This window comes from Vanessa atalanta, chromosome 1 (assembly GCF_905147765.1).
Source record: "Vanessa atalanta chromosome 1, ilVanAtal1.2, whole genome shotgun sequence".
NCBI lineage: Eukaryota > Metazoa > Arthropoda > Insecta > Lepidoptera > Nymphalidae > Vanessa > Vanessa atalanta.
In genome coordinates, this window is record NC_061871.1 from 9,789,994 (window position 1) to 9,934,172 (window position 144,179).

General features: G+C 32.8%; 14 protein-coding genes and 3 long non-coding RNA genes across 19 annotated transcripts in view; 14 read left to right on the forward strand and 3 right to left on the reverse strand.

The window, feature by feature from the left end:
• Window positions 1-1,608: 1,608 nt before the first annotated feature.
• LOC125065138 (nucleoporin nup189-like) lies at window positions 1,609-6,357 on the forward strand. Its single transcript, XM_047672599.1, has 3 exons — window positions 1,609-2,152; window positions 2,439-2,616; window positions 5,471-6,357. Exons 1-3 carry the CDS (start codon window positions 1,740-1,742, stop codon window positions 5,630-5,632), a joined length of 753 nt encoding a protein of 250 aa, XP_047528555.1. The 5' UTR covers window positions 1,609-1,739; the 3' UTR covers window positions 5,633-6,357.
• Window positions 6,358-12,501: 6,144 nt separating this feature from the next.
• On the forward strand, window positions 12,502-13,473 carry LOC125065143. Its single transcript, XM_047672611.1, has 2 exons — window positions 12,502-13,004; window positions 13,079-13,473. The coding sequence occupies exons 1-2, from the start codon at window positions 12,564-12,566 to the stop codon at window positions 13,082-13,084; spliced, it is 447 nt and encodes a 148-aa protein (XP_047528567.1). The 5' UTR covers window positions 12,502-12,563; the 3' UTR covers window positions 13,085-13,473.
• A 3,255-nt stretch (window positions 13,474-16,728) lies between these two features.
• On the forward strand, window positions 16,729-21,094 carry LOC125066996. Its single transcript, XM_047675359.1, has 5 exons — window positions 16,729-16,849; window positions 17,627-17,690; window positions 19,447-19,512; window positions 19,579-19,641; window positions 20,847-21,094. Exons 1-5 carry the CDS (start codon window positions 16,757-16,759, stop codon window positions 20,870-20,872), a joined length of 312 nt encoding a protein of 103 aa, XP_047531315.1. The 5' UTR covers window positions 16,729-16,756; the 3' UTR covers window positions 20,873-21,094.
• Window positions 21,095-24,142: 3,048 nt separating this feature from the next.
• On the forward strand, window positions 24,143-28,044 carry LOC125063885 (glycine-rich protein DOT1-like). The gene is made up of 4 exons (XM_047670569.1): window positions 24,143-24,442; window positions 24,697-24,958; window positions 26,515-26,896; window positions 27,149-28,044. The coding sequence occupies exons 1-4, from the start codon at window positions 24,182-24,184 to the stop codon at window positions 27,162-27,164; spliced, it is 921 nt and encodes a 306-aa protein (XP_047526525.1). The 5' UTR covers window positions 24,143-24,181; the 3' UTR covers window positions 27,165-28,044.
• Window positions 28,039-51,011, forward strand: LOC125063893. The gene is made up of 3 exons (XM_047670581.1): window positions 28,039-28,044; window positions 44,536-44,642; window positions 50,482-51,011. The coding sequence occupies exons 2-3, from the start codon at window positions 44,594-44,596 to the stop codon at window positions 50,796-50,798; spliced, it is 366 nt and encodes a 121-aa protein (XP_047526537.1). The 5' UTR covers window positions 28,039-28,044; window positions 44,536-44,593; the 3' UTR covers window positions 50,799-51,011.
• A 1,869-nt stretch (window positions 51,012-52,880) lies between these two features.
• LOC125064565 (mediator of RNA polymerase II transcription subunit 30) lies at window positions 52,881-57,434 on the reverse strand. The gene is made up of 7 exons (XM_047671675.1): window positions 57,068-57,434; window positions 56,749-56,864; window positions 56,511-56,583; window positions 55,957-56,065; window positions 55,142-55,349; window positions 53,602-53,733; window positions 52,881-53,029 (listed from the first exon to the last, which is right to left on the reverse strand). The coding sequence occupies exons 1-7, from the start codon at window positions 57,183-57,185 to the stop codon at window positions 52,934-52,936; spliced, it is 852 nt and encodes a 283-aa protein (XP_047527631.1). The 5' UTR covers window positions 57,186-57,434; the 3' UTR covers window positions 52,881-52,933.
• A 4,682-nt stretch (window positions 57,435-62,116) lies between these two features.
• On the reverse strand, window positions 62,117-84,554 carry LOC125068261 (RNA-binding protein 24-B-like). The gene is made up of 5 exons (XM_047677354.1): window positions 84,166-84,554; window positions 77,666-77,792; window positions 65,941-66,013; window positions 62,945-63,180; window positions 62,117-62,558 (listed from the first exon to the last, which is right to left on the reverse strand). Exons 1-5 carry the CDS (start codon window positions 84,385-84,387, stop codon window positions 62,428-62,430), a joined length of 789 nt encoding a protein of 262 aa, XP_047533310.1. The 5' UTR covers window positions 84,388-84,554; the 3' UTR covers window positions 62,117-62,427.
• A 13,106-nt stretch (window positions 84,555-97,660) lies between these two features.
• On the forward strand, window positions 97,661-104,252 carry LOC125068102 (C3 and PZP-like alpha-2-macroglobulin domain-containing protein 8). Of its 2 annotated transcripts, XM_047677113.1 has the most exons (7): window positions 97,661-97,810; window positions 101,601-101,737; window positions 101,844-102,108; window positions 102,177-102,388; window positions 102,460-102,685; window positions 103,347-103,642; window positions 103,801-104,252. In XM_047677113.1, the coding sequence occupies exons 1-7, from the start codon at window positions 97,795-97,797 to the stop codon at window positions 104,026-104,028; spliced, it is 1,380 nt and encodes a 459-aa protein (XP_047533069.1). In that variant the 5' UTR covers window positions 97,661-97,794; the 3' UTR covers window positions 104,029-104,252. The 2 variants fall into 2 exon arrangements, with proteins under 2 accessions (XP_047533069.1, XP_047533078.1); XM_047677122.1 differs by lacking the exons at window positions 102,177-102,388; window positions 102,460-102,685 and having other exon boundaries at window positions 97,662-97,810.
• A 581-nt stretch (window positions 104,253-104,833) lies between these two features.
• LOC125068125 lies at window positions 104,834-106,630 on the forward strand. Its single transcript, XM_047677146.1, has 5 exons — window positions 104,834-105,133; window positions 105,208-105,341; window positions 105,434-105,686; window positions 105,877-105,975; window positions 106,477-106,630. The coding sequence occupies exons 1-5, from the start codon at window positions 105,118-105,120 to the stop codon at window positions 106,491-106,493; spliced, it is 519 nt and encodes a 172-aa protein (XP_047533102.1). The 5' UTR covers window positions 104,834-105,117; the 3' UTR covers window positions 106,494-106,630.
• Window positions 106,631-117,646: 11,016 nt separating this feature from the next.
• LOC125068117 lies at window positions 117,647-123,547 on the forward strand (the record flags this gene model as incomplete). The annotated part of the gene is made up of 6 exons (XM_047677134.1): window positions 117,647-117,707; window positions 117,899-118,029; window positions 118,391-118,646; window positions 119,426-119,661; window positions 119,976-120,122; window positions 123,542-123,547. Coding segments are annotated over exons 1-6 (792 nt in total), but the record flags the coding sequence as incomplete, so codon positions are not given.
• Window positions 123,548-126,045: 2,498 nt separating this feature from the next.
• Window positions 126,046-128,806, reverse strand: LOC125064167. Its single transcript, XM_047671060.1, has 5 exons — window positions 128,575-128,806; window positions 128,330-128,478; window positions 127,910-128,162; window positions 127,007-127,248; window positions 126,046-126,398 (listed from the first exon to the last, which is right to left on the reverse strand). Exons 1-5 carry the CDS (start codon window positions 128,588-128,590, stop codon window positions 126,090-126,092), a joined length of 969 nt encoding a protein of 322 aa, XP_047527016.1. The 5' UTR covers window positions 128,591-128,806; the 3' UTR covers window positions 126,046-126,089.
• Window positions 128,807-129,952: 1,146 nt separating this feature from the next.
• LOC125066232 lies at window positions 129,953-134,249 on the forward strand. 2 transcript variants are annotated; one of them, XM_047674241.1, is made up of 11 exons: window positions 129,953-130,043; window positions 130,154-130,319; window positions 130,592-130,766; window positions 131,775-131,878; window positions 131,958-132,104; window positions 132,634-132,751; window positions 132,836-132,911; window positions 133,172-133,335; window positions 133,476-133,543; window positions 134,115-134,136; window positions 134,222-134,249. In XM_047674241.1, exons 1-8 carry the CDS (start codon window positions 129,986-129,988, stop codon window positions 133,333-133,335), a joined length of 1,008 nt encoding a protein of 335 aa, XP_047530197.1. In that variant the 5' UTR covers window positions 129,953-129,985; the 3' UTR covers window positions 133,476-133,543; window positions 134,115-134,136; window positions 134,222-134,249. The 2 variants fall into 2 exon arrangements, with proteins under 2 accessions (XP_047530197.1, XP_047530190.1); XM_047674234.1 differs by lacking the exons at window positions 134,115-134,136; window positions 134,222-134,249 and adding an exon at window positions 133,626-133,719.
• A 448-nt stretch (window positions 134,250-134,697) lies between these two features.
• Window positions 134,698-135,265, forward strand: LOC125067362. The gene is made up of 4 exons (XR_007119723.1): window positions 134,698-134,788; window positions 134,906-134,956; window positions 135,041-135,152; window positions 135,219-135,265. It is a non-coding gene; the product is annotated as an uncharacterized LOC125067362 (long non-coding RNA).
• A 1,041-nt stretch (window positions 135,266-136,306) lies between these two features.
• On the forward strand, window positions 136,307-136,695 carry LOC125067358. The gene is made up of 3 exons (XR_007119722.1): window positions 136,307-136,398; window positions 136,495-136,545; window positions 136,629-136,695. It is a non-coding gene; the product is annotated as an uncharacterized LOC125067358 (long non-coding RNA).
• A 196-nt stretch (window positions 136,696-136,891) lies between these two features.
• LOC125077657 lies at window positions 136,892-142,156 on the forward strand. The gene is made up of 17 exons (XM_047689651.1): window positions 136,892-136,946; window positions 137,432-137,482; window positions 137,555-137,657; window positions 137,861-137,985; window positions 138,527-138,574; window positions 139,279-139,387; window positions 139,455-139,570; window positions 139,661-139,711; window positions 139,808-139,910; window positions 139,992-140,116; window positions 140,534-140,584; window positions 140,813-140,870; window positions 140,990-141,141; window positions 141,374-141,494; window positions 141,736-141,878; window positions 141,968-142,018; window positions 142,149-142,156. The coding sequence occupies exons 1-17, from the start codon at window positions 136,892-136,894 to the stop codon at window positions 142,154-142,156; spliced, it is 1,470 nt and encodes a 489-aa protein (XP_047545607.1).
• A 422-nt stretch (window positions 142,157-142,578) lies between these two features.
• On the forward strand, window positions 142,579-143,251 carry LOC125067369. The gene is made up of 3 exons (XR_007119724.1): window positions 142,579-142,641; window positions 143,061-143,111; window positions 143,198-143,251. It is a non-coding gene; the product is annotated as an uncharacterized LOC125067369 (long non-coding RNA).
• Window positions 143,252-143,293: 42 nt separating this feature from the next.
• The window catches only part of LOC125077674, a 5,097-nt gene continuing 4,211 nt past the window's right edge, over window positions 143,294-144,179 (forward strand). Inside the window, exons 1-4 of the mRNA XM_047689677.1 lie at window positions 143,294-143,306; window positions 143,776-143,887; window positions 143,964-144,094; window positions 144,168-144,179. The exon at window positions 144,168-144,179 is cut by the window's right edge and continues 39 nt beyond it. Of these exons, the coding sequence (XP_047545633.1) occupies window positions 143,294-143,306; window positions 143,776-143,887; window positions 143,964-144,094; window positions 144,168-144,179 (268 nt within the window). The remainder of the gene's footprint in view (window positions 143,307-143,775; window positions 143,888-143,963; window positions 144,095-144,167) is intronic.

The following is a 144,179-nucleotide window of genomic DNA, read 5'->3' on the forward strand; positions in this document are numbered from 1 at the left end:
TAGGTCGGGTAATAACTAATAATGAATGAATTTCCGTTGACTATAAGATTTTTTATCACATAATATTTCTTAACCTCACCATTAACCAACACTACCTACTTAATAAAAAATATACTAAATAATTGCTGCTCTTGCTGATATTTCGTATTATTATTAATATTCCGACAGTGTGAGCCTGTTAATATTAAAAATGTAGAAACATTACAATATACGTCGGTAAAATTATTCAAGTTTTACAAATAAAAAGTTTTTCTTTCACGATTCCGTTAGCTTAGAGTCTTAGCTGTTTAATAAACAGTTAAATCATTAACATTTTTGCTCCTATTATATGCTCTTCCATCTTGTTCAGCAGGACTAGTGGTTCATCAGACTTCGTACGGGTGATATAAAAAACAAAAAAAATTAAGCCTATGGGTCTACCGACTCTACTCTTCAACTATACATGGATCTTTGGGAACTCATACATAGACACTCAAACACATAAAATTCATTGAAATCGGTCCAGAAATACAAAATACATAATAATACACGCACAAAAGTATAATAACTACATATATATAAAGATAATATAATTCCATTTAAGTATATTTAAAAACTTAAAAACTTATTATAATAAATTTTCATAAATTATACTAGTATATAACTTTAACGTCAAATATCTTTCAAGCTAGAAAAATCGTTAATAATAAATAATCATTAGCAAAGATAATCTTCGCATATGAATATTTTTAAGCCAAAAGTAGTTCCTAATTATTATCCTTTACATACAAATTATGTGATAATTTATGAATATTCGTATATTCTGGTATGTTGTTTAAACTGGTCATGTCAAATATGAAGCTAACAGTATATATATAAAAAACATTTTTAATATATTTTTTTTCTTTGTTCTTCAATCACGTGAAAGTATTGAACGTATCGGTATGAGATTGACCGATCAATCGACGCGGAACCGTCCGTAGATGGTAATAGACTGTTAATTTTTTTTTATTTATTCCCTTTTTTATTACATGCCCAGCGAATTGGATGGCTAAGAGCTAGTATATAAAAACCTAAAGAATTTGTTTGTCTGCTTGATAGCGCTAATCTCAGGGTGTATTCGTTCGATTTGATAAAATATATAGTATATATAAACTACGATCCACGATTTTAGAGCAATAACGAATATCTAGTGTGAAACCGCGTGGAGCAGCTAGACATGTTATACATTTAATTAAACTCATTTGCTAATGGATATCTCATTTAAACATACATCTACCCAAAATAAATATTTAATAAACATTAAAATCGATTATGAATATTTCCGTAATTATTCGATAGTACGATTCGATATTTAAATGACAAACAACTAGTTGACTCCACTAAAAAAATTTGACACGTAGTATGTTAGACAAACAATAATTTAACTATAGATGTATACGTGGTTGTAATACTAAAGAGTAATAAATAGGTCCACTTGGATTTTCCAGCATTGTATCTGAGTTTCATTTTTTTCCGACTATCTAAACTTGTCCTAACAATAAAACCGTTATCTGCATAAGGATATCGCTTATGACGAAACAAATCTGAGATGTGTTTCGTAGAGGGGATACACGTATTGGACAGGACGACGGCCCAGGCATAGCGCAGTGGGTTTTCTGAAGGCTGTGGCACGAGCCGCATGCCAACATCTCGGGTGACCTCGTGCGACCCTATTAATACAACAAACATCGTCAATCTAACATAGTACGGGCTCAAACATGAAGTTCATCTACACGTGTCTCTGTCTATGTATGGCTGCGGGTTTCGTAAGCCTTGCGCCGGCCAATGGCTTCGTATTTCCAGACCAGCGGAGGCAAGAGAAAAAATTGGAGCCGATTATTACTCCACCGGTTCTTCCGATATTGGAACATTTAGAACGTGACCCCAGTACTCTTCTTCCGGGTGAAGGTGGAAAGAGTGTGTCGAGTCAACCGAGGCCACGATTTGGATGGGGTAATAGTTTCAACGTGAAGCCGACTGGAAACGGGGGGTTGTCAGCGAGTGTTAGCAGTAGTGCGAGTGGTGCCGGTATAAGTCATTCAGCCGCCCAATCCTTTTCTTTTGGTTTTAACGAAGGATTTAGTGCGTCACATTCAGCGAGCCAAGCATCGTCCTTTAATGGCTTTGGAAGGTAATTCATTAAATTTAATGTGGTTAATAACTTCAATAAGACCTTACTTTAAAATTCTTTGATACGAAAAAAAATATTTAAAAGTAATAATATCAGTTTAAGTTTTTAAATAATGTTATAAATTACTGGAGAAAATAAATAGTAATCATTTTTTTAGTTATATTTAATATATTATGTTTAAATTTAAAATAATGTGAACTTTTACTTCCTGATTATTATTTATAAATCTTTCATAGAATACAATATTTGGAACAAACTAATAATTATTATTTAAAAAAAATTTCAGTGGTTTCGGTAGTAGCCAGGCCAGCAGTCAAGCGGCTTCCTTTAACGGCGCGGGTTCATCATTTTCCGGCGCAGCGTCTTCCGCATCAGCCCATGGCGGTGGGTTTAACAACTTGGCGGGAAGTCAGAGTGCCTCTTCAGCTTTCGGCTTTAACTCGTTAAACGGATTCCAACCTGATGTAAGTAAAATTTAAAGATTAATTAATTGAGGATTTATTAAGCTTTTTTGGTCACGTCCATCCATCATCCGCTCTTATCGTACACCACAATTTTCGTATTCGTCTCGATCAAAGATGTTTTCGTCCTGTCAACATAATGTTTTGCAACCCGTAAATGCAATGTCATCTTTAATGGAAATATTTTTTGTGTTACCATGATTACTTCGCTTAAAGAAAATTACAAGTAAGCAAAATTCTTAGTAATCACATTTTTTCATTTTCCTTTATTATTATCTTATATACTATCATAATGTTAAACTATTAACCACAAACAAAATTACTAGTAATTAATTATTATTAAAAAAGTATAGATGTTTATTTGTTTTTGGTCAATAATACACCCATTTAGAGGTTTCCAATAAATGAATAGACGTGTATAAATAAATACACTTCGATTTATTTTCAAACTAAAATACATACCATTAAATAGAAACATCAGGGTACCTCCCTGATGTTTCTACTAATTAACATCTCAATATTTTATTATGTTATCGAATATATACTTTAGTAATCCTCTTGTACATACTTCATTGAGAGAATAGTATTAATTTGCAAATGTTAATAAAACCTTCGTAGGCGGCATACGTTTAATGTTAATTGTTTATTATCTTATATTTTTTTATATAAATAAACTAATATAAACCTTACCGCCTTCAAATAGGACGTAAAATTCGTAAGCAATACCATTTTAAATTTAAGTTACTTAAAATGTGTCATTCGGTCCGGATCTTCTTATCTTACATCACTTAAAGGTCAGGCTTTTTTATCCTGATTCGAACAGGATACTTGGCAAATTTTCAAATATTCACTATTTAGTTTATTCCAGTAATATTCAATCTAAAATATATAATTATCATATTTATTTATAAACGACTAAGATGTTCGACTGACTAATTGTCACAAATAGCGTTTTCGTATGAGGTAAATCAATTTCACAGGAGATATTTTCTCTTGGTCTCCGATGGAATGACATTTGTATACGACCGGAAAGCGCTTAGATGTAAAATCAAGGGCTTTACGCATTTACCCAGCAATGGGAGTGTTTTGTGAATTCTATGGGCGGTGGTAACATCAGGTGGCCCATTTGCTCGTCCACCTACCTATATCATAAACAAAAAACTTTAAATCTCCGGGTTGATACTGTGAATTTCGAGATAAAGTTATGGTTTCTTTGACCCCGTTAAAATTTGAATCCTGAATCTCAGGATGAATTAGTAGCTGCCATTTAAACGAGTCACTAGAACAATATGGTAGTTAAAGAGATCAATTGAATTCGTTCGGTCGTTATCTTAAATCATTGAATGTTAAGGTCAGACTTTCATATCCTGGTTGAATTAAACAGGAAATTCGGTACCTTCATTTAATGTTCACCTTTCAATTTACAATCCTGTCCTGTTCAAGTGACTTTTAACCGAGCTTTATTTTTTATTTATTATTTAACCATCGAAAGTAATTTTTTTTTACTACCATTATAAGAATTTCATTAATTCCCTGATTTATAACAAAGTGAAATGGAAAAGTTATTATAATTTTTATTTGTGACAAAATAACATTTTGATCATGTCATGTCATGATCTACTGTCAAGCAATGTTACTTTACAAAACCTCACTCGTACTCGTACAAACTGTTTGCTCAATGTAGTTTAATGTTTAATGTAGTTTCAATAATTAACTGTTAGTTAATTAATACATCAATATAGAGAGTGAATCAATGAATGTAATGTAAGTAAACAAAAAAAAAGTGATTCATAAATAAGCAATTTACATTATTTTTGTACACACATTTACCATACGCTACGCTACTCATTTTAGTTAATATTTATGATCATTTATGTTCCTGCCACTGTGCGCTCACTTGGTTTTGGCTTTTGCCAAACCTTTCTGGGTAGGTACCATCCACTAAGTACATATTTTATTCGGTTTCAAGGGTTAGTGAACACAATGGATCTTAGTTCCTTAGGTTGATGACGCATGAGCGATGAATGAATATTTAACATTTCTTATGTCTATGAGAGGAGGTGATCACTTACCATCAGATGGTCCTCCATTTGTCCATACACGTACTTATTTCATAATAAACAAATATGTGACGTAAACGGTAGCGACGATACTGATTGCATAATATGAAGACGTAAAACACTAAAGTCAATAATGTATCGCGTCTACACAAGTGCGATTCAAAAGACCATGAATTATAAGCAAATGTCAGAGATATGTATCTTACTTCATCTCATGTTCGGCGATAAATATAAACTTGAAACAACCCAATTCTAATCGAAATTAAAAATCAATTCGAAACATAATCGTTGCCGTTCAGCCGTTTTCCTATTCAAAAGCGCAAAGATCCAGTTGCGGTTTGATCAAAGTTGGATTAGAATGTAATTGGAATCGTACCATAACCGATATAAATAGGTAGAATTAGTCCTCAGCCACGATTAAGCTGAGTTTAATATTTGTGAGGAAAAGTCGAAGTTGGATCGGATAGAATCGAGAATGTATCGTTACCGTTAGTGGAATTAGCCCTCTGCATGAATGTATAGGGTGAAATCAATAACAATAACACAAATAAATATTTATCCGTCAACAATCACAAAACCTTCTTCTCAAAACATTCCTCTGTTTCAAAGAAACATACCTTGTTTAAAACAAGCATGAGCTGATGAAAGTTGAGAACACATATTTTTTTTATTAAATTGAAATTTCGTTACTACTTAAAACTTAATTGTAGTATATTGAAATTTTGAATATATTCAAGATATATATTTGGTAAATGCTTATAAAAATTATGACTGAGACTTTATTTTTTTAATTCCAGGCTTCGTTTGGCGACGGTCTTCTCGACGTCAGACACCGAGGCGTGCCAAACTTTCCTTTCCCCGATCTCATCGGCAGAAATAAAGGATTTGGTGCTGCTGCCTTCAAAACTGGACCTCTTTCAAGAAACAGTGATGATTTCCTAGCCGTCCTAGTCTCTTAAATATGATATTATAAACTTTATAAGCGTTATAGACACTCCAAAGACTAGCGCTGGGCGCTGTACGCCAAATACTTCCTACAATGAGTTTAGCGATACTCCATGCCAGTGGCATAATATGTTTTATAGAAGTACATAAACGTTGCATATGCATAAATACTATTTGTCAATTTTTAATGTAAAATATTTGTCTTATTCCTACAGTTATCATGATTGCAATGATAATGATGACGATGAAGCTATTTAAACTAGATGAGTTATTTTAAATATCGAGTTTGATAAGAAGGCTAGAGATGTCATTATTTATTTTCTTTATAATTACTAAAGAAAATAAATGAAAATCGAGAATAAATATAGATTTTTTTACGATAAATTATATGTAAAGAAAATCCTTATTATGTAGATTATATTTTAATTGGCAAACATTGTAACGATATTAATATGGCAAAAATACGTTGAATTGATTTACGAATACAAAAGAAATAAATGTCAAATAAACTCGATTAACTGTTTAAGCCACGTTAGTAAAAAAATATTTTTATGATGTTATTTTAAATTTGTAAAATAAATTGTAATTTTCCTATCGAATTATATGTACGGTTGCTCGGTTATGATTTTAAATATAAATGATTATCTGTGAATACGTAATGTACCAGTAATATTTTCTGAATACATTAACATTTTAAAAAGCATAATATTTGCTTATCATGTTCTAATCAATTTTCTATGACTGACTCTATTTATTAAAGTAGCGTTAATTAATTAAATAAAGATAAATTAAATATACATTTGACTATTTTATTTATGTATAACAAATGTTTGGTGCGAATAGCGATACACTATAAATAACGTCGACCACTATTGACGTCATAATATGATAATTATTTTTTATATAAATCCTTTTTTTAAATTAACTTATTTCTTAAAACTGGATAAAGCGGTTATAACTAGTTACAATAGAGTAAATTACAAAAGTTCTAGAACAACTTCGTCTGTTTCACAATATATATAATTTTTGATAATATACTGTTTATACGGAAAAATATACAAAAGTATTCCATAAAAGCTGATAAACAACTAGAAAAATAAACTTTTCGCTTGCATACCTACACTACAGAGATTTTTTGGGCAATGGGCATTGGGATACCCCAGTTTTAATAAAATGCCAGAAAAATGTATAAAATAAAATTAATCTCATTACTCATTAAATTGATACTTGTTGGATGAATATTCTTGGATTAGAGATCGGTTTCCAACGCAAGACGGATTCAAAAATAATATTTGTGGATACTAACGTCATTGTAATTCTAGTCTGTTTTAAAAGAGGAACTAAGCGAATTTCTTGCCATTTCTACTCGTTGAAAACTGCTTTGCGAAATTTCAATACTGCAGGCGGAGGCGGCAATAAGAAGATGAGGATAAGATGTCTAAATGAAAATTCCAAATTTAAATAAATTGCCCTGCGAATAATGCTTTATTTGAAAAACAAGTCAGTAATGAAGAAAAATATTTTATTTTACAAATTGTACAACATTTTCACGATGAAGGCCCCGTCATTAAATTTGTATTAGGGTAATATTTATGTAAAAAAATGTAAATAAATTTGCTATAATTTTTATCATAGAGTAGATTGGTTACTATAAAGACATTGCTATTATTAGTTAACTTCTGACATTAATTATAATTAATGATAATTATCATACATATCGAACCAAATAAAACTAAAAACAAATGATTCTTGGAAAATAAAACTAAAAAAATATTAATCGTAATACAGGTTGTTGTAATAAGTTAATACAAAAATTATCACTATTGTACTTTTATATTGATAGACATTTTTTAAACAGATGTCGTTTTCCTCGATAACTGAAAAATGTTTATATTCTGAATAGGCATTGCCAGGCTTTTCAGATAATGATGCAAACTTTTTATATCTTTGTAAACTCTTATCCAAGCAGGTTTCAGAGAAAAATACACAATAAATATAGAGCTACGAACATGACTTCGAAAAATGCGAACTGTGGAATACAACTTTATCGTGGCAGTTCAACGGTCTCCACACTAGACTATCGTTGCTTTCTAATTATTTAAATATCTTATATAGATTTATTCACTCACGAAGGTGCGCGCCTCCATCTTATATTATCGCTGTTTTAATAAAATGAAATAAACAAATATATCTTTATTCATAGTCGTCTCAACGCAATGCTAAGACATCTTGTAAGCACAAAAGTGCGCCTTCGAGAGTGAATCAATTTATAACCGTCATTTTAAAATTACGTCCCTTATAATACACCACATCACAAAGCTAATTTTACGTGGGTGAAGTCGAGAATTACCTAGCTTTTTTTTCCTATATAATATAGAATGGTTACCACAACGCCATTTAACAATTTTAATTGTTTTTTTTTTCATATTTAAATGTAAATTAAGTAATTTACCGAGCCATATTTTTTTGTATTTTATTATTAAAGCTTTTTTAAATAAAAATATAGTAAATAAATTGTTACTTGTAAACATATTCTAAATTTATAAATTTAATTAATTATTCCTTACTATAGTAGTTAGAGGAACTAAGTTAGAAATGTATTAAAAAGTCGAGTATTTACATATGATATGAATTCTGTATCGCCATGGTATCAACAATCACTCGAGATATAAATCCTCTGCGATCATTAGTCTTGTAAAATATTATTTGGATACCCCGCCTGAATTTATTTTAAAACAATTATGTACTTCATGACGAAAAAGTAAAAAATAATGAAAATAAGTAATGAAAATAATTTAGCAGAATGTTTTCTTAAGACTTTGCTTTTTTATAAAACCAGGCGTTGTAATAGATAATATTATTTATGGGATTATCCTAAAACTAGAGACATATTAAATTTAATCACAATAACTCAAATTGGTATACAATAGGTGAAGATATCGACTTATCATATAAAATATATTTTTTAAGCTGATTATAGAACAGTCATAAAATTTAAAGAAACAATTAAAAAAGAATATAAAACGGGTCACAATCGGCGAAGCTAGAATGCGTAACAGAAACAGACCAAATTTATAACCTCCTTCTTTTTTAAGGCGGTTAAAAATGTATGAAATTTTATATCTCATAAATTCTTCTTTCTTAATAAATAAAATTCCTGAGTTTGTTCTCTACATTTCTAAATTATTCATCCGATTGTAATTAGACTTAGATTTGATTACGTGTTCTGCGTACGCAAGTGGAAGCCCTAAACAAAACAACTAGCATTTTTCTTTGTTTGTAAATATCTTATTCTACCCGTGCGAAGCAGGTCAGATAGTTTTCTGTATAATCAGAACGATGTCGTTGTCACCCGTATATGTGTATAATAATTTATGTTAATCATATAACAGGAATACTTTTTTGGTCTAATTGCCAGCCTACTCCTGTTTCAAGTGGCATATAGGAGGACGGCAGCCAGTATTACCTCGCGCTGCCATACTACATATATTACTTTGACGAGAGCACCACCGAACGATGAACAGAGCTCGGCATGGAAAGCTAGGGCAGCGGATTTGTACGTTGAAACGATCCCGTTGCCTCTGCTAGCGTGTAAGGCTACGGTTTCTGAGAATCAGAGCCCGGGTCTATAAATAGAATATTGAGTTTAAATGTTATGAAATTCTCCGTAACAGCCTGAAGTTGGCAGTGGCAGTGGAAATATGACTTTCAAAATAATATGTTCTCTTTTTTTTATAACGCATCAATAATATACATACAATTTATTACATTCGTGATTTATTATATTCGTGGTCTTAATTAACCATAATACCGCCTTTGACATATCAAAGGCGGTATTATGGTATAATGTCTATTAACAACTTTATATTATAAAGCAAAAATTATTAAAGTGTCAATTTACTTAATACGTATCTGGTTGCATATAATTGTTAATTTAATTGGTGTAATAGACGAAACAATACAATGTGTCATACATCGACAGCCTCATTCAAGATTCTGGATATACCTATGAGTCACGTAACATGTGCGTATGTTTGGTCGAGATTACAAATTACCCTTAAGTTGAACCCAAGGCAAGGACATTATCAACCATCACTTAAGGTTTGAATGAACGAAATTAGAATGTTAAGCGTTGAAATCTGAAATAGCATGGGTTTTTTGAGTTCCTTAATGTGTAGTGTGACCTCGAATATTTTATGCATTAAATTCCCCATACTAACTTTATGATCGGATCATTATTTACAGTATAGGATCTAAGTCATAAATGCTTTACTTGTAGTTGTTTAGGACGAATCTAAATTCGTCAATTTGAATTAGCTTGAATGTTGAACAAGATTTTGTGCAACATAAGCTTCTTAATAATTAATTACAGAAAATGGCAATGTCTAATTGATGTTTACACAGACAGAGTCACTGCCGACAATTCTACTCTCATAGGTAACAATAACAACACACACCGACCCCGACGGCGGGGTCGAGGCTCCATGCAGACGACGACGACGGCGGCGCCCTAAGACGAGGTTCAGCCTCACAGGAGGCGCCCTTAGGATGCGCGTATTCTGAGCCCTTCAGTGGGTTCTCAACACTAGGCTTGAGTAGTTTAGCTCGCCTATCCCACCCGGTGACGCTGTAGAGGCCATTAGGGCCAACAGCTACTAACAGTTCGAAAAAAAAAAACATCAAGTGGAAATCTATGGCACATGCATGTATGGCCATAGATAACGAGTAGCTAGTATTATAACAACTACTCGTTGCGCCTTCGGGTAAAATGAGGGTCTCCATAATACGTTTAGTTCTAATATTAAATGCTACAAAAAATAAATATAGTTTTTTTTTAAACAGCGTTTCGCTAGCGTACGCAGCACACCACACTAAAGTTTAGATATGGTTTAGAGAGGACGAACACACAAATATCCATTTTTATTTATAAGGAAGATTTTTTTCTTATATTACAATATAATTATAAATAAATCTTCTTAGTCTGATGATGATATCCCCAGTATCTATTATTTCACTCATATAGTTCGATAAGACGCCAAGTTCACTTGGTGGTAGAATTTCATGCATGCCCATCCAGGTAGGTACCACCCAATAATCAGATATTCTACTGCCAAACAGCAGTACTCAGTATTATTGTGTTCCGTTTTGAAGGGTGAGTGACACTTACCATCTAGTAGCACATATATTATTTAAAAAAAATTGACACGACAGGTGAGGCTTAAGTTTGACGTGCTGAGTCACAGGAGTGTAATATTAAACCGCGCTGCTAATGACTTTTTTTTTACATCCTGATAACCTGGTGATCTGCCTTGCCTGATGAGCCCTTATGATCTGTAAACGCACAAAATTAGGACCTTTTATTTAATAGAAGTTGCTAGTCTATTCTAGGACATTCTCTAGAATATATCTCTAATATTATAATTCTTTTAAAGAATAGTAGCAATGCCTCATTATAAGGAATCACTAATATTCCTATTTACCCCTCTATTTAAACTTATAGCTTGTGTTAGGAGTGGAGACGAAAATAGCCCAGGGGATTAGGATCGACTTCACGACTTCACGACTTGACGATTCAAATATGTAAGTTTTAGTATATCCATGATGTGTTTACTTAAAATTAATAATTTAATTTAGATATTTTAATGAACTAAGTTGATTTCCCCTGTGTATGGAGTAAGTGGTTGTTAGTAAATAAATCAAATAAATAAAATAAAATCTCAATCTTTAGGTCGCAAGCATGACGGAATTATAGTCAGGGGACCGATGAACATTTCGGTATTTTGTTTACTGAGACTTGACATTGATAGAGATAAAAGTTAAAAATCTACTCAAACATAGATATTAAGTATATTATTATGTATGTCTTTCGGCATTTTTGTATTACAGCGAACCAATTCTTAACAAAAAAAGATACCCATACATTTTCACATGCCTGTCTATCTGTCATTCCTTTGTCTGGAACCGAAAGTAATTCTTCTTTAATTCCAAGATCAATAAACATCGACACTGTTCGAATTATCTCGAAAATTTACGCTTACGTGTAATTTTAAATTTTTATACCAACTACTTTAATACTAGATAGCGCTGTAGCATATAACGTGTAGCCGACCGCCATGATTAGTAGTATACACCAGCATGACAATAAATATCGGGTTTTCCTATCATCATTTTAAAAACGAAGTTCATTCTATTCTATCTCTTTACTATCTGGATGTGGAAACAAATCAGTTTTAAAATTATTTGAAATTTTATTAATAGTAGTAGGTATTTTCTTCATTAATTTTTTATTAACACACAAATTCACCCATATGTGGAGATAAACTTTAACTTATTAGATAATTGTAAAATTACCGTACCATTTATTCGTTTCTTTTAAAGAAATTATGTTTTACATAAAAACCAAAAACTCTTGACTACATATTTAAATGCAATAAATTTATGAAATTCATAAAACTAAATTATTTATGACGGCTGAATACTTTATCGACTCCTGGTCTAGACCATATTATTTATATATCACAAGTAAATGTTTCCATCGCTGTCTGCAACAAATGATATCATAGAAGGTGTACATAATGAATAAACACGCAATTCTCATAATCATATTATTTCTTGTCATCTGTATTGTTATTCGTAAGTATTTTTTACTTTTATATTAATTCTATCATAATATTTGTTTTTAATTTTATATTTAATCTAAATTAAAAAAATATTTAAAATAAATTGAAGCATTGAAAAGTCATTTAAAACGTTAGAAGGTCGCGTTTTCGCGTTTGCGCGTTCAAATAAAAATATTATAGTCGAACTGGATATGTTAAAATGGAAATATATTCTTACATAATGTAACACCAAGACAAGAATGCATAAACTGGTAACAAGACAGTCAAGTTTTATCATTCGCAGAGTGCTTTCGTGCTTACTTTAGAACGTATTAGTATATTTAAAATGTCAAAAAGTAACGTAATTATTTTGTTTGCAACAGTTCTAATGTGTTCCGTATCGATTGAGATAGTAAATCCTATGGAAGGCACTATGATTTTCTTAACAAAGGATATTAACGTGAAGCCATCGCCTGTTCTTACATTCGCATCGACAATGGAAAATATAAACGCAGCCGCCGTACAAGTGCCTCACACAGAGATCCGAACAACGCGACCGTTGCCGATACTACAAACAGTCTTGGTACCACCAGTAAACGAAGCCTTCAACAAGCCGGCTGTAGGTTCGCACACTATTGAACCGACGCCAAAGCAAGCGCCCTTGATAGAAGCTAGTGAAACAGTAATGACATTGGAACCAGTTAAAGCCATAGCACCGACTCAAACTGTTAAAGTAGCCCCCACAAAGTCATACGAAGAACTTTTAAGAGATTTAATCGCACTCAAGGTAAATTTTCAAATGATACATTTTATAAATAAAGAGAATTTATTTATTTAATATGTATTCGTTTTTCATTGCAGCAATAAGAATATGATGAAGGTTCTCGAAGTTGAAGAATAATGAATACTTCCAAATTTTCGACTGATCGTCATATAATCAAGTTTTGAGTACTTAAAATAAATTACATATAATTATAGACAAAAGGTTGTTATGGATATATCTATTTCGCGTCGTAAGTGAGACAATGCATAGGATTCCCCATGTGACTGGATAAACCAGTCTTAAAGGCTATTTAAATTATTATTTATAAGATGTTTTCGAACTCATATATGGCGTGAAACTCGTCATAGAATAAGAATACAACATTGCGCAGAAACAGGTTCAAGAAAGGATCGGACAAAGTTTGTGAATTTAAAGTATTGTTTGTTATTAAGATATATTAAAAAACCTTAGTCTCTTTTATTTTTACAGTTGCCTTTAACAAATAATTTTAACTATAATTAAAATCATAGCATACTAAAATGATGTATGCGAAGGTATTAGGCTTATTAAAAACTTGAATCATGCTTTAATGGAAAGATTTGTATACATACAATTAATTTGTTTTTTTTTTTTAGAATTTTTTAGTAAATTTAGTTACAAAGTAAGTGATTATAACAAACTATAATAATTTTATCATAATTTATGGTTACCTGAATTGGACCTAAAAAAATTAACAACATTCTAATAATACTCCGTAAAAATTAAGCATTATTTTCGTGAATTTCTTATACGTCGGTACTATTACTGGACTTTGAAGCTTTATAACACATATCCTATAGTGAACCGGATTTTGTTAGCAGGAGATGAATTAATAAGTATTTACAAATATTGCCATACCAAAAAAATAATAATATACAATTTCATTAGACTGCGTTCATTTTGATATATTTAGTAGCAATGTTTAATAAATTATGGATGCATAAAAAATTATAATATTGATCATCAGTAAAAAAATAAATGACATGACAACATTATCCGTCAAAAATTTTAGCTAATATTATAATAACTTCTTTTTGGCGATAGGAAAATCACAAAATTAGAAATATTAAGAAAATTTCAATTTAAAGTAGTTGTTAATTAGATGTAAGTAAACATGTCATGATATTCACCGTAAGAATGCCTATTTCAGATAAATTATTAATCGTCCTTAAGTATAAATATAAAATATATATTTTAGCAACTTTTGCAAGTATTTTTGAATTATCAATTTTGATCTCCTTTTCGGAATTTGAATTCTACTAGTTGGTTACTAATACACGCACACGAATAAACTTAATTGGAATTAAAGATAAACTAAATACTTGAAAACTGAAGATTTGAATTTAATTAAAATTGTATTCAGTTTATTTCGTTATCAAATTCCCTATCTAAATTCCATTATATTTATAGAACTCAGAAATAGAGTTCATTTTAATCATATGTCATTAAGTACAGAAATTACGATGCATATATGACTCATTGTGAGGTTAGTACACAATATGTACAGTTTCTAATATGATTACATAACGATGTGATGTACTTCTGACTGCTAGTACCTTATTGGTCTAGCGATTAATTTATAAGGCTCCTGGGGTTCAACCTCGGCTCGGGTCAAAAGAAAATTATTGAGTTTTTCTTAACAGAAATTCTCAGTAGGTAGAAACCTGTAGCTTTTATATAATTGGCAATGTTTACATTCCCGTTGTTCGACAAGGACGTCTAAATTCCTTCTGGTCGTTTTGCCACCCCATAGATATTAGATATTGCACTTGTGCATATACTCATATGTGTACGCTATGGGTCAATCACAGTTAGGCATGCCTGCCGTAACTTAAACGGGTCAGCAGAATTTATTTTTTATGATCTCATACGAGGTAACACTCGGAAGAGATCACGCATAGTAAATCGTGATTATAATATACTTCAAAAATCTATAAATAAAGCTTCCATTATAATATTTACTTCACTCGAGCACGATGATACTGTCAAGGGAACTGTTAGTTTTCATTTACTTCGTATGTATCTATTGTGTTGATGGTGAATCGAATAACTACCGAGACGAAAAAGTTGTACTAGTGGCACCCGTTTTAGCTCCTATTAAGAATCCACGCGCAAGAGTCGGGGAAACTGCAAAGGATTTTCCTATAATAAGATTATTATCTACGGACAACACGACAAAAACAAATGACACCGACCGCAAAGAAGATCCACAACCTATATATGTTGAAGTAAGTATCACAATTACGTAAGAATAAAAAAATATACTCTTATGATTTCCTTACAGATTGTTAGAACCGATAGCTGATCAAGTTTAAAATATTCAAATGTTAAAGGTTCACGGCACTTGCTTGTTTTTTTTTTTTTTAATTATATAAGGCCAAAAAAATAAATTGTTTTAATGTTTTTAAAAAAACACCGCCAAACCTCATTGAATATCCAAGGATTATAAAACATAATTGAAAAAATAGCAGATATTGTGGTAGTAAAATCGCACACATGATACATCATTATTTTTTTTGTTTCACGTAATGATGAATCACATTTAATATTGCGGTAAATTAAATTTATTACGAATGTTATCTTTTACAATGTTGTATGTAGGTACATATGAAATAATTATGTTTCTTTTTTTTTAATTACAGAAACTCGAAGACCAAGTCCACAGACGTAAAAGATTATACGGATACATTTAAATTATTTAATTTGGGCATCATTTAAATAATATTGTTATTGGATATAAAAAACCGTTATTATTATGATGGTGGCAGTGAAATTGAGCAAATAGTTTGTCTAAAAATATCGGCCGCAAACAGACGAAACAGTAATGTACAATATATAGGAACAAAAATATCTGTACGAAAATAAAAATATAAACTTTGTACGAACACACATAGGCATGTCGTGCATTGTTAATGTGTCTATGAATAAATAGATTAAACAATAAATATGTTATAAACACAATGTTAATATACAATAATTATTATTAATATATAAATTACCCCACAACAACGACAGTTTTATTTTGGTAATATTTATTAAGTAGTAGTAATTTAAGCAAATGACATTACAGTACATTAGCAGCTCCTAAATTTTCCACTGCTGAGCTAAGGCCTCCTCTCCCTTTGAGGAGAAGGTTTGGAGCATATTCCACCACGCTGCTCCAATGCGGGTTGGTGGAATACACATGTGGCAGAATTTCCTTGAAATCAGACGAATGCAAGTTTCATCACGTTTTTTTCCTTCACTGCCGAGCACGAGATGATTTATAGACACAAATTAAGTACATGAAAATTCAGTGGTGCCTGCCTGGGTTTGAACCCGAAATCATCGGTTAGGATGCACGCGTTCTAACCACTGAGCCATCTCGGATCTAATTTAAGCAAATAGCTTTATAATTTTTAATTCCATTATTTTTTATAAAATATCCTGCAACGTATACTATAAATAAATATTTCAGTGTATTGTAAGGTTTTACCCGACGCAGACTATAAATCTCGGTCTCATATAGAAGCCTCTAGACTAGGCAGTCACTTATAGCTAAAATTAAAAACTCTTTAGATCGTTATGAGAATAAGCTCTATAAGTTGTATCTTGTTAAGACTGATAATAACTGTCATTATGTGATGGGAGATACAGATATTAAGATTTTATCTCATAAATATTGTATAAAATAGGGAACGACTAATATTATATTGCAGTTTCGAAGCAATCGCGTCTGTGTATTTTTTATCGTCAATATGCTTTTTCATATAATTTTCATAATGTTCCTAATGCAATACAGTATTGCGAAGACGTATACCCTTGAAGTGAGAGGTGAACGACCGATCAAGGTTTTTTAAAATACTTATTTTTTAGTAAATTCATTTACCTATTCAAAAATTTAAATGTTATTAGTACATTTAATCATATTTATTTTGATTATTTTAATTTTAGGGAAACGAACAATGAAATGACACTTATGGTAAAATAATATACAATACATACATAAGCTTCCATTGCTACTTATTGCACATTTCTTAAAATTAAACAAAGACTAATATATTAATTCAAAAATTATATACTTACTTGTAGTACGAGATATACTAGAAGTATATAAATAGCAGTTCTCAGAGTACAAAACATTATATCGCTTTAACGTCAGTCTGTTTCAATCAATCAATCCATTAAAGATAACTTACCAGTTATTCTAGAACCTACTAGATAGTACTGATAAAAGTGGTCTTTTGAATGTCACTTCATTTAGATCGTGCATACTAAAGTTATTACTTTAAGAGATGGATTCTTTTTAGTATTAGGTTTTAAATTGTCCTGAAGATGTAAAGTGATGGAATCTTCCATATTAAAAAATGTTAATGACTTTAACCGTTGGGAAAATTCTATTTTACTAAGATGTTTCACCTCTACCTCCCAGACTAAAATTGTAATAAATAGAGAAATAATAACTTAATTCAATAAAATAATGTGTATAAATACGATTTGGTACTCATTGTTTGCAACAAATGCAGTATAAATTATTTAAATATTTACGCAATTATTATTTTTTTACTTTTTTACGAACTTTTTTTACTTTTTTATGTACAAATAATATTAAAATTTTATTTCTTTAGGACAGTGAAGATTATATAATCCAAGGATTCCATAAAATTGACAAAAGAGGTGTTTATAACGTTGGTAAGTAATTCATTCAGTTAATTAAATATATATTTGTACACAAAATGCATAGCATTTAATGGAGATAGATTCACAGAGGGGTAACAAAAGGACGAAACTTAAGCACATGAACCTTGAGATTTGAGAACCCCAGCATTTGATAGCATCTAAACTTTGTATATGATTGGGTTTTCCGTAAACAATTCATTTAAACTTGTCTGTTTGTTGCTTTTATGATGCAAAGATGTTAATTTTTCAAGATTAGAATTATTAATTGAAATCATTGAGCGTGTGAATCTTGTGTCTGTAATATCTAGGAGAACATTGTCATTTATTATCTCAAAAGGTCTAGGACGCAGTCTTACTTAAATCCACTCCTAGGTATTTATTATTTGTATTATTCTAATAGGAATTTTCTTGGTGGTAGGGCTTTGTGCAAACCCTTCGGGGTTATACTCACTCATTAGATATTCTACTGCCAAAAAGCAGTACTCAGTGTCATTGTGTTCCTATTTGAAGAATGAGTGAGCCAGTGTAATTACAGGCACAATGGACATAACATCTTAGTTCCCAAGGTGGCGCATTGGCGATGAAAGGAATGGTTAATATTTCTTACAGCGTCATTGTCTATAGGTGGTAGTGACCACTAAAAATTACCTGGCCCATTTGCTCATCCGTCTACCTTTACAAGAATAAAAGAATGGGATTCTTGGTCATCACCGCTCATGCCTTTATTACTGGCCATATTACTTACCATATTGGTTTAGTAAGAAATACTTACCATTCCTGTCACCACCAATACGCCTTACTTTGAGGGCTATGTCTTTATAATAATATAATGACTCATCTTTTAAGCCTGACGAAGAATAAAGTAGTAATGTTTAACGGTAGAATATGTCGTAATGGTTTCTACCCAGACGGGTTGACACAAAACCTTACCGCCAAGTAATACTGCATTCTGGCTATTACGTAATAATATATTACCACATTAGAGCTAAAATACAATCCAATGCGAAATTATGCAAATGTGAAATGCAATGTAAGATTACGTTATGATTCGTAGATGTATAATAAAGTGACACAAAATGTCGTCTGACGTCACGTGACATATATAAATATACGTCATTTTGAAATAGATGTATCTTGGCCACAACCGAATTTCTCAGAAAACCAATTCACAATACAGCTTTTGACATTTATTATGATACTACATAGTAAAATGTTAATTTAATGACGTATAGCGGTTTTATTTTTTTATTCAATAAAATAATTTAAATATTATAATTCCTAACTAAGCTATGTATGTTATGGTTCCAACGGAGCCTTTTTAAATATATTCTAGTATTACCTATTATTATTGAACGTTGTATACGTTTCTTATTCACATTTGAACAGCTGTAGTAACGTATCAGTGGTAAAAACTCATATATTTAAAAAAAAAAACTGTGTTAAAAACCGAGTAAGTAGCATTGAGTGTTCCTTTTGCCAGTGTTCATTATAAAGAATCGTTAGTTTCGTATGAAGATCTAGAATTTGACAACATAAAGTAATAATAACTATTTTTTATTCATTTTAATACAAGAACCTCATGTTTGTGACGTCAAAAAAAAGAGGTTAAAACTGCGAAGTTTATATAATGAAACCTTCTGTTTTATGTATTTGAAGAAGATTTTTTTTCAGTTCGGCATTACAAACAAAATATCTTCTTATTTATTATTTTTGATATTTTCATTTACAAATATTTTATACACGTATAATTGTAATTATTTTATTTCAGAGACTTTTTCTAGACCCACTGGAATGCACTCCAGGGAACAAACAGTTATAGTTGTACCTAACGAAGGTATTTACTAACCTTAAAAGTTTTTAGTTTTTAAGTATAAAATAAATTAATATATTACTTTTTAAGGGTCAACCACTCAAACGCGAAACAACGCAAATAAAGATACAACAGTCGTCGTTGTGAGCTCAGGTAACATGCGATATTATTTTTTTAGTGACACCTAATAAATAATACAAAAAGGTTTTACATTTGTCATAATTTTTATTTTATATTGCAATGATCGACTCTGTCATATCAAGTAAGGGAGATAAATTATGTTTTTGTAACACAACCATATTAATATTCTCAAAAAATCTTTAAACAATATCAATAAATCAATTGATAACCAAATGCTTATTCAATTATTGCGTCATTAACCTTACTATAACTTTTTTAAAAGACTCAATTGTGCGTGATGTGAATTTGCTTCGCAACGGTCTTTAGTAGAGATTTTCCAGAGATATTGACGTCGTAACAAGCATTAGCTATTGCTAATACGCCAATCATGTCTGAAGTTTTAATAACCCATAAATAATGAACTGGTATTGTTTACAACATTTTAATTAGATTAATTATATATGTATGAACATAATATTAAAAACTATAATTTTTCAAGAGTACAATAAAAGAGTATCTGTCTATATAGAACATATTTAGATAGATAATTTTTGAAGTCACGATATTTTGCTTAACAAAGTGTAGTGTGATATGAAGCAAAAAAAAAATGGTTATATCATTATATATGTAAAAAAATATACCTGTTATTAATCACTTTTATAAATATACAAGAGTTTTGTTGTTAAAAGCTACAATAATTAATTAAATTTTAAGACTTATTGTAAATATTCGCTTGATTTAAATAACAAGCTATTATGAATTCTATCGTCTTGAGCGTAAAATCCCATGCCTCACCGAGAAAATACCACTATTCAAACAAAATAAGAAATCAACTATTCTTTTATAATTTTTTGAAAAAAAATGTAAAGGAATATAATATATAATACATGTTTTTAATTGGTATCCTGTGAAATAGGTACGTCAGTAAAAAGTTAAGCTTTAGACGTTAGGTAGTTCGGTCAACATAACTTACCATTGCAATAAAATTGTGTAAATCAATATTCAAATTTTTATACAATTTCTAAGTTAGCAAAATTTATATATATATTACAATGAAACGGTAACTTTTATAATGATAACAGCCCATTAAAAATTGTAGATTACGTAATTATCTTCAATAATTGTTCTGATAGATTTTCTCCTAAGATTTACTATTTCTGAAAATAGGCGATCCTAAGGGACTTACACAAATCCCTTCCACTAAGATAATAATAATATCATCATTGTTCGTTTTTCAGATAATAACCACCAAAACCGGGGCTGATGTAAAAGGCAAACCATCAGAAAAAATAAATAAAAAAAACGACTATTTTTATAATCCATATCAATATGTTTTTCTACAAACCTCCATTAATATTATGAACGTACGTCAATGATTAAATAATAAATCGACGAATTATTTAAATCTTTTATTCTACACTATAATTAGGTATTAACAATTATTAGAATTCACTTATTTGAGTAACATCTGTTGGGTAAAACTTCGTGATTTTAAAGAATGTAACGTTATTGAACTGTTTATATAGCAATAATACTTTTATTGAACTGTTTCTATGTTAATAATGATAATAAGCACCACTTGTTTCGATGAATTTCATGATAGAATATTATTTATTTTTACGAGTCGTTTCATGTGACTACTGTAATCTTATTGTAATAAAAAAAAATGCTACAGTAAAAAGAAAAGTTTGGTTGGATGGATGTTTGTTACTCGATCACGCTAGATTTTCATCAAACTCGGTTCAGTGGCGTAGTCCAGAAAACATAACAGACAAACAGACAGAAAAAAATACTTTCGCATTTATAAAATTTTATTATATAAAAAAAATATTGAGAGAGAAGAAAAGAAACTCAACGGGTTTTTTTTGTCAAATTAATTAGATACATAATTGTATATGAATAGAAACGGCCAGGAGGAGATAGTTTCATTCCCAAGGTGTGCTATCACTGTATTATACTGTACCTTTCGCACACAAGCGTTCCTTAACAATTTTTTTAAATTTGGCAACAGAAGCATTTTGAACGCTTTCTGGGATCCTGTTGTAGAAGCGTATATATTGCCCCACAAAAGAGTTACTGACTCTATGCAGTCGAGTAACAGGAGTAACAATATTGTGTTTGTTCCTTCTACCAATGTTATGAGAATCACATTTTCTCATAAAAACATTAATATTTTTCCGTAAATACAAAACATTACAGAATATATATTGAGAAGCAACAGTTAATATATTATTTATTTTTTTAATTTATACCTTAATGATTCCTTGGCTATAGATTGCGCGAATAGTCCTCTTCTGCATCACAAACATAGTATGGATAGCGGATGGATTGGGGTAACCCAAAGCATAATACCGTAGGACATTATACTGTGAAAGTAACTGAAACAAACTAGGCGAGCCGTATCAACATCGGTAAATAATCAAATTTTTTTGACCGCAAATGCCGCAGAGCTCAGTCTACTCGCCAATCCGTTTATAAACTTTAAGAGGAGATACGACCGACACACTATTTACTCAAATGTCTAACGGCGATTTTTTTGTACTGCTTTATATTTGTATCGAAAAATGAGTGAGCCAGTGCTATTATACAAGAAACATAACCTCTTAGATAGCGTGGAATAATACACAATTCTTTCAATACTAATACATAATACTAAAACAATACTTACTATAATAAAACAACGGATATTGGTTTGTTGAAGGAAAAAAATCTATATATAGGTATAAACATAGATTCATAGTAAGATACAACACAAATGAACTAACCGACCGCAAATTTGTAATTGTGTTTACCTTTAAACCTAAAAATTTGTAAAAAAAAACTATATTAAAACAAAAAAAAAAAAAACAAAGTAAGCTGCTACGGAATAGTGGCTGGATGGGAAAAAAATAAACCTGTGACCACCTTGGCTCTATCCTGACGCCAACGCAAGTAAAACCATTAAAATCAATACTTAAGCAAAACAGTACATAAGCATGATATAAGCAAAACAGAATAAAAATATACATATATACAGATCAATTGAGGATCTCTCATATACCTAAACATCTATAGCTTAAATATATTAATTATCAAACTTACTTATTTTTTTATTTAATTAAATTATTAATTTTACATCATCCAAAATAAAACAACATTTTTATTTAGACTTGAAAACCGAATTAAAACAAAACAATTTAATTTATCTCTTATTATTTTATGACTAACAGCGAAATTTAATCAAAACAACTAAAAAAAATACTGTTTCGGCAAACGCAATACCGGCTATTAAAATATTACACAAGCTATAAGACATATTGAAGAGACAGACTAAGAATGGTTTTGCGTAATTTTATTTTTAATGGCAACACTGTCCATGTAAACAATATACTTAACTTAAAATAGATTCCCTTAATTTTTTTTTCAACACGTTTAATAAAGAGTAATACACGTCTTAGGGCTTACCGAGGCACCACCGAAGCACCAACACGTCGCTATGAACGGAAGAGAAAATATGTATACAAATATGTTTAATTCCAAGGGTGAAGCTGCGATAGATGTCATATATGTATAAAATTACTGGTGACTACTGGTTTGGCATTTATCAAAATAACGTATTATAATACAGTGGAAAACTAACGAAAAATTCATTGCTTATAAATAAAAAATGAAACCAATTGAAAAATCGTAGCGGGAAGGCCTTTTCCCCTCGAACATTAGTTTTCCCAACATCTAATTGTCAATAACAATTATGCTGTTCTAATACTAGATAATCATACAATCGTATGTATGTTATTAAGCATCACTACAACTGTTCACGGTTTCTGTGTCCAGTTACTGTATGACTAGGTATTTTAATTTCGAAGTACTTACTTAAGTATTCTTTGTAATATTTTTTATAGATCCTTATACGTAGCTATGTACCTATAACAATTATTTTGTAGCGTGTTTGAGAAACGCAATTTATGTATTAATATTTTTCATAAAATCAATTCAGATAACGATTTAAAAATAAATGCCAAATAACTACTTAAATAAATTCAACATAAACATTTGATGAAAAAGAGAAACTACTCAGTTTCTTGTCGGTTCTTCTCACCATAATCCGAACCAGTGGTTTTAAATTTGATGTTTCTTGAAATAAGTCTATTTGAATAAATAACAAGTTTACGATAGGTGTAATAAATGATTTTGATTTGATTTGTATAGGATTTTGTATAGTCTTCAATGTTTATAAAAGGAATGTCTTTGAAGCCTAAAAAAAAAATGCCGAACATCGTTACAGCGTCTCAACATACCAAGCAGCGTCCGGTTTTTTAGGAATAACCAGATACGTGCTCCGAGTGCGCAAAATTACTATGCAGGTCGCTGTACGTTTTATGTAGGTACGCTTCAGTTGTTGTTTTTATAAACTATAACAATACAAACATCAATGGAAGCATCACTCATTATTAGGTATTTCTCTGACGTCATCGTGAGAAGCGTGGTGTCCTGTTCGTAGACATTTATAAGCGGTCCGTGACGTCCGATCGCGTCTGATAGAATACAGCCTTATATATAGGTCGTCTGCGTGAGTCCTGCGCCAGTAATCACGATGGGATTCCATAGTGTAGTGAGCGTGCTGGCGCTGGCGGCGGTCGCCTTCGCCTCTGTGAATGATAACGCCCTGGGAGGCGGAGAACGAGTTTTTGTAGCTCCAGTTTTAGCTCCCCCGAGGGAAACGAGGACTCATGTTACGGATCGCTCGCGCCAGTTTCCAATATTAGTACTTCTCACTCAGGGAAATCAGCAGCCTAAAGTGTTGGAACCCCAAGCGAAGTCGTTAGGTGTAAATACACAACCTATTTATGTTCAGGTAAATATTAAAATATACAATCTTCGAATTCGAATTATTTTAAAGTTTTCATTATAAAATACAAAGTCAATCTTTAATCGCGTCCAAATATCACCGTAGTCAATTTTACATTTTTATTTATTTAATAAATTATTTTATTAAATATTTTCTACAGCGTACGTTTAATATGATCTTATACAGAGCATAATAAGGAAATCATATCAAGTGTTACCTACTCAATATTATTATCGTATTAAATAATATTTTATTTATAGAAACTAGAAGATCAAGAAAGACAAGTCCGTTCGAACAGACAAAAGCGACATCTTAAGAAGTTATTAGGTCTTGGAGGTATATCATTTGGCGGTGGATATGGATATGGCGGAGGCGGTGGATACGAGGGTAGAGGTCACGGTGGTTATGACGGTGGCTACGGTGGGCACGGTGGTTACGGTGGTCAAGGAGGATACGGCGGCCACGGTGGATACCAGGAACCATCAAAAACCATTGTTGTGAAAGTCATTAAAGAACATGGAGGTAATTTATTATTGTTTAATCCATAAATTTAAATTAAACATACATACATAAACATTCTAAACATTGACATTCAAATTCGAATTTTATTATTAAGTACATTACGCATCGCATTTAGGTAAAGATATAAATATATATATTCGCACAGAATTCTATATTCAAATGATTTCTAATGTTTTATAAAATAATATATTTTGTTGATTTATAAAAATAATCATATTAATTTAAAGGTGTCCTGAAATAATGAAGCTCAAATCAAATAAACCATATGCTTATAATCTCGTCCATAAATCAACATTTGCAAGCTAACTTTTATAATGAGATAAAGTAAAGTATTATAGCAGCGTTTGACTCAAAAGTATTCTTGACGAGCTGCCTCGCGAGTTTATAATTGCATAAAACGGTCGTAGCGTGATGTTACCTATATTCTTTATAACTTTCCTCAATAAATTGACTGCTTAATGGAAAATATTTCTTCGAATCGTGTTGGTAGAGCTGGAGATTGGTGCATTTAAGCAAACAGACTAACTTCTCACCTTATGTATTATATATACTAGCGAACTCGCGGCTTTACCGAAATTTATATAACTTTTAGCACAATATACAACCTTTGATTGATTCCCCATACAAAATTCCACGTCTCTTTACACACCTTTAAGAAATTATTTCCGTGATAAAAACTAACATATGTCTTTCTCCGGGACTCAAACATTATCCATACCAAATTTCATCTAAATCGTTTCAGCGATTTGAAGCTTGAAGAGGTAACAGACAGAGTCACTTTCGCATATATAATATTTGTAGGATTATAACACAAACATCATACATCCTTAAATTCAAAGGTCATATTAACAAATGGTATAATATGGATATTAAAACGATATTTTTTTCAAGGATTTTCTTTGTAATATATTTTTTACATTGCCAATATAAAACTGGTTACGAACCGTGAAACGAAAAACAACTTTTTGTCTTAAATTATAACATCTCTGATGTTTCATGCTTTGATCGTATAATTTATGATTTCGCAATAAATATAATTTAAATACTAGTGTAGTATAGATATAGTTAATTGCACCTTTATTGTATTGTGGTCAATAAAATAACATTGTTTAACTTAATTATTACAAAACAATAAGTTTTATATCTGATAATTAGATTTCTATTACAACACCAGCCGTTTACCCGATAGGATATCCTATTGAATAAGAATGCAACATTTGCCTTTTACTTATAAAGAAAATTCTAAATACGGATTTTCATGTTTATTTATTAAAAAATGACAAACTTCCATACAAAGTTTCTTCACCAATTTGAGTCTCTTGGCTAATACATTTTCAAAAATGGTGTAACGGTTATACTTTATAAATGCTAATTTTTATAGTTCTAACATAAACATGACGTCCCCGTCATTCAACATCAACATATTTAACCCCTAAGAAGAGGAATTTTGAAAAATACGATCTAAGTGCTAACCTACATTCCCTAATGTTTATCATTTTGTTCTTCTACGTAAATATGTATAATTGTAGTGTAATACAGAGTGTTTTAAATTTCAGGTCATCATGGAGGCGGTGGTTATGGTGGCAACTATGGTGGCAATTATGGTGGCAATTACGGCGGAGGTTCCATCCCAAGTGGACATGGCAATGGTGGTGGATACGGGGGTGGAGGCGGCGGCGGATACGGTGGTGGTTACGGCGGTGGTTACGGCGGTGGTTACGGCGGCGGTGGCGGCGGCGGTGGCGGTGGTGGCGGCGGCGGAGGAGGTGGAGGTGGTGGCGGCTACGGCGGCGGATATGGCGGAAACAATGGATACAGCGGCGGCGGACAACATGGTGGCGGTTGCGGCGGTGGCTGCGGTGGTAATTACGGCGGTGGTAGTAGTTCAGCAACAGCCACTGCCACAGCAACGGCTACAGCTCATGCGAATTCCAATGGGTAAGTGTTTTGTAGAGAAATTTAACTTTGAGATCTATCGGTATTAATTATGTAATTGAATTGTGTTGAAAAACCCCGACTTCAATATCACAGATTACACACAATGGAATATAATTAAAGGTAATCACACGCTTCAAATTAATTACCATCTTAATTCTTATAATCTTGAAACACATGTTAAAATATTCCATTTTAATTACATTACCGGTTTTCCTATAAGAAACCTAACGTATTTTTCTTTTTTTTTTTCAGGTACAAAAAACGCTAAATTAAATCAAAACGACTAGACGACTGTGTCAAAATAAGAATATTAAAAAAGATCTATACAGATTTTCGTTTAATATGTATATGTGAACTATAGTATATTATACTTTTATAGAAATAACAAAAAAACATTTAAAGGCTTTATTACTGAGTTAAACAGATTGACTTAAGTATAAATCTGTTAATATAAATAAATATTGTAACTATATTAATCTGACATTTTGGAACAAATCACAGCTTTAATTAAATATATGGTATGCATATTTAATTCCATTAATACACATTTTTTTTGTAAATTAATTTAATAATAATGTATAATTTTGAAAATAAATGTAAGGAATGCAATGTCAAGTACTTCATAACGCCATTTTTTAAAAATATTATTGGAATTTATTTAAACTTCGAATGAACAATATAATTTAAAAAAATCACAGGATATTATATCAATATTTACTATTATTAAAATAAATATATATAAAAAAAAAAATCCCTTTTTACTAAACCACTGTGACATTAATGACAGCTAATATATGTATTAAAATTTGTTTATAACTTCTTGTGAATCTGTGATTTGAATAAGAGAATAAATGTATTCTATTTTTTTAATATAAAGACTCTTTAATAGAACAGTAATCCTACAACAACTTAATTAACTGCCATTTATTCCTCGTTTGTAACTGCATATGATACGCGATTAAGTTAAATGTATTATAATTGTAGCATGATAGTCAATGTCTATGACGATGAATGCGCCTTACTACATGAATACTTGCTAATCATGTTCAAGTCTTATGAATGAAAAGAAAAAAAAATGTTAGCCTAAATTGACACTACTGTTCTATTTTTAATAAAAATAATTGTATTTGATTCGTGCGTGTACTCTTGTAATTGTTCAATCGAAATTATAATTTGACTGGAAATGTCATGCGCTTTTGTAATTAAATAAATATATTTTTATATATATGTATTTTATTTTGATTAATCTTGTAGTATTTTGAAGTAAATCTTTCATCAAAGGCTACACCAGACAATTTTCAATTATATTATAATTATTATATTTAACAATAGTTTCCTCTTCGAACAATAATAATTACCATCAGCCAGAAATGATTTATTGCGAGGCGTGGCGGCTAACCGCATGCAAATGTTCATTAAAATACACCTGCTACATAATCTTTGTGGCAAAACATACAAACCTGATTAAATACGTAAATATAATTCCAATAAAGCCGAGATGGCTTACAGCGGGAGCGGTTACGCTTGAATCTTAACCGATCTTTGCGGTATCATGCCCAAGCAAGCATCACTTCATCAATTTCCACGGGCTTAATTTGTGTTTAAAATTCATCTCGTTCGTCTGAAGTAAAGATTAAGAAGAAACCTGTATGTGTCTGACTTCAATTAAATTTCAATCATATGTATTCATAATATGTATGCCCGCATTGTAGACTGGAGTAAGCTCCAAACCTTTTCCTCTAAGAGAGAGAGGGCCTTAGCCCATCAGTGCAACGTATACAGGCTATTACTTTACTTTTTATAATAAAAAAAGTATTCCAATAAGTTCTAAATAGAAACTTAACTCCTTTATAATGTATATTCTTTGTTAAATACATTAAGAACAAATCCAATTCTTAGGTACAAGTAATAAGTAACGTAAATGAATACAACATAACTTTCTTTTGTCATAGTTATTTAAACTTAATTTCTAATTTGATTCTCTTTTTGTATATAATACTGATGCAAAATGATGGTAAATGGTGGCCACCCATAGCCATTGGCACTGTAAGAAATATTAACCACTGCCAAAGCGCCACTAACCTTGGGAACGAAAATATAGTAATCCGGTTTGTAGGATGAGTGAGCCAGTAGTTACACGGTCTTGCAAAAAGCCCTACCACAAAGTTTTTGTTTTATTAAGGCGAGGTCCGTTGCTGAGAAGACGTCGCGTACAATATATGGGACGGTACCTCTGGAATAGTTAAATTTGAGCGCATAATACAAGTTTAAATTTTTGTTTTCTTTGCAATTTTAGTAAGCAAATAAAACGGATTCCTAAAAAACTTAGTTTAATAAGTATTGAACACCTTGATATACTTTTCAATTAACTATTCTTGTTTTGAAGCAATAAAAAATGCTTCTAAAATGTACAAAGTTTAAAATTCTGATGATCTTCAATGGTGTATCGATTTCCTCGAACAGATTTTGTAAAACGTTTAGTATAAGAAAATATATTAAATCTATTTTTAAAAATGCGCGAACTATATTACGATTTTCGAAGACCATTTCGCCTTAATATGAATCTTGTGAGTTGCTTCGGAATGTACTGTTTTATTTTAGGAAATCAACCGCAACCACAAAAGCTCTATATTATATACAGTTTTATTCAAGGGATGTTAAGTTTCATTCAAGATCCTTCTGCGGTTTCGCTTTATAAACTCATGTTGTTTGTTTTGTTTTTACATAGTTCTTTCTTTTTCCACAGTCATTTGCATCCAAACCGCGTTGATTTTTTTTTGCTAATCTTGAATAAATACTACGCTTGGCTACGTTAAATTCGTAGATATTATTATTTAAGTAATATAATAATTGTATGACTCAATTGATATTTATTAATTACCTAATAATAAACGTATTATGTGTCTTATATATTCATTAATAATATACAATATTATTTAAATTATTATTTTCTTAAAACGCATCTCATGTTAAATTATCATATTGTTAAGTATAGTAAATTACACTATATATACACTATATAAAGGTTAGGTTGAAGGTATGAAGGTAATATTAATTTCCACTCGACTATACGTGTGATTTGCAAATACAGTGACAATGTACTAGGATTACTTAGGCCGATCACACACTTCGCGGTCAACATGACGGATAATCAAATCAGTCATCCCATCACGGAAAAGGTCCAGAGCATTCCACTAGTTCACGTGGAGAATTTATTAATTCATTGTATAATGGTTCGTGATGTCATTTTAATTTATTCGTTCTAAAATTACACCATCGATGACTAGATTTTATTAAAAAAATATATAGGAAAACAATTTAACGTCTTTTGATTTTTTTACTAAATGTAAAGTCACTTTGTTGATTTCATATAACTAACAAATCATAACCATATTTGAATTATTAAACTCAATGATCGGTGAGTCAAGATTTTTTCCCAACACTTTTTTTATTTGTTTTTGATGTAAAGTATTCACATTCTATTATGAATATTCACAATAACATTCATTGTATAAACGCCCTTATTATTTTAATTGCTTTAGTTAACCACTTCTTATTAATAGAGGCGGATATCAGACGATAGATACAGATGGCTGTAAAAACCACAATATTACTATCGGAAAATTATACCTGTCGAGCTGTCAAGCTATGAGAACTTTGTATCGGTCATCATCATTGAATTAAAGCTAAACAAAAAAATGATTCGATATATATTTTTTGTATTTCGATGAAAATACTTTTTGTCTCGATAAAATAATATAACTTTATACGCTGTAAGATTAGTAAAGTGGAGAAATAGTAAAAATACATTTAGAAAATCAAAAACATAAATTATGTTATTAAAAAAGGTCTTAATAGCCTGGACTGTGAATGTAAAAAACAAATATCAATCATAATAACTATAATATAAAATTATTGAATTGTCTGATTAATACATCACAATTAAATATTACAAATGATGTTTAACGTTACGTTTTTAAGCTCGAAACAAACACGTTATGTTCTGGTTTTAATATAAACAAAGCCATTAGTCACTAAGCACATAATAACAGGTATTTAATAAAACTACTTAACTTTATTTTTTCTCGTAGTAAACGTATTATTTAAAACAAGGTTGAATTTGAATCGGAGTTGAATCACATTTATTCCATATTCGCTAATTCAACATTCCATTTTCCCTGACATATTCTTGTAAAAACATCAGTTGGGTTTTGCAACGCCTTTTTATCTATTTTTTAGTTAACTCAATTAGTAAATAGTATATAAAGCCGAGATGGCCTAGTGGTTAGAACTCGTATATCATAACGATGATTGCGGGTTCAAACCCAGGCAAGCACCACTGAATTTTCATATACTTAATTTGTGTTTATAATTCATCTCGTGCTCGGTGGTGAAGGAAAACATCGTGAGGGAACCTGCATTTGTCTAATTTCAACGAAATTGTGCCACGTGTGAATCCACCAACCCGCATTGAAGCAGCGTGGTGGAATATGCTCCTAACCTTCTCCTCAAATGGAGAGGAGGCCTTAGCCCAGCAGTGGGAAATTTACAGGCTGTACATGTAAATACTTTACATTTTATTATATTTATTTTTTATATTACATTTTAATAATTTGATTTAATTATGAGTGTTAAACTGATTGTGTCAGCTCCTTCCTCAAGCGTTCGGTTCGCTAAGCTCTCTCTCTTCGCGACTACTCGACTCTGAATGACCGAGGAAGGTCACCATCAAACAAATATGGTATGGTACCACGGGTAAATTCCGGTAAAAGTGCAACTGCACTTTTTTCCTTGGATATTCGTAAGTCAAGTGGATCCAATGGCATCCCTCCGATTGTGCTACAGACAAGCGCTCCCGAGCTGGCACTAACTTTAACTCAACTTTTCCGACAATCCTACGCATTAGACGTCGTCCCGAACTCCCGAAAACTGCTTTAGTGCACCCGATCCCTAAAAAAGGCACCTAAGGTGCCCAACAGCTCAGACTTGTCAATTAGATAGCCTATAGCCATCACCTCCTTGTTTTCCAAGATAATGGATTAGAACTAGGTACGCCTAGAAGAACACCATCTGATAAGCGACCACCAGTAGGATTTCCATCGGGGTCTATCAGACGCTGATGTTCTAGTGTACCTGACGCATATATGGGCGGAAAGAGTTCAGTCCAAGGGGGAGGCATTAGCAGCAGTTCGGACATAGGGAAGTCCTTCGATCGCGTATGGCACAAAGCGCGTCTTTAGAAATTTCCTTCTTATGGGCTTCCATAGAAATTATGCAAATGTATCTGCTTTTTGGCAGATTGGTGTTCCACAAGGCTGCATACCCCCATCGTCTAAAACTTACAAGGCGTAAATTTGGCCTTACACGAAGTACTACTCTCACCTCTGGGCGAGTGCTCCCCAGTACCAGCTTCTTCCATTTGAATCTGCCTCGAATTATCGACGATCAAGCCCTTTCGACCTGCTTCATTATTTAGCTTTGTGTAGATATGTTGGAACACACTGCATCTGCTACGGCATTTTTCAAGGGAAATGTTCCGAGGAAAAGTTTGGATTAATCCCGGATGCTGAATTTCCCCTTTGGAAATTCGAATTATCATCCGCATAACATAGATATCCGAAAAGCCACAACAGCGCATTGTGTAAAGCGTTCCCTGCTTCGCAAAACGACTTTGTGAAACCTACATAACCTGCAAGCTCCTGGTGTTGCAGATGTCCAGGGGCGGTAGTTATTTTCCATTTGATGAATACTCACTTGATGCAAAGTTTTTGCCACCTACATAAAAAATATAACTTTATATTTCATAAGTGAAACTTTTCGAGCAATTAATCAATTGTGTGTGGTTGCTTTATCAAAAGAAGTAGGCGCTTAAAAGCATTTGATACTCTTCTATCCTATCACGCGAATTTTCACATAAACCCTATGCTAAATTGAAATATAATAAAATCACTGCTTTAATAGCGTGCAAAAATAGAATTTAACATAATATTTATTTACAATACGAACGATTAATATATTGAACGAGTCAACCGTTGATTTTATTATTAAAACAAATACCCAGCCTCAAAGGCATCAGATGTTTAATGTTTCTTGTACTGTGTGTAAAGAACGATGAGGAAATATGCTTATGCTCTATAAGCATATTTCCTCATCGTTTTTGTGTACAATACCTGAATACAAACTGTGCACAATTGCACACGTGGTTGCAATACCGACACGTATGCAACTGTGCCTCTCCTATAAAGATTTTCTTTAACAGCTTGGATCCAACCTTTCATGGGTAGTATAAGCAATATTGGAGCTCGAGGGTCCCTTCGGAATGTTTTTAGCAAAGTGAATATACTTGCAGTTGCTTCATAATTTCTTTACAACACGTGGAGGAAAGGTAAATTAATAACGAACTAGTTTGCAACTTCGAAAGTTAGATACATCTATCCTGGAGCAATTTAAAGCACACGTCAAAAAAAACATTGATAAATAAGGAATATTACTCGATACAAGAGTATATTAAAGATAAAAAATAAAAATGTAAATGCACCTTATTGACATACTCTGTAATTAAAGTGGTGGATAATAATAACTACTGAGTTTCTTGAAGTTCTTCTCAGTAGAATCAACTTACCGAATCAGTGGTAGCTTTACATGAATTCAACATGGTAACATGATGATTCAAAAGTTTTTCTGTGAGCCTACCAAGTACTACCACACGGTCGGAAATGTCAATCCAAAACTGAGGAGTGACAAAAAAAAGTTAGCGGATTTTTTTCTACAGAATATATAATACTAATGCACTGATTAAAATAAGCATTTCAACCACAGATTTAGAGAAGGCTAGATACCGCAAGCCGTCTGACCAAGCCCGAAGTTTGTGCTATGCACACACTTGATGCGCTACCACTTATATTGTGTTTGTATAATTGTACCAAGTAAATCATTCAATTGAGGTATAACCCACCATCAGTAAGTAATTTTGTTGTTATTAATTTTCATATATTTATTATGATGTTCAAGTATGGCTAGGACGACATCATCGTAGGTATAAAAAATATGATACGTTTCTTTTATACTATCTAATGATCATGCGGTATCTATTTATATCTAGTTTATTATTTGTTTGAGATGAATAGACTTCGACACGGTTTGGCCGATTACCATAGTATATGTTGAATTGCCCTTATATGTATTCTTTCATGGAAAGGGTTTTTTAAAATCCGATTTGTAGTAACTCGCCGCTAGATGGCGCTGAAACACTTTAACTTCTAAGCCATTCCACTAAACGCCAAATAATTGATAATAAATGATTAGCCTAGCCCCCTTATAATGTTATATAGAATCATTAAAGCTAATTAGATTATTTAAAATATAATTAACTGTTTCGTAACACTTTTGACGTCAGCATCGATACCCAGAGATACGTAAGCGCATATTATCACAATTACAATGTGTATAAAGAATATTAATTTATGTAGTAAGATATTCTTTTCAACATTTGTCGGGGTTATAGTAGATGACATTATTATCGATATAACTAAAAATAAAATTGTTTTGTCTATGGTTGGTTTATTAAAACTTACGACTCTATAAAGCCGATATGGCTCAGTGGATCGAACGCGTAGAACTTAACCTAAGGTCAAGAGGTCAAGTCTGGGCAAGCACCAATGACTTCACTTGATATATTTATGTTTATGAAAAATTAATATCGTCTTGTGTTGGCTTGTGAAGGAAAAAATCTCGAGGAATTCTGCAAGTCTGTATACGTGTGTTCACCAATCAGCAATGGAGTATGCGTGCTGGAATGAGCTTCATAGTTTTCCCTTAAGAGATTACGAGTCCTATACGCAGTAATGGACCATTAACAGATTGTTACTGCCGCTATGGAAATAAATAAACTATACCCTAACTACTACTAATAAACTTTATATATGAGTTGCATAGCTAAACGATACTTTGTCTCCTTCTTACCAATATAAAATTACTAATGACAAAAGGAGATAATTTGATATTGACACCATTCAACCGCTATGTAAAGTTGAATAGTAACGATAAATTAATAAGGAAGAAAAAAACTTAATAAAAATTCTTCATAACTATTATTCAAACACATAAAACTGTGCAATATAATATAATGAAGTATATTACATATGTATACATAATTGTATAAATGTATTCCTCATATAGTATCGAAGAAAGATAAAAAACACTCTGTATGTTAACAAAAATCCCGCATGACAATAATAGAAAGGTTATCTTCATTCTATTGCGCATAATTTTGTACTAAATATACGAAACACGAGATTTAGTACGCATCTTAAATATATAAACAATGGAAAAGAAATACTGATAACTGAAGTTCGGACATAAATACAATTTTACTAAGAAAAAGCTTTATCATAATCGCAACAAACAACAAGGTCATCATTTGCACTTTATAGCAACATTTAAAAAAATCATGATTTATAAGGAGAAACTTATATTAAAACTAGCTGAACCTTCGGCTTTACCCGAGCGAAATTTATGAAACACAAACTTCCAAACCCCGTTTTACCCCCTTAGGGGTAGAGTTTCGTAAAAATTCGTTGTGTCTACACCCTATAAGGAACCTACATGCCAAATTCCAAGTTTCTAGGTGTTATAGTTTCTGAGATTACGCGGTTAATCAGTGACGATTCAAAAGTGCTTGTAAAAGCCTACTTGAATAAAGTATATTTTGATTTTGATATTTTGAGTGGTATTTCGCTTTTATATAATATAGATTATTATTAAACAATTGTGATATTGGCAAAAACAAATCTTAAAATTAGGTTGATTATAAACTCCGAAACTCGGTCCCTTCGCATTTTCGATTTAAAAAAAAAACTCCGAGTTAACAGAGCTAGTTTTGTGTAAATTTTGAACAATCAAATATGTAAGATGCACTATTATCCGGATGTTTGCACTATTATCAGTCTTCGCAATATCCCTCGGCTTTTCGTGATTGGAATTATCAAATCATACGACGTATGTATGTACATACTCGTATATGCAGCAGCAAGAAGACTGTAATGATTTTGAGACAACTGATGAACGGTGGTCATCACTTCTTTATTTTTAATTTATTTTAGATACAAACTATTAACTCTAATTATAAGTCATTACATATACGACGTACTAGCTTCCGCCGGCAGCTGTTAATACATCCAAATCCAACCATGCCGTAGTTCAGCTGTTTTTGCTAGATAGAGTAACTAACACCCAAACATACCAACTTTCACATCTATACTTTACTCATATAATAAAAGCGATAGAAACTCTGTCTGTCTGTCTGTTGCTCTTTTACGGCCAAACCTTTGAACCATATTTGATAAAATTTTATATGAAGCAAGGTTGAACTCCAAAGAAAGACAAAGGTCTTTTTTAATTCTAACACGAGAGGACCAACTCCTAAAACGAGAGTGACACCGCGGGCGACAACTATTTTATTATATTAGTAAGATAGCTGAATAAACTCTGGACCGATTAGAGAGCTAAGATTATAAGTTCCTTGTGGCTGTAATACTGATTAATTATTCAAACCCGAATATAGCAGCAAAGTGTGTACTGATACAAAGTGATACTATATCTCGATAGAGTGAGTGAGTAGACGAGCAAACTCTTATCACCAGTAACAAAATACTTCCAGCGTATATCCAACATTATAGCTCTCGAATCAAAGAACCAAATTTTAATAGATTTTATTTTATTTTTGTCGTGATAGAGCCATACATTTTCGTTATATAATTAATTCATTATTAAGTCAAAATTTTCTTAATTTAAATGAAAATATGTTTGACTGAAAAGTGACTTATTGTTTCACCGACTTATTCATAATCATATTTTTTTACTGACGGATGGATGGATTCTTTAATGTTGGATAAGACTATTTCACATTAGTCACTTAAGCAGTGCTAAAATATTAAAATTTATTTGCCTAAAAGATGAGGGTGCTTTATACGGTTCAATTCCTGGTTGCTACTTCTAAGTACTAACATGAAATAATACGCCAATAAAACATCATATATGTTTATATATAATCAATCGTGATTTGAAATTGGCAGTCGTGACTTCTCAACAAAATATTTACTACATTATATACGTCGTACACATGCTATATATAAACGATCATTGTATCAAAATGAGGTCATGGATATATTTGCGAATTATAAACTGTCTTTGCTAACATTTTGCCTTCTTTAAAATTGCTTTGTCCGGTTCTAGTTTTTGTGTGATTCATGTCCTGAAGTCATTGTTCTGTACGTATTTTTGTTCATCTTTTTATCTAATATATTATTTAAAATATGAGGCGGAATTATCAAAATAGCGCTTTTGCCTCGTCTCTGATTCATCTTGTATCAGCTTATGCAGTAGATTATGCGTGATCTTTCAACTTTTGCGTCATTGCCTACATACATACATATTTAATTATATTAAATGCATGCTACTCATACGTCAAGCAATATCGTCAAAATATTATTATTTATGTGAAGAGACAGTTTTTCCCATTATGATAAGATTAATGCATAATATTTTTAATAGTTAGAAAAGCTCAGTAGTTAGAAAAGGTCAATCTCAAACGAATATCGCGAGCTGAAGTCTAGACAAGCTCAACGAGATTTTTCTATTGAATATTCTGAGGAATCCTGCATAAATAATTTATGCCATATGTTACATAGATATGTTTTTCATTTTCTTTCTCTCTCTCTCTCCCATCGACAACAATCTAACCCGACAGTGGCAAGGTCAGTTGTAAAAATTGTTGGAAAGTAAAACACAACATTATTCCTATTACCCGTCCCGGGTTGGTATTCACCTCATACGCAGCAATTAAATATTAATTTGAAAATATCTTATCATGTTTTAAACGATGATGTTTACTTAATATCTAATAAGGTAAAAGAGACCCGTAATATATGAAAAACATATTCATTGAAAATTTTGGCAGTTACAAAAACAAAGCAAAGAAATAATATTTAATGACAAAGATAATATTTGGAAATACCCGTAATGTCAATGATAAGAAGATATCTTACCTCTTACTAATATTATAAATACGAAATAGATGCGGATGGATGTTGTACTCGATTGCGTGATTACGCTACAACGACTGAACGGATCTAAATTAAATTTAGCACAGACATAAATTGTGACATAGGTTACAGTCTGGAATAACACATAGGGTACTTATTATCCCTAATACTAATGAAAATTTGAATATGAAAACATGTATGAATTTTCCTACTAGGAATATTTTGTTTTAACTCTTATTTCACTAACAATGTACTGACCTGTTTTGTTTTTGCCTATTTATATTACAAAACTATCATCCTAGACCTTTTTTATTATATCACTCGTTCGAATTATGTAAAACAATAAAATAGAAAATTCGTTCTACAAATAGGGTGATACGCTAGTCAGTGAATACACGTCTGCAAATCCTGTCTCACTCCCTTCTTGGGGCGAGGGATCCTAGCGCTGGTTCATAGTAAATATTTTGTTGACTGATTAGGCGGACTTAAACGGGCCACCTGATGGTAAATGATCGCCACCGCCCATAGACAATGGTGCTGTAAGAAATATAAGTCATTATTTGCATCGCCAATGCGCCACCAAACTTGAGAACCAATCAGCTTATAATACGTAGTATTGTTGTGTTCCGGATTCAAGGCTGAGAATACCAGTGATACTAAAGGCACCAGGGAAATAATATCTTATTTCCAAGCTTAGTGGCGCATTGGGAGTGTAAGAAATAGTAAAAATTTCTAACGGTGCCAATGTCTATGGGCAGTGGTGACCACTCACCATCAGTCAGCCAGGTTTGAAATGATGCCATTTAATGTTCTATGTAATGCCTAATAGTGTGTTAGTAAAATGTTTCAAAGGCACTTAAATAAGAATTAAGTTGCGCTTTTTATCCCAAAATTTATAGCCGTACCATTAAGTAATTTGGTTATTTTTATTACGGTATAAATAATTTCCTATAGTTACAGCACTTAATCAGCACTTACTCTTTGCTTATATCAGTATCACAGTTTTATTATAATTTTTAAACTTGATAACTAATTTTCTAAAAGTTTCTTATCTTGGCTTTTTTTAATCCCCTGAGATAAATCTAAAATCCCGTGGAAAAGAATCAATAAACTAAAAAGATTAGGTAAACAGACATTCTAAGCACCGGGGAGTCCCACATATGCCCGACTTCATGTGGGGAAAATTCTTAAGAGCATGTATCCTGCGAGAAAAATAAATAAAATAATAAGGGTAACGAACAAGTTATAGTAACAATTCATAATATGCGACCACATTATTCATAGTATGTAAGCATTGGGCACTATAGGTGGCAAACCAGCAGGAGGCTCACCGGACGCGACGGAAGTGACTCCCACCGCCCATGGACACCTCCAACAATCGGGTATTGTAGGTAAACGTGACGCAAAGTCAAAGATCATCAAGAGATCAAGCAGGTCGGAAAGGGCTTGATCATCGATAATTCGAGCCGCTCTGCGTTGAATGCAGTCTTATGAATAAAGCTGTTACCGGGAAGCACACCAAGCTTTTTAGATGCCAATTTGGCTTTTCCTTCTGATTTAGAGCGGAAATAAACGAGGTTTAATTGGACTAGGTTAAGCCGGCCTCAATCCTAGAATTTTTTAACAAAGATTCGATTTCAGACACAAATGTTTGGATTTACGTTGCCATGTTCCCGCGAAATATCTGAATATCTCGTGATGATCTGAACTGAAATTCAGTAGTACAGAGTAGGAGTGTTTTTTTTTGTGACAGATTTTTTTACCGGTATTAAGCGTTAATTATGAAATTATAAACCTCATTTAAACCTAAAATCTTCAGTTAAGTTCTGAATATGTAATCATAAAACGCCATCTATTGTTATTAGACATAACATAAATGGAAATAAAATATCTACTTATTACAAAAATAAAAAGGAATGCAGTTTGACACGATTAGCCAAATCAATATTTTTAAATATTCGACAGATGCAATATTTAGGTCGAAACTGTTTTAATACCAAGAACATACATCATTATTTTAGACAATGCTTTGGCTAATTGAACAAGTGCAAAGTATATTTGGTAGGTAAACTGGTAGAAAAACTAATATTTGCGTGCAAGTCCGCCTGACCTCAAACCGGCAAGCAGTAATACTAAGTATTTCTGTGTTCTGGTTTTATTCAACAGCCAGTGTAACTAAAGGCATCAGAGTCTTAACATAATGTTATCTTAGATTTTCGCGATTATTACACATTGAAATAAAACTAGTTTTTAACGGATTTAATCGCGTATATTAATTATTTTAACATCCCGACGTTTCGAGCACTTTGCAGTGTTCGTGGTCACGGGCAGACTAAGGTGACATTTGTCTGTTCGAATTACTAAATTAAATTTTTAATATTAAAAATTTAAAATCCCAAATCCAACAGACTGCAAGACCTAAAGATACAGTTAGTGCCTTCTGCGTGCAACCGGAACGCTACTCAAGATATCAATTAAGAAATCGTTGGCGGTAGTTGTAAATAATATTTCTTTTGTAATTCGAACAGACAAATGTCACCTTAGTCTGCCCGTGACCACGAACACTGCAAAGTGCTCGAAACGTCGGGATGTTAAAATAATTAATATACGCGATTAAATCCGTTAAAAACTAGTTTTATTTCAGAGTCTTAACATCTCCAATTTCAATTTCATTCCCAAGATTTTTGACACATTGGAGATGTAAGGAATGGCCAATATTTACTAAAACCAATGCATATGCGTTCATGACCACATTACCACCACTTGGCCTACTTGCCCGTTCACCTACCATCAAAACAAATTTACGATTTTCACGAATTCGCCAAAAATCGAGCATAAATCAAACATTCACTCAACCAGTCTATGAAATAGAAAGGTAATTCTTACCTGTGGTTATTTTAATACGTGATACAGAGTTTACTGGTATAATATTAAGCATATAAAGTATTTAATTATTTTTATTTGCATATAATATTAAAAAAGAATCATAATTTGTATAAATGAATAGAATAATCGTTACATCGACCATACGGCACGACTTTAATGACTGTCATGTCATTCACTATGACATTGTTACTCGGATTGCGAATTTTTACAGTTTTCCTTATATCTGTTTTCATTTTAGACTTAGGATCAATGCATTGCGATTTTTGCGAACACCAATTTCACCAGCAACACGTCTAGATGATATACCTACCTATTAATTATGCATGATGTATTTTCATGGTTTTTGCATTAAAAAGTTCAAACAGAATTGAAGTATTATTACATAAGAAATTCCCTGTATGCTATTTGATACATAACAACGACATACTCAAATTCACTTTCAGTGTTTCATATAAGTGAATCTCGTAGCGTAAAAAAAAATATTCATTAATATTTAGAAAATATACTATTTCTTATTCGTATGACAATTCTAGAAGGAGTTTGTATGTACAAGTTGCACGTCGCCTTTTCTATGACCTTAAGCAGTTCTTATGTGACAACTTGATAGACTTACGGAATTTTTAACCTTAAGTATAGCTATGTTTAAACATGGTAACTGTAAAGATATAAAAGTTTTATTGCCGTTTCATCTGTACGGATCATTAGCTATAGTCTTAGTGGTTGGGAGCGGTCATCGCTCGATCAAGGGTCGTCGCACCTGGAGCCGGCCTTACAGCTGACCTTGTATTATGCAACCATTGATGATTTTCGTTACAAAAATCGTAATATTTGTAATTTTTTACCTTAAATTCTTATATAGCTTTATCTTTTGATTTTTGTACAGTATTATATTTTTATTTTATACCGTTCTCGAATCGTTGTGTTTTTCCTGAACTTCCTAACCAAATCGTTCTTCTCCGATCGAGTTTTTCGACAGTGACATATAAGTAATTATTACTTTGTTTAAATGGCGTTATTTTATTTTTATTTTTTTGCCATATAGGTCTGGGTATATAACACCATATATGTGTTCCGATTATAAGGCTAAGTAATCCAGTATAAATACGGCATGTATTTATAGAAGGCACAAATCATGTAAGTTGTCAATAACATCTAGGTTGTTGACGCATTGGCGATGTAGGGAGTGTTTAAAATTTCTTAAGGCTTAATTTAAAATCTCCACGGGCATCAACCTGACCACTCACCATCAGGTATAGTTATTTTATAAAAATATTTGTTTTGTTAATTTCTTCCGACATTGTGTGTGGATCAAATCACTAAACGGATTTTTATCCATCTAATATTGAGATAAAATTTTGCACACATCTTTGATACTGGTGGTAATTTATGTACTAAACTCCATTCGATTTAGAACATTGATAAAAATAACCTTAGTTTTAAGAGGTTTTTCATAACATTCCAAGCTTACTTGATAACTAATGAATTAAAACCCCAAAGGATAAATGGCAACTCTTGTGCCATCAACATGTTGGTAATGAATATTTCTGTAATTACCTTAACTTGTCCTTGTACCTTGTCAACAAAAAAAAACATTTTTTTTTATGTTCGGTGAATTTCCGTAGGAATTGCAAGCACAAAAAGGAACGATTATTTTATGGTAACCATATCTGATGATGTGATGGTAATTTATTGAAATTTTTGGACCTTAACTTAGTCACGTCTGTTTCAAAATAATGCTGAAAAAAAAAATTAAACAAAATAATATTTATTCGATCGATCTAAAAATAACTTTCTAGTTATTTTCCTCCATACTCGATTATCGTGCCAAAAGTCACAATAAATTCATCGTACAGTACGTCACTAGAAAGCTCATAATTTACAATATAGACTTTCTCGAGGCTTTTAATACAACCTTGTTAATATGAATGGCTTAGGTACATTGCACGTGTATATGAATATATATATAAATTGCAGAAAGAGGTAAAAAAATCGTTAAAAATATTGAAGAATTGTACTCGTATTAGGATAACTTATACTTAGATTAAAAAATTTGAACGGATACAATTTCTGAAACAAGACTACTGCAGACCCGTATTAAACGACAGAATTCTTAGAATAGCTTGAGTGTGACCAGTTTATACAACACTATTGCCTTATAAAATAAAGGGCAAGGCGATTATACCGTGCACAATATAAATAGATTTTGACCTGTATTACCAGCTCTTAGATATTTTCTATAACGTGTAATTTTGTTATAATAAGGTATTGACTATATGTCCATATATAAATATTATAACAGACTGTCGGTTTGAGAACAGGCTCGTTAGACCGCAAGACCCGATCCTGGGTTCAAAGTTCAAACCATAAGCCGATTTAGTAACGGGTTTTTCGTCCAGAAATTCTAAATAGCACCCCAGATTTCGGAAAAAACGTATAGCCGTTGGTCACTGGACAGGCCTTGACTATCTGGTTCTGTCAGCTTTCCCTCTCCATTAGATTATATGAGTAAGGGAGTGCATTTGTATTTGCGCACACACATCTGCACTATAAAGTATCCGAGCAGATAACTGTCTCTCATAAGTACCACCGCCGTGGCCGAAATCGGTCCCAACATTATCATCAAAGTTTTTGAAAGAAAAAATACAATATTACCAATACATACACGAACTAACATAACCATAATATATACTACTAAGCATTGGATACTTAACAGTGATATTGTTTAAAATTAATGAATTTTTAAATGAATTATTTTATGCATGCGTAGTTTATAGTTTAATCTTGGGGTTTTTTAAGGAAACCGTAGCCGCATCGATTTGTTTACAATAGATATATTCACTTCGATGAACTTTTGAGCCCTTGGTTTTTGTAATTATATAAATAATAATAAAATAATTTTAACGATAACATCAAAGTATTACTATTACAATTTCATAGTAATTACTTAGTATCATTTCTTAACACAGCGATCACAATATCGTAATTGAATTTTTACCGATATATTTCTAGCTTAACCACCGTATATGTGTGTGTTATAGTTTTTTTTTTTATTTATTCTTTATTGCACACTAATACTTAAACTTAATATGATATTTGGATAAACAAAAGTTGCCTACGGTGCAACAGGATTATCGCTAAAGCAACGATCTCTTCCAAGCAACCTTCGAGCCGAAAACTGGTTGTTAGATACATGTGGGAAGAGATAAAGTTATTTTAAATTGCGAATAAGTAATACACTTTTATAACATACCTTTATTTGACAAATATATATTTGACAAATGCCACCATAGAATATACTGATTCATCATAAGTATATCCTAATATTGGCTAACACACTTGGCACTTCGTACAAATGTTTGTGGAACAAACAGTCAATTGACAAAGAGTTCAATTTGCATCCATGAAGATGTTTGAACAAATTAAAATTAATTGTAATAATACATAGAATAATAATAACGTAAGTAATAGATGTGAAATTTCAAGAAAATACCGAAAATTAATATTGTCAGAATTTTAAAACTTACAAAACCTGTAAGCTCTTTGAAGTATAGATTTCACAGAAATCTTAATCTCAATCCAGAGTTAAGTGTATTCTTGTACCTGGTATCTAATTTGCATGAGGAAAGTTGCATCCCGCGGGTTCAAATAAACCGCACGCCTCACGTTTTTAATCCGGTTCCGTGCGCCGGCGCATCACTCGCAATCTCGCAGCCGCGGCCCGCGCTTGCTCACAAGTGAAATTTTACTGGTAAATCGAGAAATATTCGCAATGTACAAATCATTAATTCTCGTGTGTTGTTTGTGCGTAGTTTTAATCGGTGAGTTGTTTTATTATTTTTTTCCTATTTATTTATTAATTTCATTGTTTAATAATTCATACTTTAATAATGAATCTGACTTTAATAGACATTTTTATTGAAATGCATAAATTTAATAAATTGTTTTATCAGAAATTAATTATAAAAAAAAAATATTGTATAGCAAACCAGTCCAAACAACAGTATTAAAAAAAATATAATTTACCAGAAAACTAACTAAACCTTTAAATACTTTTAATGGCGTTTATTTAGTAATTGTTATACTAAAATTTTAAATTTATATTAAAATAAATTAATAATACACCAAAATGGGAACATAAACTACAATTCTTCTCTTTGATGGAAATGGTTTTCAGTGCACTCTTATAAAAATATAATAAAAAAAAAATCAATAAGTTGAGAAATAATTTCTTATTGACCAAATCAATTGTCTACTTATATGGAACTATAAAATAAACTATTAAAATAAAAATATTTTAAATATAATCATTAGATTTATGTAATCAATTAATCCTACCAACGTAATACGTCGATAAGTCTAATAATTATGTCACTAGATAAATGATTTGCTAGTTACAAAGATCAAAAAGTTCAGCGAAAGACAGCTTTATTTTATGGCAACAATGATAACGAAATGAATCTGAGACGCGCATAGAACTAGACGAGACATTACAATCAGATTCAAACAATCAGATCAAAAATAGGTCGCGAATAAAAGCGAATATAAGTAACAGCATTAGAGTGGTGACATGTGTTGAGTCAATTTTAATTATTTATATTGCAGATTCAAGAAGGAAAGAAAGATTATATTAATTCTAATATTCTGTTCCTAGCTTTATATATTTTGTTATGCTATGATTCGTTGCCATTTATACTCGTATAATTAGCAATGCTTTCGAAAGAAATTTTCGTTTACAAATTAGTTAAGTTATATTAACTAAGTTATAATATCATTGTAATAAAAATAATATACACTATTTAAAATTACAACTAATAAATGTTAATAAAGAAATTTAATATTATTTACCACGTCTTAGATTTCTGTTAAAAAAATAACGTTTAAAACTTTATTTTATACGCACTTTGCTCAAACTCAAACTCAAATTCCTTTATACAATATAGAAGCATTACTTACTTATTGATTGTCAATGAAACACCACCACCGGTTCGGAAAAGAAAATACCCTGACCTGAGAAGAACCGGCGAAAGAAACTCAGAACTCAGTTCCTTTAATATATCTACTATAAATAAACAATATTACGAAAAATAATAGACCGCTTGAATTGATCATTACGAAACACATTCTTATATTTAAATTCATAATATAAAAATTTACTTTATTTAAGTATGCTTCTGTTTTCTGTCTGTCTTCTTCTTTGAATCGTCCGTTTAGGATTATATCAAAACGAATGCTATAAAGCTACCACCGGTTCAGATTGTAAATTCTACCGAGAAGAATTCATTTCAAACCCAGTCAATTTTATTTACATCCTGCCTATAAGTCAACAAGTACTAACTTCACGCTTTTTTATCTAAGTATATTATATATATAAGCGGATAAAAAACGTCTATATTATTTAAAAACAAAAACCTTATGACTTGCTAATTAATACGTTTAATCCATACTTTTCAAGTTTTAAGTCACGACTGAATCTTCGCATTTAAGTCGTGATTAATCTTTTCCGTGATCGTGCGCCCGCACAGCATCATTTTTTTATCTTATAACACCTAAATGTAATCAATTAAACACATTGATATTAACAATAGCGCAAATTCCAAGCATTATTAACAATTATGTGCTTGAATAAGCTTGTTAACGATTTCTAAAGATCTTTGAATTATGAAATGCTCTTTAATTTTACCTAAGGTTAACTTTATATTGAAGGTTGTTAATATGTAAAGTTACATAGTTTTCCAAAATGATACAAAGTTATTGTAATTGTAATGTTATTGTTATTTGTAAAATAAACTTCATTTCAAATCAAATTGTAAAACGCATTAACAACTTTAAGCTTCGATAGAGTATCAGTATACAGAAATAATAATATACTTTTTAACTTTAAATAGGCATCAAACTATATATAAAAAGAGTTTATGCACAGTTATATTTGGTTTTAAAGTAATAACAGGTACATAAAAAAATTGCAAATATTTTTTAAAAAATCTTTCTATGTAATTTTTAAATATAAATATATTTCATATAACGTCAAGGCCGAATGTTTAATGGTAACAAAAACATTAAGCTTACGCATCGCATAAAGCTCAAAAGCGTGAAATGATATCATCGCTATTCTGAGAAAGGTATAAAACGGAAAAGCATTATAACCGATGTCGGCAAATAAATTAGTGTAGATACTAAAAAAAAAAAACTAATTGGTCTGGCTCATTTTAACTTCGTTGTTAGGTAAAAAGCGCTATAAATTCAATTTATTTTACAACGCTCTTATTGTTTCGTTTTACGTTGAATTAAGACGAAGATAAAAAGCAATGGAAATTATTATATACAATTTGCAACGGTAGGGTAAAGGGAATTGGAATTTAATAATAATGGGAAAACAAACAAGATCGACCTGTTTCAAGTCCAGTTACACATCACTGGATAGGACAATGACTTTTATTACTACGTGCTAGGTCATCCAGCGGTAAGAAAAAAACTAACGCTATTACGACAATCCAACAAGCAGATTGATCTTAGAAATATATAATACCATAATTGGCTCTGAATGTAAAATGTACATAAATAATCATGTAGATAGAACCTATGTCTTTTTATAGGCACACAAATGTGCCGACTATAGGTTGTGATCAATCACCTCCTATGTAATAAAAAGTATGATAATAGTTATCGCCCGCGACTTTGCTCGCGTTTTAGGGTTTAGTTGTCAGCCTTTCTTGAAGAAAGGCTTAGGCTCTTTCAAGCTTGATTCATACCGAATTTCATCAATTTCGCTACAGTGGTTTTGCTACGACAGACAGAAAATCGGACCGACAGACAGAGTTACTTTCGCATTTGTAATATTAGATGGCCCAGGGGTTAGAATGCGTGCATCTTAAGCGATGATTTCGAGTTCAAACCCATGCAAGCACCACTGATTTTCATGTGATTAATTTGTGTTTATAATTCATCTCGTGCTCGGCGGTGAAAGAATACATCGTGAGGAAACCTGCATGTGTTTAATTTCAACAAAATTCTGCCACATGTGTATTCCAACAACCCGCATTGGAGCAGCGTGGTGGAATATGCTCCAAAACCTTCTCCTCAAAGGAAGAGGAGGCCTTAGCCCAGCAGTGGAAAATTTTAAGGATATTAATGTAAAAAATGTAATTATATAAATATAATGCAATAAAAATTAAATTAAAAACTTTTGTAAAACTCATTTACACAAAGTAAATAAAAATCAGTGTCATGAAAAGAAATATAAAATAAGCAACCATCGGTACGCAAGACGAGTTAGAAATCCGCTACTGCACACAGAAATCCGTATCGAACTAAACTACAAATCGTTATTTCTCGTGTTTACTCTGAAAATCATCTTGACCATTTTTAGATAAGAAATCTTGTCTGACTTAACATTTCACCTTGTTGTCCTACATTTGAATCTCGAATACAGCAGCTAGAATAATATATACATACATATATGTACATACAGTTATATATAGTCATATATTAAGTTATTAATTATTTTTATTTCATAACGAGGATAGAAATAAGAATTATAAGAAAAACATTATTCAGATCTTGAAAAGTATTACAAAGTTAATATATATATAGATATGAAGAGGTTTCCTTATAAGTATCAATACTTTTTTATATTTTATACAGCCAAGCCAAACTCTAACTAATAACTCTTACTAATGGCTATGCTAAGTGCGAGTGTGAGTAAAAGCTCGCAAGGTTTCTAATGAAATTAAATACAAAGGAGCCTATTTCGTGGAACACAATATTTTTTAGTTATTTTTAAAATCTTAACCCAGACTTAAAAATACGAATATAAATCTTGGTATCAATAATTTTGAAGTAAACAAAATATGGTAAATTTAAAGGCAAATTAACAACATTTACTGTAATGGCGCTTTAATGAAACCTCAATAGAATTCGTTTTATAAATCCTTTTCTCAATTCAACTCAACTTCTATGATTATTTTAATCGCCAATCAATCTTCTAAGATAGCATATCAGTTTGAATATAATTTAAAATTACCCATTGAGAATCTCGGTCAACAGCCAACTAGCAATTGGTGAAAGATGTATAAGCCTAACGACGCTACCTTCGATAAACTACTTTTAAAGTCCATTCCAATATGTACCTTATGGTATTGATGTCAAGATCAAAATCGATTTCATATGTAATGTTATGTTTTAGAGAAGTGCAAGAGTACAGCGATTACAGTTAGCATTTTGACAAGCAAAAACTCAGCCTCGCGGCGCTGGACCGTTAGATGAAAGTCGCGTACCTACGTCCGCGCAGTGCTTTTAACATAGTACTGCTAAACAACGCGCATCAGAAAAATCTATGCACGGGAAAGTTGTACGTGACACCTTGATAGAAGGCTTGGTTATGCGTGCGCAATTATATAAATGTTGGCAGCTTGGCCTTCATACAAAACACGCCGAAATGTGATAGGTAACCAATAAATGAGAAGCTCGAATTCTTTTAACCGGTATAAAATACTCGGTCATTGCACTGAATATTTCGTGAATATATTTAAAGCAAATAAAGAGTTATTAATTGGAGAAATTATTATGCAAGGTAAAAAAAGATGGAGTTGCATGTTGCGTGTAACACTTCAACTTTTTTAATAATATTAATTACCAAGTCGATAAAAATCCACTACAATTTTTTCATCGTTGTTTTTTTTCTCATAAAATCCTTAATTTGCATCGCATTTGTATGTTAATACATTTTTTTTTTATTTAAAAGAGAGGAAATACCTACGGTATACATTCACTGGTTGAACGACCGAACTAACAAGGGAAGCGGTTAGAACAAGTCCTGGCCTATCTGAAGTCTATTAGTAAATTTACGATGCACGACATATACGCGTGTCCAGATCTCATCTTTTGACCTCCGCGTAGTGTATCTGTATTGTATAATTCCATTATAATTAGACAATTGTGTATTTTATAATACAAGGACGGCTGATAATATGTTCTTAGTATTAAAATTAAATTAAATTGTTCTATATAAATGGGATGCCATTAGGAAGTAGTAAATATCCTGGCTTAAGTTGCTAAAAAGTTTAGAAAATGTCTGTGTATATTTTATTTACACAATTATATCATCAATTAAATATGTCAAATCTATCCAAACGATGAAGGGAGCATATTGATTATATTTTAACGATGTCACTTGTAGGACGTAAGGTTCCAACAGAATATAATAAATTCGCACCATCACAACTAATGGGTGTTGGATTTTTTCATTTGTTATGGACCATCCAACAACCAACCCCCGCATTTAGCGAACAACAACCTAGGGGGAAACTAAACTAAAATCAAAAGCACCATCAAAGATACTTGGCGTCACTCTCAGGCTTACGATCGACAGGCGGCAGTAATAATAATCTGCCAAATACTTTCCCTTGCAATACATATACTTATAAAGGCAAGTTTATGACGCTATTAAATTAATACTTGTTATAATTTAATTTCGACCGATTTCAGTAGCGACAACCATTCTCAACAGACAATGGTCGACGACTAGATATTCTAGTGAACACTCGAGTTAGACGACAAACAAAAACTTACTTACTCTCATAATTCAACTGAACGTCAATCCGACGCAAATTTTGTATCAATAGATAATTTTTCATGACATCAAAAATCTATCCTTTGCAGAGTGTCGGCCCAGTTGGCAGTACTTACCTGAAGTGCCAGGCTACGTTCCAGTTTATATTCGCAATGGGGACACACCGTTAGAAGAGATCAATCCAGATTTAGCAGAAGCCTTTCACGCGCTACCTATAGGGCGTAGCGCAGGGAAACATTTAGACGCAGCTCCTGATACCCCAGAACAAGCTGACCAACCGCAGCCAGAGGAAATTCCGGAACCCGTTAATAATTCCAGCATCGAACGACGCCCCTTCGAGAAGAAGCAACTCGAGAAGAAGAAAAAGGCCAGCTTCGACGTCACTAAGCCCGTCGAGCGTAGATAGTTTCGCGTACTTAATATATAGTTATAATGTTGAACGAGTGAGATTAATTTCGGCCTCTCATGTCGGACTTCAGAGTTCAATGAACTCATTTTACTTGCCTATTAGCATATACTGTTACTTATTTATAAAAAAAAAAAAACCTTAAATGTAAAAAAAAAGACACTCAATCCTGTATACTCTTATAATTACAAATAAATATTATTATTTATTTTGTGAAGTTGTTTTACTTCATCCATAAGAAGTCTTTAACGAAATTATAGCATTTTTTATTATTTCTTCGGAATTTAGTTGCTCCGCCTGATCTCGATGTACGATCATTAAAGCCAAACCAGTGAGTGACCAGTGACCTCTCCCTCCTATCTTATTTCTGCCTTTAACCTCTTTAGGGTAGAGAAAGACCTTTCAGGGATTGCATTCGACTCTGGGACAATAAAATGGTAATGGTGAAAATATTCCACCCAGCACTGAAATTGCTGAAACCAACTATCATCCCGATGGATTGTTTTTGGGGCCTACACGCGACACACTCCGTCAGGGTATAGTGCACCGTGTCCACCACACCACTCTCGACATATATATTTTTGTTTTCAGGACAGTCTTAAATTTAGAAGAAATTTAAATTTAGCAAATTATTTAGTTCACAATAAATATTTAAACAAAATGTGTAGTTTCAACACTACCTAATGAGTAGAAAATTTTCTTAGTGGTAGGGCTTTGTGCAAGCCCATCTGGTTAGGTACGACTCATCAGATATTCCACCGCCAAACAGCAGTACTCTGTATTGTTCTGTTCCGGTTCGAAGGGTGAATGAGCCAGTGTAACTACAAGTATAAGGGTCATAACGTCTTAGATCCCAAGGTTTGTAGCGCATCGCATGTAAGGAATGGTTAATATTTATTAGAGTGCCATTGTCTATAGGCGGTGGTGACCACTTACCATAAGGTGGTCCACTTGCATGTCCAATATCATAAAAAAGGAATATAGAAAAAATATAATTTATCATTAAACGGTAACTATCTTGATGTAACCGATATTAAGCTGTTTTTAGAAATTACATTAGATTCTAAATTACATCTTCATCCTCATGTATCATCCCTAACAGGAAAAAACGCTTTGTATTTGACAAAGTATACTCAAATTTGCGTCACAATACATTTACAGCAATATCACGTATATTCACAGTATCATTGAACCCTTCATAGAATCAGTGATAAATAATTATTGTGTGTACATGAGAATTAAGGATCAGCTTATAACGCCAAGTTTCCGACTTTGAAAATTCAACTTTGATAAATACAATTCTGTAAAATGAAGATTCAAAAGTGCTTGTAAATAGCCTACTTGAATAAAGTTTCTTGATTGTGAGTTTTTATTTATTCTATGAACGGAATATGTATTGGCTGTATACCAATGTTGTTGGTAGCACGGAGCTGTGTAGTAAAAAATCTGGGCTGTTAATTGAATAGCTAAATAAGCTAGTTTCCTGCGACCTGTACATATGTATCCATACGGCATCCAGGCTATGACAAGTTAGGGCTTACTCAATGAATATAAGTATATTTAAATTTTGTTTTAGATTACATTAGCAGCCTGTAAATTTCCCACTGCTGGGCTAAGGGTCTCCTCTCCCTTTAAAGAGAAGGCTTGGAGCATATTCCACCACGCTGCTCCAATGCGTGTTTGTGGAATACTCATTTGGCAAAATTTCATTTCAAACTCACGATGTTTTCCTTAACCGCCGAGCACGCGATGAATTATAAACACAATTTAAGCACATGAAAATTCAGTGGTGACTGGCTGGGTTTGAACCCGAAATCATCGGTTAAGATGCACGCGTTCTAACCACTGGGCCATCTCGGCTCACGTTTATGTACTTCTATAAAACATATTATGCCATTGGCATGGAGTATCGCTAAACTCATTGTAGGAAGTATTTGGCGTACAGCGCCCAGCGCTAGTCTTTGGAGTGTCTAATAAGTGACTAACCACTGGGCCATCTCGGCTCAAATTTTGTTTAATGACATTTAAATATACTTCATGTGGACGCAGTCTTAAAATGAAATAAAAAAAACATAGTATCTTACATAATTGTATTAACTTAATACTAACATTTACATAACAATTGTATTAGCTATTTATGATCTACGCATTGTTAACATTACATTTATTTCCCAAATTATCGTCCTTAGATTTGTGATTACCTCCTTTAGCTGTTTATTTTTGAGAACCACCTGAAAAAAAATCGAAACAATGTTAGAAAAACATTTATTTAAATAAGCTCGTTAACTTTAACATCGAAAGTTGATATTACTTAAAGTAGATTAAATCTGGACTCAAACCAATTATTTACTAAAAACATGCAGATGTTTTTTGAATTGAATAACGACAAAATTTGTCATTTATACGAATTTTCAGCTCCATGTGAATTATTGTAAATTGAAATGACTATGTTGATCAAGCGTTACATGTAAACAAAATTAAAAAAAAAACACACAATATTTCTTGAACGCGGGAAGCAAAATGATGTAATGTGGGTTACAATGAAAATAAAATCCGCGTGATTTAAGCCTGAGGCCTTGATTTGTTGTATTTTTGCGGGTTTTTTATAGTTTACAAATAAAAAATTTTTAAATATATCTCAGTACTTACAAAATTTTTGCGGTACAAATTTTATACTCCCAATTATAAAAATAATAGATTAATAAATTAAAAATAATAATTATAATTTAATAAAAACTATAACGCATATAAATACGAAGACGTGATTCTTTTAGTGTCATTAAAACTAAATTAAATACAATACCTGCTCCGTTAATTCTCTGTTTTCCTCCAACGCTAGTCTGTATGATTCTGTATTTCGCCTCTCGTCTAACGCCTTGTTGTCCGCTTCATCTTTTATTGGAATCAGACTTTCCATGTGTGTATACTCCATGCCCTGAGAACAAAGTTTAAGCATTGTATAAAATACTCAGCGCCGAGTTAAGAGTAAAGCTTAAATGTTCATAAACAAAAATGTTGAAAGAAGAATAAAAAACAAATACTAAAGTCGCAGACAGTGTAACTGCTATTAATTATATATTTGCTTTAATACTTCCACAAACGCACCGACATCGCGTATAGTGTGTTCGCAACCTTACAACGCTAAATAATGTTGATAGCAGTGTTCTGTAGAATTAACAAATACGACTAAACCACAGGATTTATTATTTGATGTTAGTAACTTCCAAAAACTATTGATTTCATACTCCAAGAGAAACGTATTAGTCACTCAGTTATCCAAAGCAGAGATCTACTGTTTATTTAAATATCATCGTGGAGGACGGTAACATTAAACAGTCCAAGTATCTAGTTCAAGTACAGTTCCAACATCATGCCATTCTATCGTGAGCTACTAGTGTATATACACGAATCTCATCGAGTCCTGTCACTGGGTAGGTAACCTGATTTGAGAACTTCGAATTCAGCAAGTACCGGTTGCGGCGGTAGCGTTTTTAATGTCAAGATTGCAAGTAAAATTAAAGTACATGTATTATATATAAATATATATTAATATCGCCTAATGCATCAATACCTTGTACTAGAATACATTAAAAAAAGAGCGCACGATCGCCTGTCACAGAGGCCTACTTTTTGGCGCGAAGTTAGGTTGCTCCAGACATAATTTCTGTTAGATAGTTATTGTTATTAATTTAAAGTAATTAATGTTATTGTTGTTATTATAAAGTAAGATAGTTATTGAAACTCTTTTTAAAAAAATTATACTTACGGTCGGTAGGAATATATTAATCAAGGTCTGTTTGCTCTTTTGAAGTTAATAATTGATGAAATTCTTTATCAAATCGCATGGAATATGGAAATTTAAGGTTTGTTTATTTTTATTCTGATTTCAATTAGAATAGACACCACTCTATCTTTACTCTGGACTTCAGTGAAATGCCAAGGAATTTGGCAAAATTAAATACTGTATTTTATCTAAAATAAAATTAAAGACCTCCTCTCCATTTGAGGTGATAGTTAGGAGCTTATTCCACCTGCCGCATTGTAGCAGGGTGCTACAATGCGGCTTGATGGATACACATGTGGCAAAATTTCATTGAAATTAGACACACAGGTTTCCTCACGATGTTTTCTCTTCGCCGAGCATGACATGAATTATATACACAAATTAAGCCCATAAAATTCACTGGCACTTGCCTGGGTTTGACCACGTAACCATAGGTTAAGATTCAATTCAAAAAAGCATTCAAACCACTGGTCAATCTCGGCGGACTTTATCTACTGCGGTAATAAATCTTATTATGAATGCTTATTTAGTAGTAAAATTAATGTCACTGTTTAATTACCTGACATGTCTCATTACATTTCTCATAGATGAGTCTTAGCCGCTTGAACAAGAGTCTTATCGTACGAAGCTGCTCTTGCATCTTTGCTTTCTTGTCATTACTTGCGTTTTCACCGTGCTGGGTTCCATTCGGTGGTTGAATGGCTTTTAAAGTTTGGAAAACATCTTGTGTTCTACTGACTATGTCTTGGACTGTTTCCTGGCCAAACCTGAAATTAAAGATTATACATTTCATTCAAAATTTAAGTTAAAAAAATTTAATTTAATATGTATTGAACCAACTTTCAAAAGAATTGATTGGAATAATTGAAGACATGATAGAATTTAATGTAATTGTATTACATATACATTATATAGTATATAATTCATCATGAAACTAAAAAAAAGCATTGTAATTTATTTTAAAATAACTTGGTGTATTTTTTCTTTTTATTATGTTAGTCAAAAGCACAAAAATACCTAACAGATATTTTTCCAACATTTAATATTATATTTGAAAAGTAAAGTTACAGGCTGTAACTGATCCTCTGCTAGGTTAAGGCCTCCTCTCCCATTGAGGTGAAAGTTTGGTTTGGAGCTAATTCCACTATGCTGCTCTAATGTGAATTGGATACACATGTGACAGAATTTCATTGAAATTATACACATGCAGGTTTCCTCACAGAGTCTTCATTCACCACCAAGCACGAGTTGAATTATAAACACAAATTAAGCAAATGTAAATTCAATGTTATCTGCAAACACTGCAGATACACACAGCATCTCGGCTCATTCAGTTGTATTTTAAACTTTTTATAAGTCACCAGTACTACATACTTGCATAATGAAGCTGTGTTAAACTCCTTGCTCTGTGGAGGGTGAGCGACGGGAGCCGGCGGGGGCGCTGAGGCAGCAACCTGCACTGCAGCTGCTGCTTGCATGCCTCCTGGAGTATAAAGATTTCATGGATATATATATATTGTGTTGATATGCAATAAAATGTATTATAATGTTGACTAGGGACCAAATTAATTTTATTTATATTTCCCTATATGTTTAATCCCTTCTAGGTGATGTGACGAACACATTCATCACATATTAAAATATGGAACAGGTGGACTACCAAGTAGCCATTCTTAGTATTGTTTTGTTTCAATTTAAAAGGTGAGTGAGCCAGTGTAGCTACAAGCACAAGGGACATATGACATATAAGTTTCCAAGTTTGCTGGTGCATAGACAATATAACGGAGTGTGAATATTTCTTATAAACTATATTCGTAAAATATATTTGTAATAATTTAATTAACATGCTTAAGCAAATTATACAAGATAAGTAATATCTTGCTAGCTGCACATTGTTATTATTGTAAGTAAAGTAATAAATTAATTACCTTGTTGTTGAACTGCTTGTGATCCAAGTCCGCCTGGACCAGTTCCTACTCCAGCCATAGCTGTGCCCATTCCCTTAAACGTAAAATATTTAATCATGATATAGGTATATTTTTTTCTTATTATATAACTATTTATATTAAGGGTCTGACTTTTTATTCTTTCAAGTAAATCACAGTAACATAACATTGTTAGGTTATTATGTAATTATATTAGGATTTAATTACGTTATATTATTACCTGTCCACCCATTCCCATATTAGTCATTTGGCCTGGCATAGCTGCTCCATACGGTGGTACCATTTGATTGCCCATTCCCACCATACCAGTGTTGCCCATGGGACCACCCATCACACCTACAAATTAAGACGTATTTTATTTCATTTAAAAACGTGCACTGTATTAGTAAAATGATAATTATTAATAAACAGTTCCATCATGATGCTTATACTATTGAAAAAAAATTGAGGTAACTTGCTGGTAAATTTATAGTCAGGGTTAAATAAATATATGGGTCTGTAAAACATGAAAATAAGGAACTCTAAAAGTCAATGTTTACCAGTCATTTGGTTAGGCATGGCTTGCATCTGGCCCCCCATTGGCCCGCCAAAACCTGTTCTCATCGCACCAGCATTACCCTGGAAGTTTCCAGGGAATTGATGTCCTTGTCCCGCCATTACTATTTTTTACGTTTCGCTGTATTGCAGTTGAATTATTTTAAATAAAAACAAAACAGTGGTGTAAAGAAAAACCGTAGTTCAACGCACAACAATATTTCAATACATTCAATATCTGAATAAAGATGTAGGGATTGTTATAATGTATCTAAATAAAGCAAAGTAAGTTCTACAACATAAATTTTAAATAAACTAAAATACTTTTGATCAAAACGAATTATTAAACAAAAAATTTGAAAACAAATATTTACAATGTCATTGTCAAATTGGATATGTCACATTTGACGGTTAGTCTGAATATCGATTAACAGAGATAGATTCAGATACGTTCAGAATATGGAGCAGAAGTAAGAAGAAACATGAGCATACCCAAAAATCCAAAAAGCTCTGCCAAAATTTAAGGAATAAAGGTTATAAAGTTGTTTGTAATTCACACTTATGCGTTTTTCATTGAGTATATATGAATAAAACAATTTGATAACCGCGCCTTGAAAGCGGTGATCTAATTTATCTCAAATTTACTACTTTTTTATATAATAGCACGTCCCTACAAATTTTACCTTAGCTTCAATAGTGTCATCTATATTTAATCCATTTTGAAGAACACTTTTTAAACTCAAACTCAAGCTGCTAGCCTAAATCAGCTATTTAGATAAAAAAAACCAAGATAGAATCGTATCTTGATGATAAGTGGTCACCGCTGCCCGTAGATATTGACGCTGTTAAAAATGTTAATCATTCCTTACATTGCCAATGCGCAACCAACCTTGGGAACTGAGATCCTTTGTCACTTGTGCCTAAGGTTACAGTGGCCCACTTACACTGTATACCGAACACGACAAAACTAATGTATTGCTGCTTGGCGGTAGAAAATATGATGAGTGGATAGTACCTAACCAACCCTACCATCAAGTAAATTAATAATAATTAACGTAATTCTCTCAGAAGAAGATCCAAAAGTGATCATACCGGTCTTGAACGGTTACAATTGGGTAGCTATTTTATTGAAATTTTCAATAAAATAGCTATCAAATTATATTTAATATAATATTGAAGTATTCTTAACAAAACAAATTTCCATATTCGTGCATACTAAGTAAATAGTAAATTAGTGTCTTTTCACATGCACACTGTCACGGCTATGTGAGCTATTAAAAGAGCTTTTACAAGGCACGTGGACGCACGCATCCTCCACTACTAACACGGATTCGACGCTACAACCTTATTCACAATGTTTTATTGACTTGTATAGATTATTTCAAAGGAACACGGTGGCAAATCGGCACAAGCGAAAATTTTCTGACATCGGCCATGAATAGTTTTTTCTAATTTTCACTGAATCTATATTGATAATAATATTTTAATTGATGTTCTCTAGTGTTCATATAACATAAAAATTGTTTGTAGTGTATGTTCGTAACATTAGCGATATTTTAACGGGTTCGATGTTCGATTTAATTTTGACGTCGCTCTGATGCTGCCCTCGTCTTTTAAACGTCTCTTAAGCTCGTCAAATGATCTTTTCCTTCCACATATAATTGAATGGATAAATCGAATTCTCTCACGCATGTATTATGAGTACTTATGGTTATGTTTTGTTTAGTTTCTTTTAATTATAATAAACGACTTCTTTATTCTGGTACCTCAAAAAAACAATACGTTGGCGCAAGAGCGGTCGCAGCGGACTTTTGGTTCATATGTGGTCAACAAAAAGGTGAAATATGAAATGACGAAAAACTAAGTTTAACTAAGTTTATTTCATATTTTATAAAGAGAACGTGTGCGAACGCAAAATTTTTGCTGCGTTATTTTTCTTGTTTCGGAACCTTGTGCAGCATTTTTTTTTATCATATTGAATTGTTATAAAAACAATTAAGAAGGTAGCTAACCTAACCTAACCTAACCACTAGGCTATCACGACTTGTAATGTAGACATTAGCGTAGATATTATTATTAGTAGACAAAATGATAAAAAATTTATGTCGAATATTATTTGCGTCGTAATTATTAACTCCACCATCTCCGTAATAGCTTTAGTGATCTCATTGATTTTAAAAGACAATTTTACACTGTGACTATAATCTGGAAGATCGCCAACTTGACGAATATTCTTCCGACCTACTTATTTCTTCACAAACTAAAATTTTAAATAGAGCAGGAGACAAATTTATATCCGAACAACATTCCACTATGTAGAGCGGTTAAGTATTTTTAAAATATTTAATAATATAAGACTAAATTATTTATGGGACAAGGGAAAAAAGAAAACACCAGATTATACCTTATAAAATTATTTTCCATTTTAGATTATCCTAAATTAAGTACATTATAGTATAATTTTAAATTAATCATAACAATTATTAGGTATTTTATTATGAATTCACATTTTATATAAGTTATACATAAATAAATTGTGCTTATATTACTGTGAATGAAATGCACTTATGGACTGTTCGACTCGTTTCTGCTTAGGTTCCATCTGATTTTATGATATGTCATAACACGATTAGTATATAGATCTTTATTTAGTATATGGTTTATACAATAGTTTATATATTTTAAGGCAAGATGGCCACGTATATGGCTAACATGGTTCATGTTTTTTGGTACACGTTTAATATTATACTCTACTTAAAATTAATGTGTGTATAATTCAATATATTGGACCGAACCGTGATTTTAGCTCAGACTGCCGCGATAAGAGATTCGATCCGTTCGATAAATATTCAACAATTTTTTATTACTCTTCCACATAATAAATAGTTATCAACATGTAGATTTACAAATATCAACAAAATAAATTACGAATAACAGCATATTATAATAATTAAAGTAAACTTACGATCTACATATTTTCTGTGATCCTACTACCTCTAGTGCCCTTAGCTCGCTTGTACTACGACGCCGGCCGTAACCATTTCATTAATCGGCAAAATTACAGTTCACTTACAACCCAAATGCACTTTTTGTAGAAACATGTATAAAAGATCTTCACTTACATTTTTTAAGTACGGGGAAATAAAAGGACGGCCAGCGGAAGTCAAAACACATTATAATTAATATTATATGGACTAGTAATTGGTTTATTCTAACTAGTAAGTACCCTATACCGCTTTGGAGAACAAAGTAATTTTACGAGGGCCTATAATAGTGTGATTTACATCGATATTAAAGTAATTGACTTACATTAACTAATACATAAGCCCTTTATTGCTCTCCTCTAACCTTAAGCTAAACCAAGTCCATCTTAGGACGTATTGAGCAATATGGACGCGTAATACAGACACAATAAAAGCTAAATTACTGTAACATTGTAACCTTTACCTATTACAATATATTTACCTACAATTTTCTTAGACATTTTCACGGCTTTCATGAAATCGAAATTTAAGATTTGTATGATTTAATCACAATTCTTAATATATTTTTTTCTTTCATTTAATTTTTAGTTTTTTAACTTTTTTTCGATTAATACGGAATTTTAAATTATTAAATTAAATAGGAACGATTTATAGAGAGACTGAAATGCGTAATTTGACAACTAAAATAGAAAGCTTTATTCATTATTATACGGACATTTTCTAGTAATAAATATGTAATCTGGTTAACATTTCAAAAGATATTAATGTATTTTTGCGTACATAAATTTCGTTTAAGTACAATCATAAATTTTTAGTCCACAAATCCCACAGATACCAAACACTCAATCTCGTTCCACCTAACGATAAACGGATGATCTTTATATACCTCAAGATCATTAATACATTTGTATAATTTCTAATAAAGTAAGAAGAAATATAAGGAAGTTATTTGGAAGAAAAACATATTCTTAGTTACAGCAAAAAGGTCAAACGATAAAACTCAGAAAAGCATTATCAATAATTTGAAAATAGTCTTCAATTGCCACCTCGCCGGCTGACTGAGCATCTAGCAATTAACAAACCCGCGCTTTCCATAAGATTATTGTCATTTGACAGCTCTTTGCTTTTACCAGTTTTAATAAAAAACATTATTCAATACAAACATATAAATGTACCTAATGTAGATCTAAAAATATGCTATAGGTAAAAAAATATGGTATGATATTAGGAAGTTAAAAAATGAGGCAAGAAGTACCATTGCTACGTATTAACTATTAATTACGCATTTAAAGAAACGTATTGTAAATGACCGCTCACACTTTGCATGCATATCTAGTTTTAGAAGATATATATCAACGTAGAAGTAAACAACTTCTACGTTCTACTTTCGACGAACAGAATTAAAGTTCCAATCCTTTCCATTCCATTTCCAATCGAGCCAAACTAAGGAACGTTTACACTGTACATTATAATTTAGATTTTGTATACATGTACGTGTCTATCTCCCTTTTATCTGTTTCCTTTTCCCTATCTTCCTTAGAAATAAGCTTCTCTTTTATAGTTAGATTTCATTTGACGTTTTTTGTATCTATATTTCTAGTACATATAATAAAGTGTTACTTCAATAAATCTTCAATAATTTCGTAAGGATAATTTTCCCTTTGTTAAACAAACATTTTCTCATTCTAATATTTCTAAATGATGGCATACTTCTAACAAGCTTATTAACTCCAATTCACTTGTTGAATGTATAGATTTAAACAACTGTTTGTTGAGGTTTAAACTATTTTTACATTTTGGTGCTGGTGACTGCAATGTAGAACACTTATATCTTATAGTTTGTCAAATAAAAAACTAATTTAACACTGTTCTCATTGTATGTAACTTAGTTCTTTAAAATACGTACCGAATTCATTACTGAATTGTGTATGATATATTTTTGCAGATTGCATAAGTCGTGTTTCATCCGAAATGATCAGTCAAATCCCAATAGTTTCTTTATTTGCTATAGCATTAGTTTTATCTAACGTAATTTTACGAACCGTAACTATATATATTTTTTTAATTTAGTAATTTCCTAACTCCTTCACCTCTGTACTGACATATCTATAAGTACCCTCATAATGTCTTAATACTAGTGTAAAAGCTTATAGCTTTGGTCATTTATTAATATATTTGGTTGATACAAATTGTAATAGTAACATGATATTGGTTGTAATGGATATTTGGTTTATTGCGGTAACGAAACCATGTTTTCGCCAGCTGACGACAAGATTTCACTAAACAATACTTACTACCTCATCACATAGTTGGTACCGCGTTTTTGGTAGTGGCTTTTTATCGTAACTTGTATCTTTTCATGCCACTGGTTAGCTTACGCTTTACTGCATACGTGCCTCTTGGAGTTGTGGTGGGTACGGGAGTGGAGGAAGAAGTTGTGTTTGCACTCCACCACCAGGCAGAGCATAATAAGGTGACATGTACCCAGCTCCACTAGCTGCTGCGGCAGCTGCTGCTGAAAGCAATTTTACCATTTTGTATTATCTAACAAAAAGATAAAGTCTAGTAAATAATTATGAAGTTGACGTGGAATTTTAATTTAAAAAAATTAAAACGCGTTCATACAATTGTATCCAGGACGTTCTTCTATAAATGAATATAAAGATGATAAAAATAGCGTTAGCGTTGAGTTAGTATTCTAGTTAAAAGAGTTTATTACTTGTTGTTTGTGATAGAATCCAAAATGCTAAAAGATGTTAGCTTTACATTAAATCGAATCGTGTGAAGTGATGGTTCAAAAGTGCTTGTAAAATAATTTGTTTCAAATATAAAATGTGTGCGTAAACAAATACAATTTCAGGATTTTATTTGCAATAAAATATGAATGAAAGCACGAACCTGCTGCGGTTGCATAAGGATCAAATCCTGCCGCTGCGTATTGCTGTTGGTAGGCAGCTGCCCCTTGAGCAGCAGCTGCTTGGTATTCATAAAGATGATTGGCCGCGGCTACTGCGGCGGCATGTTGTAGTTGCGGCAATTGGACTAGCCCTCCAGCTCCAGAGCCCACGCCCGACCCCACTCCACCGACTGTCCCCACATAACTAGGAGCACCGTACACGTACCCCGGAGATAACCTGTCAATTATCGTCATCCATTACTCAAAATCGTCACAAATATATGAACAGGCTTCCGAAGTCGAGAGCTATCGATCCTCTCGAACATCTTCAACCTGACCCCGCGATGACCTCTCACGTCGCTTCACAGAAATGATCGCCTCGTGAAAAGCCATCAATTTGCAAAATGAACACGTTCCAAAATTATCATCACACGCTATAAGTACCTAGCCCCATTTGCAGCCTTGACAGGTACGAGCATCTAGTCTTGTTATGTTAGTAGACATCGATAAACGGTTATGTATTATGTAAGTATGCGATATATTATAAAAGTTGTCGCGGTCGAGCCGCCGCCGTGCGTCATTGGCCGGAAAGTTAAAAAAAAAACTGTTAAAAATGTGCTAGCGATATCAACTCAGTGGCGACGAAAATAACCTTATGTCGTGGCTGATTTACTTATCTTCATATATCGCTCGAGAAGATGGTTTGAGATTTTGATTTCGTTTACTCTGTCATTTATATCATTATGCCATCTTTAAATATATATTTTTTATAATTTTATTTATTAATTCTATAATCTGTGTTTGAAAAACCTAAGTACCTATACTATTTGTAGACAAAAACGAATAAATCAAAAAGTGTAAAGAAAACGCCGAATCCGCTTATTTTCCACTACACAAGAACGGCGGGCGGTCAAGTCTGTTCAAGAGCGCTTGGCGTACGCTGCATCAGCGTTTACAAAGGGTTCTTGGCAGAGACTACGCTACTTAGTTCACATTTATAGACCGTTTGTCTTTTTCCAACATTATACACGTCAATAGAGACGGATTGATGGATGATCGAAATTTATAGCGGGGTTGATTAGCTTGGTACGAGGACTGAAGAGGTACGCGCATGCGTCATGCACGCCCGACTCTAGGCTCCGCCCGCCTAAACCGCCCACCTGTGGTATTCTAATCTTATTTGTAAGTGCAATACCTACTCAGTATCACATTATTTAATCTATAAATATAAATAATGAGTAAGACGCTACTATTATTGTTGACATTTAATTCGATGATAACTAAAGAAAAAAAAAAGAAAAACTTATTATAATTACAAAGAAAAACACGCGGAAAGAGCAATATCAAATATAAAACTGGCGAAACGTCACACAAGCTTCACATCTACAGTTACAATCAGAAACTAAAATGTATTCATTTCTAATTATCTTAACTGTTAGAAACCTACATTTAACTTTTAAAAGAAAGTAATTACTTACATGCACCTATTGACTATTAGTCGTACCACGAGGAATAGACAAATTAATCCAATATCGGACGACGAAGCCAAGGACAATATTGTTATCTTCGCTTTTTATAAAATTGATGTTCAAAATACGTAGTTTGGAATGTAATGATGCGTTCATTAATTGTTTTTACATTAGAGTTATATATGTGATCAATAGAATTTATCGTTTGTGATGGCTTTGGTCACCGTGACAGCATAATCTAGAAACAACATAGCTATCTATGAAAACAACTTTAAGAATTTGGAATAATCGAATGTATGACACGGCGGCGGAGAAGGGCTGAGAAAACGCACTGTTATTATTATTGTATTGCGAAATCTCTGTCTAATACTTTAGTCCACCGACAAGTATAACAGAACATCCCTTTTAGAGAACCATTAACATTACGACGAACCGCCAAAGGATTACTCCTTTGGCTGAATATCTTTCGACAAATTAAATAATTACGATGTTGTTAAAATGTTCGTAATAACATCAACGATCGTCGGAACGTGAATGGACCCCACAACTCGTGACTCGCCTAGTTTTTCGGCAATAATGTCTAATCTTCTCGCGAAAAATATTTTTTCTTATTTCATAATTCTCGTATGTAGTTGTTTAAAAATACAAATAAATATATAGTTGTCTGTTCTTTGTAGCATAATCGTATTTTTAGTAAAATAATATTGTGTAAAGCGTGGTTATTTCAATTTATACAAATATTGTAAGCCGCGCGCCACAGGCTACAAGGGAAATTCGGTTACTTAGTTCTTAGTAAGTGTATTAAACGAAATCCACCACCAACAAAACTCAATTCAAATCAACAAAATCTTACACGAACACGGCATAAAACATAAAATTAAAGAAAACATTGAGTGTCGAGAACGATGCGAATAGTGACGGCGGTGGGCGGCGCCCGCGCGACTTGGACCGCCGGCGCCGCCCATGCAACGGTATAGCTTCAAAACGTAAACATTTAAAACCCAATTGACTAATTCACACCCAAAACGAAAAATCCACTCTCACGCTCACGCTTGCCATAGATACCTATGTGAAAATGTTTGATTATTTAGTCTAGGTGTGGTCCGCCGGCCGCAACGCCGCTAGCAGTCCGGAGACGCCGCTCGCCTCATCTACCGAGACAAAAGTCAGCTCAGCTTATAGGACTGACATTTCAATACTACCACTCATACTTTACTTACCTATTTGGGTACTTTCGACATATCTTCAGAATTGTAACAAATAAAATTACGCCCAAATTGCAGTTTTTAAGTGAGCTATATGAACTTCGTACATATCTTCTCCGTGGCGACTAACTTTGGGACAATTTAATGTTTGACCTATCCCTAGACCCTGCTCAAGTAAACGTGGTTAAGTCTGATTTTTGTCTCGTGAGATGTATTTGAAGCGGCATGCGGCGCCGCTTGTGCTGGCAAATATCGAAGTGTTGAACCATAGAACATTGATGCAATACAGATGCGTTAAAGGAGACAGGGGCAATCTAAACTTACCCATAATGCGCTGGCAAAACTGTAGGATAGCCGGCGCGAACACCCGCCGCTGCGGCTGCTGCCAATCCAAATCCTGCAAAAAAGGTATCATTAATCAATTTTACTTCCTTAACGAAGCAACCGAGGAACTTAAAACTATTTCGTCGGAAAAATATCGTCTTTCAACGAGCATCGAAACATTCTATTTTCATTCCCACTTAACGGAAGTGGCTAGAGAAGACTTGAAACTAAAATATATCACATCCAGATTGGACCACATCCAAATGACACAAGAGTCAACTTAGCGCAGGCGACGTCAGAAATGTTAATTTCTTTTATTGCATTGTTAAGCCGCGCGAGGCGGGATCTATTTCGGTCGCTAGCCGTCCGCCTGGGCTCCGGCATCCAGGGACATGACTCTTGACAAGACGGCACTCGCTATAAATGGCTTATAAAACGTTACCATCAAGATGCTTATCGCAAACGTCTGACGACACATCTCAACTCTCAAAGCATCAACTGAAGTACATATCAGACGCGAGTAGACGTTCATGTAATAAAATTGATGGGAAGTGTACAATTTTAAACACAGTAGGTATATGATATTTAATAACAAATCGATGATGAATGTCTAATGATCATAGAAGCGTGACTTATGTCCGGTTCGTTTGTTATGGTGAAATTTCCCCTGCTATTACAACGAGTTGCGTCCGGAATGGCCCCGGATGAAGTCTCGGTTCGGCTGCTCTGATAATGTTTGACCTTCGCTTATTGAAATAGCAAACTTACTAATAAACTGTTGATTTTTGAATTATATATAAAAACATTTTTGCTCAGTTGGTTACAATATTTTTTTTCTGAACCATTTACATTAGCTAATCCTTAACATTATTTTTTCAGCTTGGTTTTATTCTTGGAACATATTAAAAAGTATGTATAGGTACTTATTATTAAAATATATGTATATAATTTACTATTTATTATTTTTTAAGCCTAAAGTACCTGACTTTTTGCCGTCTAAAAAATAATATAAGATTTTATGTATCTAAGATATTGCGGACTTTTTTTACCACAAAATACCCTGAATCATTGTTATGATTTTATTATAGTATATTATATTCCGTAAAATACGCATTGTACAAAAAATTATACAATAATAAAATACCATATCATTAATGTATAAATAAATAAAAAAAAATATTATTATGAGTAAGCAGATTTTTCAATATGATTTAAATTATTTAGTGATTAATAAATCTTTTTATAAAATTAAAAATGAATTCTTTTTTTTATATCTTACAATTTACATTCAGGGACTTACGATTCAGTCACGTTTTCAGTATCAGTATATTAATATGAAAAGATAAATACATTTACATGAACAGAACGACGATAGGACACAAATATGGACGCGACTAGTTACCCTTAAAAATGAAAGAGTTGGCGTGTTCCATGAGCGCGTGATATGCCGCCGCAATACGATCGATGCGATGCCATTTGACGGCCGAGGTCGAACCACTGTCCACCATAAACCTTATCTGATTCTTTTTTTTTACTCTTTAGCTATGTGACACGGCCTAAATGCGATGCTTTTTGTTGACCGCATGTGACCCAGTTAGACTTCACCCGTAATCGATTATTGACACTACAATAGTTTTAACTTTACATCAATATAACAAATAACGCGCTCGAGTAGTGGCCATATGACGCAGATTTCCACGTACATTAGTCACGATCTATCCTGAAAAACGGGCCGCACACGTCCTGTTAAAGTAAATACGCTTTGTTTTAATGTTTTTGCTTGGTTTCAGGAGTTCGAAGCACGGGTCGACGAACTGCAAAGCCGACACCGAAGCTTAACGACGCTTGTAAGGATTCTACGGAAATACGATTTTAGACTCAAGCGGCACTAGTGAAGGAGTATTGGTTCCTTATATTATTTTAATAATTTGTTTCTACTGTGTCTATTTATAGACGATTTATGAATATACTACTATCGGACGGTGATAACAATAAAATACAACCATAATTTACTATAGAAACATATCTGATCTCGGCGTAATCGTTAAATACAGCTTACGATTTCGAATTTGGCGCAAACATAGTAGAGAAGCCAAACACATAATAGCAGAGAAACATTCGTTGCCGTATGTACCTAAAAAGCTAGCGATGTTAATACAATGTAGCATCAATGTGTCGTGCAAGTTTACCGGCACAAAAATAGACGTAGACCAGTCGTGGCCCAGTTCAGCGTGTCCAAACTAAATCTATTCACAAATGCGACAGTTAGCATGTTCGGTGCGCAATCTTTTGATCTGACCGGTCTTGAATCTCGTAGTTTATAGCTTATATTTTTAAAAGATCTAATATTCGAATGAAACCACTTATTACATCCCCTTAACGTCTTAACGTCAATTCTTGAGACAATTATTTTTGGAAAACACGTGCACGGCCTTAGCCAAGTTAGTCACCGTCTAAGCTCATGATATATGAGTGAATGCGATTAGTCATATTTATAAGAAATATCGTTTTTTAATTTTGAAAAATTAATTTAGGCTTCACGACGACTGGTGCCGCAATTTTTCTAACTATAACTTAGCTTAGAATGAGAAGCTTTGCTTTGTAGGCTGAGACAAAAGAAAAGCTGTTGAGAAAATATGTGGTTTTGGCGCGTCGCCAACGCTGGTGTCGCGGTAAAGGCGGCGGGGACGTTCCCAAAACTGCGTATATTTAGACAAAATAAAGAGCCAGCCGAAGACAAAACGAGACGCAACTCTTGTTTTATAAATAACCGCGTCGTTCGCCGGACGGACTGCCTCGCTCAACCAACCTCTGCTCGCCAGCTGTTGTACATAAATAATAATTAAGACACGAAGAAAGCTACGTGTTTCGAGTAGAACTTCTGAAGCACTGAAGAATTTAATATAATATGCATTAATTGCTACTTGTGAAGACACACCAAATATTATACGTATCAAATAAAAGTCGTCCAAATTCTATTTCGTTATTCTTTCTTAAATAAACGATATTCTTTTACCCGAACATCAAGTGCCGGCTTAATTGTGAGACTTAAACGATTTATAATCAATGTTCCTGGTAGAAAGGTAATCTGCGATGTAGGTAGATTATAGGGCTTCGTGCGGATGTCACCTCTAGGGATCGCATTTCATGGTGCGAAGGGCGGAACTGCCGTACTCGAACTGCTAACAACGCTAGAACAATAGGTGCACCATGGACTTCCCTTTCCGTCAAAAGCTTAGTTGATTTAACACCCTCAACATTAACTATCTAAACTAAAAACTATCCAGTTAATATAATATTTAAAAAAAAAAACGGAAATTAGTTATTTAGTTTACATTGCAATTACCTACATATCAAAATATATAAATAAAATTTTCTGAATAGCATATAGATAAAAACCTAAGTTTTATCATATTTTACATACACGTTTTAGTATACCTATGTTGGTTATAAAAATACGAATTATTAAAAAATTTAATTATTTATTTTAAAAAAAACATTCCAATTTCATTTCGTTTGCTGGTGCGTAAAAAAAACTATTATATAATTTAAGCATATGATTAAATAGAACGACTACATACCGTACCTAAGTCGGTGTCAAAAATAAAATAATCCAAATTAGGTATTTGCTCTTTAATCAGTCTGAACACCTTGTCTGTCGTTAATTCAGTATAATGGGACGCATGCCATACGTCCGCATCACAAGGAAGATACTATTATGTACTTGGAACACGTTCAAAAACCCCGGTGTAATTAGTTCACACTGTCTTACAGTTTATGTCTTATATTTAATCGACAACTATAATAATCTCAACGATTAATGTGGATTTTTTTTCATACTTTTTCGCTTGCCTATGCCCTGTACTATTTATTTATTTCCTTAATGAATTAAATTGAGCTATGTATTGTTTTCTTGTTTTAAACTTTACTTGAGAGATAGTAATCTTTGAATTGTTTAATAAACATTTTTTTTTTAATTAGTATAAATATAAAAAATTAAATGCTTTAACTAATGGAAGGGATTATAATTATAACTTAAATAAACGACTTTATTTTAACTTTTCAAATTTTTTAAGATCCTAAAGTAAAACAGTATGGCGGACAGAAGTTACAGCATAAATTAAAGTGCTTTTAGTTACGGGTTTATTTTTGTATTTTGGCCGACGGACAACCTGCTAGTGAGTAGTGCCGATGTTCCACCCATCTTAGGAACTGGCTCATTCACCATCAAAACTAGAACGCAACAATAGAATATCCGATGAGTGGATTGTACCTAGGCGGGTTCGCACAAAGCCAGGTATAATTGTAATTTTTAGTCTGGTGTTGTTCCTTGTTTTAATATATGTTACATAATCTGACGTATGGTACGGTTCACATATTATTATGAGTGTTTTATAATACCCCCATTAAATTCTTTACAGCCTAAAATCACATTCAAGCTGTGACAATATGGTGTCCGCCGTAATTGCAGTAATTGCACGTTTCCGTTCTCTACAATAAAATAAGTCATGATTACAGTAAAGTCAGATACGATCACGTGGTCGCGTGGTCGCTAAGCCAAGCTAACCATTATGGCTTCGCTTCATACAATTATACCGACGAGCAGTGCTATCGATCCGCTTTTCAAATCGTGATGTTAACATTTTTGCTTTGAATTCTAAATATACTCCCTAGCGATGATTCATTGTCAAGCCAGATAATATAAAGAACGTAAAATTCGAAGTTCATTGTACCGTAAAAATTAGGCACATACACTCATTTGTTCGTATTCAGTATCGATCGTGTGGCGAACGGCGCGTGCGGACTCATCGGTGCATTCAACGCTTACATCCTAAAACCGAAATAAAAATAGTAGCCTGACAGTTACTCGGAAGACGGGGGAGAAGCGGGAGACGCGGGGCACATGCATAAGTAATGCACCGACGAAGGGCGAGCGGCGCACGCGATCCGCAATGCCAAACACAGGGCTAACCCCTCCGCAAACATCTAACAAACTGAACTCTTCATTAATCAATGATGACTTGCATACTTCACTATTAAAAATTAGATTACACTTTACGCATACCACACCCAGTGCAGTAAATATTTTCAAAATATACTGCGTCCAAACTGTACCATTTTACACGCATACGGTGCATGATTTCGTATTAAAATTTTCGATGATTTCTTAGATAAGTGTTAATCGATTTTTCGGTGCGCGCTTAACTTAATAATTCAACGTGTCGTCCGCCTGTTTGGACAAGTGCCTCGTTCGGCCCTCATCAACACTTCCACATAATAAAACATTAACAATGTTTTTATATTCGACGTCAGTCTCGGCTGAAACCCATGGTTGTAGATACAACGTATTTAGAAACTAGGTTACAATATTTAGTAGGTAACAGAGCAGTAAAATCGTATAAACAATATACATGCTGCGCTGTCGTGAAATTATTTTCATTAGCTTACTAGCTTTGCCTCGCGATATCGGCCGTATTAAATTTGGATTATATATCTCACTATATACATCTCACTAACTACATACCGGAACTATTTGTTTACTGCTTCGCTTCATAGTCTCACAATCTGAAGTAGTATAGCCTTTCTGAATATAAGAGCTAACTATCCCAAAAATAAATTTTCGAATCGAACTGGTAGTTGTTGACATAGCGTTCAACTTATACGAACTCTTTATAATGTAAATATAGATATACAGCGCCGTAAACTAAAGGCACCTAATCAAATATGAAAAAAGACAATGGAATTTATGAAAGCAGTATGTAAACTTGTAATATAAACCATTTTTACAGTTTTTACCAATATTCACAGTATTTATTTGGTTTTGTCTGGGTGGGTACCACCTATTCTACCGCTATGTAGTAATACATAGTATTGCTGTGTTCTGGTTTGAATGGTGAGTGAGTCAGTATAACCACACAAAGGATAACGTCACAGCTCCCAAGGTTGGTGGCGCATTGGCGACAATGATAGATATAAATATCTTACAGCGCCAATGACTATGGGCAGTGGTGACCACTTACCATCAGATGGCCCTACCATCCACCAACCTATGCTATAAAAAAATACAGATATTAAAAAAAAAATAATTCTAAAACGTATCTCAAGAAAATGAAATAGTGGATGTTTAGGCGTGTGTGGATCTATGCTACGATTTGATCTGGACTTACGTTTTATGAATAAAAACAGAACATAACGTTAAGTTATAAACTGATTATAGCAATTACCTAGTGGTAAACGAACTTACATCCTGAGGCTATTATGGATTAATGCTTATTTATTTTGGCGCTAACGCAGATGCGCCAGCGATGAAGACAGACACGAGTTTACGTCTTTAGCAATGTCAGATTATAGCTTCCAATGAAAAAATTATGTAATTTCTTCATTGAATTCCCTTAAAGAAACGTTCAAAATTTAGTTTTTTATTCTATAAGAATATAAATGATTTTAGTGTTGGTCCTACATATATAAATATTAATATGTCCCATTAATTATAGAAGAAAAAAAGCTTTGTATGTTTACTTAATGTACATTCCTTGTCATGTTTTAAATTGCAAATCAGACAAAAAAAGTCTTCAGGTATAAATCACACGCAGGAACATTTGTCAAAGCCGGATACGTCTTTGGAACGTTATGAATACGGTTACAACCAGTTACTTGCATTTATAGGAACCGGATAGTTAACGGATATTTCACCCAAAATACCCTTTTGTGATGTTTAACAAGGCATTCGACCTCGTTAGGTCTCGAAGGATGACCCTAGGGTGAAAACAAAATGACGCATTCACAAGTCTGGGAACCAAAACCAGAAACGTTGATTTTGAAATGCATATTCATATTGCAAACATTACATATTGTTAGCATAAACACATTGTCCATTATTCGTCGTAAACCTAAAATCTCACAAGACTTAGACTAAACAGAGATTTTGATTGTTTCATATTTAGAAGTTTAATCAACAATCACACTCTTTCGTCAGCAATCTCTGCTTTGTATTTGTAAACTGCCATAGTTGTGAAAACTTTTCTTGAGAAAAGTACTGACCACATTTACCATCTAAACTTCTTACAAATTCATATTAAATGATAGAATGCCGTAGAAGAAAAAAATCCGTCTTTCATAAAAATCTACTATTCTGCTAAAGGAAAAAAAAGACAACCTATTTTATTATTGAAAATAATTAATAAGAAAACTGTATTATCTATGTTCTAAATTAATTAATAGCTTCAAAGTGATTTATTTCTACCCTCAAACAGTGTACATTCGATGTCTGAGATGCTAGATGGCTTTGTTAAATAAAATCGTCAAGTAACGGACATAAAGTATCCCAACGTCCTCTGTCCATACCCTAACGTACGTTACGCGCAGGGGTACAGCACGGTGCATTACAGGGGACGGCATATGGCGGGACCGGTACGCCACGGCCAGGTGGCCGTCATGCGCGCCCGCACCCATTGTGCCACGCTTCCCCTCCCTCCCTTCCCAAGCCCCGCACTAACGCATGCGGCCGCAAAACGCGAACAATGCGTGGAACTCCGCAAAACATAGCTGTAATGACGCAAATCCATTCAGCACATTTTCACACTTCTCTAATCTTTGGGATCAGCTGGTCGAACCGGTTTAAAATGGTTTAAGTAATAAGCCTTGTTCACATTTGAGTTCTCATGATTCTTAACTACCATCTGTAAGTTTAGAGGACACGGAAACATTTGTTATGAGAGAAATCCTAAACGAAGAATTAAACTTTATTTTTTTTTCTATATGTATTTTTCGTAAGTATAAGTATATTATTTTCAAAAAACTATGGCCTTAATTTTACCGAATGGAATAAATTTTGAATAATTCCATCTCTTGAAAACAAATGAGTTAGACTAGAGTTAGCGAATAAGTGACATATTCCATATCTAAGCAAATAGTAGTCGTGACCTATTTTAAACACAAATTGATAAGGTAAAAAAAGCCAAGAACTATCGAAACTATCAATATGTTGATAAGAAACATTATCATGACTCGCTCACTGTAATTTTCTGTATATTTTTTAATTAGGTAGTAGATAATAATCGTATAGTTCTTATCAAATGTAGGTACAATACAAACGCCATTCAGTAAGCTTACTGTGCATGTAACTGGTTGAGGTTATGTTAACAATTCACTTGTCACATTTACGTAAAGGTCTTTGAAAAAAACAACAAACGATACAGTCCTATTTTTACTATAAGTAACAAGATTTACTTGAGATTTGTATTCTACATTATTGTTTATGGCTGCTTTTATAAATAGAATTGAGTTAGTTTCAATATTGTTATTTAAAATAATGTTTATTGATTTGGTATTTGTTGTGTTTGGTTTGCATTATGATTTTTTTTAATAATCATAATGCATCCAAATACTTAAATCTAATATTTAATATATAGTTTATGAATTTCCTTTTTCTTTTTGAGATAATAGTCCCTATTGATTTCCGGAAACTATTAACAGTTCCCTTAGCCTTTATTACTTCTAATCTAAATTTAAACTTGTAAAGCATGCCGGCAACCAGTATACGTATGGTTGTCAGTAACATAAATTCTAAGTGTGTGTGACACGATTAAAAGTAAGGACAGCAAAAAAAATACTAATTAGATTATATTTGGTAATTTTATGTTGTTAAAAAATATTAAATTAACGTGGAGGGGCGCGCCTTCGTGTTTGAATAGATGTATACATACATACATACATATCCATGTAATTGTATGTTTGATTAATCGTTACAGCCCAGCCTTAGATGAAGTACAGAGATAAGATTGAACGGTTGATAATTTTATTCACTATATTATCAAGATATGATTATAAATATTACTAGCGATAATAAATACCAGGCCTTCCAGTGTTTACGAACGAGGATAAATAAAAACCAAATATTGATTTTTAAATCAAACAAAAAGAAAATGTATTTCGTTTTTTGAATAACTAAAACAATTTGACAATTTGCCACGCATTTTTGATTCTATGTGTCATTAGTAGTATATTACTACAACAATTACGCTTACTTAAAACACGAAAAAATAGACAAGCTATTTAGTTACCGCTATTTGATTTAGTATTGAAATCTACATGAAACCAACAGTTGGTTCATAAATTGAAGTCTTACCAACATTTCACCACAATTGCAACATTACAAGGGTTGCGTGCAGGGTCCAATCAATTAACGAGCCTCCTACAAGCTTCCGGTTCTGAACGTTTAGGGACTTCCGGAGGGGCGGATTGTTCCGCTAATCATGGTGTGAACACGTCACCGGTGTAACACTTGAAGTTACCACCGAACTGTCAGATACACGTATACCATTCTGAATTTACTCACCATTACAATAAACACGCTAATGGTATGAATGTACCTATTTATAAATTTCGTAATCTCAAGCGGAAATTACCTTTTTTATTTGTTTTTAATCTTAGTGATTTTTTTTGTTTTATATTTAGTTAACAAAACGAAATGAATTAAAAACTCTTAGATTCCTAGAAATGATTTTTTTTTTGCATAATCTAAATAGAAATTTACCAATTAATGATTGAATATTTAATTCATATATTTGCTTTCGTTTACTATTTATTAACTATATGATACGCATTGTACTCAAAGATAACTAAATTATTATCTAATACTGATAAAAATTGATTACGCGATATTAAATTATCTACTTTCATAATTTATAAAAATCAAGCTCGATATAACCAAGGTTCGATTGAATTTAATAATATTTAAATATTTTATCATAATATTAAAGAGTTCTAAATATAAAAAAAGGTTAATAAGTATTTTAGTATGTGTATGTAAGTATTACTTCACATCCGTTTGTGATGTTAAGTAGGTATTGTCTTTATCTCATGAAATCGCCTTTTAACTGTTTACTTAAATACATTTATTAATATAAAGTTAGCCATTTAGCATGCAATGTTCTGTTATAAGTATTTAAACAGTACCTGAAACTAGAAGGACGATTTAGATAAAACAATCATGCATTTGTTAAGGGATTCTAGTCGCGGGATGTGTCATGTTATCCGAGATTTTACAATGTTGAGCTTACAATTTAAGCCAAGATTTTAACATTTTGATCAAGCTAACTTAAACAACACTAGGTAAGCACATTGCAATCCGGTGATGGTTTTGCATTCCATGTCATTTCAAAAAAGAAATTGTAAAAGCTTTCTTGAATAAAGAATATTTAACCCTTAAGTAACAATTTTGTTGTTTACTACATGTTTCAATCTCGTGGAAGTTTTATCTAACTATTCTAGTAACGTTATTTCCTTTGCTCGTTTCTCGCTAATTATATTTAATTGTTTTGCAATATAACAGTTGGTCATGATACTAGTACCACCGAATGTCTGGATATTTGCCAAATTGGCAGATTTCATAGGAAGGTTGAGGCTCACTCAAATTTTGAATACCGACTTCGGTCGTCTAATCATTTGACCATGACAGCGCAACTTTACTGCCAAAGGATTTCAATTGTCTGCCAATGTTAAATGAATATAGTGTTTTTCTTGTTAATATTCAATCAAAACATCGGCAGACGTCGTCTGCCATATATTGTGTATAAAAAGCTTCTCCGAAACGCACTGCATTATTTGGTATACGTTTTATATATTTTGGTTTAACAGTTTTTTCAATAAAGTGATACAAAACGTTTATTAATGAAGATTAGTCAAATATGGAAATATTGATGATTAATTAAATATCTGATCTAATTAAGTCGACTAAGTACTCATCATATGTATATGTATATCAATGACCCCCACAGAGCGTTGTCACACACGAAGCGATCGCGTTTTTTATCGTGAGACGACGCGCTGGTTCTGTTAAGTAAACTGAATTTAAAAAAAACGCTTCGTGTGAACGTTAAGCAAAAAAGAGACCCCTTTACAAATGTTTTACAACAGCTGAGCCGTGATAAGATCCCATCAACGGTCCCGTGATTTCTTTTATCTCAGTCAACCCTTCTTAACCGTGAACATGTTTTCATGGATGTATCATATATGAAGTGTCAATAGGAACTTATTATATTATATACAATCTGTCAAATGCTATACTTACCGAGAGCTTAGTTACGTTTAAAAAAAAACTATTATGTCGTGCGGATTCAACTCCGTCCTTATCCGTGAATACTCGTTTCCGTATAGAGTTAAAACTGCTCTGTTAGTAGTCTATCCTTTAATACTCGCATCCGTATTTTATATATTTAAAAATGCCCTTTTAGTGCCCTCCTGCTGAACTTTGAGAATAAGTGAATCTTTCTCAAATATGTGTCCTGTGTTCCATACAAACCTGTTTGTTGTTTAGCTACCTAATGCCGCCTGTTGCACCTAATACAACTTTGTACATTCCGTAATGTATTGTGTACCTATTATCGTGTTCTATTAATTGGAGTGCTATAAAGTATTAATAAATAAATATCTCTTGCGCAGATGGCTCGTGTATGAACTTCGTTGTCGTGGCCGAAACACTGTCAGATAGACATTCTTATTATTAAACATATGTATTTGAAGTAACTAAACCATATAAACGACATCATTAGTGTGCCTTGTAAATTAAATTTTATTGAAAGTACCAGTTCCCGAAGTAGATACAAGTTACCACCCCAGTTTTGAATCAAACAGTGTATGTAGTTTACACATATCTGGGTCTAGCACTAATTCTACGGAGCAAATAAAGGCTAATAATATTAATTCTAATTTTAGTAATATTTACCTGGCGCTAAGTTTCCTCTGGGTTTGGCCCCTAATATTGCTAGGTTGACGTTTGCTTTTCTTCCGTCTATGATAGGGTTAGGATCCTTGCACGCTCGCTCCGCCGCCGCTCGGTCACCCATTATAACCTGAAAATTAATTTCATATTAAACATTCTGTATACCTACTATAAATAAATGAAACCCTACCAACATTACCACACTTAATTATATTACCAACTGGTAATATGTATATAAGTAGGTATATAAGTAAGGTAGTTTATTTTATATGATTTTATTTAATCTGTACCTGTGCGTAAAAGGTAAAGGTTTAATAAATTAATTTCAAGCCAATTCCTCTCAGCCGATTGAGGAAGAATTTTCACACACTGTTCGTTTTAGTACAAGGTAAAGGAATTATTTAAAAATGTATATACTTATAAATAATTCTATAATCGATTTATCTTAAAGAACTAGATATAATCTGAGAGAATAATGAACATCGCGCAGAAAATAATTTAAGTATTATTGAAAAATGCATGTAAATTTTACACTTTGTTAAAGTTTAATTATATTTACTAATGGCAATTTCAGATAATTTTATAAAAAAGTACTATTAAATTGAAAAAAAATCTTTTACACTTTGCATTTTTCAAACCAGGCAGGTAGGTATTTGATAGAAATTTATACAATGAAATCGTCGAATTACCAATTGTAATGCATGCGAGCCCCACAGGTCGCCACCTCACTACTAACATCGACCAGTTAAACTTGGCCCGCTGAATACTTCAACAGACAAACAAATATAACCATTTGACATTTTCCATTACAGCTCAAGACTTTCTAGTCGGAATATGTAACGTGGAAGCCGCTTCATCAAATCAACAGAAGCGAAGGAAACATTTGATGACCTTCAGATATCGAAGGTCTGGTATTTGTAAATTTAAATAGGCTACCTACCAAATATATATTTTTAAACCACTTAAATATTTTTAGACACAAACACAACCTTCGTATTTTTAACATTATTTACCCTCACGTGCTTTCGGACAACGATTGTAATTTGTCAAGTATGTTACTTGTGTTTGTAATGTTTAATTGAAATGATAAAATGTCTACGATCTACTTATTTAGTTTTTCGTGTAAACGTCTATGTGAACACAATACACAAAAAAAGTTATACATATATAGAATAAGCGACATAGGTACCTATTAATTTTATCGATATATTTTATTTTACATAAATAACAAAACGTATAATATTCAAAGGAAAACAAGAATTATAATTGCAGTTGTTATTTTAATCGGCACTGGTACGATGCGCTATATCTATAATTTGATTTCATCGTAAAAGTCGTTGTTTTATAAGGAATAATATTTTTATTGTAAGCAAATAATTGAAAGTTGTAAACAAAATGTGTCGTTGAGCGTTTAAATTCAAGTTAGGTAAGGCGCCGATAAGAAACCTTATCGACAGTACTATACACCATGTTTGTTTTATTGGTTCCGTGAAACGACCTCTTTAATTTTCTTTGAACATAATATATTTATTCTTTAAACTTATTTAAAATTAGATTCAGTAAACCGTATTGCGTATATATAATAATTACATGCAATAATTTTTACGCACCTCCTGATTTTTTTTTTTGCCTTTACATGACATTAACCTTACAGCATACATTCTAGTTTATAAAGAAGTATAAATATAGGTAATTTTACGAGCAGTCTTTTGCAGCTATTGTTGATGTAAGTTATTCTTAGTTACCACAAATTTAAGAAAATAAAATTAACCACATTGAAGACGTCTTTTTTTTAAATAGGTTACAAAATTAATGCTTCTTTTTTATTTGTTTTTATGGTAAATGACAAATTTTTCTAAACTCATTATTTGATACATACGCTATTTACATAATGGTATTTATTTCTTGTCTTTTCTATCGATGCAATAATGACTTTTATAAATATGAAAAATCGTTACCGATTCAATTGTCTTCGCTTGTTTTTTATCTGTGCCACGAATAGTATCTATTAATTTATATTATCAGTAATATTTATCATGAATTCCATAACTTTTTTTCTGTTTGGTGATTTATATTACTATTTTTTTTCGTTTTAGGGAAGATTGCACAAGTCAATACGTAGTAAACGTTAGTAGTATAAAAGCAAGGAAGGTATTAAGCTATAGCACTAAAACTCGCGTAACACTCACTTAAGTATTAATTGTTGTTCCATTAAAATTTATTTATTTACAGAGAAACTAAAGACCTTATGTTGCTTGCAAGCAATTTGTATGCATTTTATCGGGAATTTACTACACTTTTATTCGACTGTTGAAAAGCAAAAAATATTCTATAATATTTAATGTGTTTAAACATCGCATATCAAAACTCAAAACATTTTACTCAATTATCAGAAATATCGATGATAGTTTAACGAGTGCAACTAGTTTAGACTTTATTCGTATTTTCCTTCATACTCGATTGATACGATCATAATATGCCTTCGATATATTATACGTTATATTCAAAAATAAAGCATTTTAAAAGAGAAAGTGCGCCAATGGCCGACTACAAAAATGCAATTAGTGACACAGAACTACTCTAGTTTCCTGACAAATAACTATTTGCATAATTTAACTGTCGCAGAAATGATAACGGTTGTACACATGGTAACGTTTCGAGCGTTACTTAAACCTAAAATTATAAGTCTATATAATTAATTTGAAATGAGTATTTTATATAAAAATACATTCGCAATGAACTACAATACTAGAGAAATTTTCCGTACTAAACTGTATTGGCAAAGACATCAAACGTATGGTGAGCTCATTTAGGGTAGAACTGGTTACAAATTTAATTGCAAGTTTCGACCCACACATACTGGAAATAAATATAAATTAACGTTAATAAAAAGTTAAGTAATAAAAAGTTAAGTATTCAATGATAAAATTTTACAGGAGAGAATTCTTAAACGTTGAAGACGTTTAAGAATTCTCTCCTCTGCGTATTATATTTGTTGCTTGAAACATGAAAATTCGAAAATCAGTAATTAAAAATTAGAAAAAAAATATCTTCTAATGTCTACTTTTAATGTCTACTTTTAATGAAATTTAATTATATAAATAAGTATTATAAAACTAAACAAAAAGAACGACTTGTTTGCGTTTAGAACGAACATTAAAATTTCTTGCATTTTATTATTAAATATTAAAAGGCATTGCATATTTCTTCCGTAACTTAAAATTGTTTTGTATGGATATTAGACACGTTTGTTAGACGCGTTCGAGATGATATTGTTCATTCTGTTACAAATCTATTAACTCATTTAAAATCACATTTAAGTAGATATTTAAGCAAAATGTCCTTCACATACAAGCTATGTCCTCTAAAAAGTGAGATTGGTTTGTTTTTCTGAACATATATTCAGTAATCTTTATTTAAATACTTACTTGGTGGTAGGATTTGTGCAAGGCCGTCTGGATAGGTAGCACCCACTCAGCATATATTCTACCGCCAAGCAGCAATATTTTGTATTGTAATGAACCGGTTAAAACTGTGAGTGAGCCAGTGCAACAGTCACAAGGGACATAACATCTTAGCTCCCAAGGTTGGTGGTGGAATCGTAATTAACATCTTCACACCATGTATATTCTTAGAATACATTTAGACCATATACGTCGTATGTATTAATTTGCCGGAATGATAAGTCTGGTTTGTTACCTTACAATGAAAAAATATATAGCCACTAGCTCTAGCGATATAGGGTGACCATAATTAAGCAATTTATGATTTTGGGAAGGTTGTAGTCTAGTTGCATTTGTCAATCATTTATTTTTTACTGATAACCGTCTTTTTTAATAATTATAATTCATATCAGAAAAGTTTCCGCAATCATTAATTATTATTCATATAAATTACAGGTAACAACGTAATTCGTGCGTGCATAAAACATGTATTTTGAACTTTTGAAGTTCATGGTAACAGTTTGCAAGTTATTTAATATGTGATTACATTTATGCCCTTGACAAACAATTCAATTGATTATTAAGAACTAGGCTTACTATATTTTATTTTAAAAATAAATAGCGAGCCGCACCAGATTCGCACGGTGCAATTTATTAATAAATAAAATAATATGAAATAAATAAAATACCCTTTAACAGTCAGTAATAATGTAGTCTTCTACCGATGAAAACATATTTAGAATTGAATCATTAGATCCGAAGATGATACATATAAACAAACAAATTATACCTCTTTATAAGATAGATAGTATAGATATCTAGATAAATATCTTAATATTTGTTTAAAATAAAGACTAGAAAATTGCTTACCTCGAACTTTATGACGCAATAACAAGTTAAAAAGTGTAAATTTAGAGAAATAAATAATATCAGTTATCATAAATTTTTAATTCAATTAAACTCACAAAATGCGAGAATGTACTAAAATCCATACATATTAATATATAAATACCTAGTTACTTTGTCGATTTTAATATAACACAATAAAAAAAACTTACCGAATACTCATATTCCGTAAAACGATATAACCCATATTCACCCCCTCCTTATAGTGATTTCTAAACCTTTTTTAATTATAAAGGTAAGAATGTTTAAATATCAAAATCGTCTTTTACTAAAATTAATCTAAATAATTAAATTTAGATTTTTTTTTTATATATATGTTCATAATATAAAGTATACTGACTCTAAAGAAATGTATGATTATAACAAATCGAATGCAATGTAAAAATTAACATTTAAGATAATATTATATTCAATGAAAAAAACAATAGGTACAAATGATACTACGACGTAGTATCCGTAGCGAGAGGCGTGTCTCGTTCTGCGACGCCCAGCATTTTCCACTGCGTAGACTGTACAGAAGACCAAATAGGGATAGGGATTCCAAACTCTTATTTCAACGTCTATAAAGTTCAAATTACGATATTTATTCAAATAGACCTACCGTACTTGAATCTACACGCGTTCTTTATTAATTGCTTAATATTCATCAACACTTTTCGAATACAATGAAATACCGATAAAGGCACTGATTAATATTAGATTTTATAAATAAATTTCATACATTCACAACTACAAACGTAATGTATATAAACGAAATGTACGCAAGTGAGATATTATTCCACCTATTATTTGTCATTGGCTGACATTTAATTTCCTAGTAGAAGTTTTCGCCATAGACAATATATTGGATATAGACACCCTTGAAAAAGTTTAAAAACTTTACAGTTTATTTGATGACCGGAGCTACATCACCTCTCTAAGGTTATTTTTTTGCAGTACACAAGACCCGTTCCTCTTCGCCCGCACGGTATCAGATGACGTTCTTTTGTCTTCCAAATGTACTTCAGCACGTCCCGACATGGCGGGTTTTGTGCCCACAGAGCAGCAACTATGCAATTGTTTCTGATCTGATCTTTGTCTTAGTTCGTATTACCTTAACTGTAAGGTCGATATTCAAATGTAAAATTTAAAACTAAACTGTATTCCCGTAAGTATCATCTATCCAGTCTAGTTTGTAAATCAAATAATACAGCCAAAGGAAGGAAATTTTCTAGACTAAAAAGAATCGTTGATCTTTTTTTAAGTTTCGCCTATTTCATTTATAATTCAATACGTCTAGACCGTTTTTTATAAAGTGTTGCTATCGACGCATTGCGATTATTACAGCTATTTAGATGTCACAGCGAGGGTGCAACGAGACATGTTCCCTCCGTCAGGGTCTCTACCCTAGTTGAATTGAAAATGGGGTTGTGATTCATTTCCCACGAGCCCCACTCGCACCGCACGAAGCCTCAAACTTTATTACGCTAAAAGATTTTTGAGGCGGACATTTTGAAAATCGAACTTGTTGTATCTAGCGAATGCGATCAAAGTCAGTACATGAAATAGCCAAACGGCTATCAAAGTTTGTGGCGCTACTAATGCATTATTCACACGTTGATTGACGCCAAGGTGCTGTTACGGTTTATCAACATATTGAACTTTATTTCCTACGTAATCAATTTAACTCGCATCTGCATCGTTACTCAAGCAACCGAATGTGCCTATTGTGTTTGGTATAACAGTACAAAATCAATTAACTAAATCTATTTGAACAATTTGTCTCAAATAATATATTTTGAATCTCGGAAAATTAAACAATACGTTCGTACACTAGGTACATCTACTTAAGTGGATGTAATGATGGAAGTAGGTACACCTGTAAAGCGAGGGCATAACTTCCGTGTTTTGTTTGATGTAATTTCGCGATATGTTCCACTTGTATAATACAGGTAGCGAGTACGATAACGCAAACATGCATGCGATACGCGGTTTCAGAGCCGAAGCGATATTAGTGCGCACGAGCACATAAGTTTACGTGTCATTTCAGCTGAATAAAATGTCTGTGTTTTTATATAAATATAAAATTATATTATATGATTTTGCGATAAAATTGCGCTAATTCGTATCTTAATTATAAATAAAAATAAGTAAAGAAAACTATCGTCTACTTACAAATCCATAACCTCTGCTTTTACTGGTCTGTCTGTCTGTGATAACGACGGCCTCTTCTATGTCTCCGTAAACTGCAAAATGTTCTCTTAAGCTCTTATCCGTGGTATGATATGGCAGACCACCGACAAAGAGCTTAGTCCATGTGGTGTCCTTCTGTCCTGGGAGCGCGCCTAAAGCCAAAAGCCCCTCGGACTCGGCCGGCAGAGCGCCCGCCATCAACATGCCTTGCACCGCCTCCGTTGCGCCGGCCACCGTTGCACCCGCGAACACTGTCACTCCGCTGCAGCGGACGTATACGCACGAGCGTAGGTTATTTGTAAACACGAGAGTCGATAGATGTGAGTGTCGTGTGTGGTGGTTGAACGCGGACTGATGCTCGTTCACGGCGCACGTGGCGCTCCGGTACTAATTTTAACCCCCGCCGCGCTCCCCGCGCCGACTACCAGATGCGGAGGCACCGTACGCCGGCCCGGCGGGCCACATGCGTTGTCCTACTGCCTCATGCCTGTGCCTTCTACCCTCCGCAACTTCCATAATAATATGTATCGTTATCACTTACTGCTACTACTGCACAATTGTGGCATGAACTTCTTTTCTTAACTTACATTAAGTTTTCCTCGACGTCTATGAAAATTTGATTTAATAAATAAATTTATATATGAGACCGCCAAGCTAAACATCCGGCATCTTTACGTAGGTATGCTGTCTTATCATCTAGTATTTTTTATAAGATTTGTACATTAGAAGATAGATAGGAACATCAGCTAACATAGCCAAATTATCGTAATTTGAATCTTAAGTCCCAGAAAATACGTACGGATTTATCAGTAGGATTCATAAGGTGGGAATCCTTATCAATTGGTAGGTGTACGTTGTTTTATCTTTAACAAATCTTGATTCGAATCAATCCTAAATAACCATCACTTTAGACTTACCTCAACTTTCAGCTTAATGTAAAAAATATTTGATTTACTAATATGCAATAATGTGCAATTATAAGAGCACATTATATGTTTCAACGATTTGCACATAAGTGTGTTATATTTTTCATCATAATCTAGTTAACAGTTTTTATCCCAATGTATGTAAATGTGGTAAATTCGTGACGAGATTTGCTTGAATTAACGATATTCATGATACCTATTTGCTAAAGGTTTACTAATTAAGGTAGGATTATAATAAAATAATTGGTGAAAAGAATTTACCCGTAGCAATAATTTAATTATTTCGTTATATTATTAAAGTCGTTTTTCAGAGGTGGTAGAATATCAGCCTCACTAATTACTTAGTACTTTAATCAATTTATACTAACTAATATATTTTGTAAGAGCTAATTCAAATAACTACTTAGCCCATATACATCAATTCATCAAAAAATTTGTACGAGAAGATGCAATGCCATGCGAGAAAGTTGTACAGAGAAATATTATTAAATAGTTCAGTAGCTTCGCAGTTTTACCCGCTTTAAATTTAAACTATTGACGTGTCAAGCGTGAATTTCATGTTTTTGTTCTCATAAATGATTGCGTGAAAGTGTGCCTTTTATTTGTTACTTAACTAAAAGAGCTTATTAACTTGCTTTTTCTTCATAATATGAACTCAATTGAATGTGAAATAAATCTTTTTTTATAAGCACAGCTGAAATATAAATATACTATATATCGGTTTCTTATGTGTACAATCTATGCAAATGCCAAAAAAAAAATTTTTTTCTCAAAGACGTTTCAAAGGATCAGCTGTTCTGCTATCTGTTATTGTGTGATCGTCTTTAAGAGAATTCAATGGACCTTTTTCGTTGAAAGTTTGTGCTAGGTAAAGCTCTAAGGGTGGGGGTCGAGGGTTCATTGATCGCGCCTATTGTCAACTCTGCGCGTGCGCCGCCAGCTGCCATAGCCGCCCTAGTATTGGGGTAAGCAGATGGTATGATATAGAAAAAGTTTTTTTTATTGATCTAATCTGAAATTTCGCGTCACGCTTGTCGTTTCTGATATGACTTCTGTCTGTATAATTTTTTGTTAGTAAGTAATTATAATAATTTGATAATAAATAAACAAATATAATGATCTTTACAATACAACAATAGTATATTCAATTTGATACCTGATTCCAGGGTAGAGCTGACGTTAAAACAAAAACGGACGAAACCCTTTTTGCTTGTCAAAGAAAGTAAGGTACCTACCTAGTTTTGTCTCCATTTCTGGTGGTATATCTTTATAGAAAAACCAACCATCCACTCATCAGTTATTCTACAGTAAAACTTCAATATTTTGTATTAATATGACGTAATTTTTTTATTAGATATTTTGGCGAACGTGCGAATTGATGATAAATGGTTACCACAGCCTATTAACATTACCCTTCTTACATCTCCAATTTGCGACCAACATTGGGAACTAACATAAGATGGTAATATGTTACGTCTCTTGTGACTGTAGTTAATCTCATCCTTTACACAGGAACACAACAATACCAAGTCGTTGTTGTTATCTGGTTTGTAACATGGTCCATACAACATATTAAATCAACAGTGCTGTTCTGTAAGAACTCACCTTGTATCTTCCTTGTGAACTTTTGAAAACTAATTTATTTGGTTTGGATACGTCTTTTGGTGCATTTTGTATTATATTTACACTTACTTACGACTTAGTATTTATTAAGTTCTAGACAGGACATATAAAAAAAAATTGTTCTTTACTGACATACTCTGTAACTAAAATGGTGGAAAAGAGTACCTAAATACTGAGTTTCTTGCCGGTTCTTCTAGCTAGAATCTACTTTCCGAACCAGTAGAAGCTTTACATTTAATTCAACACTGTAAAATGTCGATTCAAAACTACTTTTATGAGTCTACTTGAATTAATAACATTTTGATTCTGATTTTGAGTAATGTCTCATAACTCATTTACACATTTCACGATCGTGTTCTGCGGGGAGTTTCGAGTTTACTTTAACAGAATAGTTCAACAGACAGACAGCAAATCGTCGTTGTAAGGTATCTAAGGTATATTGATATACGGTAGTATCAGGTGGCCAAATTGACTATTGAAAAAAAAATCGAAACTAGATATAAGTAAAATTGTACTAAGTATGTTTAGCTTTGAAGTAATCATATATAACAAAAAAATATATGTATTGAATTTTATTGAAGATACAAGTTCTACACAAAATTATGTAGTAAGTATAATTTAACCTATTTTCATTCACTAAACGATACTATCGTTAAAAATAATTGTTACGAGTAACGTTATATATTATTAGCGTTCGTATATATTGGAAAATTCCAGCTATTTTAGTGGATCATTAGAATCATAAGAAGCATAATTGATATTTTCAACTCCATATCTCTCCTTATTTACCATATCTAGCTTGCATATATATAACAAATCAAATGCGAACGCAAATATCCGGTAGTGCGAAACGCCATTTTTGTTCATACGTCAAAAGTGCTGTCAGTTTAATTATTAATTAATGTCGTATTAACAAATTCTTAATTACAACACACACTAGTCACTATCGGGAATTAGCTGTGGCTTTTGAATTTGTATTAACTATTGTTGCTTCAATCTAATTCACCAAGCGCTCCATCTGCATTTTGTTCTAAAATCTGAAACGTGAAATATTATTATGTAGCTCACTGCGAATATAATTATTTTGCGCATGAACATTCGTGTAAGTATGGCACGGAACCCAGAGATGCACCCTTCATACTCTGAGACTACAAGTTAATATGGAGGGTTGGTGGCCCTAAACCTACGCATGTAATTACACTGGCTCATGTCCCCTTCACAACGGAAACCTCGAAAACAACACCTAAAACATTGTTGCTTGGCGGCCGGTGGTTCTGTTTCAACCAAGGATGTTGCTAGAACAGACTCCTTTACAGCCAGTGAATCTATATTTATTAATTTGTCTTAAATGTATTATAGTTGTACTTAAATATTGATATAAATTGATATATAGATATATTTTTGGACATACATAACCAATAGTACCTAAGTTTTATAATTGACTTAAAATATATTCGTTTAATTTTAATAAGCAAATTATGTAAAAAACTATTAGGTGACAAAAGAATTGTGTTTCAAAAGATTAAAACTATTTCTACTGACGTACAATATGTATTTCAACAAATCCAATAATACTTAGGGAAGCCTTACATCGGTGTCAAAGTTAAACCAAACTTCTTGAATTCTGGACATAGTATAATAAAAAAATATATTACGAAAGTCAGAATGATACTATAGCTCCATCTTTAAATTTTATTATGAACTAATAACTATAAAATAACTATTTACCACACTAATGCTGTAGTTGTTTGTGTAACTACATACAAGACGGCGCTAGTTGTGATAAATGAAAAGTTTCATTATACTGCCACTAGATGGCAAGACTGTTTTAAGCCTTTTTAGTTTATTTAACAATAAATAAAACACATACTTAAAATAAATATCCATATATTTATTTTAAGTAAGGTTAATATTTAACATTACACAGGTGTTGTGTGTAAAAAACACGTCAACGATGAACCAAGTGATGGATTATTTATAAGTGAGATGTCGACCAAAGCGGCCGTTTTCAAGAGAGAGAGAAAGCGATCTGTGCAGAATATATTCTAGTGCACAAGTGCACTCTCGACCTTCGACCGGAAAGAGGCACAGGACTATCGGCTTTAGGTTCTTTTCTATGCAATGGCATTATTTGCCTTCAGGTGCTAATACTAACCCTGCCATCATTCAGACTCCGGTTGTTAATGAGAATTTAATGACAAAATAAAACTGTTAATTGGATTCTATAACTTAAGAGCCCGAGGCCTGTAACCTTAAAACAAAACATCAGTTCCACGAATAATTTCGCGAATAATTATTTTAATCAATATAAACGGGTCGTAGGTTCGTATTACCTACCTGAAATCTCACTTCGGACGAGTAAAATTATAATTTGCTTCAGTCTTTAAAGAGTTCAGTTATTATGAAAATTGAAAAATGAAATCTCAAATATACCTTCATTAACTATACATTTTAATTTAGTACTAATTACACAATTATTAATTTTAAACGTTGTCAACAAAACATGAATCACTGCATCTCAAACTTCACTGATTGAGTCCAAGAACGATTACGTCAACAGCGTCAACTATATTAATTATAATATCTGTATATGATAATTTAGGTTTTAAAATTAACAAAAACAATATTAAAATTATATCTGGATTTATAATTATCTATAACTACCATAATTTCTTTTTTATTATTAGCATGTTCCCGTAATGATGAAAATTGTACTTCAGGCCCGTCTGTCAGTGTATTCTACCGTCAAACATCAATAATTTGTAAGTTGCTATGTTCCGATTTGAAGGTGAACTAGTGTAATTACAAACATAATTATTAATTGCTCAGATATCATGGTTGCAGCGTCTTGAGATTAACGGTATAAGGAACTAATTATTCTTCTTCCAGTACCAATATCTATGGGCAAAGGTAATTTACTATACGGACGACCATAAGCTAGTCTACATTCTTATAAAAAAAATTTAAAAAACTATTGAGAAGAACTGACGAGAGAATCTAATTCTACGATTAATAAACTGGTTACTCCTTTTTAAAAATCATTATAATGGATATAGCAGCTTACTCCATGATGTCATATATTAATTTAGAGCAAAATATCATACTAAAGTCATATTGATGACGTTATTATATACGAATACTACAACTCGTTTTGCAATTAGATACTTCATCACTCAAAATTAAGCTTTATCATCATAAAGATAAGGTACCAAAATTGAATGATACAAATAATTTAATTTACAAAAATGAATCACTGCATCATACGTCATTGATCACATTCAAATGATCGAAGCATCCAAATATGCCCAGATTTCAACTTCATCAACATTTCGAACCATTTTTTCACGAATATATAATGACTCTCTTATTTTTATTTAAATCTTGATACTTGACCCATGAGGTCATAACAATTCAAGGTCAAAGTTGTTTATTTGTCTGTTCTATCATTGGATTAGCTTATAAATTATTATTATTAATAATTGTTAGCAATGTAAGAATTAGCAAAAAAATTGTAAAATAATAATAAGGGTTTCGGTATATTTAATATTATATTTCAGGTCTGTTACTCATATGAAATGCATAGGTATTTATTTTTGGATTTATCGACTCCGACATGTAATAAGCCGGTAAATATTAAGGATATATTTTGATACATTCAGTTTGTATTAGTCTGAATACATGATAATATAATTTTATATGAATTATACATACATACATAAGTCTGAGTGATATTCCCGAAATTTAATTTGAATACTTTTATTGTACGGAAAAAAAAGTGCTCCTCTCCTCGTGTAACCTGGGTTCCTTGAAACTAGGCGTGAAGGCACCAACACGGGCATGGCGAGGGCGTCTAGTGCACTTCATTTTTCGTCTGACTGTACTAGCCTTCTTAGTGTTTGGACTCCACTGCCACTTACCATCAGATGGAGTGGAGTCATATGGCAACTTCCCAGACTACCTAAATAAAAAAATCGTGAAAGTGAAAACTTTTGGAAAACAAGTTTTGATCGCAACAGTGTTATCGGAAATACCATCAATATCAACATATATTCTATTCGCTACTACTTTTTGAATAGATTAAGCCTATAAAGCCTATTTGATTGTTGTCAGCATGTTAAAGTAATCAAGTAGATATAATATGTACATAAAGTAAAAAGTCACTTTAAAGATTTTGAAGATGAAAGATACCTTACCTGAACATGGAAATTATAATACAGTAATATATATACTGTAAACTATATTAAAAAGTAATAGAGAAAGAAGTTTTTTTTTTTTCTCAGATTCCAGACAATATTATGATGACTAAGAAAGTACCAATCAAAATATTAAAAAAAAAATCAATTGAATTAATATTAAGTATTTTTTAACTAATGTTGAACGTATTCCATACAAAGTTAATTACAAATTAGCGACCTATTAATCTCTGCTCTCTTGTTTCATAATTGATACACTTTAAGTAGACTAATTATTTAATTGAACTAAGAACTGAATATCGGAAGATTTGACATTGAAAACATTTACATATACGATTATTATAAAACTAATGTCACTAAAATACTCGTCCATTTGCTTGATGTTTTAGAAATTATAATTATTAGTATGGTATCTATATAATGGAATCAAAAACCACAGAACATAGCCATGTATACTATGTTTTCATTTCCTATAATCAACTTCAATATATTGCACAGATAATAATGCTAATTTCAGAAATATACGATTAATTATGTACATTTTAAAGTAATTAACAAGGCTATGTGAAAAAACTTGTTACTTGATTAATATTTTGGTAACCATTGTGGTTTACTTAACTCTACCGTTGAATCGCAATTCCGATTCTCTGGGCGGAAAACTAACCAACCTTCTTGTATTCAACTCAACCAGTGGAGGCAATAAAACGAAGAGTTTTATGAGATGTTTTTTTATAAGATTAATACCGTGTGACAATTAAATTAAAGTTATTGTTTTTTTTTTTCAATATATTATAGCTCACATTCTTTCTATTTTTAACACGACAAACAGCGATCGACACTATCCATCCAGAATCAAATCTTATTTTAATTATCTGACGCTTCGACATACCTATATGTACATATACGGTCATTCCTCGAAGCTTTAATTTCAGCCATACAATGGTTCTGCGCTACAATAACCAAAGGGACAAACAACGGCTGTATCATCAACATCGGCCATCAAAGAGTTTTTCAAGCGAAAAAAAATTGAAACCTCCCAAGCAATCACCAATGAGAGAATCAAAGCAGAGAGCCAAGAGCCAATTTCAAACAGATAGTCAAACGACAAAAAAGGGTAGATCACATGGCCACCAAAGACTCCCAATGCAGTAATATCCTCGAGGCTTGTAATAACCAAAAAAAGCTCCTATAGGTGGAAGCCACAACCTTCAATAATGACACCACATAAGTCTCAAAGAAAAACAAATGATTCACTATATTTGAACATTACTTGCCACAGGAGGTATTAAAACCCTGGATAAAGATGAAACAAGGTGCTCGGGAAAAATCACATTCCATACTCCAGAATAAGACCCAGATTCAGAGACATGGCTGGAAGAATCCATCCTCGCAAAAGCCCACTCACTGATGAAAAACGATACACCTAAGAACTAGAAAGTTCCAAATATAACGGAGTACCAGCATGTGGAAAAAAAACTTGGGCCATACGCAACTTTAATATTAAAGAAGACTTTGTATGTACGGATACAAAGTCTTCTTTAATATTAAAGTTGCGTATGGCCCAAGCTTTGTCTACCCTGCAGCTCAGGAACGGACGTGGCGAATGCGAGACTTGCGAATGGCAGACCAAGTGCACATAGCTTATAGTTGAGGCCAGTATTTCCAAACCGATACGACTTGGGAATCTTCAAGAAAAGATCCAACACATTCCGTGTTCTACTTACTTTAAAGGCCATTTATTGCATAAAAAAGGCACTCATTAGGCGCTCATTATCCACTTTTCGTCCAAATTGATTTTTACACTATTTCATAAGAATTATTTTGCAAAAGTCAACCAGCACGGAAAGAAAGTCCCTGCATCTAAGCCCTTATAAAGGCGTTGCTATCCCTAAAACCCATTCTAAGACTCTCTTCTTGACATACATCCAAGCAGCCTAAATGTCTCGTATTTATACCGAGGACACCGAAGACGATGGAAACACTGATGAAGAGTATACAAATGGCGACTACCAAAGATATTCTGGATTAAAAAGTAAAAATAGCGATCCATAATAGAGACGATCCGATTATAAGCAGACTGGCCAGATACCACCCAGACCAGCTAAGAAATCTCAGAAGACACTTGACATCCAAGGACACATTTAGCCATTTTTCTAATCGACCGCGGAACTGAACGAGGCTTGACACATTAATGCCAAGTAATCCGATACTAGCTATGGCGGCAATGGAAATGTTTTCAAATCGTGGAGATACGACAAATGGTATTACTTCCTACCTACAATGAAAGACTAAGGTACTTCAAAATTATTTCCTTAAGTCAACGGCGTGACATGCTAGATTTAACGTTTTTATATAAAGCTATAAATAGTTTATATGATAATTCTTTTCTAGTTTCTAGAATAAATTTAAATGTTCCTGCTAGATACCCACGAAAACCGATTGCGCCATTAGTAAGACCTTTTCGTAAAACCGTCTTAGGAAGTAACTCACCTGTGGCACGTTTTTGTAAAATCTTAAACGAGCACAGTGCCTCCCTAGATCCATTTGGTGACTCTTTATCTAAGTTCCGTAAGAAAATGTCAGAATTATTAGCCATTTGATTGTTATTGTTTCGTTATCTTTTTTTTTTTAACTCTTTTTTTTGCTTATTGTTTTTTATTAAGTATATTTTTATTTTATTTTTTTGTAACTTTTTAATTAGCATAATATGTTTAAATTTCTAAATGTACATATTTTTATCGTGTAAGCTCCTTTTATATCCCTTTATATCATTGCATGAGGTATTCTCCTTTATACGTAAAGCATTTAGTTTTAAGCTATATGTTGTTATTGTTACTAATATTGTGTTGATGTATTTACTCCTGGAGGATCTTAATAAATAAATAAATAAATGGTGATTTTTTAGCGGTTAACGCGCAAACTTGTTATGGGAGACTTTAATGCTAAAGTGGGAGTACAAGATAGAGGTGAATCGAAAGTCGGACCTTACGGCTTGGGCTGCAGAAATCACAGGGGGCAAATGCTGGTAAACTTTCTCGAAGCGCAGGGGCTCTTTTTGATGAATTCTTTCTTTGAAAAGAAGCCCCAGAGGAAGTGGACCTGGCGAAGCCCCGATAACGTGACAAGGAACGAGATAGACTTTATCATTTCGAATAAAAGGCACATATTTAGAGATGTCTCAGTGATCAACAGGTTTAATACCGGTAGTGATCACCGCTTGGTTAGAGGCACTCTAGATATCGACTTCAAAGCCGAAAGATTGCGAATGATGAGGTCTACTCTCCGACCTACCATGCTCCAGGCTGCTCAAGGCTCCGAAAAGTTCCAAATGGAGCTTCAAAATCAATTCACCGCGTTGGAAACCGTAAGCAGTATTGATGAGAAAACCGACACGCTGGTCAAAATACTGCAAAACACATCCCGCAAGTGTTTTCCGCCACAGAAAAGAGACAGCGCACCAAAACTCTCTGCTGAGACACTCGAGCTCATGAGGAAACGACGAGAACTACCATCGTTTTTGTCAGATAAGGCCTTAAACCGAACAATAAAAACGCTGACGTGGCGCGATCTCCGATGCTTCAATACCCGCGCCATCAAGGCTGCGATTGAGCAAAATCGGGGATCGAAAGTGTTCGCTCGCAAGTTTGGGAGGCCGCGTCTGACGAAACTTAAAACTGAAAATGGTAAGGTCGTTACCTCAAGGCCTGAGATCGTCGGAGAAGTAGAGAGCTTTTATGGGCAGTTGTTCTCTTCAAGATCGGATAAACCTGTGGGAATCAGTATTGATGACCAGCGCGCCCCTCTTACGCGCCATTATTCCGAGGAGCTCCCGGTCGTTGACCAAGGCGAGATTAGGGCGGCTCTAGAACAGCTTAAAAACAACAAAGCTCCGGGAGATGACGGAATCACAACAGAGTTGCTTAAGGCAGGCGGGACTCCGGTCCTGAAAGAGCTAGCAAGCCTCTTTAATTCCGTCATCCAACATGGCAAGACCCCGGAAACGTGGAGCGGGAGTGAGGTGGTACTGTTCTTCAAAAAAGGTGATAAAACCCTCTTGAAGAACTACAGACCAATCTCCCTCCTGAGTCACGTGTATAAGCTGTTCTCAAGAGTCGTCACGAACCGTCTCGCCAGACGACTTGACGAGTTCCAGCCCACAGAGCAAGCCGGCTTTCGATCAGGCTACAGCACCGTAGACCACATCCATACTGTTCGGCAGATTGTGCAGAAGACCGAAGAGTACAATCAGCCGCTGTGTATGGCTTTTGTGGATTACGAGAAAGCCTTTGACTCCATCGACACCTGGGCAGTGCTCGACTCATTGCAGAGATGTCATATCGATTGGAGATATATCGAGGTACTGAGGTGTCTGTACAACGCCGCTACAATGACTGTCCACATCCAGGACTGTAAGACGAAGGCGATCCAACTGCGCAGAGGGGTGAGACAGGGGGATGTAATATCCCCGAAACTGTTCACCAACGCGTTGGAAGACGTCTTCAAGACGCTGGATTGGACTGGATATGGAGTCAATGTAAACGGCGAGTGCATCTCACACCTTCGATTTGCCGACGATATCGTCATCATAGCAGAGTCGCTGGAACAGCTAACCGAAATGCTGCGTAGCCTAAGCGATTCTTCCCGACGTGTCGGTCTCGGTATGAACTTGGACAAGACCAAGGTCATGTTCAATAGGCATGTCGTGCCGGGGCCGATATACGTCGAAGGGAAACCTCTCGAAGTTGTCAGTGAATATACCTACCTAGGACAGGTCATTCAAGTCGGTAGGAACAACTTCGAGAAGGAAGCCGATCGAAGAATTCGCTTGGGATGGTCAGCATTTGGCAACCTTCGTCAAGTCCTCACGTCGTCTATACCGCAAAGTTTGAAGACGAAAGTCTTCAACCAATGCGTCTTACCTGCCATGACACACGGTGCCGAAACGTGGACACTGACTGCGGGACTAGTCCACAAATTCAAAGTCGCTCAGCGGGCTATGGAGCGAGCTTTGCTCGGAGTATCTTTGAAGGATAAGATCAGAAATGAGATTATCCGGAAAAGAACCGGAGTCACCGACATAGCTTGCAAAATTAGCAGGCTGAAGTGGCAGTGGGCTGGTCACGTATGTCGTAGGACCGATGGCCGTTGGAGCAGACGAGTCCTAGAGTGGAGACCGCGAATCGGCAAACGCAGCGTAGGGCGCCCTCCAGCCAGGTGGACCGATGACCTCATGAAGGTGGCGGGGACCGACTGGATGCGGAAGGCGGAAGACCGGGAGCTTTGGCGCACCTAGGAAGAGGCCTATGTTCAGCAGTGGACAACGATTGGCTTTTGATTGATTGATTGATTGATCGTGGTACCACACCGCAGGTATGTTGATGGTGACTTTCCTCGGTCATCTTCGAGTTCGTTGCGAAGAGAGAGCCTAAAAGATCAGCTTTCTCATTCGTTAACTTTCAGACTCATATTTATATTTCACATTAAAACAATATTTTGATTTAAAAATTATAATCCTATAACTTATATTGTCATCCTGTCTGTTAATTAAAACATGCAGGCACTCTTAAAATAATACTAACCAATAATAAGATACAAGAAGGCCCGGACCAATGTATTTGGAGATACAAATATAATACTGCTATAAGCTATCAATATGTGAAGAGTTTAATTGTGAGCCACTTTTTCTTTAAATAATTTATATCGTGTCTTATTTTAAAATCATATTCAAATTTCAAACTTAAAGAAGCGTTTGATATTTGTTTGACTAAATACTAGTGTTGTTTGACCTTCGTCGATTAAAGCTATGTGAAGGTAAATCTATGTTATTATTATACCTATAGCATCGTTTCGTTTTACCACGATACGCTTGAGAAAACAGGCCGTGTGCCATGCCATGCCATTACACAGACGGGTTTCGGCGTCTATCTAGAATAATCTAAAATAATGAGAATTATTTACTTTACTTTTTAGTATGAAAAAAAATGTCATACACCAATTTACGTTTGAAGTCATTATACATATTAATTTTTAAAACATAGGTACTCAATACTACACTTAGGCACCTCGTTTTTAATTATTTCAATGTATTCATTTGGTAGAGTCGCAATAACCTAAATACTTATTATATTTATAAAAGAGAATTTTAATTCCTTTTATTATTGAATCAAAATGTGTATTTAATAAACTCAGATTATTAAAAAAAAATGCAAATGCAAATGAACGAAACATTACATTGAAATACGGAAAGCGAATACAAAATCACGCGTCTATTTGATATTAAGTCAAAGTAAACTATAGTTAAATAATATTAAGTATTGACGTATTTACAAATCGTTAATTATTTACTACACACACTGCCGGGAATTAGCGTGCGGCTTTGATTTTGTATTCGCTTTTGTTGCTTCGCTACAATGCTTTGCGCGCTCCGTCTGCTCTTTTAGTATGATCTACGAAACTTTTCGCTTATTATATACTTTAGATAATTAATAGGGTGACCTATTAATTTCTAGCGTAATAACTAGCTTTCAAACTTATATATCGGTAACCGTGAGGTTTACTTACGGTTTGAAAGCTAGTTATCTATAGAGAACCTAGTTAATGTATCTACGGGTCATCGTCATATTATTAAGATAACTAATTTCTATTTACAAAATTCCGCAGTATTTTTAAGTACCTACTTTATTAGTACTCTCAGGTTAGGATGACATCATAGCGTGTTACGTCGTTCGTCGCTGTAGCTTTGGAGGCCGTGGCGCGCTATCGACTCAATATTCCGTCTTCGCAGACGCAGACCGCAGTTCAGTGCAGAGATCGAGAGCGTAAAGAGCTCACGTACTATTAGAATCAGTGACTATATAACTATTACAACTATGGCTAACATTCTAGGTAAGTTTAATTATAAACAAACACATTCTTAAAACATTTTATCATTTGCTTAATTAGATTTTGTTATCATCCTTTATTCTGAGTCACATGGACTGCCATTTATAATGAAACTTATTCGAAATGCCGGCTGCAGCAAATAACAGGCCTTATTTTGGCGAAATGCCAAAACCGGGTGTGATGACCGGCATCTTAAATTTGTTGAGATGCCGATATCATAACAATTTTTAGTCGAAAACACTCAAGTATTTAGATTTAGGAATCTATTTTTGTTCTGGAAATATTAAAGATTACCGACTACTTCCTAAGATTGAGAGTAATATTAGATGCGGCGCATATATTCAATTACCGCAGTAAAATCAATTTAATTGTACAATGATTGTTCGTAATTGATCCAGTTTGAAATATAGGTGTTGTCATTGGAGATCGCCAACGTCCCTACGGTATGAGATCATCCGCAATACATTGTCACATCACAGTTCGGTCCTACGATTGTTATTGGTTACATCACAGTTAGCTGTTCGCCCTACGTTTATTTCTTATTGTTATTGTGTGTAACTGCGCTTCTTTTAAATAACGTTAAAATATAATTGTAATTTTTTAAGATACGAAATTAAATAAAAGTTAAAGTACAAATTGTACCTATCAACACCTTTTTAAATATATATATACACCGAATATTGTATTATTTTTTACTTAATTCTAATACTTTTTTACAATAGAAATACAATTCGTCTTTATTTATTTATAAGTCTATTTTTTCCGTGACTTTTGTATGTAGAGGTATATTATTTAAACGTATAAGTATAATATGTCTTATACTTTGTAGATACAAATGGCATTGAGTGATTATTTACAATACATTATATCGACACATTTATTAATATAAAAGTATTTTTTATAGGTCGATCGATCGTCTCATTGATAAATTACCGATGGAAATTTTTACAAATGTAAATGTTAAAACCAATACCCGATATTTTAATTATGTTTATTAATTATTTGGAATCAATACTGAGGTAAAACCATCACAATGACTGTACAAAGTGACAGATCACTTTTAAAATGCTGTCAGCATTAGTAACTATTAAATATTTATGAAATTTTAAATATTTAGATAAAATTCGAAAGTACAAAAGAAAAGTCTTATACAAAGTATACATTTCTAATGAGTTCTTAATAGCGTTACAAATGGTTTATTTGTTTTATTGATAATATTATCTATGTAACTGAACTTATCATTTTTTGTTTTCCAATACACAATTTCTAAGCTGATACATACATATTAATGTCATCCTGGCTGATTTCAGCCGTGGTGGGGTGTTTAAAGAGATTAACCAACTGAACAGAGCATATTATAGTGTAAATGTTTGCGCAAACGAAAAAATATATTAGCACTCCCCCATTCCTCATGTGCTGGAAGGATTAACCACCCTATGGGAAAAAAGAGAGGTCTTAAGTGTAGACTGCCAATTCTCTAGAATTTATTTACAAGCTTAAACGATAATTTTAAAAAAATCTCAGAAATTTATGTTAATGTTCGTAACATCATACATATAACTCGATATCCTAGAGAAATACTAACTATGCTAACTAGTTTCCAGTCCCGTAATATTCTAAAAACACGTTTACACTGTTCTTAATTTTCATATAAGTAATAAAATATGCAGAATTCACATATTCCAAACATTCTCAGTATTCGTATACAACCGTGTATTCGTAACATAGAGAAGTGTATTTTTGATATAATATACACGGAGTAATCGGCACGTTTTCTAATGTCATATAATAAACAACGATTTTGGAAACAAACAATTCAATGAAAACAATAAGGTAATTATTACGTGGGCCATTATGTAGAAGATTTCCCGATATGGAATATCTTTTTTATGTAAGTATTCATTGAGGTAATGTCGAATATACTTATTGTACATTTTGTTAAAGAATAACCTTTACATTCTTTAGATCAATAAATTAGATACCGATGCGATATTCATTTTGTCACGTTTTCTTCCAGCTTTTGCACAAAACGTGTCAGGTATCGTTAAGTAGGGTATATCATATCGTTAAATGTTTAGGTACAATTATATGCACATAGTTTTGTAAGCTTGTCAAAATTACTTTAGTATTTACAAATTTTTACTATCATTCCTGTAAGTATATACAATAAATTAATGCTATTAATTTAAAAAAACTCTTTGGTAACATCTGTCAATAATTATAATCAACATTATTCAAAAAGATTGAACATCCTATATATTTATTTATTGTGTTCTAAATACACTTTTACTAAGGTGATACAAATAACGATTACATTATTAATATATTGTTGTTAGTCATTGTTAGTAATTTTATAACGCGACATTGATCATGGTCAACCCCTACACACGGCAGGTTTCCTAGTACGACTGGATTATTGATTTGAGAATGACCTCATTGAACTAATCTAGAAGGAGCGAATGTCCGGCAAGGCAAACGAATATTTGTGAATCTGAACACATTTAAACCTCTATTAATACAGAAAAGACTTAAAATATTCGATTTCTTCAAAATACAATATATTTTGTTTACAAACTATTTTGCATGTTTACATTGTATTTACACTAGATACGTTTCCTATAGGAACACAAATAAATGCAATAGTGAGAGGATTCTATGATGTCCTTTCTTTTTCCATATTATATTGGTGACATGTATAAATTTAATTTGTAAAACTTACGGGTGCGCAATACGGTTAGTCTCCGCATACCAACTTACTAACGATAAGCTATATTTAGAAATGCTGTTAAGAGACCTACTCCGTCTGGGGCGTTGTTAGTGTTATAACTTAACCTTAATAGGATTTGAAGGAAACAAACAGAATATCAAATTAGTTTATTGTATACTAGTGACCCGCCCCGGCTTCGGTGTTATTTAATAAGTAAGGCCAAAATGTTACTGTTACAGCCAATTATCCGGCCGCATATTTCGCGGCGAACGATGATTTGATTGAACATAATTTAATGTCACTTATATCTTCTAATGTTATTCTGTTTAAAAAGGTATTTATATCCGACTTGATAGACATAAATTGTGATACTTCGGCTAATATGCATGATATAAATATAATTTATTGCCTGATGATCTCGCACAGACCGATTTCGATTCAGACATATTGTAGTGCACAGGTGCACTATCTGCTCCCTCATTCTCATAACCGGATGGGACGGCAAATCCAACACGCCCAGAGATAGTTTGGGCGCAGATTCAACTGTTTTTACGTGTTTTTCGAGTTACGAGAGTACACACTTCCAACTTCCAGAATCCGAGCAAAGATATTTTCGACCGAAAAACCCAATAGCTTTTCAGCCCGACTTGGGGTTTGAACCCAGGACCTAGGATTCTGTGGCCTTATATCGACCCGCTAGACCAACAATTTTTTATAACCTATAGCACTAAGGAATAATGAAGCTACTAGTGAAAAAAATTATAGTAATGGATCATTAGTTCCACAGAATACACCCTCAAACAAAAAACTTTTTCCCCTATATTAGTATAGAAGTATAAATTCTCCTCACACCAAGGACTGACCTACATTCTGTTATTCGATTTATTCTATCTCAACTATCAAGGCAATCTATCGATAATTTAATACAAATATCTTAAGATTTAAATTGGTCCCCGAATCAGCATAAAAACAATATCTATAAATTATACAGAAATTCCTAATGTACTATATTATATTTCATCAATCGACTCGAAACCAAATATATATACGTAGTTTGTAAATAAAATATAAATTTACTATTTACAGATGTTTCGACGGAAGACAATCTTCAATACCAATTCTTTCCGGTATCCAGTGGTTCGGTTCAGTTCAAGATAAGGGCCGCTAACGATGCACATATTGCGTTGACTATGGGTCCACAAGAGTCCGACCCAATGTACGAGGTAAATATTTAAATCGAGCTAATTATATTCACAAATATGATTATAGTTATCATATATACATATTATATAGTATATTATGTAACGATAATTTAATGTTCTATTTTAGGTATTTATTGGCGGTTGGGGTAATACGAAGAGCGTAATAAGAAGAAATAGAACTAAACCTGAGAAAGTGGAAATGGAAACCCCTGGTATCTTGAATGCCGGCGAGTTCCGCGGCTTTTGGGTGAGATGGGATAGCGGTATCGTGTCCGCTGGACGCGAAGGAGAATCTATTCCTTTCATTTCCTGGTCCGACCCGGAACCATTCCCAGTCGGTTTTGTTGGAGTCTGTACAGGATGGGGTGCTTCCGGCACATGGAAAATCGAAGGTTTGTGAAAATCTTAAAAATCGCAAAATGTACCCAACTTTTCTGTTTATACTAAATTAACGGTGCAGATGGGGCCGAGTTCAATACTCCGGACAAGTTAGAGTATAAATTTGAACCAGTCGCAGCTGGGTCCTTGGAATTAGAATACCGTGGCCCGCACAATTGCCACGTTTGCTTTACACCAGCTCCAGCTGAAATCGATCCAATGTACGAAGTTATCCTTGGCGGTTGGGAAAATACTCAGTCCGTCATTAGACACTGCAGGCAGAAACCAGATAAGGTAGTTGATGTTTTATCGTTGTGTCCATCGCTTTCAGACATCTGACAATATATCATTCTGATACTTCGTAGGTTACTCTGCCAACACCGGGTATTATGAACGCCAATGAATTTAGAAAATTCATCTTCGAATGGCGCTGTGGCAGGTTGGCAGTTCGTGATGGAAACACAGGCGCAGTGTTAATGGAATGGGTAGACCCTTCACCATTCCCCATTACTCACTTTGGAGTTCGCACGGGGTATGGCGCGCGGGGCAATTGGCGTATATCCCATTACTACAGAGACGGCGCAAAACCACGTTGAGTGTTTATATTATAGAAAATTGCTTAAATGTTAATTGCTAATTTGCATCCAATGTTGTTGAATTTTAATAATATAGCCTGACGAAATTAACTTATCTGATTTTTACTTACTAACGAATTAGATGTCGTTATTCCTAACATTTACGTGTTTGATTATTTGTAATTTGCAAGCATATATATACTGCGGAGTATGTATAGAAATTGGATTGTGGCAGGTTGGGTACATTTTGTGTGTTCTTTATTATATTTAAATAATTTTTTATTCTTTTCCGTCATGTCCCTTTATTTACTTTCTTCTACTTTTAGTATAAAATAGTTGTTTACTAACCTTTTCATTATTTTTTTTGCTTTATGTATACATGTGAAGCTTTGTGGAATATTTCAAAATCTTACATGATGCATTTTGATTAATTAAATTCAGGTTATCATTATTAAGTGTAAAATTTTGTATGCATAATCCATTATCATTGTACTGTGTCATCACTTTTTAACTGCTTAACATCAAAGCCTGGTCATCATCATGTCTTGGACTCTTTCATACCAGATTTTGTGCCACTTTGGTCAATTTGTCTTTTATTTTTTGTGTAAATTAAAGTAGTTTATCATTTTTTGGTAATGTAGTTGCAGTTAAAAAAAATATATTAATTAAATTTTCAGTTCCACCGTCGGCTCCATCAGTTGCAGCTTTGTATAGTTCACCACCCGGATACCCCGGGAGCGCTCCCGTAATAGGCAATGCGCCTATTGTTGGCGGTAATGGTGTGTGGGTGGATGTTACATCCGGCCAAGTACCACCAGGTGCTGTAGTTGGAGGACAAGATTGCTCAGGCGAACCTCTTTATGTGGCTAGAGCGCAGCATCAGGGAGCCATGATACCTGGAAAACTTGTGGCATCTCACGGATGCGCCTATATACCATGGGGTGGAGAAGAACACGGAAAGTCGGAGTACCAGGTAAATTTCTTAAATGTTTAACAACCTAGATTGTATCTATATGAACCTATATTATAACTTTATTCATGTTTGTGCAACTGATTTGAGCTATCATATTTAGTTAAAGAGTAAATCCTGAACAACCTTATATTATTTTATCTCTTCTAATGTATTTTTAGGTTCTAGTAGGAGGTCCTAACAACTGGGTACCGACCAATGGATCAAACATTCCCCCAGGAGCATTCCCAGGAGGCGAATCAGAAGACGGCGAACCTCTCTTCATCGGCAGGGTAAATCATGAAGGCAGCATTACAACTGGCAAGGTTCAACAGTCTCACGGAGTTTGCTACATCTCATTCGCGGGCCAAGAACTTGGTTTCCCCGATTACGAGATTCTTATGAGTTAAGCTTACAGTGGAAAATAGACCGCAATGCAAAAGGCAATTTGCCTTGATATTGAGCTTCTTCCTAAATTATGTGGCTTATTAATAATAACAATAAGAAATGTTTATTTATACACACTGTGCCAGATAATATGCATGTAATAAGCACTGCGTAAATATGTAATTGTTATTGATATTGTAACAACCATGTTAAATATTTTATATTTGATTAAATTATTTTTAAAGTATGATGGATATAATTATAATCGCAAAACCTCACCCACCTCAACTATCAATATAAAAAAGTTCTGACTATAAAAGATTACATAGTAAAATAGACCTAGTAGGTATATTATGATTATTATGAGATATAAAAATGAGCTGATTACAAAGTGTCATATGTATATGTAATTCGCGAAAGATTTTTACTATACTCACTAGAGGGTCCCAACCTTTATTTGCTATGTACAACTTGATAAAGAATAAACTATTTTTTCATTTTATGTACTTCATGTTTTTACCTAAAATATACCCACTACCCAGCTCCACGTCGCTACAGTTCATTCTAAAATTATTATTACTTACATTATTGCGAATTGTTATAGCGAAAACTGAAGACTGTTAATTAATAAGCAATTTAGGATATTATTTTATTGATATTGATATATTTTCCCTGCTGTGGTAATAAAACACATTATTTTTATACACAAACTCGGAAGTTAACAATACAAGTACATGTTGCAAATTGATTAAATTTTATGTCTGTATACAATCCTTAAGTCTAACATTACATCATTCATATTATAAAGAGGAAGTTTAATTTAAATAATTTAATCCTATAAATTAATAAAAACGGACGCAATACGTAGGAATGAAAAATATTGCGTGTTCTTGAGATGTCATCGTTTATAAAGAAATGTATTATTAGGCTGTATGGCTACAAACCTTTGCTTATCCTAAATAAGGGTAAACATAAACGAAACAATACGAATTTGTATTGATTTTCAAATTTAAGATATTTTGAAATGGAAGCTGTTCAATACATTTTATGGTATAACTTGTTATATTGTATACCATTCAAAATCCATCCAACTTAAGTGGTACAAATCTATAATGGCCGAAATACTAAGTAATGCTTTATTTACTGCATATTTAAAACGATTGTTGTATATTTCTGGTTAATTGTTATAATTAACTCTACAGAATTCACAACATGGCCTAAACACCAATATGTTTTTCACAAAATTACCAGCGATGCACTTGTGTTTCATATTAAAGGAGAAGAAAATGCTGCTATCGGCTTAGCAAAGGAGCCTGGAAGCGACTGTGAATTATGGGTATGTATGTACTAAAACATATCAAATTATTTAAAACATTGTTGACATAATTATTTTGTATGATACCTATTCAATAAAAATGTTGTGTTAAGGTTTTCATAGGATATCGCGAGCAATGTTGGATAAAGAAAAGCTATGACAAATGTAGCCGTGTTTATATACCAGATGTCCTAACCAGAAATAAATACAATAAATTTTGGATTACTCTGCGTAAAAAGAGAATACTTTTGGGTAGAAATAACGAATCGATGCCAATTCTTACATTCCACAACAAGGAGCGTAATTTGTATTACGTGACTTTTACTGTGCTTGGTGAACGACAATATCTAAAATGGAAATGTTATTGTAAGTTTAAACACGTTTTGTTAATGTAATTGAACCACTATAATACTATTATAGATATTTATTTATTCATGAATGAACCATCAAAAAAAATCTTTATAGTTGTCTTGTGTTATCTTTTACAATAAATTTTATATCTGTCTTAATCAAAATGTTGTACTACCTTACTACTTTCTTTTTTAATATTTTTTAGTGCCACCACTAATAGAAAACCCACCTCTTAAAAGAATAACGGGGGGAGAACCACATTGGGTCAAAGTGGAAAAAAATATTCCTGATAATGCATTCATAGGTGGGTTTGAAAACGAAATTTTATACATAACAAGAGCCTATCATGAGGGATCTCTGTTTCCTGGCAAGCTTGTGCCAAACCTGGGATTGGGATATTTGTCCTTCAGTGGTGATGTCTTTGAGAAAAATGATTTTGAGGTAAATTATTAATTGAGTTGGATGGCATCAGGCATGCTAAACCAGTAAAAATAGAATTAAGATACAATAGTCCATTAAATACAAGCAGTCAAGAGGTACTTCCTAAATGATTATGCTTAGTTTTTGTAGGTTTGGTATTTCTCATAATATTTTTTTTTAAAGTTATTTTATATCATGAATCACAATCTAAATTTTTGTATTGCTTTTGATGAAAACATTGAAAACAAGAAACTGTTAAACATTCAATTTTAAAGAAATCTGAAAATAAAAAGTAATATCCGATAATAATCATTGTATGCAACAAAATCTTATTTTATTTGATTTGTAATCTTTTATATATTATATTATTTGTTTTTTCAATCAGGTACTTTGTGGATATGATTACACATGGATGAAAATGGATAAAAACAGGATTCCATTGGGAGCTATACCAGGTGGATATTATAAAGATGGCCATGAAATTGTTTATGTTGGACGTGGTTATTGCGACACTCTTGTTATCCCAGGAAAAATACATGCCTCACGAGACGGTTGTTATATTGCCTATGAGGGCAGTGAAGTACTTTGTCAGATGTATGAAATACTCGTAACACCTAATGTGAACAGGCAAAGTGTTAATAATTTCTATTACACTGGAGTTGACATTAGTAATGATATTATGTTTGATCGGTATGACAATGATGAGAGTGAGGAAGACTATGAAGGTGCTGGAAGCATGTATACATTTTAAATTTATATTGTATGAAATTGTTGTGGTCATAAAATATTAGCATCCGTTTAAAACTTTAAATTATCTGGAAGGGCAAAGATCTTATATTTGAATTAAAGATAAAATAAAAGGAAAGATCTAAAAGCATTATTAGACATAACAGATTTCCTTTTAGTTCTAACCCCGAGTTGCATTAAAACTCCTTAACTGTGATGTAAAGCATTTAGTTACTATTAATTTATTATTGTAAAAAAAAAAAACAAATTAAATTATTGATTATTTATTTTTTGTGTAATTTTATTTATTGAGGGTATGATATGTATTTGCTACCCTATGTTTTTTTTGTCTGTATCAGATTTTATCAGTATTAAATAAGGTTTAATAATTATCTGAATTTTTATTTTAATCCTTAATCATATGTATATAACTTGGTGCTAGGGCTTTGTGCAAGTAGTAATACTTGGTATTGTTGTGTTCCGGTTTGAAGGTTGAGTGAGCCAGTGAACTGTCACATGGAATAGTTAATATTTGTTAAAGTACCATTGTCTATGGCAGTGACCACTTATATACCATCAGAAGGCCCAGTTGCTTATCTGCCTACATATGTCGTATATATTATACATAGGTACCTTCATGACCATGTATATGGTCACGATGATATATCATTATTTTTAAGATTTAATTAATTATTAGGTATAAAAAAGGTAAAGTTGTATTGTGCGGTACAAACCCAGGCAAGCACCGCTGGATTTTCATGTGCTTAATTTGTGTTTATAATTCTAAAAAACTTTCATATTCTGAATGTGCCTTTGTTTTAATGTTTAGTTTGAGCAGATACCTACTTCTGGAAAGTTCTATTCTTTAAAAAATATATATCTATTTTATCCTGCATAAATTTACCACTGCTGGGCTAAGACCTCCTAGGCCTTTGAGGTTTTGAGCATATTCCACCACGCTGCTCCAGTGCGGGTTGGTGAATACACATGTGTTGATGTTTTCCTTCACCGTCGAGAACGATTATCTCGTTCTCGACGAATAAATAGAACTTTCCAGAAGTAGGTATCTGCTCAAACTAAACATTAAAACAAAGGCACATTCAGAATATGAAAGTTTTTTAGTTATTTTTGGTCTTACGACTTTACTTAAAAACAGTTAATAGATGTTTAGTTAAGTATTTATTTATCTCTTTCTTTATCATTATCTTGACATTTAAACAAAGAAATACATAAAATTGAGAAAATTTAAGATAAAAAAGTCTACTACACTGATGGTCATTGCATTAACCCTATTCCAGGTAGTAAGCTGGCCCAACGTGTATTAAGGTTTTAGATCGAATACTTGATAATATTTTCCGAACGCAGCCATAGACCATTCCCTTTCCGTTTCCGTAATTGATATTTAAATCAACATGCAACCATGACATTGACAAAAGCAGAACGCATAGTCGTAAAATATTTTGTAAACATTGCTTATTATTATTGAGTATTTTATTTGTATGTCGTTCGCTCTAATTCTGAAAGAACTAGCTTATTTATATTTGCTAATTTTGCGGCTGCGCAGTGCGCCGCACTAGCGCAGCAGCGGATAAACTCGTAGTAACAAAAATAATAATGGGTGATCTTACAGGTAAATATTAGTGAATTTTATTACTACATATTAAATTTTGTTGCATATTTTTATTACTTAAATATTATAAATTTCATAATTTATTAAGGAATGCAATAAATAATAATTAGCACAACAATTAAACTGCAACCTAATTAAAAACAAATTTCTAAATATTTGAAATTGAATACTCAGCTGCCCGCCCTGTATTCGTGCTGGTAAATAAAGATTATATCCCGTGCTATTTTTTTAAACAATGGGTAAAGATTTTTTTTTTAATTATACGATGTACGATGTGCAAATGCATCGTGCGACACGACCGGCGTGTTTTTTTAGTCTCGAAATATTTCTTAAATTCTTTGTTAATTACAAAGGCAATACTTATCTAAGTGTGTATCTGTAAAATTACTATGTTATGTATTTTGAGAAGGATTACAAGGATACTTTGTGGCAATTTAATTAAATTAAGTTTGTCGTAATGATTTTTTCTATTCTCTTATCATAGACAATTGAATATAGACTGTGTTGATATGAGTTTATAGAAATCTATGATTCTGAACTCAACATATTATATTCTAGACATCTGTCTAGAATATAATGTGTTCTTACGTTTGTTCTGTCTATCTAGACAGTTGCTAAACTTTCAAAAGTAAAAAGCAGCAAATACGACGATGTGCCCCACTCTTTTTCCCATTTGCGTCAATGAAAGTGTACAATAAAGCTCTACGTACAGACCAAGGATGTAGCGAATATGTTACAGGGATACGGATATATAAATTATATTTTACCGATTTAGTATACGGTTATATACGAAATTATTTCAGATTATCCGATTTGCCTTTATCTGTATTACTCTATTATTAAGTATTAGATATTATTATAGAAAAACCATATAGCCGTAAAAAACAATGAGTTGGGAGTAGATGAACAAAATTATAATAAAAAATTTTAGTATTCGATTACGGTTTTGGATAGATTTTTATTTCGTATATTATATGGTTTCGGTTACGGTGACAGAGCTCCATAACATCCCGGATACAGTGTAGTTACGTGGACATACGCACACTGAATTAAATCACCAATATAATCATAGTACACCGGAAACATGCTCTACATTAAATAACGATGATTTTTTTGTGTAATATTTATCATAAATACAAATACTTTTTACTTACAATTAAAAACTCTCAAGAAGGCTTGTACAAAATATATTTTGTTGTCTTGATGGCATCATGTTTTAGCAAGCAAGTGGTCACCAACGCCTATAGACAATGTAAACGCGCTGTACGAAATATTATTCATTTCTTACATAGCCAATGCGCCACCAACTTTGGGAAATAAAGTGTTATCCCTTGTTCCTGTAGTTAACCTAGCTCACTCATCCTTCAAACCGGAACACAACAATATTGAGTACTGCTGTTTGGCGGTAGAATATCTGATGAGTGGGTAGGTACCTACCCAGACAGGCTCGCACAAAACTCTACCACCAAGTAATAAATACATTTCTCTTCACTCCCAAACATAAAATAACTATGTTTTACAGATCTTTTCACATCACAAAGGCACCAGAATTTATTTTATAAAATAACAAATGGTGGTCTAACCTTCTACATTAAAGGTTCGGAAAATGCTTCTATTGGGCTGGCTCGAACACCGAGGGCAAACGGTTGTATTTACTGGGTAAGATTTTATACCAGAAATCATTATACTTAGTTACCTTTTTATTTTATTTTTTAACGTTTTCAATAGTTTCTTTTTCCGAAACCAAATTTAACTTTGTTTTGTTATTAATAACGAAATGCGTAGGCTTCATGAAGAAAAGTATTATTCTGGTTTATGACACACTCAATGTCATATTTTTTTTAGGTTTCAGTTCGTTGACAATATGTTGGTGTATCTTACTTAAGCGTTTTCGTCTTTCAAAACAGTGATCATGTTATAATATAATCTTCACCGATTCATATCATGTAAATATTAATAAAAAAAAATAAGGAAGAAACAAATATTACTCTCATGAAGCCAGTAATGATTTTATTAACAGACATTTGAAACTATTTCACAGTCGATGGTCTTATCGTTGGTAAAGTTAGCAATCTTGGCAAAGTAAAGTTTCTTTAGGTGGGTTATTCGTTGGTGGAGGAGGCTCAATAAAATCGAAACGTAACGTAAACGTAACGAATGTAGTGTTTGCAATAATACATCACAAGAATAACTTACACCAATGACAGTGAAGTCACGGTGGGGGAAACTGTTGCGTAGAGCACAAGCGGTGACTAATAAATATATTTACTACAACCCAAAAATGACGATCCATAATAGAGATGATACTCATAATGATTATGAGTTGACTGATATCGTATCAACCAGCTCTTTTCAGTAAAATAACAGGCACACAACAACAAATAACTCGTAAAGATAAATGAACCAGAGAAGATTATTAAAATTACAATCCTGAAATTTCGATTGCGATAATGACTGAAAATAAAAACATGCACAAAAATCTACTACATCAAGATAATAGAGAGATACATCAAAGTCACGGAAAACACGGCCTTGGAGTTTAAATTATTATATAATTATTATGAAATTGATCATAATGAGATGTGACGTTTTGGACGATGGAGATGGAATATGAAATCGACTGGAAATGACGACGAGACACACACGATCCCCTAGCGATAGAAAGATATATAGCGCTATATTGTTACTTATGATTTGTTACTGTATTATTCATAAGATTTATGACGATTATTTTGTTAATCAGAATAAAAATGAGTTAAATGTGAAGGTAAAATTTTGAAAAATGAATCACGATTATAATTTAAGTATTATTCATCGTATTATATTCACTTTTATACTTTTATTATACATGGACATAATTTGTTTAAATTTTAATCCCTTTTGGTTATGTATTAAAGTGTATTATAAAGTGTCATTCAAAATGTACGTAATTTAGATGTCACTCGTGGATCTAGAGAGTGGAATTTGAATTACTCAGTAGTGAAACGGTATTGTGAGTGATAGTTCAATGGGGTGATATTTTCGAATTATTTTATTAATTAAATTTATCGAATCCTTATATCATACATTTTGGGAAACATATTTTCTGATGAAGACCCATATTATGAAATATTTCCTTTAGTTTGATGTGCCATTTGTCCAAGATGTTTCCACTGCTTTATTAGAATTAGCTAACTGCCAATAAAAATAACACTAAATATTTCAGGTTTTAATTGGATGTAAGAACAGCTGCTTCATAGTGAATAAAGAACTTCGTTACAAATACCGAGTTACCCCATATATATTATCAAAATTAGAATTCCGAAAGTTCTGGATCTCATGGAATGATGGGTATGTCAAGTTAGGCCGAGGCGATGATGAGCATCCAATTTTTTCACTAAAAAACTCGGTGCAAGATTTACATTATGTAAAATTTTCTGTGTTAGGCCAGACTAATGTTTTATACTGGAAGGTTTTTTGTAAGTATATAATTATTTTTAAAGTTCAAGTGCAATCTATTTTATTCCCTACGCGCAACTGAGTCATCTGATGATAAATCCTCACCACCTCCCATGGGTCAGCACTATGAAATATTAACCATTACTTACGTCATCACGAATACTCCACCAACCTTGAGAACTAAGATGTTACGTCCCTTGTACCTGCAATAACACTGACTCATTCTCTTTTTTTTTTAGGTAAATGACTGGGCAATTTATTTAATGTTTGTTTTACTATCCCTAAAATTACATAAGACCTGATACTTTTAATTTTATTTATATTAGTATATAAAGTCGAAGATTTCGTTCGAAGACGCTAATGCTTAACGAAACGAACGTCTCTTTAAACAGAACGTCTATCATCACGGTACAATCATAAATACTAGAATTTGCCTCTAGGTGAAACCTAGATGTTGATGATAAATATAATAAAAATAAGTTAAATGCTAGATTAATATAAATCAAAGCTCTAGCTGAATATAGACCAGTGGTATAAAGAAAACAATACTGCCGCCTTTAATTCATTTTATGTATATTTATGTTTTTCAGGGTTTGGGTTTTGAAATTTCAGGGTTTATTTCGTTAACAGGATTAATATATAATTTCGTATATCTCCTTGTACTCTATATACGTATTAATTACTGACAGGGTATCGTATGGGACACAAAAACCACTCATACATAGCCTTCTGGCGTACTGTCAATGATATAGAAAGAATTAAAGACATCAATATGATCCTATAGACAATGATTACTTTTTAAGAAGTTAGATATATTATTGCCTTATAGAGAGAAATCAGGCTAACCCATGGCTTTATGGGCTTATTTTATGATATAGGTAGGCAGACGATCAAATGAGCCACCTGATGTGAAGTGGTCTGTGCCTGCAGTCCCCTGCGGTCCCTTGTGCCTGCAGTTACACTGGCTCACTCACCCTTCAAACCGGAATACAATAATACTGGGTACTGCTGTTTAGCGGTAGAATATCTGATGAGTGGATCGTACCCAGACTATGCATTTCGCGTCATAATAATGTAATCTTGTCAAGGCCTTAATCTGCCAACTGGTACTCGATAACTTATTAACCCGTCCAAGAATTTCTTGATCCACAGCCTTATAAAGTTAAATAAACTAAACCAGTATAATTTAGTATTATAAACGCTTATTATACCGGATAATAATTCAAATATTTCATGTTCATCTCAGTTGTCAGGCAAATTTTAGTGTTTTATTTATAATTTTAGTACCTCCTCAGTCACTAATTGCCTCTTTAAGGCAGCCTGCGTTAAAGAAAGTGCAAGGCGGAAAACCACGTTGGGTCCTAATGAATAAAGAATTGCCCGAAGATTCGATTATTGGTGGATATGAAAACGAAACATTATATATAATGAGAGCATTTCACGAAAACGATCTAACTCCTGGCAAATTTATGCCGTCAATGGGAAAGGGCTACGTAGCCTGGGGAGGAAGAATGCACGAGAAATGCATGTTTGAAGTAAGACCATATTCGCCAATAGTTGCATTTACTATAACAGTCATATTTTCAAACATTTCTCAAAAATATTTATATTTTATCTTTACAGATTCTTTGTGGATATGATTGCGTTTGGATTCCAGTCATTAATGATAAAATACCAATACAAGCAATTGAAGCTGGTTATACAGAAGCGGGACATGAGACTATGTATATTGGTCGTGCTTTATGTGACGGAAATCTTATTCCAGGGAAAATTAGACCATCGCACAGTGTTTGTTATATTCCGTACAATGGAATCGAAATAGCTAAAACAGTATATGAGATATTAATTTATCCCTTTAAAAAGAAAGAATGCGCAAACAGTTTTTATATATCAGAATTGCGTGTTGTTTAAGTTTTGATTCATTTCGCATATGTTTTTTTTATAATTACATTGAATTGTAATGTATTAAAAAAATATCAATTATCTGATACTATTGTTGAACTGTAACATAATAATATTAATGTTGACTCCTAAACAATCAAATAAATGGATTTGAAAATATAGTCTTGTGTTTGACTTAGTAAATCACATCGTCAATGACCCTTTTATTAGTCTAAGAATATTTCCTGGTGTTTATCGCCCCCTACCTAGAATTTTATTATTCTTATGGCACAATATCTCTCCAATAATATACGTTTTATTATAAATAGTAATGACAGGTAATTGATGTAGCATAAAATCAATTTGTGCGAGTCAATGTGCAAAATTATTAAAATTGCAAATTAGTTTCCACCGCACGCAGTTAATATTCTTATTGGAAAAGAGCACTAACTTGTGCTGTTTATCAATATTAATGAAGACATTTTTATTTATAAGCAATATAAAGAGATTAGATAGTCATATTCTGAAGTAATTTATCAAGATTTTAAAAACAAAACGACGTGAAAAGTCATGATTTTCAACGTTATTTTAGTCCGTTGACGGCGACATGCCGAGATTCCACCAGATCAACCAGTCAAGGCCTTTTAGCCTTTGACTGGTTTCTATAAGATGAGACATAAAATCGATCAGCCTTAGTTATCGGAGATGAGTGTTCGGAAGAAACAGCATATCTGTGCAGTCTCATCGTCCAAAGGAAATTAATTGAAACAAAGCTTTTTACGGCTCGTCAATTCTAGCTTCTTCAGTAAATCTACAGAATTTAGGAAATTTTTGCCTTTGCCTCTTTTCTGTAAAATATTTTTACTTGCTACTGCTATAATTGTGGTAGAGTTTTTTGCAAGGCCGCCTAGGTAAGATCTACCCACTCATAATATATTCTACCGCCAATCAACATTACTGACTAATGTTATGTAAGGTTTACCTTATTAAGGGTAACCTTTTTTTTGTTTTACGAGGTGGAAATGCATTTACGCATGCAGCCCGGTTTAGGGACCGGGACGGGTATGTGGGACTCAACCGGGATTTAATGCCCCGTGCCAGGGCACGCTGATGCTAATGCTCTGTCCTTCCCACTAAAACCATCCTCGGGTTTCCATGCCGCCGAGTGGTGAGGCCCCGGGATCGCCAAGGGCATGCAACCGCGACCCCACCAGTGGCAGCCGCCGTAAGGCGGCTGAATATTCATGGAAAGCGCGCCTAGTACGCGCCTTCTCCCTCCACGTGGGAATGTGGCGAACTCCCCCGAGTCCGCCACTGGAGGCTGGGTGTCAACGAAGCTGACGCCCTGCGGCGGATAAGATGGTAGGCGCCCCCGCTGACCGCCGGTGTAAAACACCTGGGAGGCTCGAGTAGCGAGCCCTCCCACTCCTTCCTAGCCAACGAGGCCACTCGCATGGTCCGTCCTGACGCCGAACAGGGGCGTACCAGGAGCAGCCCCGCGGCATCCCTCCCGCCAGTCTTAGCCGTGGCCGACGAGCAAGCTCAAGCCGGCCCCGTTGCCCAGACTACATCACGAGGAGTTGACTGACATGTATCCCTTATAAAGGGTAGCCTAAGGTAAGCACAAGGGACATAACATTTTAGCTCCCAAGGTGGTGGCACATTGGCGATGTAAGGAATGGTTAATATTTCTTACAGCGCTAATATTTCTGGGCTTGGGCGACTACTTACCACCAGGTGGTGGTAAATTAATATATTCATTATTTTTAATAAATTAGTTCAATTTTGGTTTAATAAATGATGATGATGTCATCCAGAGGCAGCAACTTTTACACAAGTTTATACGCAAACACAGCTATGCTCCTCCTCCCAATCTCATAATCCGATGGGAAGGCAATTCCGACAGGACTGGAATACATTCATGCGTAGGACCAATAGACATGCTTTTCAAAACCCGGAAGGTACACACTTTCAAACTCCGGGCTACTACTGAGAATGTTTCCTAAGAAAGCCCCGATCACCTTATATGGGCCCGTCCAGAGGTTAGAATTCGGCAGCTCGGGATCTTCGGTCTTATATCTAGTCACGAGACCAACAAGGCGGTCAAATTTAATAAAATTGTAATAAAATTCGGATTTTAATAAAATAAATTGCTGTATGTTTGTAAATATATTAAAGACTTTTAAAAAAGGTGACGTACATTTTAGTACTAGGGAGAAACGTAATATATCACGTTGGGTGGTATGTTTTATGTATCATATCTAAGCTGTGTATCAAATGGCTGAACTTTAAATAAACATACCTTCGTACACTGTAAGATGCTGATTTTAGGAAACCAGGCAACACTTGGGTGGCACACAGGGTTTTATAATAGTTGTTACATTGCATTTAATATGTTTACATTTATCGTCCTACGTTTTATTCGTTGGAACAAAAGAGTTGACATTTGGAAAAACGAAAGAGTATATACACTACGTTATAGGAAAAGCATTAAATAATGTACGGAATGTTTTGTTACCATTTGAATATAATTTGAACCGAAACTCAAAAATACTATAGCTAATATAAGACAAAACCTCACCCACCGAGCCAACCAATTAGAAGATAGTTGACGCAGCATGCGAGGGGATGATCCTAAACAAATTACTTTTTCGTTTCGTTTTAAGAAAAGGTATATAAACTGCACAACTGGCAGACCTGAAATTTGAATTGAGCGATTAATTTTACATTGTGAAAGACCACACAAAAATGGTCAGTAAGTATCTTTTACAGCGGTTTGACTTGCTTATGTTTGTTTCTTGGAGGTATATTTCCTTTACTTACAAAAACATTGACTAAACAGGCTTCTAAACCGTAGGTACACCACAGGCAGACTATTTGTAAAATTGAAAATATTGACGGTTGCGCTCTCCGTTTAAAATTTATCAGTGGAAATAATTGTTAGATAAGCAATCAGAGAGCGATATCCAAAATAATGCAATTTTTCGATTTCTTTGTCTTTATTCTAAGTCTGTACACCTCAAATTCAAAGGTCATCTTTTTGTTTTCAAGTTTTGAAGACAAACATGAGCAAGTCTTTACGTCAGCTCTTTACGTACTTTTTGTATAAATTTTAGGCTTATTTCAGATATCTACCTATTTACCGGCCGGCCTTATATTTTAGGAATACGTCGACGAAAACCGTATCAATCTTAAACAAAGTCTCGAACTGGAGCCGGGTAAACCGAGTCAAATGCAACCTCAAAACGACAAGTTTGAAGTTCACCGCTAAATATCACCATTTGTCGTATCTACACACTTTGAGAACATTCCCAAAGCTGCCAAAGTTCGGATACTTGGCGTTGATGTTTCGAGCCTCATTCAATTCACATCTGGACGTGAGCTCTCAAATACCAGCTTCTTCCATTTGATCGTATTCAATGCAAAACTGCTCGAATTATCGACAATCAAGACCTTTCCGAGCTCCTTGATACTTTGGCTTTGCGTAGAGATGTTGGATCACTCTGCATCTTCTACCGCATTTTCCACCGGCCCCATTCATATTGGATTCGCCGTCGTTTTTTCGTAACCTATACGACTAGGCAACTTTCAAGAAAAGACTAGGGTCTTTTTACTTACCTTAAAAGTCGGCAACGCACCTGAAAAGTGCAAATGCTTTGGCGATGTAGATATCTATGGGTGGTGTAATCAATTTCCATCAGGTAAGCCTCTTGTCCATTTGCCACCTGTTCCATAAAAAAATATCTTTTGACAAGACGTGCCGGATAAGTGGCAACACTGCGCTTGTAGTTAAATAATAAACAATGTATAAAATAAACGAATGAATCATTTTCAAAATACCTACGTAATTTTATGTAAATATTTAATTAAATTTAACATAACACGGTGATTTATTATTTATATAAAATTATAATAATATATAATAATGGGCGATATATGTGGTAAGTTAAGGATTTTGTTTGTATTTAGAAAACTTCATGAAAGCACTTGCCATAAAAATATGTAGTAGTTGAGCAACAAAACTTTATAACGATGGAATCACTTCCAAATTAAACAATATTGGTGGATGTACGTGGTAAATTCGTATCTTTTTTATATTTGGAAATATTAAAACACTTGTCTTTTATCACAGATTTCATAACATGGCCTAAACATCAAAATATATATTACAAAGTTACTAGCGAATCGTTGCTGTTCAGCATTAAAGGAGAAAGAAATGCCGCTATCGGTCTAGCAAGAGAGCCTGGTAAATGTTCTTACTGGGTATGTATGTTCAATAAATAAATAAAATTAAATATGTTGCAGCATGGATATTCAACCATTTTATAATCACTATTTTTCAAATTGATGTTGATAAAGTTAAAAATTATGCTTGAATGTATAAAAATTCTGTAGTCTTACTTTGGTTTTTGATAATTATAATAATCTATAACATTTATAAACCAAGTTTTATTTGATAATAATCAAAATAAATAGTACCAATTTTATGTACCAGTTGTATGTTAATATGTAAAAATATTTAAAGATTTGATATACCTAGCCATACAAAATATTGTTTACAAACCACAAAAATCTATTTGTACACAAAATTATTTTATATTACAAATTATAGTACAATTTTCAGATCCTGATTGGATATGACCAGCAGTGTTGGATCAAAACATACAACAGAAGAACCTGTTGCAGTGTACATACAAGAAACATATTGTCTGCAGCTAAATACAAAACATTTTGGCTTTCTTGGAGGAATGGGAAAATAGCTTTTGGAAGAGTTAATAGTGTGATACCAATACTTGAAAGAGAAACTGCTGTACCTAATTTACAATATGTCACATTTTCTGTCCTTGATGCAAATAACCCTCTATATTGGAAATGTCAATGTAAGTATAACTATTGATGATAAAAATTGCACCACAAGAGCAATATAATAATGTATCAGTTTGTCACAAGAAATGTAACAAATACAACAATGACAGTTATTTTAGAGCTTTGTTTAATTTAAAAATAATCTAATAGTGAAAGGCTGGCAAATGAGTAGGTCTCAGGTAGTAAGTGGTCACCAACATAGGCATGGCACTATAAGCCACATTAACAGCAAGGAATTAATAGCATTAAATGGCACTAGCTCATTTATTCTTCAAATAGAAATACAACAATACTAAGTACCGGTAGTTTTGCAGTAAAATATGTATGAATAAATTCACTCATTCATCACAATAGCAACAACTAAATAAGGACAATAATATCAGCACTGCTTATACTTTTACAAAGAGTATTTACAATGTATTTTGTCATTGTTTAGCCAGCATTAAATTACTAATGATTTAATACTAATAATTTAAATATTTTCTATTGCTAATGCCCCACCAACCTTGGGAGCTAAGCTGTTATGTTCCTTGTGGCTGTAGTTACATTGGCTCATTCACCATTCATAATTGAACACATTAATTCTAATTATTGTACTATTAATGGTACTCACCCAGACTGGCTTGCACAAAGTCTTACTGTAGATAGTAAGGCTCTGTTGTTTAAAAACTACAAATATATTTTAAAGCAGCAAATTTTATTCTAAATAAAAATACTAATAGTTTTAGTAAAATATTATGTATTAAATAGTTTTGTATGAAACAATCATATAAATTATTTCTTAATGTTGTAGTGGCACCACCAATTGCAAAACCACAGCTACTGAGGTTGACAGGTGGGGAACCACACTGGGTCAAAGCCCACGACCAACTTCCTGATGATGCTATGATAGGTGGATATGAAACAGGAGTTTTATATATCATAAGGGCACATCATATGGGATCATTGACACCTGGAAAATTTGTACTAGAACTCGGATTGGGATTTGTGCCTTGGGGTGGTGGAATGCATGAAAAAAATGAATTTGAGGTAATAATTTCAATTAAGCTAATTTAATTTGTAAGTATATGAAGTGTACATCAATTCAGTGGAATTATATTTGAAACTTCAGAAGAAGGGAATGTTATATAAACATTATAAAGTGTCTCTTTTTCATTAGAGGCACCAAAATTGCATATTAATTAATACAAATGAATAAGTCTTACAGTAGTTGCATAGATTATGTGTTGACATCTGACTAAGCTGTATCATTTGATGTTATTATTTGATATAATTGATGATAAATTAACAGCCAGTGTCGAAAATATTTTAATCCATAATTATTTTTTGCTTTGTTCAAATAGGTGCTTTGTGGATACAATTGTACATGGATAAGAACAATAAGAAACGAAATACCAGTCGGAGCTGTTGAAGGTGGATATTCAGAAGATGGACATGAAATTCTTTATGTTGGTCGAGCTCTATGTGATGGTCACCTTATCCCAGGAAAAGTGCAACCATCACACAATTGCTGTTACATTACCTACAATGAAAAAGAAATTGCTTATCAGGAATATGAAATACTAATTTTGCCGCACATTAACCCACAAAGTGCTCATGATTTCTACTTGTCTGGTCATGGTGATGTTGATAACATAATTATTAATCCATATAGCAGTGATGGTGAAAGTGAGGATGAAGAAATATATTTAAGAGATGATGATGAATCTGATATGTATAATATATTCTAAGAGATTATTCTATAAACATATATGAAATATTTATTAAAAACAAGATATTTGGAATACATATTTACAATTGTTATCAATTAAAGCTTAAGAAACAATGCTGTACAATTCGTTTTATTCTTTAAAATTTTTTTATTTGGTATATTTTCTACAAGCTTTGTGTTGAATTGTTTATTCTAAAACAGGAATATTGGTTCCGGAATTAGGATTAAACATTTCAAGGTTAGGAGTTATCTCAGAATTGGAAATATGAGGAATTTCCTAAGGGTTTATCTGTGCAAATAATTCAGCAGGAGATGGAATTTCTAGAACTCAAATCCAAATTAAAGTCACCACTGTGGGAGATTTAGTCTAAAAGATTAAGGTCTGCTAAAGGATATTCAGAGGTAGGATTCTCATTAGGATTTGGATAGTTGTCGTTTGTATCGCCAGGAGTTTTTTGATGAATCGGATTTACTCGGAATCGAGAAAGAGCGTCAACAGAATTGTATTTTCCTACTAATAGGTAAGAATGAAATGTTTTGCAACCGAATGGCATGACCAATAATTACTTCTCAGTTTCGTTGTTTTTTTTTTTCACTTTCGTTCAAAGTATGTAATGCATACAACTCATATTTGTCAGGTTGGACTTGGAGATTAAAATATCGATATCTTCGTAAAACAGAGGCTAGATTGTCAATATGAGATTTTGGTCATGAGAATAAATTACAATATCGCCGAGATAACCGAAACATAGTATTCCCTGAAGACCTGTTAGGTCAGTATCTATTCATTGAACGTTGAAAGGTGTTAGAGGCGTTGTACACTATTCGGGTAAAACCCGAATAGTGTACAAGTAAATTCAAAATATTCTTGGGGTACATTGAACGCTATTTTAGGTGCATCATCTTTACTCATTGGAATTTGATGGAATCTAGAAGATTAATCCAGGGTTGAGAAATGTTTACCATTTCCGAGTTGGTCTAAGATCTCTCCTATCTGTGGAATAGGATGAACGTCACCTATTGTGATATTATTCAATTTTCTAGTAAATAACGACTCTCAATTTTTGGTGTTGAGATGCATCTAATTTTCTTTTTGATAGACTCATCTAGGTTAGGACCTAAGAGAAACGGTAGATTTGATGATATCGTGATCTAGCATTTTATTATTTGAATGCTTATTTCCTTTTAATGGCACTCGGGGAATCTGAACTGAGTTTCTTCTAGATAGAATCTATTTTAAGAATTAGTGGTATATTTACATTTAATTTAATACTGTAATATGACGATTCAAAAGTGCTTTTATCAGCCTCTTAATCTGTTACAGGTATATATTTTAATAAAATATTAGAATGAAAATACACATAACATCATCAGTCATACACAATCTACTGCTGATATAGAACTCCTCTAAAAAGCGCCAAATATCATGGTTCTCGGCCTTCCGCCTCCAATTGGGCCCGACAACCTTTTTAGGTCGTCTGTCCACCTGGGGGTTTCGGATCCGAGCTCTCCATTCTAAGGCTCATCTACTCCAACGGGGAACGGGCACTGAAACTGACTCTTCAGTCTGTTAATAACGCAAGCTATGACGATAACACCGGTTCTTCTCCGGATAATCAAATGTTAAATTTTATCCTTAAAGATTATCCGAGTATAGATCAAACTCAAACTCAAACTCAAATTCCTTTATTCAATATAGAAGTATTACACTTTCTTATTGATTGTCAAGTTAAACACTACCACCGGTTCGGAAAAGAAAACACCCTGACCTGAGAAGAACCGGCGAAAGAAACTCAGCGGGACTTTTTTTTTTTTTTTTACGTCAAATTAATTATATACATAATTATATATGAGTAGAAACAGCCAGGAGGCGATCGTTTCATTCCCAAGGTGTGCTATCAAACATAAACTCACTAATTGTATAGTAACCTTTCGCACACAAGCGTTCCTTAACAATTTTTTTAAATTTCGCAACAGAAGCATTTTGAACGCTTTCTGGGATCCTGTTGTAGAAGCGTATACATTGCCCCACAAAAGAGTTACTGACTCTATGCAGTCGAGTAACAGGAGTAACAAGATTGTGTTTGTTCCTTGTACCAACGTTATGAGAATCACATTTTCTCATAAAAACATTAATATTTTTCCGTACATACAAAACATTACAGAATATATATTGAGAAGCAACAGTCAATATCTTAATTTCTTTAAATTTATACCTCAAAGATTCCTTGGCTCCCAGGTTATAGATTGCGCGAATAGCCCTCTTCTGCAGCACAAATATAGTATGGATAGCGGTTGCGTTACCCCAAAGCATAATACCGTACGACATTATACTGTGAAAGTAACTGAAATAAACTAGGCGAGCCGTATCAACATCGGTAAATAATCTAATTTTTTTGACCGCAAATGCCGCAGAACTCAGTCTACCCGCCAATCCGTTTATATGGGGGAGCCACTGTAATTTGGCATCAAGAGTAAGGCCAAGAAATTCAGTTGTTTCAACTGGATCCATCGATTCCCCATTGATAAGTACATCGGGTTTTACATTTTGCACGTTTGGTGTGCTAAATTTTACAATTTTAGTTTTTTTATTATTCAGCCTAAGATTATTTACGCTAAACCAGTGTACTATATCAGACATAGCATTGTTTACATCGTCATACTGTACCTGTTTCCTATTAATTTTAAAAACCAAAGAGGTATCATCAGCAAACAATACTATATCATGCTTGTTCCCAACAAGAAAGGGCAAGTCATTAATATATATGAGGAATAGAAAAGGTCCAAGAATTGATCCTTGTGGGACCCCCATACCAACTAAGACCCCAGGAGACCTTGTCCCTTTAACGTCACCCCTCTGAATTCTATTGTTAAGATAAGAAGTCAGAAGGTCGAGTGCACATTCTCTAATTCCATAGTGATATAGTTTCCTGACCAGAGTTTCATGTTGAACACAATCAAAGGCTTTGGATAAGTCGCAGAAAATCCCTAAGGCATCCTGCGACCTCTCCCAGGCTTCATAGATATTTCTTATTAGTTCGATACCTGCGTCGGTAGTCGAGCGACCCCTCGTAAATCCAAATTGTTTTCTATGAAGCAGATTGTATCTATTGAAATATGCTAATAATTGATTTAAAATAATTTTTTCAAATATTTTGCTGAGGGTTGGTAGTATCGAGATTGGCCTATAATTGTTAGGATCTGAAGAGCTACCAGATTTAAATATTGGAATGACTTTACTATGTTTCATCAGGTCAGGAAATACACCACGTTGAACACAATCATTGAATATTATTGCAAGATAAGGTGCAATTAGATCAATAATTGAATTAATCACCTTTACAGAAATACCCCATAGATCAGCAGTTTTCTTAATGTCTAATGACCTAAATGTACAAATTATGTCATTGGTGTTTACAGGGGTAAAATTAAATTTTGATTTGCATTCACGTACATTTTCTTTCATTAATGATTCGGCAACTGCTGGAGAAGAAATAAGTAACTTAGTTGTAGAAACTGGTATGTCAGCAAAAAATTGTTCAAAAACTGAAGCAACTTCCCGTTCACTATTTATGACTTTATTATTATAATTTAAGTTCAATTCGGAGCTGCGACTGCCACCTCTACCAGTTTCACAATTAATAATTTTCCAAGTCATTTTTATTTTGTCATGTGCATTCTTAATTCTATTTTTTATAGTTAAAGACTTTGCCAAAAAGCACACTTTTCTAAATAATTTTGAATAGTTACTTACATAGTTGGCAAAAGTGGCACTGTGATTGTACGTCCTTTCATTGTAAAGCTCGTACATTCGTTGCCTACTTTTATGAATTCCAATAGTAGCCCAATCATTGAATTTTAAAAAGTGTTTTGTATTAACTGTTTTAGAAGTGAATATTGCATCAAACTTGTTTCTAATTAATTTAAATAGATTATTATACAAAGCATTGGGGTTATCACTAAAAGATAAGTGTGGTAGATTAGCCAAAATATTACTTCTAAACTTCTCAATACGACTAGTGGTCAAAGGAACAAACATTATTTTTTCGGAATTGCTTATTTTTTTAACATGGAAGTTAAATAAAGCTTGTTGTCCACAATGATCTGAATTTAGTTTATTAATTATAATTTTATTTTGTGGAATATGGGTTGCAAATATGTTATCTATGCAAGTTGCTGTGGAATCTGTTATTCTAGTTGGTTCTAAGAACAGATTTACCAGATTATATGAACTTAACAAAGATCTGAATCTAATACTTGTGGTTGTATTATGAAGTAAATTTATATTAAAATCTCCACATACAATAATTTCTTTATTAGATTCAGATAATTTTGATAAAACATTTTCCAGTACATTTTCAAACAATTCATATAATCCACTAGGGGGCCTGTATACGCATACAACAATGACACGCTCAAGCTCTGCACAGGCTATTTCTATAGTTTGCTCAATAGAAAGGCTCACAATATCTTTACGTTCCTTAAATTTAAAATTTTTACTCATAAGTATTAAAGAGCCACCGCGTATAGCTTTATTCCTACTGAACAAACTAGCCATCTGGTGCCCACTAAAGTTAAACATGACCTGATAATTCAGAAGCCAATGTTCGGTTAAACACATAATATCAATATCATTACAGGTCAAAAATAATTCAATTTCTAGGTCCTTCCCTAACATTCCTTGAATATTTTGGTGCACCAGGTTTACAATTTTATTATTAGCTATTTTCTTTTTTTTTTTATTGGCTTCTATGGAAACTATACTATTGGTGCCAGAGACTACCTCTATTGTCTTAGAATTTAATTTAAATTATTTGGAACATGTTCCAAAATGTATGGTCTTGTGTTATACTGCTCAATAGAAGCAGTTGTCTGGTCAACCAAACAATTGGTTGATTCGATCGATCCACAACTGCAGCTAGTACACACGTTTCAGCACAGTAAGTTATGGTAGGTGAAACATATTGGGGCGGCCGTTTGGTTTCTGATCCCCAACGTTGGTCGAGACTCTTCGTGTCGTTGTTGTGCCGTCATGGAACAAAAGGAGATGCCTGGGCGGGAACGGGAAGTGGCTGATCCCGCTTGGTGGAGACGACGGAGGAGTCTATTCTCGGCTCTCACACAGGCCCGATGCCAAGGGCATAAAAGATAGGACGTAACCCTTTGCCGTGGCCGCACGCGGGAGCCTCACCTATAATATTTCAGACCTTAGGAAGGCAGCAGCTGGGATAGCCTTTTGCTGCAATACATACTAGCGCGGATTGCAGAGTGTGGGAATTCAACCCCAGAGGAGAGTTCCGCCGAGTCACGAGTGAAGTATGGAAGGGCCGTAGATGTTCTATATCTATTCTTTACCGTAAATCTTCTCTTAGAAAACCAATTGTGGAGTTTATATTATGATTTAGTACTTTTGAAATACATTCTTAGATATTTTTCGAACACATTAGTTGTTTTGTTCTATTGAATTTGTATTCGTTTTGGTGGCCATAGTATTCCGCGCGCTCTATATAACATTTGTTTTAAAATAAGGAAAATGTACGTTTTATTAACATACGTTTTCCAATGATAATGTATGTTTACAAATGTACCGAATTTAGATTAGCATTGAACTCGACGGAACTAGTTTTTTTTATATGTTGATCAAACGTTGTACTACAAAAGATTACCAGTAAGTGAATATAATAGGTTAATAAAAGGATAACTATAGAGTAATTCTTTACTTATAAGATAGTATCACAATTTTTACTTAAATACATGGTTGTATGGCTTTCAAAGGATTCATTTGACATTTAATAATGTCTGTAATTCCACGTTCATTTTTGTCACCTTTTACTAGTATTTCGTATGTCTGTCTTTCAACTTCAGAACCTTTGTATGGAAGATAGCAAGTTTTATACAGCATGTGCACCTTGCCCACAACAAGATCTGTATCGATCATAGCTCTACCTATATAAAGATGTTCACCGTTAACTTCAGAGTTTCCGGCAATAAAAACGGTTTCCGGTACATAATTTTCTTTACATTTCATCCATATTGCATTATAGCCACAAAGAATCTGTAATATATAAATAAAATTAAATGCATTTATTCATACATTCTTTAACTAATCCATAAATATACTAATAATTACTGTCATTACTACCAATCATGAAAAAAATAATCAAAGAATAAAGCTGTTTTCTTTTACTATGCTCGTTGATACTCCCCAGGCCTTGCTCCAACAGATTATCGTTTTTTCCGGAATTTGGACAACTTCTTACAAGAAAAAAAATTCAACTCTGATGAGGCAATCCAAACCGCCTTCAAAGAGTTTATTGATTGTTGCCCCCATTGTTCTTTTAGTAAAGGGATCAATGAACTATGAGATGAGATGGCAAAAGTACATAGATAACAACGGTGCATACTTTGACTAATTAAATATATTTTACAAAAAAAAAATTACTTTATATTCCTCCCATTCAAAACACCAATTTCATATGTATTTATAAGGTATTTTTAGTAGGACTTGTACGGTACCAATTTAATTAAAAGTGAAAGTAAATAGTTTGAGTTTTAGAAAGATAGTAAAAGACATAAAAGTACAATTGCATATCTTTTGAAATGTTCTTCCAGTTTCTAAAATAACACTGAAACTCTAAAACAATGACTCAAATACCAACATACCTCAAAGTCAAGTTTTTTATATTCTTGAAACCCCCAAGGAATATAAGCGCATTGATGTGATGGTATGTACTTGCCAGGACATAATGACCCATTATGTTTTGCCCGAGCTATATATATAGGTTCATTTTCATATCCACCAATCAAAGCATCAGATGGTAGTTTGTTGTTGGAAATTTTTGCCCAATGTAGTTTTCCACCATCAATATGTTTATATCGCAAGGGCTTAATTGCAATCGGAGGAGCTAAAACATAATATACTCTATTAAACATATTGAATTTCAATTTCTAAACAAACAACTAAAACATACATATATATTTTTTTAATCTATGTAAGCTAATTTTGTAGCCTCATCCTAAAAGGGCCCAATAATATTAAGTCCTTTTTTTAGTGTTCAGAAAAGAAACAATTAACAGATCTTTGATTTTTAAGTCTAGATAGACTGTCAAAATTGAGAATGCATCGAAAAAATAGTAGCCCATAGTAGGCCACTAAGTGTATACACACACACTAGTAAAGTAGTATGATGTTTAGCGAGTGTCATGTGTAGCTATCACCAAGATAATAAACATGGCTTGTTTCTTTTATTTCTTTGTAGTGTGACACTCTAGATATATGAATAATTTAAGGAACAAATATTGGATGCTTTATATAAAGTAATTATTCCCATTTGCATAATATTATTGGGCTTAGTTAACCTTACACCATTTTAGCACAAATATGTATTAATTAATTTTTAAATTACATTACATATTTTTCTTTACCTTACTTTACATATTTGACAAAATTTAATTTTGCCCCTTTTAGAACCAGGCCACAGAATGAAATATTTTATTTGTTATTTATATTGAAAAATGCAAATTTTTATTCCTATAGGTTAGTAAAAATTTGAACATAAAATTTACATTTTATAACCCAATCTATGCTCGTTGATACTTCTAGTTTTATAAATCCAATATTCTTTGCTTTTGAATTTCCTGGATGTACTAAAAAAGGTGGTTCACTTTTAAAACCCATACATAGTTCATTATTATACCAGGACAACCAAAATTCTTGACTTTTTAATGGAATGAAAAACTTGGATGTTCGAATATTAATGCCTTTCTCTATTTCTGATATTTTTAAATTTATTGTACCAGATACATAATTTAAATTAATCTGAAATGTAATTAAAAAATACAATATATTCAATTTAACCTATATTTTATTGTTCCGCTAAAATCATCAAAATATTTTTTAATTTTTGTATTGCACAATATTTTATTAACATTGCACATAATCAAGTAATTAAAAGATATAATAAAATAAAGTTTAGATTATCGCACCGAGTATATTTCATTGTGTGGACACTCTTTAGAAATAAGAACTATAAGAGATTCTGCATCTGCATCATTCAATCTCTTAATCATTTGAAATTGAATTGCACCACTGTTAGCTCTGTGTAATTGATAAGGCTTTTGTAATTTCCCTGGCACTGTAATTGTGAAAAATAAATAGATTATTTAATTTCGTATATCCATTTTAAACAACCAAAATGCAATATAAAAGTAGTTATGTTTATACAACTTACAAAGTTGTGTTCCCATTTTATAGGTAGGATAACTTTATGTTTTTTAAACATGGATCTATGGATCTGATATGAAAATAAATTTATAATAAAACTGGTAAGTAGAGAAACTTAATAAAACGTCATTATAAATAATAATTTAACAATATTAAGCTGAAAACCACAACTAAGCACTATCTATATTGCAACATAATAATATCAATGACAATTGACAAATTGACAATTGATATTCGACATTGACAGAGGGACCGGGAGCCTTGTTGTAGGTTAAGGGCTACAAGTTAAAAAAAAAACCTAGTTTTAGGGTAAACAATTATTGTCGGCTAAAATATTTTGCTTGTGCCTATATGATCTGGGCATGGCATGCAATTGCTTTGTGGTTTTGTTCTAGTTCTAGTAGTTTAAGGGCATAGTGTTATACTTCTCAACAGAAAAAAAAATATTTTTACAACAGAGAAAGTAAACTAAACAGATATAACAGGCGGGTGATAATAAATGCAGATGCCGAACAGCGAGCACTGTACGTGTGCTATATGCCGAGGCACATCAACTCGTAGATTTGCCAGCAAATCTACGAGTCAGATTGATCAATCAAATAGGAGAAGAAGAGCAGTAAGTTATTTTATTAAGTATTTTGTTCCTTCTTATTCTAAATTCTGCAATTTAATACTCATTCCGATTTTCACTACTCAATGTAATTTCGTAAAATCTAAGACCACTTTAACTCAATAAAATAAAAATAATTATCAAAGAGCAAAATATAAAACAAATGGACAAGGTCTCGGACCTCCAAGTCTAAGAATATACTGCGAAGCTCTTATAGAAAGCAGATTCGAAAAACGTTATTTAAAAAACGCACGCATTCAAACAAATTCATATACACACCATTTTTGCCGATCTTGTGTCTAAAATCATGTATTTCATCAAATTTTCGGTCAAGCCCAGGGCGAAGAGGGAAGAGCCCTGCTCCGCCAATTTGCTTTGTTTTTAGAACATAACATGTAATTTTAGAGCTAAATCTAAATTAACCCATGGTACAGCATATAATTTAATCAAATCTTTATCAAAAAATCAAAAAGATCCCGACATTATGGATAATTCATTAAACTCGGAATTAGATACTAAATGTAATTTACAAGAAGAAACAAGACTTCTTCTATCAGTTCATTGTGATACCTAAATTTCATTGGAAAATAACTATTAAAACAGTTCATGGTAAAGTCTTTCGGAGAAATATTATTTCCAACAAAAGAATATATAATAATCTGAAATACTGGCCAAATATATTTCTAACACGAAATAGTAATGTAAATAGTAGAACCATTTTTGACGCTTAATGTTCCAGATTAAACTTTGACTTATTATTTGTAACGACTTAGAAGAGACTGTTCCTAAGTGTTAATTTACAATAAATATGGCAGACACTGAAGTCCCAGAAAATGATCCGAACGAGATGGCACAGGAAGAAATAAGTAAATAATTATATATATTACTTATATATAATACTTCAGTAGACAGAATAAATAAAAATTAACTATGTGTAACAATCATGATTATCCTTGTTCACTCTTTGTACCTATAGCAATACCGGCGACGCATACCGGGTTTCCCCCGTATCCGCCATATGCTACGGAACCAGCTCCACCATCCGTCGCAGATACAATAATTGCTGGACGCGATCTTCGAGTTCAGTATAAGTCGACTCCGAAACAGTCCGTTCGACCTCCACCTACACCAGCAAAACCTAAGTCAATTAAATATTTTATAGTATTTTTGCACAAAAGGCTTACCGTCACTCTCATGCTCTGCTAGCCAACCTAAACACCAAAGGTAAAATTAAAGACTGATTAAAGTTTTAAAAACTACTGAACTGAACTACTGAATAGTGGTTGAAATTTTTAATCTATTAGCTGTTGATAACACAATATTGCAAATTAAAATAATAATTATATAACTTCTTGAATTAGGACTTTCGCTATATCTGTTGTCAATTTATATTAAATAATAAATAAACATACAGGGGTCCAAAAGCAACGGATGTAAAAATGACGAAGCGAATTGCGCGAGCGCATACCCGTTGCTTACGGCGACATGGAGCTATATTAACGGACCGCTTAGAGCACATGTCGAAACCTCCGCGCCGTAGCATTATTTATCTTTGGCGAGAACGTGCTCATAGTCTTCCAGCCGAAACTGTTAGTTATAGCTCTCATTTAACTTTTATTGGTAGAAATGTTTCATTTATAGTCATTTTGGTTCTGCGTATGCTGGACCGTTCCCGGAGAAGAAGATGATGGGATCTTCATTAGAATCTTTTACCGTGGCCGAAGTACTCTCAAATGTGATGCAAAGTATGCATGGAAACAATATTTTGATTTGCCTAGAGTTGGTGCTATAATATTTAAGAAAGGTTTCCGCGTAGTTTTTTGCGTTTTTTTATAAGCTCTTAAACTTAACCTTGTTAATAATAACAAACTAGAGTTTAGTTGGTTGTTAACTTGCTCTAGCTATTAATAATAATAATGTGCTACTTTGTGCAAGCAGTTTAACAACCATAAATTTTTTTTCGAACTAATAGATTATTTAGGAGATGTACAATACCCAATACACAGTTTTTGTATGTATTTGTTAGTTTTTCCAGTGTTCTAAAGCCGTCTGATATCTACTACGATAATTATAATAAAATATACAATTTAGTTATTAATATTCTATATAGCATATGACAGTTATCGTAAAAAAATAAAAGAACCGCTTTATTATTTATGGCAAATTAACAGGGCCGGATCTACCATATGGCTTTCTGGGCTTCAGCCCAGGGCCCCGTGGATTCAAGGGGGCCCTAGCTAAGTCAAGTCAAAGTAAAAAATAGACGATAATGCGAAAACATCCATAATTTTATTAAATCAAACAGATCGTATGGTTTGCAGCCCTGCGAGTCCTGCAATTAATCAAACCCATTCAATTAATGTTATTCAAGTCTACGTTCAGATATGTCTTAGGTGGGCCCCTAAGTAGTGTTAGCCCAGGGCCCCCTAAACTTACGGCCCGGCCCTGCAAATTAATATCTAGCTATTTTAGACGTGGAAACATTATGATACAGGAAGTTCGAACATTTCCGATTACATATTATATTAAACTTGATATATTTTTCATATCTACAATTAATTTATCTATTCATCATTTATATTGATTTCTTTTTCTAGATTGCACGACTCAGAGCAATGCTAGACGCAGACGAGCCGTTTAAGCCCGATCAGGCGTATGAATATTTCGTTAACGTTAAAAAGACGAAGAAAAAAGTAAATCGGTGCGTTAGTTCTTAGCGGTTTGTATTAAATCTAACAGTATTTCATACAATATATAAATAATAAAAAAAACTGTTTTAGGATTAGCGGTGTGAATCTTATAAAGAAGAACGTTTTTACTATGTGCGGCGATAAAAGGTTTGAATGGGCGCGTAACGCTACGGTAGCATTTGCTCGAGGGATCCAACTAAGGCTCTCCAGACCTGGCACTTATGTTCTAGCTGATGGGTAAACTTAATTATATTGCTTACACAATTTCGTTTATTATTATATATTTATCTTAGTACATAAGTTGTTCCTTATAAACGATATGACAACGATTTTGAAATATCAATTAAAAAATATATCTTATGAGACTTTGGAATATATACGTAATGTACGTATATATTCCAATGGAAGTAGGAAAAAAGATAAGCAAACCTTAGATTTACGTATTTCATGCGATTTGCTAATAACTCAACTATGTTGTGCACTATAAAGAGTTAATGATTAATATATCCTTATTTATAATACAACACTTTTTATTGCACTTAAAATCACATATTTCCACTTTAATTTTACTTCCAAAATACCGATAACAGTTTCGTCGACGTTCAAAACGACATATTTTCGCAAATCCATAGTGAATATCATAGACTAACTAACAAGCTCTCGACCAATGATATCGCGTCAATTTGCTGTTAAATGTTATTCATTTGGCTTTTTTCCTGTTGTGGTTGGAATAGAGTATACGTACGATCGCAATATACTTTCGCAGAATGTTGCGGTTATCAAATATTATCTTAGATGACATCTGTGGGTATATGAATATAAAGACTCCATCCAGACGCTGCAGTCATCCTAAAGCAAAATTTATGATGGAAATGGCAGATAAGGTAAAATTTTATCCGAAACCTAGTTAAGTTACTTACAGATTAGCTTAAGCTTAATGCATATTTTGGTTTGGTGTTTCTTTCTAGGTAGCAGTGTGGATAGATGAGATTCTTGCGGAGAGTGAAGATCGCATGCTGATGATGGATGTTGATGAAGATTTCGGTGAGAATTTAAATTTCAAATTATATAATTTAAAAATCTACAAATTTATTATTTGTAAGGCCAAAGCCATGAGTGCTGCCGGTATTTTATGCTCGTTCGAGGTAAGAATTCCTTATGTTGTGTCAATTGTTCATTTGAATGGTCTTTTCTAGTCTGAGTTGTCAAGAAATTCAATGAATTTATTTTCATATAAAATTCTTGTGTATGACGATGTTACAAGATTGAAGGTATGTTTTACTCTTACAATATTTCACGAGAAGAAGTGGCGCAAACCTTTGCTGATGGTGCTATATCCGACATGGACGACGGTACAGGCGTAAAGCGTTCGACATCTAATACACCTGGAGCTACCACTAGCAATACAAGTGGAGCTACGGCTACATCTACACCTAGAACATCAAAAACCAATGTCCCTAAAGAATAAGTAAGTGGATAAAATATTGTCTTAATTCAGACTAATACACATGAATCGTCAGAAGATTTTGTATTATTTACAGTTTTAAATATTTATAGATATATTTGTCTTATAGCTAGCTAGCGAGCGTAATATGTTTTTTGTTCTAGATGTACTGAAAGCCGATGAAACAAAAGTTACAGGTTTCACAGACGACTTTCTAAACATGATGGGCGATGTTAGTATAGTGTTGTTTAACTTTAACATTTATGTATAACATTCAAAATTTTAATACTAATAATAACGTTGCATTAATATAGGATGCAAACGAAATAAAAGAAGAAAAAAATATTAACACTTTAGAAACAGTCCTTCATGACGATTATGAAACAAGGCCAGAATCTACTGCGCCGACTTGAATTTATTATTTAATTTTGGAAAATTAAGCGAAGTGTAAAAAAATACTTACATTTGAAAGAAAAATACTTGTTACGATGGACATTTAACGTAAAAAATAAAAATATAGCAAAACGTATTTAACGTAGTTGTTTTGATTTCTTAATCTTATAAGACTTATTTCCTTAAATATAAGTGAACACTGATAAGGTAATTGTTTTGTAATTTTTAAATTGTTTTTCGGTAGACACAAATCATTCTTCATTTTCCATTAATAAATATTTATCGTGTTCACTTGTATTGCAATGGAATGAAGGATGGTTTCGTAATTAATTTAGGATTAATGTATTATGTTCTTTTAATGTTGTAGTGTTTTCTATAAAATAATTCAATATGATAATTTTTTATTTCAGACTCAAGGTCCCGTAAAAAGATGTGTGTATCATACATGTTACTATTGTTTTTTAACTTCTGTAAGTAAGCATATTAATTATGTAATTTGTTTTCACGTGTCTTGCAGCTCCGGCTGCAGCCTATTTAAAATTTACTGGTAAGTTATAAATTACAATCGTCTCGTTATTGTTTGTTAAACATATTAAGTAATAAGAGAAAAATAATTTTATAGGTGAAATGCTTGAAGCTTTTACAATCTTAACGAACTCGATGTATACGAAAGGAGATGAACAGTTAATTTCATACGGGAAGTTTCAGCAATCATTTACAGAAGCTGCCGACGAGTCAGTAGAATTAAAAACTGTTGTATTGATTAGTAATTGTTTGAAAATATTTATAAAAATTAAGAACGATGACCAATAATTAGCCGCTCTTTAGAAACATATAAACTATATGGGAGTCCGTGATGTTTTCCTGATCCTCCATATAGTCTTTTAATTGAAACGTAAAAGCATTTATTTATTTATCGTGTAGTTACATGTTTATAGTAAATATCTTCAATTTGATAGGTTAAAAGAAGCGCCCGATTTCGAGGCAACAGAATTTAATACATCATTAGCAAATGAGTTAAAAAATAATCTCGCTGCAGTTGCCAAGCCCAATACACCTCAAAATATAGTTCCTTTCATGAAAGGTAAAATAATATTTTACAGCGCTTTTGTGAATAACCTTTGTCCCGAATGTAGCTATTTGAAAAATTAAACTATATTCTATAGCTTTATGAAAAAATAAAAAAATATATATATTTCAGACATGGTCGATATATGCTCAAGCTATCTCGCTCAATATGCTGAATTTAGCAGTAAGTAACGGACGAATGAGATTATTCAATTAAACAGTTAAAAATTCGTTGCTTTGTAACGAGTATTTAAATTAATTATTGCAGAAGATAAGGGGCCAGCCTTTAGGATTTTATTGAAAGAGATGGGTGTAAAAGACAAGGAAAAATTATACCAAAAAGGAAAAGCCCAACGTACTTATGCAAAAGCTGCAAACGAGTGAGATGACATTAAAATGAGTATATTATCATGCATTGTATAAACTTATTACAAAAAATGTTTTAGATTAAAAAACGCTAAAGGCTTAGAAAGCGATCACGATGACCCTAACTTATCTCAGGAAATTCATTCAAAATTATCACAAACAGTTGAAACTCAGACTCCGAATGAGTTGAAAACGGATATGACAGGTAAGATTTACGGATAAAGTACTTATGATAATAACCTTATAATTTTGCAATAACTTACAAACAATTATTATTTTCAGAGACATTAGACCTCTGCTCCAAGTATTTATCGCAATGTGCAGTTGACGAAAGTAAATAATATAATAATGAGAGATAGCTACTTAAATGGGCGTATTTTTTATTACATTACCTTTTAACAACTCTTTTTCAGTTGAACGCGGCCCAGCTTTTGATTTACTAATAAAGGAATTAGAGAAAAAAGGAGCTGAATCATTTACGGAGCAGTTCATTCCTTTATCTTCAAAATTTGCTGCAGCATATGTGTAGAATATTAAGTTTTTAATTTTGTTCATTATATAAAAGTTTTCCGATAAGTATTTAAAGAAACAAAAGTTTTATTGTAGATTAAAATCAGCTCCTGGGTTAAGTGGAGTAACACCAGATACAACAACAAAACCAATTTTCGCCGATGCTTTACATAAGGCGGTCGACACGGTCACGCCAAAATCGTTAGCAAAGGATATGCACGGTTAGGAAATTAATAAAGACCCAATTTACCAGTATCAAAAAGTCTTTCATATATTTAATTTAATTAATGTTTCCTTTAATTGTAGATGTCATTGAACGGTGTTCCAATTATTTGTCGGCGTTTATAAGAGACAGAGGTAGGCTTCGGGTTAGCATCTTAAAAGAACAAAAAAATTAAAGCTTTGATTATTTATTTTAAAATATTTTGTTTTTAAGACAAGGCGATGGAAGCTCTGATGAAAATGATGAAAAGTCATCCTAAAAAAGTATTGTCGAAAAGAAACGATTACAGTATGACCTATGAAACCGCAGCTGCCGAGTAAGTGTTCTTGTTTGATAGAAGTTCGAACAAAGAAATAGTTTAGATAATTTCTATGTTTCTAATAGCAAATAATTACTTTAAAGGGTAGAGGCTGCTCCAACAATATTGCCTTATGTGCCCATCAAAGATATCACTGAGGAAGCGCAAAGTAACTTAACTAGGGATATGGAAGGCAATGTTCCAACTGCATTGCAGATACCGATGAAAAGTTTGTTATAACATAATATACTTTAAATATATAAATATTTACTTCTACATTCATGATTTGTAATTATACAAATAAATTATTATTGATTTATTGCAGCACTGATTCGAGATGTATCGAAATTTCTATCTCAACCGATTGCTATGAGAAGTAAGATGATATACTTTTTAACTCAAATGAATTAATTTGCTCCGAAGTATGCTATATATTCTATCTGTTTGTATTGTCTTTAGGTGGAATAGGTGGTGAAAGATATCCATTAAATTTTTTAACAGCTGTTAAAAAGTCATTAGGGACGAGATCACTTTTTAAATACAAATGTTTTGGTCAAACTTATGCTGACGCAGCTGAAGAGTAAGATTAAAAAAAACGAATATTTCTTTGACAATTGATTTTTTTTTTTGATAATTTGTAATTTAAACTCAGGTTAAAGTACGCAGGACCGCTGGAATATGATCCAAAATGTGAAAATTTAAAAGAAGAAATTTCATCAGAGATGGATAGAGGAATCCCAACTAGATTAGCTCCCACGATAACTAGTAATTTAAATGGTAATAAAAATGGAATCTGTTTCAACGTTATGGATAATCGTATTCTTAAGTATTGGTAGACTACACTGGCCGAAAGAAATCGGAGCGTAGAAACTAAAGTGTTTATCATATATTCATACAATAACTTTGTGAAGTGCTCCAGTGTTTTGAGGTAGTACATGTGTATGCCTTACTACAATAAAAATAGGATAAGCATTAATAATGTCCTCCTGGCAGATATACCCACGGCGGCGGCAACTGCACCGATTATATAAACACTTTTGAATTAAAGTCCGTAAGTGTGTGCATAAATATTTATGCATTACAATGATATATTTCACACCACCCAATCTAAAAATCTCTACGAGTTGTCCGACACACAGAACTGTAACATGGGCAACTATTTTACTAGGAGTGCTACTGATAATTCTTTGATAAATAAATCCAAATACTAATAGAATCTCAGATATTAGAAATTATGACCTAATATTTTCATATCCTTTTAGATACCATGGATGAAGCTGCAAAACATTTGGCAAAAATTGGAACAGATAAAGGTAATTACCATTACTTGAAAATAGAATATGATTTAGTCTAATGATTTATTAATTAGTGGGTATTATTTGTAGGCGAAGCATTACAACATTTGGTGAATTTAATGAAAGAGCAAGGTGATGCTCCTTTGGCCCAAATTCAGGGATATCAACAGAGTTACAACGATGGCGCGCGAAGGTATTCAGCATGATTTTCAATAGCAAAAAATAAATTAAATTATTGTACTTTTGTACGCGAATACTAAATGTTTAGCTACGATAATAAATATCATATAAGTGGTGTTAAGAATATATGTATACAATTTTAAGCTATTGCTAAAAAGATACATAACAAGAAATTGCAAATAAGATCATTACTATTCGGACCTACATATATTTTAGGATAGAAAATGCATCTTCTTTGACAAATGAAAAAGTTGATAAAGGTATCTACGAATCTGTAAGAGGAAAGTTAACTAATCTAACGGAAAATAAACCAGCCCCTGAACACATGAAAGAGATGCCAGGTAAACTTAAAAGTAAAACGCAGTATTACTTACAACTTATCCCCAAAGCTCCAATTTCGATTCGTCGTACGATGTACAGATCAGGAGTTTTGAATTTTTTCCTACAAAGTTTACTGTTTATCAATCAAGCCCATTCAATTAATTTAATTCAGGTCTACGTTCAGATATGTCTTAGGTGAGACCCTAAGTAGTGTTAGGGCCCATTAAACTAACGGTCCAGCTCTGTGCTGACCGCAACAATACCTACCTAGGAACTGCTCAGTGTTTTGTTGTTATTTGTGATTCTTTGAAGATACAGATATATTGTTGCTGAACTGCCACTAAACGATGTCTCACTAGTACGGTATCAACATATTAATCACACTATGTTAGCTGAAGCCGTTAACTTTAATCATTTTAGCCCTTTATTATATATATATATATATCTGCATGGATGTATATGTATGTATACATGTATGCATGTATATATTTATATATACATGCATTAAGGTGAACCTATATGTAGTTGGTATAATATTTATATTTGTTTAAATTGTTACAGCTATTATCGATGAAAGCGCAAAGTTTTTGGCTGCTCCATTTCCAGAGAGTAAGAGCTTTTATTTTGTAGTCTTCACACTACACTTGTTTTTACAAATACACGTTCATATATACATATATATATATTATTCACATTTTATTCATTAAAACAAATAAATTATACATATGATTTTTTTGGGCTATCCTCCATAAAACGTTCGAAGTACATTTCGTAGATTGGTTACGTGTTTTTTGTTGGAGAGGATCATCAATAAAAATATATTGTGGTTCTATAATATCCATCTTATTCAATATATTTGGAGCAACACATTTCTAAATTTCTTTATCTTTCTGCAATAAACAAAAACCCTTTTTTGGAACCCTTAAAAGATTCGTCTAAAATCATTAATTCTGAATATACACCACATTTTCATGGATGGCGGTCATGGATATCAAAGCCACTTCCAATGGATAGAAAGCGTTATCGTGAAGAAATTAGAAGCATTACAGTCTTACACGACATTTTTCTTTATTCTCTTCACACACACTTTAAATTTGTGTCGCTTGCATAGGACGCTTAAGCTTTATATATCGTGTACTGAGTATAGGTTTTTTTTTCTTACACCGTCTTTTTAATTATCTCTTATATGTATTTGTGAATTGAATTAAAAAGTAACTTTATCACTAAACTCAAACAAAAAAATAATACCTTTGATATATATTCACATATAGAATGAACCAAAACAAAACTGTCAATACAAAATATGTTAATAGGTGAAGCTGAAAAAAGGCGTGTTTTAGCTGATCTTATGGCAAGAAAAGGAGATGAAATAATAGGACAGGAGGGTATTTATAAAGTAACATATAAAGAAGGAGGAGACGAGTAAGTTACGGTCTGTGATTCTTTTTAAGATCTTTAACATATTTAAATATAACATTTTCATCCTTAGGATAATGAACGCTCCTGTGGGAATTGATAAATCGCAAGACGAAAATTCTAAAAAACAGTTACTTGAAAAAATGAACTCAGTGATACCAGATAATAAGTTGAAAAACTTACTTAAAGGTTTTTGTTCAATCAATAAATCGGACAACATATGTTAAACGTATCGTAAATCTTTATCGTTAAACTTTATTTACATTATCAAAATTTCAGAACCAGTAAATGAAGGCGCAACCCATTTAAGTAACATAATTAAAGGAAGAGGTTTGCAGATAAGCTCTTATTTGATTGGCTTATTTATTTGAAGTGTATTACAAAATATTTTATAATGTTATATCAACATGATAATTTATAATATAGGGGAGGCAATGCAAGTTATACACGATGAAATGAAGAAAGGAAACGATAAAAGTTTTTTAAAAGTTGGAAAATTTTCAAAGACCTACGGTGAATCTGCAGACATGTAATGTTCTTTTATTTCTTGTTTCTACTATAAAAACTAATAAATACTCCTATGAAAAGCTTAAATATAAAATAATTTTAGGTTATCAAGTGCACCTCATTTTGGTGATCAAAATCCGTCACCAGTTTTAGTTGAAAAAGTGGACAAAAAGATTAAACAACTTCCTACTGACAAACTATCAGAAACGGCCAAACCTTACATTGCGGGTATCACATGTTTTTATTTTTTTTGTTAATTTTTTAGTTTATATCACGTTATAACTAAATATATTGCTATATTTATTCTGTTATTTCATACAATTATTACCTTAAAGATATATCTTAAATTACATTGAATATTGAATCTACGAAAGATACAATCTACTTAGTAGTAGGGGTTTGTAAGCCCAACAACCAGTTTTATTGAGTTCCGGTTTGAAGGGCCAATGAGTGTAACTAAAGGCACAAGGATAACATTAACTTAGCTCCCAAGGTTGATGACGCATTGGTGATGTAAGGAATGATTAATATTTCTTACAGCGCCAAGATTTATGGTTGGCGGTGACCACTCACCATCAGATGACCCATTTTCCCTTCCTCCTAACTATACTATAAAAAATGTTATTTCGACGTTTTTGATTTTAGATGTTTCCGACATTGCTACTAATTATATAGCTGGGGTGGCAACGAAAGAATGTAAGTTTATTACATTTTGTTTACACTCATAAAAAAAAAAACAAAAAAACCTGCAATCACATTTTTTGGCAAAAATTCAAGTTCTGACTTTCAAATTAGTTTTATGCCTTTATAATTAGTTATATATACATATAAAAGTCATATATATATATATATATATGACTTTTATATGTATATATCTACTGACGAAGAAAATTATCATTTATGCTAAAATATTATTTTTTGTAGGTGGACTAAACGCAAAAGCACTTGCAGCATTGGGCGAAACAGACGAGATTGATAGCAAGTGAGCATCGCTTATTGAGATGGTTTAGTACTTAAGCAATATTTTGCTGACTAACTGTTTTTCTTATGATTATGTTTTGTGTGTTATTTTTAAAAATGGAAATTTTGATTTTCGTACAGAGCTAATATTACTGATGACGTACCAGTATCAACTAGTTCTCCTACTGCTTATACGAGTACAGAACCTTTGAATATAGATGACGATGAAAGAATAAGGAGAACAAGGAGAAAACGAGAAGCATTAGAAGAGGAAAGACTTCGTGCTGTATCAGGCAAATATATAGCAACATACATTGTTCTTATTATATATATCACTTTTGAGTTTTAAGTCTTGTTTAGTTACTATTTACACTAGATCAATCTTTACCACAGTCCTCGGCATAGCCTTCCGGCGTACTGTCGAATATTTTAGATACTAATATTTCAACTAATCCATGAATGAAATTTAGTTAGACAATTTTACTACTAGTTTGATATGTTCCTATATTGTCTTTAAATATGCAGACGTCGACCCAGAACGCGAACAGGCTTTGCACATACTCCACAGCAAGTTGCGTTCGCGTGGAGGAGAAATACTCTATAAGCAACCTCAAACTGAACTGACCCATGGACAGGCCTCACAATGGTTATATTTTTTCATTGAATTTTTTTACGATATTCTTTACCTATAAATATATCTTGTTTGGAGAGTTTGTTTCTTGTTCATTCATTCATTCTATGTTTGTTTTCGAATGTCAAATCAACGATGGGAAAAAGAGAGAAATGTGTAACTGTTACATGTCGTTTATAAATAGCGATATTACTAGATTCATTTATACAGTGAGATAAGATACAATTGACACAAACAAATTTCCAATTTATTTAAGGCTATCAATGAAATCACCTATGAAAGTGGACAAATGCGTTAAAGAATCTGCAGACACGGCACGTCTTCATAAAAAGTTTGAACGCAAACTTAGCAATCTAGTTGCAAACGCTACGCCTGTAGATATGTTTGATGCAATGCAAGGTAAAATCATCTATGAATTATAGTATAATATTATGATTTACATGCATTGTATAAAGGAAACCATATTACTTTTTCAATAATTATTCTAGATGTCATAATTGAATCTTCAAGAATCCTATCGGAGTACTTCGTATCTCAGAGTGAGTGCCAAATTTACAAATACAAATATATATCCTTAGATTCAACAGATTGTTTTTCTATACTACGATCGCCGTTATCAACGGTTTTGTCATACAATATTTGTAATTAGTAATAATATTTTGCCAGCAGACTTTTAACCTAATTTTTAATTGATCATGTAGATTACAAAGCCCTTGTGAAAATAGCGCTTATTTCGGAAATGCAAAAAAGAGGCAACGAAATACTCATAGAGGTCGATGGAGTCGCTGAAACTTCTTTTTTTGCAGCTCAAAGGTATCAGTTATTTATAATTACGGAATGATATTTTTTTTGTAGAAGATCAAACATTTTTCATTATAATTATATATGCGTAATTGTGGATGTACACATGGCGGATACCATTTCCATCGAGCACGAAATGGAGAGATAGGACAAGAAGAACCCAAAGTACATACTCGTACATATAATAAATATCTAATGTCTAATGTGTTCAAATTTTAACACTGTTTAAAAAGGTTAAAGAAGGCGACTTCCTTGGAAGTGAACGAGTCATGCTCACAGGTTTCCTATCATTTGGCAAAGAAGTTGGAAGACATAACAAGATGTCGGTCAATGGCGCGGAAATTAACGGCAGCTTGGAAAGGTTTGAATTAAAAACCAAAAATAAAATGATTATTATATATCGTATAGTTTCACGATACAATACAAATAATTTAGAGTAAAAAATGAAATCAACTAGAAAATTCTGCTAGCATTCTAGCCACCATTCCCCACGGTCAAGATTTATACAGTCTTGGTATGGGAAAGTTATGCGGAGGAATGAAGACCATGTTGTGAGAAAGGTTTTGAGAATGAATGTTGATGGATATAGAGGTAGGGGACGACCCAAGAAACGATGGATGGATTGTGTGAAAGACAGAGAAGTATGGAAGAAGAAGACATGCTGCGCCGACCCCAAGTAAAATTGGGATAAGGGCAGGAGAATGATGATTTGTATATATTATAATATATGTATAGAAAGTTATGTACGTGTTGAAAAAGTATCTAATTCTTTTTTATTAGATCACATTACGGTTGCGGCGGACTTCTTGTCAGCAAACGTAAGGAAACCTGGTAAGGTCTTGAAAATGTCGCTGTTAATTTGTTAACTCAACAGAGTTCAACAACTAACAGATTTGTTTAACAACATGTTGTTGCAGATGAATATATCGAGGCTTATGTCGCTTTATTAAATGAAATGGAATCAACTGGAGACAATCTTCTTGTCGAAGGAGGTATACCTAAATCCTATAAGGATGCCGCGGCATAGTAAGTGATATAGATAAATCAATATATTCTGATTGAAGATTTAAATATTAAATTTAGTTTTTTTTTTAATTATTTTTTTTTAACTGTACAGTCTACGACAGCTAACATCCTTCCAAGATTGTATATCGTTACCGAATCATTCATTACAATCAACTATAGAAGGAAAGCTGAAGTCACTCGTGGCTAATGTTTCCTCAGACAGTTACAGCAAATCTACAATGGATGGTATTCATTATTTTTAACTTTTTAAGATAAATATATAATTTATTATTTTTATTTTGATCTAATTTAATTCCGTTTTATAGGTGTTATATCGGATTCGACGAAACTGCTCGTATCTTATATTATGCTTCAAGGTGCAATACATTTTTATTATTTGATGATTATTTTTAACATAGAGTACCAGAAATTGTATAATAAATAGATCTTATATTATTTGCATATTAAAATTTTTATGTATTCCCTTAAGGTATCAAAACTGAAGCTTTAAAAATATTAATAGAGCAAATGGACCGTGCGGGAGATAGTGTTATATTACGTCATGGATCTATTCGTAAAACTTATTCTAATGGTGCTGATTTGTAAGTAAAGATTAGTACACCTTGAATATTAATATTAAAATTTGGTTATTAAAGAAATAACAATATTTAATAATAGATTACGCCCCAAAAACGCTGATCAGATAAGCGTCCAAAATGCAGATCCCGTAGTGTCAAGGAAAATACAACTGAAACTTCGACATTTAATGAGCTCGTGCACGCCTGATAAATATTTACCATTGATGGATGGTATGTGAAACTTTTATATTGTTCTATAGGTTTTTGTTCTTTGTCAATTATTTTTCATTATTTTCATTTTCAGATGTAATTGAAG

Excerpts from the sequence above, each read along its gene's own strand:
- LOC125065138 (XM_047672599.1), top strand. The coding sequence starts at position 1,740 with ATGAAGTTCATCTACACGTGTCTCTGTCTATGTATGGCTGCGGGTTTC. Across the intron at positions 2,153-2,438 it reads TCCTTTAATGGCTTTGGAAG|TGGTTTCGGTAGTAGCCAGG; the intron begins GTAATTCATTAA and ends AAAAAATTTCAG. Across the intron at positions 2,617-5,470 it reads TAAACGGATTCCAACCTGAT|GCTTCGTTTGGCGACGGTCT; the intron begins GTAAGTAAAATT and ends TTTTAATTCCAG.
- LOC125065143 (XM_047672611.1), top strand. The coding sequence starts at position 12,564 with ATGTCAAAAAGTAACGTAATTATTTTGTTTGCAACAGTTCTAATGTGT.
- LOC125066996 (XM_047675359.1), top strand. The coding sequence starts at position 16,757 with ATGCTTTTTCATATAATTTTCATAATGTTCCTAATGCAATACAGTATT. Across the intron at positions 19,513-19,578 it reads TATAGTTGTACCTAACGAAG|GGTCAACCACTCAAACGCGA; the intron begins GTATTTACTAAC and ends TTACTTTTTAAG. Across the intron at positions 19,642-20,846 it reads AGTCGTCGTTGTGAGCTCAG|ATAATAACCACCAAAACCGG; the intron begins GTAACATGCGAT and ends TTCGTTTTTCAG.
- LOC125063885 (XM_047670569.1), top strand. The coding sequence starts at position 24,182 with ATGGGATTCCATAGTGTAGTGAGCGTGCTGGCGCTGGCGGCGGTCGCC. Across the intron at positions 24,443-24,696 it reads CACAACCTATTTATGTTCAG|AAACTAGAAGATCAAGAAAG; the intron begins GTAAATATTAAA and ends TTTTATTTATAG. Across the intron at positions 24,959-26,514 it reads AGTCATTAAAGAACATGGAG|GTCATCATGGAGGCGGTGGT; the intron begins GTAATTTATTAT and ends TTTAAATTTCAG.
- LOC125063893 (XM_047670581.1), top strand. The coding sequence starts at position 44,594 with ATGTACAAATCATTAATTCTCGTGTGTTGTTTGTGCGTAGTTTTAATC. Across the intron at positions 44,643-50,481 it reads TTTGTGCGTAGTTTTAATCG|AGTGTCGGCCCAGTTGGCAG; the intron begins GTGAGTTGTTTT and ends TATCCTTTGCAG.
- LOC125064565 (XM_047671675.1), bottom strand. The coding sequence starts at position 57,185 with ATGGCGGGACAAGGACATCAATTCCCTGGAAACTTCCAGGGTAATGCT. Across the intron at positions 56,584-56,748 it reads ATATGGGAATGGGTGGACAG|GGAATGGGCACAGCTATGGC; the intron begins GTAATAATATAA and ends TTTACGTTTAAG. Across the intron at positions 53,030-53,601 it reads ACAGAGAATTAACGGAGCAG|GTGGTTCTCAAAAATAAACA; the intron begins GTATTGTATTTA and ends ATTTTTTTTCAG.
- LOC125068261 (XM_047677354.1), bottom strand. The coding sequence starts at position 84,387 with ATGTTGATGGCGGGCGCTCTGCCGGCCGAGTCCGAGGGGCTTTTGGCT. Across the intron at positions 66,014-77,665 it reads CAGAGGAAACTTAGCGCCAG|GATTTGGATTGGCAGCAGCC; the intron begins GTAAATATTACT and ends CCTTTTTTGCAG. Across the intron at positions 62,559-62,944 it reads TCCTTATGCAACCGCAGCAG|CAGCTGCCGCAGCAGCTAGT; the intron begins GTTCGTGCTTTC and ends TGCTTTCAGCAG.
- LOC125068102 (XM_047677113.1), top strand. Across the intron at positions 102,686-103,346 it reads CAGAGACGGCGCAAAACCAC|TTCCACCGTCGGCTCCATCA; the intron begins GTTGAGTGTTTA and ends TTAAATTTTCAG. Across the intron at positions 103,643-103,800 it reads ACGGAAAGTCGGAGTACCAG|GTTCTAGTAGGAGGTCCTAA; the intron begins GTAAATTTCTTA and ends ATGTATTTTTAG.
- LOC125068125 (XM_047677146.1), top strand. Across the intron at positions 105,342-105,433 it reads GAAGCGACTGTGAATTATGG|GTTTTCATAGGATATCGCGA; the intron begins GTATGTATGTAC and ends TGTTGTGTTAAG. Across the intron at positions 105,687-105,876 it reads TCTAAAATGGAAATGTTATT|TGCCACCACTAATAGAAAAC; the intron begins GTAAGTTTAAAC and ends AATATTTTTTAG.
- LOC125064167 (XM_047671060.1), bottom strand. Across the intron at positions 127,249-127,909 it reads CATAGATTGGGTTATAAAAT|CTCCTCCGATTGCAATTAAG; the intron begins GTAAATTTTATG and ends ATTATGTTTTAG. Across the intron at positions 126,399-127,006 it reads ATAAAAAACTTGACTTTGAG|ATTCTTTGTGGCTATAATGC; the intron begins GTATGTTGGTAT and ends TATATATTACAG.
- LOC125066232 (XM_047674241.1), top strand. The coding sequence starts at position 129,986 with ATGGCAGACACTGAAGTCCCAGAAAATGATCCGAACGAGATGGCACAG. Across the intron at positions 131,879-131,957 it reads ACGAAGAAAAAAGTAAATCG|GATTAGCGGTGTGAATCTTA; the intron begins GTGCGTTAGTTC and ends AAACTGTTTTAG. Across the intron at positions 132,752-132,835 it reads TGATGGAAATGGCAGATAAG|GTAGCAGTGTGGATAGATGA; the intron begins GTAAAATTTTAT and ends GTTTCTTTCTAG.
- LOC125077657 (XM_047689651.1), top strand. The coding sequence starts at position 136,892 with ATGGATAGAGGAATCCCAACTAGATTAGCTCCCACGATAACTAGTAAT. Across the intron at positions 136,947-137,431 it reads GATAACTAGTAATTTAAATG|ATACCATGGATGAAGCTGCA; the intron begins GTAATAAAAATG and ends ATATCCTTTTAG. Across the intron at positions 137,986-138,526 it reads ACACATGAAAGAGATGCCAG|CTATTATCGATGAAAGCGCA; the intron begins GTAAACTTAAAA and ends AAATTGTTACAG.